The following is a 128,614-nucleotide window of genomic DNA, read 5'->3' as shown; positions in this document are numbered from 1 at the left end:
CGAAAAGGCGTGTGTGGAATCTAGAGAAAGGGTCTGGGGAAAAGGAAAAATGAGACAGGAAAAGATTAGAGATTATTTTGTTTTGACTCTATGGAAACCGGTTTCTTTTTAATAAGCAAAAGGACGTGGTTGAGTGCTTTGACATGTTGACTAATAGGACTAGGTTCCAAGACGATAACTTGTAAGAATTGATTAAAATTACAGGGTTTTTTCTTGGTTGCCTCAAGGCTGATCCTGCTACAATATGGCTACCTCACTTTCACTGGTAACGCTTGTAACTCCTCTTGAAAGATCAAAAGTCCGTGCCCTGTACATCTTTGGAGTCTCACAATAACTACACATAATAATCCTCCATGTAAGCAGTTATTTTTAAACATTTTGGAGGCCAAAGAAGAGGGAGAAACTACTGATTAATTGTATTTTTAAGTTAAAATTTGTTGAGAGTCCAAACATTTTCTGAGATGAAACCCCTTACACTGTAATCACTACAAAACAAAAAGGATAACAATTCACCAACATCCAGCACACTCCTTTAGGAAGGCTGAGGGAAGAATGTGTGAATTGTCCAGGTAACAGTTGTAAAAATAACCCTTACCCACCTTCATCTGCCAACCCCGTTCAAAATTTCCAGGAAGGATTGGAATAAGGGTGTAGGAGTCAATTTTACAGATGTAAAGATTTTAATAAATCAAGAAACCCCTCATTCTTATTCTGAAAAGATACTAGTAAATTCTCTACAACAGGGGTATCAAACTCATTTTCACGGGGGGCCACATCAGCCTCAGAGTTGCCTGCAAAGGGCTGAATGTAACTTTAGGACTGCGTAAATGTAACTACTCCTTAACTAGGGGCAAGGAGCTCGGTGCTGCTGCCAGGTAGAAATAAGGTGCCAGCCTGGATAAAACAAGGTGCTGGGCCAGATTCAGCTGGGGAACTTGTGTTTGCCACCTGCGCTCTACAGCCTCTATTGGTGTTAGGGTGTATAGAGTTAGCTGAATCAAGAAATAAACCTGATCAGCTGAGGTCACCATGATTCTCGGACTTGCAGAAGAATTGCTTGGTGAAAATATGGTACTAAGAACATAGTTCCTTTGTCTGTGTCCTTCATGAATTTTGCACTGGCTACAAAAGAATTTAAGATGGACCTAAGAGATTGGACATGAGTTTAAATATATGTGAAGTGTCTACAGTAGTGTTATTTATACTTATCAGGTCATCACAAACTCAGTGGCCTCAAAAGCAGCAATCCTTTATTTTGTTCACAAATGTGCATTTTGGGCAAGGCTCAGTGGGACAGCTTAGCTTTGTGCCGCATGACATCAGCTGAGGCAGCTCAGAGTTGAGGCCATGGTCTGCAATCTGAAAACTTGTCACATGTCTGGCAATTGATGCTGGCTGTTGTTGGGAACTTAGCTGGGACTGTCGACTGGAATACCTGTATGTGGCCTGTTCAAGTAGCTGCTTATTTTTTCACTGCCAGGCAGCTATGATCCAAAAGTGAGTGTTCCAAGAGAGACTCCTAAGAGAGCAAGGCAGTAGCTGTGCTGACTTTTATGATAATCTCATAAGAGCATGTGGAATGAGAGAGATTGTTGTAGTCGTTTAAGGAAAATATAATCTGCCATAATACTTTCCTTTGTCAAAAGAAATCCTTTGAAAGGTATATTTCTTTTGGAAGTAAACCTGAAGAGTTAAAACACGACAAAAATGAATTACAGTTCACTTCAATTACTTGTCATATACAGCAGCTCTGTGGATATGAGCCGGCCAACAGTAATACCAGGCAGCAGTGTGGCACACTGCTGTAGCTGATGGCAGGCGACTGGGACCACCAGCCATCCTGTTTATGTGCTGGCTAATTTTTAGCCTAACTTTCTGGAGCTACAGTAAAAGCAGATAATGGGAAATGGGGTAAAAATATAAGCAACCTCTGGCTCTTAGATAGTAACATAAGTAACATTCCTCTCCCGTAATGAACAGTATAAGAAGGCATTCCCAACTTAAAACACCACAAAGTTTTTAAGTTTGTTGTTTAGCACTCAGAATCCATTTCCCTATAGAAATAATAAACACGGTAATAGGCTCCCCAGGCAAAGTGGGAGCGAAAAAAGGGAGTGGGGCTCTTGGGGCTTGTGGACTCCCAGGGAGGTCCTATTCAGTCTGTACCTGCCTCTCTGAAGGTCTTCCAACTGCAGTCTTTTTAAAGAGTTAGGGTTGTCTTTAAAAGCTGCAGTTCTCGAGTCTCTCTGCCGCCCTGCCATTGCAGTTATGGAGGGTGTCCTGTGTTGAACTAGGAGAGCTGAAATACCAAAGCAGCCTATGTTTTCAGCTACTATACTGTGTGGGGGTGATGGTGAGGGGGGCAGGGGAATGGGCAGAGGCCCAGGACAGCCACCCTGACCCACAACAAATTTTGTCTGAGCAAAAAATAAACTTTCATTGTACTAAACAACCGAGATATTTGGAGCTGCTCATTTAACAACCCAAAACAGACTATCCTGGCAGGTACAGTTGCGAAAACGGGCCTGTATATTTAAGAGAGTGCAGATGTATTTCGGAAGAATGGAATCTGTTGAGTCAGGACCTCTAAAAAAGCTCTGTGTTGGTAATGGCAGTAAGGATGTCCTAGGTCCTTGTAAGATAAAAATGGTAGCTGACAATAGAGCCTGTGGGGATCTTTGAATTGAGCTACTGGGTTTTGTCATGTGCGAAAATATGTTGGTCTCTGATAAGTTTAAGTCATTTAAACAATTCTTTTGGAGAGTACTTAAGCTTAGTATAGGTGATAACCATTTCTTTTTTTCTGGAATCCCAGACTGTCTTTTTACATAGACAAACCCACCAACCCCATCCAGATAAGCCTAGTAGAGCAGGGGAAAGGGAACAGCCAGATTGTTGGTGTCGGTTGGACACGGGTTTGAATGACCACCATATACCATTTCCATTTGTTACCCTGGGCAGTTACCTGACCTGTCTCAGCTCAGTTTCCTCCTCCAACAAATAGGGATTACAATGACTATTTTGCAAGGCTGTTTTAAGGACAATAAAATACCAGATTAATGAAAACCTCTAACAGTTCTGGCATATTGTAGGAAATCAATAAAAGGTAATATAATAATTTGTATTTGTTACAACTTAAATATCAAAGGGGGAAAAGGATCACCTTTCAACATCTTAAAGAATTCTCTTTGTAGATTTAAATAAAATAGATCCTAACAAGCCTTGTATTAAAAAAAAATTAATTTGCAATAAGGAAAGGATAGAATGACTTTTGGGAAATTTTGTTTGAAGCTTTAGAAGTCCAAAATTTAGCCTTTACATTATTAAGCTAAATATGTTTACTTTAGGGTTTTATGGTTTTGGTATGTTAAATTATCATCAGAGCAATTATTTGTTTAAAAGTTACTAATACAGACCTTCCTCTAGTCCAAATTATCTCAATGTGTAGACTGTGAAATGGTTTTCTACTGATATGAATCTAGGAGGATATCTCCTAGTGAAGTTTCCCAATTTGTAATAGTCCTCACACCTATAGATTGCTATTAAATTCATCAAAATATCAGGGAGGTGGAAGATTGAGTACCCACATAGCCTCACACATACAGAGGCACACACATGCACATACACATATAGTGACTAGTTCTTTTTTAATAGCAAATATGCCCAAACTAAAATATCCATGAGTATATCACCTTAAAAGGGGTCACTCTGGGAAGCTGTTTACCAATTAAAGAATATCATGAGTTCTCAACACATTTTGGGGACTCCTTTTTAAACTTCAAAAGCAGATACATCCTTTCCTGTATCCTGGATCCTAACAAACACGGCCTTTAAGAATAAATCTGATTTTTTTGAAAGAGCCAAAGTTACCAGGGACCAATTCTTGTGAATTACGTGATCAAGGTAGTAGTACCTTCTTTGCTAAAAGACAGAGATATGACTGTAAAATAATGTGACTGATAGTTTGACTTGGAAGTAATGGCACAGCTTTGGAATAACAATATACTTATTCCAGAATTTAAAAGACGAGGTTCATTTGCATATTCAAATGTGTGAGTGCACACATTTACAAAGTGAGGCAAAAGTCACTAGGTAATTTTTATTTCATACTTTTTTGAGCATGTACAGCTGTACTACCGCTCCTACTTCTGGCTGCCAGCCACAGAAAGCTGCAAGAACAAGTGAATGCCTCTACCTCCTAGAAGGAGAAGAGAAGAGCGGGCAGAAAAAATATGCAAAGAAGTGATGCCTGAAAAATTCCCTTATTTGGCAAAAATCATAAACCTATAGATTCAAGAAGCTGAGCAAATCCTAAACAGGATAAACCTAAAGAAAGACAGGTGATAGTCAAACTTCTGGACACTAAGACAAAGAAAAAAATCTTGAAGGTAGCCAAAGAGAAATACCACATTACCTATAGAGGAAAAATAATGTGAATAATAGCGAATCACTCGCTGAAACCACATAGGCAAGAAAGAAGGGGCACGACATTTTTCAAGTGCTGAAAGAAAAGAACTGCTGACCTAGAATTCTGAATCCAATGAAAATACCCTTCGGGAACGAAGGAGGAGATTGTGACTTTAAAATCTGGGATCCAGCCCTGGCTGGATGGCTCAGTTGGTTGGAACTTCATGCCATACACCAAAAGGTGGCAGGTTTGATTCCCAGTCAGGGCACATACCTAGGTTTGGGGTTCAATCCCCAGTCAGGACATGTATTGGAGGCAACCAATAGATGCTTTCTCTCCCCCCCCCATCTCTCCCTCTCTCTCCCTCTCTCCCTCCCACCTCCCCTCCCTCCTTCCCTTCCTGCCTGCCTTCCTCTCTCTAAAATCAATAAACATATCCTCAGGTGAGGATTTTTAAAAATAGGGAGTTTAAAAAACTCCCTATAACCAAAGTATGTGGGAGTTTTCCCTTGGGAAGTTCTGGGTAAATAGCAAGTCCAGGAGAAACACTTTGGGGAAGAGGGGGAGGCATGGATAGATAGAGACTCTTACTTGGAGAACTGATCTAAGGGTTTAGGGCAGATTTGGAAAATAAGGAAATCTTGGGGCATCCTGACAAATTGTTTGTGAACTCCACTTACACAATGACACTATAATCAGGCCGGATATTCCAAGGGCTCAGAGTTTACCTCCTAAGGGTCATTTAAGGGCCAGTCTTTTGTCTGAAATGTACAGTTTGTATATCCCAAGCCTGCTGACATAACCTTGTATTTCACATAGGGCAACGAAATGCAATTGTGGACCTTGTTTGGATCCTGATTCAAATAAAGCACTGTGAAACAAAACAAAACAAGAACATTTTCATACCTTAAGTTATAATTGACATTAATAAATTGCATATATTCATATTGAACACATTGATAAATTTTGATGCATGCATATACCTGAAATAATCACCACAATCAAGATAATGAATATATCCATCAGCCTCAAGAGTTTCTCATCCCCTCTGGAATCCCTCCCTCCAGCTCATCCCTGTCCTTCCTACCCCAGGCAATCACATGTCTTCTGTTACGAAATTCATATTTCTTAGAATTTTATATAAGTAAAGTATATGTACTCTTTGCTTGGCTTATTTCACTTAACATAATTATTCTGAGATTCATCTGTGTTATTATTAAATAGTGTATGTCTTTTTATTGGTGAATAGTATCCCATTGTTCTGATATATCAATTTATTTTTACCTCAATCTTGTCCATTACCTGTTAATGAGCATTTGGATTGTTTCCAGTTTGGGGATTAAGGTGGTATGAACATTCATATATAAGTCTTTGTACGAAAATATGCTTTCATTTCTCTTGGTAGTATATAAGGATGAAACAGCTATATCATACAGTAGATAAATGTTTAACTTTTAAACTAAAACTGCAAAACTGAAAACTATAGAACTTCTAGAAGTAAACATAGGGAAAAATCTTTGTGACCTTGGGCTAGGCCAAAATTTCCCACCTAGCCAAACACATGACTCCTAAAAGAAAAAAGTAGTAAATTGAATTTCCTCAGAAGCGAAACTAGTCCTGACTGGTGTGGCTCAATGGATTGGGGCCGACAGGTGGCAGGCTTTGACTCCCTGTCAGGGCACTCGCTCTGGTTTCAGGCCAGGTCCCCAGTAGGGAGCAAGGAGAGGCAACCACACATTGGTGTTTCTCTTCCTCTCTTTCTCCCTCTTTTCCCCTCTCTCTAAAAATAAATGATATCTTTTTTTAAAAAGTAAAAACTATGCTTTTGTAAAATACTGTGAAGAGAATGGAAAGGCAAGCCACAAACTGGGAGAAAATCTTTACAAATCAAGTATCTGAAAAAGGAGTTAATGCCAGAATATGTAAATACTTCTCAAAACTCAATAAGAAAATAAATGACTTAATTTTTAAAATGGCAAAAGATTTAAATAGAAGATATATGAATGGAAAATAAGCACATGAAAAAATTCTCAACATCAATAATTATTAAGGAAATGTAAATTAGGGCACAGTAAGATACTACTACACACCTATTACAACATTTAAAATTTAAAAGACTCCCCTGGCTGGTGTGGCTCAGTGGATTGAGTACTTGCCTGCAAACCAAAGGGTGTGGGTTCGATTCCCAGTCAGGGCACATGCCTGGATTGAGGGCCAGGTCCCCAGTTGGGGGCGTGAATGAGGCAACCACACATTGTTGTTTCCCACTCTTTTGCCTTCCTTTTCTCTAAAAATAAATAAATAAAATCTTTTAAAAAGTAAAATTTAAAAGACTGACAATACCAATTACCAGAAAGGATCAGCAAGGATGTAGAGTAACTAGAACTCTCATGAACTAGTAGGAATATAAAAACTTTGGAAAAGTTTGTCAGTTTCTTTTGTTGTGCAATTTTGACTTCAAAATAGTATCAAACTTCATAAAAGTTACAAGAATCATCCAAACAATTCTCATATATCCTTCACCTAAATTCTCCAGTGGTTGACATTATACATTTGACTTACCACAATCTCTATTGTCCAGATCATTTGGGAGCTAATTATGTATGTAATGTCTATTACACCGAAGGCTACAGTGGAAATTGTCTAATAAGATCAAGTTTCTATATGAGCATAGCACAACCATAAATTTAATTTCCACTAGGAAATTAAAATGATACAATACTACCACTTAATCCACAGATCTGTCCTTCCCTCAAATTTTGCTGATTGTTTTTATTCTGTCTTTTATAGGTCCAGCATCCAGTATAGATTCTAATTTTAAACAAATGGAGAATTTTGTGCATAGATTGGGTATTAAATTATACTCAGTAATTGTTACATTTTTAAGCTATAAGGGTGGTATTATGTTATGTTTGTAAAAAGTCTTTACCTGTTAGAGATACATACTTAAGTATAGAAAAAAATGATACAGTGTTTGAGATTTCCTTTGAGATTCACTACCAAGGAAGTGGAAGGAGGGCAAGAAATAAAATAAGATTGGAAAGATACCTAATTATTGAAGCTGAATGATGAATACAGGATTTATTATAATATTTCTTCTACTTTGACATGTGTTGGAAATTTTCCATAATTAGAGTTTTTAAAGAATTAGACCAATGGGGAAATTGAAGGATTTAAAGAACTGGGCTGATATGATCATTCATGTGATTTAGAAACATTACTCTGGCTGCAGTAGGAAGCCTGGCTCAGATTGGGGCAAGAATGAAGACTGGTTTTCCAGCCACCGAAGTCTCTTAGGGAAGAGATGATGGCGGTCTGAACTAAGTGGCAATGGGATGGAGTGAATTATATGTATTAAAGAAATGGTGACTATCTGGATGTGCGAGTTGAAAGGAAGGGAATTCAGGATCACACTTACCTGGCTTGGGCCAATTTGGGGTGAGTGGTGCCACTTATCTAGACAGGGATCACTGGAAAAAGAATAGGTCCATGGAGACAAGAAGACAGTTTGAGGAGGCCTTGAGTCAAACTAGCGCATTTTTGTTATCTGGCCATAACTGAGTGAATAAATGACAGCAAGATACCCAAATAATCATTAATTAGCAAATAGTATAGGGGTAAGCAAAGTAGACAGAGGAAATATCACTTAAACCTAACCTAACTTAAACCTATCACTTAAACCTTGAAGTAATATGATTTTTCTACATCAGCAATTTTTCAACCAGCATGCTGCTAGAGGCACACGGGTGTGCCTTAAGAATTTTTAAAACATGCAATACCTGGCTATTTAGTCAAGGGCACTGACCTCTTTTCCCTCAGATTGTCGGATAAAAACATGACAACAGCCAACACAACAATAACCATCCAGTGTGAATGAGTCAAAATTATACCTATTTTTTGTCGGATCAGAAAAGAATAATTTTCAGTGTGCCTCAGAATTTTAGTAATTTATGCGTGTCATGTAAAAGATTGAAAATCACTGTTCCAAATGAACATGTAGCCTTATATTAAGTGACTGGAGCTGTAGACAGGTTATTTTATAAACTCAAAAGAGACATGATTGGAGGCAGAATATTACAGAAAGATCCCTAAACTCACATTCAGTAAACTGACCATGGAACAAAATTCTTTTCAAGGGACTGTAGCTCATGAAGATGCCTGAGTAAAAAGACATCTTTTGGTTGAAAGACAACTTTTCAGTTGAAAAGACATCTTTCCGTTAAACGTGGCAATGTAGGGACAGAGGACATGCATAGGATGTTGAATCCATAGTTAAAGGAATGAGTTTGGGGGTACAAAATTGGGGTACAGGGAGTAGTAGCCCTGACTTTTACTTCTGGTAGACTTGTCGGAAAGTTGTAGGTAAGCCAGTAAGAGACTTGAAAACCCATCAAAGTCTGCTCTTGAAGATTTTCCTACCAACACCCAAGCCAAGGCGAAGGATTTCCAGCAGGTATTTCTGTTGAAGAGACTTATTTCGTGAAAACCATTTGGCGTTATCATTCCATTCTGACTGATGTGATTTCCAACATCTCTGCAAATTCCCTTCTCCCACATTATCTGGGCAAAGAGGTCCACCACCTCCCTCCCTAGCTCTCCGGCTTCTGGAGCGGGTAGAACCCGCTCCGGGCACAGCGCCCCGCCCCAGGACCTACACCGCGAGTAGCCCCGCCCACTGACCGCCCGGGTTCTGAACCTAGTCCACAGCCCGCCCACCGCGCGGCGCCGTGCCCCGCCCTCGGGCCAGTCCCGACAGCGGATGCGGGGTCCCGGCCCACTGCAGCCGAAATAGGGTTGTCTTGAGTGGGCCTCCCGGTTGCAATGGCTGGGGGTCGTGGAACTCGCGGGCGCCGCCGGGCCGAGCCGCCGGAGAGCTATCTGCAGCGTCAGGACCACGAGCTGCAGGCCCTAGAGGCCATCTATGGCGCCGACTTCCAGGACCTACGGCCGGACGCGTGCGGACCGGTAGGAACGTGGCTTGTGGAGTCTCGGCTGGCTTGCTGCGGCCCAGCCTCCATCCACTGGACCTTCCTGGGCCAGGCCCGGCCCGGCCCTGCCGGAGCCCAGCCGCCCGCCCGCTTTAGGATTCTGCAGTCCTTTCAGCCCTTCCAATTCCACCCACGCTCACTTTTTGTCCTTGCAGCCGCTCGGCGGGTCTCCAGAACCCCCACCTGGAGACCCGAATTCTTCCACAGCCTTTTCTCCAAGTCGGCTCCTCTCTTACCTAGCACTGTTTCTCATTCCCACTGACACACTATAACATCCCTGTTTCCTTCCAGTCTTCTTCCTCTTTTCCCTGAAAGCCCTTGAGTTTGATACAACAGCGCAGTCAAAGGGATCCATTGCAACTTTGTTCTTGGAACGCATTTTGGGCGTTTGCACAGACCTTAACTGATGCCCTCGATCAGAATTATCTTCAAATCTGATCCTCCCGTGTGTTCACAATTGTAAAGCACATACTTGCCAGTTTACTTCCCAGACATGCTCACTGTGTTTTCCGGTATGAAGGAATTTTTCTGTACCTTCCTCTAAGGCACTTAGCAGAGAGTGTATAGTACATTCGTCTTAGCTGTAATGGAGAGGCTGCGTGCCGAGTCTAGACCTTTTAAATGACATTTGGTTTAAAATACTATTTTCATTTTTGTTTGGAGGTAAGTTAAGGCACTATAAGCTGCTGATACTAACAGCCCCTCCCCACTCCCCATCCTTGAGCTATCTGTTAAACTATTAGGCCCCTCCCCACTCCCCATCCTTGAGCTATCTGTTAAACTATTAGGTCTCTGGATATCATTTAAAAGGTAGTTAGTTCTTTGTGTGCTTTTAGTTCTGACATTTCACAATATCTTTCGACACAACTTTATCTACACGTCCAGTATTTCCTCCATAAATAGCATCTTGGTTCTAGGCATTGGGAATACAGCCCCAGACAAAAGACAAAAAACCCTGCCCTTGGGGAACTTTTGTAGGTACTTAATTTCAAGACTGACTTTTAACCTGAAATGTCAATATTCCCTTTATACATGCTTATAATGAAATAGTAACATAATTTTCTGGTGATCTGGTAATTTTTCTGTTCCTAAACTTTGAGAACCAGGAAGTAGGCTCAGTAAGCAGCCAGAACAGGTGTCACACCTGGACTCACTTCAAAGGCCCTAAAGATTTCCTTCAGAGCTAATTTGTTTACTTTATGCACGGTTAGTTATATAATCCTAAAACTGCAGAAAAACAGAAAGGAGAAAGGAGCTGCCTTAAGCAGATATACCAATAATCCCCAAACTTATAGTTTGTGGCCTTCATGACAAGACAGAAGACTAGACAAAGCCAAACAAAAGCTATAAAAGTCAGGCAGAATAATTCGAATAGCTGTCTGTGGCCCAAGGTGTACAGGGCAAATAGCCGCAACATTTTTATAGGCCCAACAGGCAGATAATTGATGGTCATGAGTACGAATCAGAGTGTAGTCATTCAGCAAGTGCTTATTATCACCTGCTATTTGCAGTCTTCAGGGAAAGGTTATGCAGCCACAATCCTTTATCCAAAACTCTTGAGACCTAATGGGCTTCACAATTCAGAAGTAAACTTGAATTCATGTTCACTTGTGCACGTTCCATACCTTACCTAATACCTCCCTTGGTGTGTTTCGGCAGCATCCAAAGTCAAACAACTAAATGTGTAACTTGGGTAAATAAAGACTTAATAAAAGCCTTGTGTCAGTTCAGGCCAAATCTGCTGCCAATAAATTCAGGTCAGAATTTACTGACCTGAATAAACTTAAGTTTTTTTTTAACTTCTGAAGTTTTTAAAGCTTTTTGGAGAATGTGTTATAATACAGATTGCAGTGCAGTAGCATATGTATATCATTTATAAATAACTAAATATTTTGCGAGTGAATGCTAAAAATTACTTTGCATGCTAAAAAAGTTTGTATGCCACTAGTTTAAAATATAATTTTCTGTGGAGTTATACACTTATTTTTTTAATTTATGTATTTATCTTTAAAAGGGAAGGGAAGGAGAGAGGGAGAGAAATAGCAATGTATGGCTGCCTCCCATGCATCCCCTGCCAGGAACTGGCCTGCAACCCAGGCATGTGCCCTGACTGGGAATCGAACCGCAGTTGTTTGGTTCGCAGGCCCATGCTCAATCCACTGAGCTACACCAGCCAGGGCTATACACTTATTATTTATTTAACTATCTTGGCTAATTTTCCAGGTGGGCAAAGGGTCTGCACATTTTTAATTTGATAGCTATTGCAAACTTCCCTCCCAAAAGGTTGCTTCTGTCTTACGGCCCACCAGTAGTGTGTGAGAGTAGTTTTTGTACAATTTCAGCAACATCATAGATGTCAGACTTTTTCATCCTTGTCAGTAAGTAGATGAAACATTTTTATTTCCCAGTGATTCATTATGTAGGCTACCTTAGTTTGTAAGCAATGGATTTTTCTTTTTCTATGCACTTTTTCCACTGTGTTGTATATTTTCTTATTTATGTGTCAAGTATTTATATGTTAATAAAAATCAGCATTTTGGATTATATATTGCACGTATTTTCCCTGATTGTGTGTGTTTTGATATTTATATAACCAATGTGATTTTTTAAAACTTTAATATAGTCAAAATAACCAATTTTTGTTTTAAGGTACCTGTAGGTCTTTTTCCCTAGAAAATATTTTCCTGCTCCACTGCTAACAAAAAATGAATTCTTTCAGGTTTTTTTTAAAGATTTTATTTATTTGTTTATTTTTAGAGAGAGGAGAAGGGAGGGAGAACAAGAGGGAGAGAAACATCAATGTGTGGTTGCCTCTTACACACCCCCAACTGGGGACCTGGCCTGCAACCCAGGCATGTGACCTGACTGGGAATCAAACCAGCCACACTTTGGTTTATAGGCCGATACTCAATCCACTGGGCCACACCAGCCAGGGCTGAGGTTTTCTTTTAATTTTTTCATGACTTTATTTTTGAACTTTCATCAAATAAGTTAGAAATAGCTTTTTTTAAAAAGTTCCTTTTTTCTTTTTTTAAATATATTTTATTGATTATACCATTACAGTTGTTCTATTCCCCCCCTTCATTCCCCTCCACCCGCACCCTCCCTCCCCCACCATTCTCCCCCCCTTAGTTTATAACCACGTGTCTCAAGTTCTTTAGATTCTTTATTTCCCCCACTATTCTCGCCCTCCCCCTATCTATTTTCTACCTACCATCTGTGCTATTTTCTGTGCCTTCTCCCCCCTTCTCCCCCTCCCACCCCCCTGTTTCTAACCCTCCATGTGTTCTTCATTTCTATGGTTCCACTCCTGATCTAGCTGTCCTCTTGTTTTGCTTTTGTTTTAGGTGTGGTTGTTAATAACTGTATGTTTGCTGTCCTTTCACTGTTCATATTTTTCATCTTCTTTTTCTTAGATAAGTCCCTTTAGCATTTCATATAATAAGGGCTTGGTGATGATGAACTCCTTGAACTTGACCTTATCTGAGAAGCACTTTATCTGTCCTTCCATTCTAAATGAAAGTTTTGCTGGATAAAGCAATCTTGGCTGTAGGTCTTTGGATTTCATGACTTGGAATACTTCTTTCCAGCCCCTTCTTGCCTGTAAGGTCTCTTTTGAGAAATCCGCTGATGGTCTGATGGGTACTCCTTTGTAGGTGACTGTCCCCTTATCCCTTGCTGCTTCTAGGATTCTCTCCTTCATTTTAGTCTTGGCTAATGTAATGATGATGTGCCTTGGTGTGTTCCTTCTTGGGTCCAACTTCTTTGGGACTCTCTGAGCTTTCTGGACTTCCTGGAAGTCTATTTCCTTTGCCAGACTGGGGAAGTTCTCCTTTATTATTTGTTCAAATAACATTTCCACTTGTTGCTCTTCTTCTCCTTCTGGTACCCCTATAATCCGGAAGTTGGAACGTTTAAAGATGTCCTGGAGGTTCCTAAGCCTCTCCTCATTTTTTTGAATTCTTGTTACTTCATTCTTTTCTGATTGGTTCTTTCTGTCTTCCTTCTGGTTTACTCCATTGATTTGAGTCCCAGTTTCCTTCCATCACTATTGGTTCCCTGTGCATTTTTCTTCATTTCACTTAGTGTAGCCTTCATTTTTTCATCTAATTTGCAACCAAATTCAACTAGTTCTGTGAGCATCCTGATTACCAGTGTTTTGAACTGTGCATCTGATGGGTTGGGTATCTCTTCATTGCTTAGTTGTATTTTTTCTGGAGCTTTGATCTGTTCTTTCATTTGGGCCATGTTTTTGGTCTGGTTGCTCCTGTTATATATGAGGGGCGGAGCCTTAGGCGTTCACCAGGGTGGGGCAGCCCAGTTGCTGGGTTGTGATGCTGTATGGGGCAGGGGGGGAGAGGGGGCAGGGGGGAGTGTAGTTCAGAGAGGGAACAATGGCACTTGCTCCTCTGTTGGATTTCAGTCTCTTCCACCGCTTCCCCCAAGCAAACTGAGTCCTTTTGGTGCTGATTCTCATATGGGTAGGTTTGTGTATGTTCCAACACCCTGTGGGTCTCTCCAGTAAACTCTCCTGTGAGGCTGGGAGTCCCTCCCTGCACCTCAACCCCCTTGGGTGTTTTTAATTGGTGTTTTGAGGCTTTATTTACCCAACCTGGGGCCCTGGGTTGCAGTCTTTCTCACTTTCCAGTTTCGCCTAGTTTTTTTGTGTGTGAATGTAGAACCACCTGGTCTGCCAGCCAGCTGCCTTATGGCCCATGCCCCTCCACAACCCACTACTTCACTGGGTCCACCCGCTGCTGCCTTGCATGCCCTGGGTCCACCAGTCACCACTTTTTTTTTTTTTGGCCGCGACCCCTCTCCTCTTGGTTGCCTGACTCCACCCCCCCACCTGTCTGGATGAATGTGTCTACTTTAACTCCTTGGTTGTCAGATTTCTATATAGTTCAGTTTTCTGTCAGCTCTGGTTGTTTTTGTTTCTAAATTGTTGTCCTTCCTTTGGTTGTGAGAGGAGGCACAGTGTTTCTCCATCATCGCCTCCATCTTGGCTGGAAGTCTGATAACTAGTTATCTTCTAAACCCAGGGAGGAGGCCCTGCCTCACCCGACTCCCCAGCACATCTTGGTTGTTAAATCATTTTTAATCAAGCTATGTTCAACTCCAGAAGTCCTTGAATGCCCCAATATGAGCTAATGCTTGGTCTTCTAAACGTGTTTTACATAAAAGCTTCTTCACATATTGGGGAGCCTCTCTGTCTGCTTGAGAAAAACAAATTCTCTGTTTATCTCTAATATCACTGTTTCCTGTTTCCCTCCCCCAGGGAGCCTGTATTGGTTAGGATTAAGTTTAGCAACATATGGCAACAAACTACAAAGTTTGCTTTTTTGCATGTAAAAATCTGGAGTCTAGGCATTTTTCTAAATTGCTGTTTTACAATCCTTAATGTGCCCTTTATGGTATAAAATGGCTGTCTGAACTCCAACCATCACATCTGTATTCCAGCCACCTGGAAGAAAACAGGAATTAAGAAGTGACATGTGTTAGTTCATCTTAGTGACTAGAAGTTAACCTAATGGAATGGCTACACTTATCTATACTTAGGTCAGATAGACCTATCCAGTTAAAAAATCAGTTCTGTTGATAGGAAACATCAACCAGGGGTCAATGATCATTGGCATCAAATCACTGCCATCAAGAATCTACAATTCGGGGTGTAGTGAAGAAGGAAACTTTATTCAGTGCAAAATAGCTCAGGTGTGATACAGCACAGCTGTGAGGCAGCCCTGGGGCCAGGGCCCTCTCCAGCCAGGGTGGTCTGCTCTGGTGAGACACCTTGCAAAACACAGCCCACAGTCCTCTGTGGAAAGGGGAAGTGCTCTCAGAGCCAACAGGGAACTGACTTTGACAGACAAAAGTCCCTGCCCCTGGTCCCTGATTGATCTGTCCTCATGCAAATGAGGGGTTAGGGTCCTTGCAACTTGATTCATCCAAAAGACACTTTCCTGATTGCTCAAAATAGAGCTGCTCTGATTGGTCGGTGAAGATGTTGCTAGGACTATGGCTAGGTAGCCTTGATTGGATGGGGCAAGCTTCAGTCAGTCCTGTTAGTTGAAATAGAATTCCAGAAACTCCTTTATAGGTTCTGGCTCAAATGGTAGAGGCACACACAGTTCAGGCATGCAGTTCAGTATAGACAGGGGGTCAGTGCAGGCTTCTTCTGAAGTGCAGTTTGCATGAGATTCCCCTTTTTAGAAATGGCTGCTAGGTTCTGCTTTTTAAAAATTTGAGCCTAGTTAGCCACCAGGAGCCCTTCTTAGTAGGTATCTTCTTTCTTAGGATCCACAGAAATAAAGAAGAAGGAATGGATAGAGGGCAAAACTCTTTCCTTTTTCCTAAAAGTTCAACTGGATATTGTCTGGGCTCACCAGTTATCACTGCTGTTCTGTTGGTGATGCTCTGCCATGGAAGTAATCGGAACACTGGGCCTGCCTGGTGTTGTATGGGTGGTCCACCCCAGGAGTGTTTGCAGGGTTCTAACTGCTTTTGGGGAGCCCCAGTGTTCTATGTACAGTGTTCCCCTTGGTGGTCCCAGAGGCAGGCTGAGAGGCCTCCTTCCTTAACTCTTTCTTAACTAGATCCATGGTGCTTTATTAAGTATTCCTATTAGTAAAAGTATCTTTAGAATATGTAGTCCTGCTTCCTGTTCCAGGAACTTTGAGTATAAAATGAAGTAACCCCTCTGCCTCCCCTTTACCATTTCTTAAGGAGGTGAGTTACATTCAGATATCTTCTTCACTTCCTAAATTAAGTCTGAAGAGAATGTTACACTAGATTTCTTATCTTATATTTTAAATGCAGAGATAACTCACTTCCTATGTGTTACAAATTTGTTTCCTTACTGGAACCAAGAAAGATCCATCCTTTGTTTTGCATTTGTAGCTGCTACTTGGACAGCTTGCTGATAATTACAATTCTCCTTCTATTTACATGATTCTTGCTCCTTCCAACTGTAGAGGGCTACCCTACCTTTGTTGCTTCAAAAACAGAAGAGCTGCCGTTTTTCCTAGGTGGTGTGCTTGCATTTTAGCATTTTCACTGACCTCTTTCACATTGGACTCGGCAAGTCTTGAATGTTTTACTTCACAAAGTCCCACTTGTATAGCGTTTCCCCTCATAGTGTTACCTTTGTATTTCTTTCGCCTCTTTTAAGCTACCGGTTAATATAGATTTACAGCAATATTCTCATTTGTTGTTCAGAAGTAAAGTTTTCACTGGTCAATAGCCAAATGAGAAAATGAAAGGCAGAGTAATGTACAAGTGAAGATAGATTAGTGTAAGATAAGTTGACCCTTCTTAAGATAAGCCCGAGCTCTGCTCTATTTTTGTACTTCCTCCTACTTTTGGCACTCCAGTATTCTGTATCTTATAAAGTAAAGCTGGGACAAAAAGTATTTTCATGAGAAAATTTAAGTTGGCGATCATAATGTATCTCCAAAGTTTGTGGCCCATGAGATGAGAAAGCCTGAGGAGATTTGATAGTAAGGAGAAAACACCAGTAAAATTTTGTTTGAATCTAATTGGCCTTCCTCTCAGCTTTTACATTTCTAAAGTGGGAGGCATGTGACCTCTCTGCTTCGCTGGATTGTTGTTAGAGAATGAACACCAATAACACAGCAAAGACTGTTGGTAGGATTTACTTCAAAGTAATCCATGTGGTGTTGGAGGTAAGGACAGCAAACACGGGGTACACACGCCTGGCCCTAAATTGGTAATTGTTAAAACTGTCTGGGGTGCATGGTGTTCGTTATATCATTGTCAGCTTTTGTTTGCAAATTTCCAGAATAAAAGGTTTTTCTAAAAGTGAGGCTATTTAAGGAGACTGGCCAAGGTAATAGTCTTTCCTTTAGCAATTAAAATGCTTTCTATGCTAAAGTCTCCCTAATATACAAAGCAGATAACAGTTGGCCTGCCCTGTTTGGAGGGGGACCAGGAGACCTGGAGCGCTGTTAGTTCAGTCTCACCCTTGTCACTTTAAGGCAACTGAGAGGAAACCCACCAGGCTCTACCTGCTTTTTTTTCTCATGCTCTTCTGCCGTTCCACATACCAGAGCCCAGTTTGTCTCTGTCGTGCTTGGCATCCATCACTTTCTGCCCTCTGGGCTTTTCCACTTCAGATCCTGATTTTGTCCCTTTCCCACTCTTCCATAACATTCCCACCAACTTCTTCACATGTCCTAGTATCTCCCATCGTCAAAATAGAACAAAAGAAATTTCTCCTTCAATTTCACATTCCCCTTGTGTGCGGCCCCATTCTCTGTCCCCACTAATGCCCAAACCTCCTTGAAGGAGTTGTCTATCTAGACCGGCCGTGTTCTCTTCCTCACCTAGCGTTTGCTCCTCGTCACATGAGGATGCGCATTGAGTGGCCACAGAACCCATGCTTGTTGTGATCACCAGCAAGTCCCTGTGTTACTCCAGCACTGGATGCTATCTGTCCTCATCCTGCTCAGTCTGTCTGTCCTCATCCTGCTCAGTCTGAGGGAGCATCTTCAATAAGACACTTTCCTTTTGTTTTCGTCCCCTGAGGCCCAGTCTCCTGTCAGCTTTACCTCAAGACCACTTTTTTCTCCCTTGCTACCAACATAGGCTGAATTGTTTTAATAGCATTTGACTTCCTCTCTTACTCTTTCTTCCCTGTTGATTCTTTACTCAGCCACCAACGTGATCTTTTAAAAATACATGCTAGGTTGTATCATTCCCATCTTAAAACCCTGACAAATATTTGACCTGGCTGACAAGGCCCTTTGTGACCTAGCTGTTCCCTGTCGCACCTGCCTCACCTGGCCTCCCCCGTCGCTCCTGGGTTCCAGACACTGGCCTCCTTTTGCTTTTTGGAATATGCTAATCTCTTCCTTGCGCTCTTCTCTTGTCTGGATTGCCTGTCTCTGGCTTGTCTCAGCTGAAGTACAACCACGCAAATAGGTCTTCCTTATGAAGCGTGGGAAGGTCTTCCTACATCCAAGCGTGTTCCTTCCCACCCACCACCAGGTGTTCTAAGTAGAGCGTAGGGGAGGCAAAACTTCACCTCTGCCCTCTTTGGACAGATTGTTACCTGTACAAAGGAAGCCCCCCAGGAAAATGAAGACCCAAAGAAACGTTTGGGCCTTAAGTGTTTATATAGTGGGTTGAACAAAGACAGGCAGTTGTGGAAAAGTAACTAAAATATATGGTTATTATACCATATATTTGGTATATGGTATAATATGGTTATACCATATACCATATGGTATTATATGGTATGATATATGGTTATATATATGGTTATTATACCATATACCATATACAGTAACTAAAATATATATTAGTTAAAATATAACTAAAGGCAGATAAGAGTTAGTATTTTAACAAAGTTTGTTTGTACAGGACTCTCTTGGCCTCGGCTCCCTTTCTCTGGTGATGAGAATGTTCCTTCCTTCCTGGTATAGGAGGGCATCTTTCACGTGGGAGTTTTATCTGCAGCTTTCAGGACGAGAAGAGGAGGTCAGAGTGCACTTCTTGCACCTGCAGTTTTCACATACCGTTAGCTCAAAATAACCTTTACGCCGAAGTGGAATGTTTGGGGGTGGTCTGTTCTGCCACCCTTCAAGGGCTTCACACTATCTCTTCAATAAGCACTTTCTAAACTTGTACTACCATATACACTGTTTGGTGTCCCCACCATGACAACTAGAAGCATGTCTGTTTTCTCACCTCTGTGTGTTACCGGTGTCTGACAGAGTAGGCGCTCAGTAAGTGGGTGACGAGGTGTGATGGGTGAAAGGCCTCGCGGATCACGGACGCTCACCCCTCCCCAGGACCACGCTCACAGACCTGTGCTTTCCCAGGGTCATACCACAGCTTTTATCAAGGATTATTACAGAGCCATATAAAAACTGAGCTTACATATTTTGTACACGTAGTTGATGAGAACTTTTTCGTGTGATTTAGAGCATCAAATATAAGATTCATGTTATAATTTTCTGCTATAGTGTAGTATTGTGAAGTACTTTGTTGCCCCTAAAAGAATTTTTATGCTCTTTTTTTGTGTATGTGTGAAATGTGAAAAGATGTCACATATGTCTTTTTGCCCTGGCTGTCTGGACATTCAAAGACAAAGTTAAGACCACAACTCAGTCACAGCAGGTCAGGATTGGCTGATGAAAAGGGACACAGGCTTGGGAGTCAAAGTTGGACTTGAATTCCAGCCTTGTCCCTGTGTGTCTGTAAGAGGGAGACAGCACAGGCTTGGTAAAGTGCCTGGGCTGTAGGGGTAGATGTTCTTCCCTCGGCCTCCCTTTCCCCATACTCTATAGGTGATATAAAGCACCTCAAATCTTCTTTTGGAAAAGGGTACTTACTACATTAAATAAAAAGAAAGTAGTTAATTATTTGGTGAAAAGCAGTGGGTTGAAAGAATTTTAGATGAGCTCTCAGATTTACATGTCAAGGTTTTCACTTATTCTCAGTATTCACCTCGTAAGTGAAATACCCTCTGATCTTCTCCCCACCACTGTGCTCCATTACTCTGCCAGACTTTCTTCCCAGCACTCACCACTATCGGAAAGTATTCATGTTCTAGTCTGTATCGTGCAGTTGTGTCCTGGTGTGTCTCAAGTTACCTCTGTGCCCGCAGCCTCTAGGACAGCACCCAGCATAGCTGCACTCAGTAACGCCTGAGTGGAAGGAAGCTATGTGAATCATTTTGGTTCAGTTGTTAGGTAACGTTGAAAAGAAAAATGCGTTCTCTCTGGCAAAGGTTTTATTTTTAAGCTATGCCTTAGGCAAATAGGACCAAACACTATATCAGACATAATTACATGTAATATTTTAAAAAGTAGAACTTTTGAACTAAGATCATTCTTAGTCGTTAATGATTGGCTCTCTAGGTTTAAAGAATAATAATTTTTTTTTAAAGATTTTATTTATTTATCTTTAGAGGGGAAGGAGAGAGGGAGAGAAACATCAATGTATGGTTGCCTTTTGTGCGTCCCCTGCTGGGAGTTGGCCTGCAGGGAACCGGCCTACAACCCAGGCATGTGCCCTGACTGGGAATCGAACCACGATCCTCTGGTTCGTAGGCCCGCGCTCAATCCGCTGAGCTACACCAGCCAGGGCTAAAGAATAATAATTTTTTCTTTTTTTTTCTTCTAGGTCAAAGAGCCCCCTGAAATCAATTTAGTTCTGTACCCCCAGGGCCTGGCTGGTGAAGAAGTATATGTAAAAGTGGAATTGAGGGTTAAATGCCCACCAACCTATCCCGATATGTGAGTACATTAGAAATAGCTGTGATGTGATTTTAGTTCTCTGCTTTGACCACATGGTAACAGGTTGAAATCAATGGTGTTTTCTCTTTCCTGCCACCAGTCCTTTAAAATTTCACGTCCTGTCACTTGTATTCCATTAGAACTGCATCAGCAGTAGACCTTTTCACAGAGCCTATCTCATGGTAAGTCTGCTTCTAGTTGTAGACTTGTCAGTGCAGATACTAATATTTGCTCCATGACTAATTGTTTGCTTCGTCTGCTACATTAACTTTCATTTGTTTAATTCTCATAAAGTGAGAAGAAGGACAATTTAGAAGAAAAGGATAAAGTCATGGTAACTTGTGTGCTTACTTGTAAAGTATGATCAGCATTAGAAATTGGAGTAGCCTTCTGAGCCCAACAGGACTTTACTCCATGGAGTAAAGGAGGATTTAGGGTCGCCCTGCAAGGTGTGGAGCGTCACTGGCCCCTCTCACTAATGCCAGGAGTGTTCTCCAGCCAGTGAGAGGACCATGAAACCCACATACTTCCCAACTGCTCCTGAAAGTGATACCACCTCTAGTTGAGAACCACAGAGAGAGCAAAAGCATTAGCAATTAGGACTCCACGGGTCTTTTTCTGCGTTATCTTGTATGTGTCATGTAATCTTTCCCCCAGACATTCCCCAGGGAAAGGCAGATTGCCCTGGAGGATGTTCTCGTGCAGGTGCCAGTGAAGGAAAGTGACAAATAACATGAAGCACTGCCTTTTCCAGAGAGTGATAAACGTACAACATTTGTTACCGGAAGAGGTGATGGAGGATATGAAAATATAGACAGGTCAAGATGAGCTCCCTGAAGTTAGTTACCCTCTTTTGCCCCCAGCACTGTGCCCACAAAAGAGAAGTAGGTGTGCTGAGGGTTAATTAATGACTTCATTAAAGGGCAGTTAAAGTTTTGAAAGCAGAATAGGACAGTGCCTTTCTAGGTTTTATTTTTCCTGACACCAAGTAGGTAGGGTCTTCCGACACCAACTTTGTGTCCAGCAATTCATTTCACTTCTGATACAGTTTATTTGTAGTTACTGCAGACCCCATCAGTTAAGGCTTAATCCCACAAGGTTTTAAATGCCAGTTGCAAGTACCAATATTTCTGATCAGCTGGCTATAAATTTTCAGGTTCCCAAGACCCCCTTCTCGGGTTCAGTAATTTGCTAGAACAAGCTCACAGAACTCAGAAGGGCAGTTTACTTACCACTGTCAGTTTAGTGTAAAGGCTGCAACTTAGGAACAGCCACATGGAAGAGATGCATAGATGTGTCCACTTGGTAAAAATATTATGGGATGGTCTTTTTAAAAAGCAACATGGAATCCTGGCCGTGTGGGCTCGGTTGGTTGGAGCAATGTCCCGTAAACCAGAAGGTTGTGAATTCTCTGCACAGTCAGGGCACAGAGCTAGGCTGCAAGTCCAGTCCCTGGTGAGGAGGCAACCGACTGATGTTTCTCTTACATCGATGTCCTCCCCTCCCTCCCTCCCTCTCTGAGATCAGTAAATATATCCTTGGATGAGGATTAAAATAACAACAACATGGGAATGTGTATAAAAAGTAAGAAAATAAACATTATAATATCAGCTACATAAAATTATAAATTATGCGGCAGCAGCATAAAGAGAATGTCAGAGAGTTTTTTAAAAATTGAATTAGTGTGGTAGGTGAAGTTTTCACCATTCTGTTAGTACTGCTATATAATGACTGCTTAATTTAGAAAATAATAATAATTATGTAAGCCTTGACTTGAGGAGCGCTCCTGTCCTTTCAGATGACGTGGTGCAGAAACCTTCCTTTTCTGCAAAAGGGTCATTGATGCCACTGTGCGAGAACCCTGAGTTAGAGTTAGATGGGCCACGCAGAGACTCAAGGCTATATGGTGTTGTTACTCATTTTCTCATCTACATAAAGTACTTCCTCTCAGATTCCCATCTGCCCAAGTGGATACTGATTGCAGCAACCTGTTATAACTGAAGCGTTGAGAGAACTCACAGATAGGGAGTACTCAGAATTACTCAGAAATGCTTGGTAGGAGGCAGAGAGTCATTTTTGGTTCAGTAAAATCAAATAAAGCCTACTTAATCTTAGTGAATTGGTGTTGGATGTTTATTGGTTGGGAATGAAAGGAAGCCTGAGGGCTGGCGTGTACTTCCAGTGAGTAAACAATGTTGAGTCTTACTCATGCTCTATAAGGATGAAGAGGAGTGTGAGGCAGCCATCTTTGGAAGAGGCAGAGTTTGCAGAGTGTGCAAGACTAGATTTACATGTGAGTGAGTGAGCATTTTTCCACCTCATTTACAATCAGAGTGAGTAACTGGACACAGCCTGTCGTGGGAATACAAGCTCAATCATTGTGGCTCCATGCGGCCTTGTTATTCTCATCCTGCTTTATATCAGAGCTCACAGACTAGAGCAAGCACTTGGCCTTTTGTGGGTGAGCTGTCAGAGCTGGGTTCATTGATGTGGGGGCAAGCCCGGGTCGAGCATTACCATGTGAGGGAGTGTGTGGTTACGCTACTAGACTGGAGTCACGCACAGAGCTAGAGTGATTTTTTTTAAGGCAATAAAATAGTAGTCAATGAGAAAATTTTTAATCAGTTCATAAAGCTGAAATCAGAGAAAGAGGAGTTGGGGACATATGGGGATCAAGCCCCAATAAGTCTGATCATCTTCGGGAGCAAGGCACCTGGCAGGCCACACACCAACAACTGGCCAGCCCACTCGCTCCCCATGGCCTGCAGGTAAATCCGTGATGAGCACTGTGTCAGCTGAGTGTAGTAGAAATCTTTTTGAGATGGGGAAATTGTAGCTGGGCTTGTGGAGTGGGGTTTACAAATGAACCCTGTATGAAATCCCATGGGATTTAGCAAATATTAATGCGAATAGGCTACACTGTCTAGAGTAACTCCTTTTTGTTTTGTTTTGTTTTCTTTTCCAGAGTGCCTGAAATAGAGTTAAAGAATGCCAAAGGCCTGTCCAATGAAAGTGTTAATTTGTTAAAATCCCGCCTGGATGAAGTGGCCAAAAAGCATTGTGGAGAGGTAAGATTTGTCTGGATTTATAAGAGGACAGTAAAAATCTTAACATGTTCACTAATGTTTGCCCTCCTGCCTTTTCTTTGGCTTAAAGGTTTTTCCATTGTGCCTTAAATCCAATTTTGACCAGAATGTTTTGTTTCGTGTTGGTATCTGCAATAGAGAACATTGCTATTTATATTTCTTTAATTTACAGTATTTATGTACTACAAGTTGTAGAATGTATATACATGGTATTATTAATGCTTAAGAATCTGCCCTGGTTGGTGTGGCTCAGTGGATTGAGCTCAGACCTGTGAACCAAAGGGTCACCAGTTTAATTCCCAGTCCGGTCACAGGCCTGGATTGCAGGCCAGGTCCCCAGTGAGGGGCGTGCAAGAAGCAATCACACATTGATGTTTCTCTCTTTTTCCTTCCCTTCCCCTTTCACTAAAAAAAAGTCTTTTAAAAAATCTTCCAAAAACAGTGCATATGAATCAGGCCACAATTTTTACACACTTTGGACCTGGCACCATGACTTGATCTTGATTTGAACCTTTATATTATTGGAAATGTTTACAGACAAGTGATTTCTAACCAAATTTCACCACTTCTCCCCTTTCCATATCAGAAGAACTAATTGTTTCCCTTATCAGTAAGTAGCAACATGCTTTAATCCTTCAATGTCTCTTCTCTACCCACGCATTCACACTTAGTTCAGTGCCAATTCTTCCTTAGTCCCCCGCACATCGGTCTGCCCGAGGTCTTCCACACCTTTATTCAGTCATGCGTTGAAGGACACTTAGCCTGTTTCCATGCCTTTTGGCTCTTGTAAATAATGCTGCAGTAACATAGGAGTGCAGATATCTCTTCAAGATTCCGTCTTCGTTTCCTTTGGGCGTATACTGAGAAGTGAGATTGCTGCATGATGTGGTAGTGCTAGTCTTTTTTTTCTTTTCAGAAATCTCCATACTGGTTTCCATAGTGGATGAACCAGTTTACATGCCCACCCACAGTGCACAAGGGTTCCCTTTCTCCACATCCTTGCCAACACTTGTTGTCTTTTTGATGACAGCCATTCTAAGAGGCATGAGGTGATAATACATTGAGGTTTGGATTTGCATTTCCCTGCTGATTAGCGATGTCAAGCAATTTTTCATGTACTTGTTGGCCATTTGTATGTCATCTTTGCAAAAATGTCGGTTGAGTTCCTCTGCCTTTATTATTATTTTCTTGGTTTTAAGGGAAGGGAGGAAGAGGGAGAAAGAAGAAATATTGATTTGCTGTTCCACATATTGAGGCACTCATTGGTTGGTTCTTGCATGTGCCCTGACTGGAGATTGAACCTGCAGTCTTGGTGGATCAGGATAATGCTCTAACCAACTGAGCCAGCTGGCCAGGGCTCCTCTGCCCATTTTTTAAAAATCAGAGTGTTTGTGTTTTTCCATTTGAGTTGTGTGAGTTTTTTTATATATTTTGGATAGTAACCCCTCTCAGATATATGATTTGCAGATATTTTCTCCTGTAGGTTTCCCTTTCATTTTAGTGGTAGCTTCTTTTTGTTGTGGAGAAGCTTTTTCATTTAATGTAGTCCTACTTGTTTATTTTTGCTTTTGCTGCCTTTTAAAAATTATTTTAAATTATACTTTTTATTTTGAGTTAACTGTAGATTCATGTGCAGTTGTAAGAAATAATCCTGAGAGATCCCATGTACCCTTTACTTAGTTTGCCCCAGTGGAAACATTTTTTCAAGACTGTGGTACAGAATCATGATCAGGATACTGGCGCTGGCAGTCAGGTACAGAATAGCCCCGTCACCACAGGGGTCCCTCCTGTCACCCTTTCATAGCCGCCCCCTTACAGCCACCCGCGCCCTCTCATTGCCAACGGACAACCTCTAGTCTGTTCACAAGTTCTGTGGTTTTCTCATTTCAAGGAAATTATGTAAGTACAGTCATACAGTGTGTAACCTTTGGGATCAGCTCTGTTCTAACTCAGCATAATTCTCAGTAGATTCATACAGATTTTGCATGTATCAGTAGTTCTTTATTTTTGTTCCTGAGTGGTGTCCTATGGTGTGGTATTTCATAGCCCCACTATTTGTTTACCATCCACCAGGTAAAATAAATCTGGATTTTCAGTTTGGGGCTATTTTAATATTTTATTTATTTATTTATCTTTAGAGGGGAAGGGAAGGAGAGAGGGAGAAAAATATCAATGTATGGTTACCTCTCGTGAGTCCCCTGCTGGGAACTGGCCTGCAACCCAGGCATGTGCCCTGACTGGGAATCAAACCGTGATCGTGTGGTTCACAGGCCCACGCTCAATCCACTGACCTACACCAGCCAGGGGGCCAGTTTGGGGCTATTAAAAGTAAAACTTTTATAAATATTTATGAACACGTTTTTATGTGAAGGTAAGTTTTTATTTTTCTGGAACAAATGCCCAGGAGTGAAATTGTGGGCATGTACGGTAGTTACATGTTCAGATTTTTATGAAAATGCCAAACTTCTCCAGATTGATGGTACCCCTGTCCAGTCCCACCAGCGGTATGTAAGCAGTCGAGCTTCTTCGCATCTTTGTCAGTATTTCAAGTTGTCACTTTTATTTTAACTGCTCAGAGAGATGTCATGGTGCTTAATACTATGTGTGAACTTGGCTAACCCACAGTAACCAGATATTTGGCCAAACATTATTCTATATATTTTTGTGTAGGATTTTTTTAGATGAGATTAACACATTTAAATCTGTAGACTTTGAGTTAAGCTGATTACCCTCCAAAATGTGGGTCAGTTCTCATCCAGTCAGTTGAGAGCTTGAAGAAAAAAAGACTGGCCTCCCTAGAAGAGAGAATTGTCTGGAGATGGATGGTCTTTGGGCTGGAGCTGCAACATTAATCCTTCACTCCCAGCCTACCTTGCAGATTTTGGACTTGGCAGGCTCCATAACTCTGTATTCGCATGAACCAGTTTCTTAAAAAATCTCTCTCTCGCCCTGGCTGCTGTAGCTCAGTGGATTGAGCACAGGCCTGCAAACCAAAGGGTGGCCAGTTCAATTCCCAGTCAGGTCACGTGCCTGGGTTGAGGGCCAGATCCTCACTGTGGTGCATGTGAGAGGCAACCACACATTGATGTTTCTCTCCTTCTCTTTCTCCCTCCCTTCCCCTCTCTCTAAAAATAAATAAATAAAATCTTTTAAAAATCTCTGTCCCCTCCTCCCCGCTCCCTTTACACAAACACCCCCATCCCACCCCCACCCTGTGTGCACGAGCACACACACAGAGCTTCTCTGGAGAACCCTGACCCATACGGATGCGTGCTGTGAGAGTGAGAGCGGCCGTTGTAGCTAAGGGCAGGAGAGGCCTCTGATAAGGTGACATTTGAGCAGAAGCCCGAGGGAAGTGAGGCGGTGAACCATGTAGACATGGCGGGGGGAGAGAGGGACAGTTGCCGGTTTTGAAAGTGGTTCTTATTTTTACCTGGTATTATATATTTTATCAGATTTGTTTATGTAGAAAGTGCTAGTAAATTAAACAGATTGGCAAAAGAAAGACCCTCCACTGCTTGTCTCCTGGCTCCTTTCTGGTACTGAAGTGGTTTCTCTTTGACATCATAGAAACTACCTACTTTTCGTAGCTTTTTTAAAAGAGCTTTTCTTAAAACGACTCACCTCCAAGATTCTAGACTAGTGTTTCTCAACTGTAAATTGAAGTACATCCAGTGAACGCCACAGCTCCTGGTGTACTAAAAGGCACGTTAGTTTGCCCCAACAATAGCTGTGGTTTCTTTGCATTTAGTCCCTGAGAAAAAGGTAAACACTAAGTCAGTTAACTTTATAATCTTGTGTACCATGACTTCTATTACTATTCGCCACTGTGTTAAGTCCCTTTAGAAAATGCTTTAAACATATAATGGAAATAAGAATTTTTAAGTTACTTTATTGTATACCCGAGGAAAAAGAAATCTCAGTGTGGTGCTCCTGTGCGCAGAAGGAGCTTGGCACTCTTAACCTCTTCGGGATGGGGCAGTCATCACTGTGAGGTCCCAGAAACCCCGTTCCACTGATTTCCCAGCCCTGGCGTGACTCAGGACTCCCAGGAGCAGGGGAAGTGGCTTCCCGTGGCCACAGAAACTGTCTGAGAGGGGGGCCTTGTTCCTTCAGGTACTGTCTGAATGCCTCCCTAAGTGGAAATAAAGTGCTTTCTAGGTATTGATCAGCCTCCTCCTGGCCCATTACTAGCAGGGAGATAACGAGGGCTTTAAATATCTGCTTCCGAAGCCCCAATAGGATTATTTTCGGTATGTGGTGCAGACAGATGAAAGCCCTGATGTTAGCAATGATTATTGTCTGCTCAGCTGTCATTGGGTAGACAGGTTTTCTAGTTCGGAAGGTAGTTTTTTACTTTGATGCAGTCTTAAACATTTTATCAAATTATTTGTACAGAAAAATACTTTATCAGAGCTCTTGTACAGAAGATGCCAATCAGTGGAATAGGACTACAAAAGACAAGCGAAGCTTTTTCTTTTAGTGGCTTGTCTTGGTGGCAACACAATGTGGTGAGGCTGTGAAAGCCTCTGCCTGCTGGGACTGAAGCATGCGCTTCCCTCAGGGGTGTCTCATCAAAATGAACCTCACTGTTGCCAGTGGCTGGGTGCCTGCTCGCTTTTCTGTGGTCTCTGCTTTGTGCCCTGCCTTCCCATTGTTTGACCATTTGTGGTTATTTTCGTCTACTGGTTTAGGTGATGATATTCGAACTGGCTTACCACGTGCAGTCATTTCTCAGCGAGCATAACAAGCCCCCTCCCAAGTCGTTCCATGAAGAAATGTTGGAAAGGCAGGCTCAGGAGGAGCAGCAGAGGCTGTTAGAGGCCAAGCGGAAAGAAGAGCAGGAGGTGAGACCCTTGTCACCACGGGCCGCCAGCCCAGAAACTGTCAGCTTCTGTAGGTGGTGACTCTGTCTGCACCTACACATCTCTCTCTGTTTCAGTTTTGCTGATGTTTGGTTGAAGAACTGTTGATTCATGTGAGAGGACTGGCCCTAAGAGTAACCAAGACATCCTGTGAGCAGTTCCCTCTCAACGCACATCAGTGTTGCCCCTAGGGCTCTCAGTCCAGGTCTTTAGATAAAAGAAAAGAAAAAAACCCTGGCTGGTGTAGCTCAGTGGATTGAGCTCGGGCCTGCGAACCAGAGGATCGCGGTTCGATTCCCAGTCAGGGCACATGCCTGGGTTGCAGGCTGGTTCCCTGCAGGCCAACTCCCAGCAGGGGATGCACGAAAGGCAACCATACATTGATGTTTCTCTCCCTCTCCTTCCCCTCTAAAGATAAATAAAGAAAGAAAGAAAGAAAGAAAGAAAAAAGAAGACAGTCTAACCTGCTCCCTGTGATCTTTCTGCACTTTGTAAAGCTGTGCAGGGGCTCACGGAGTTTTAGATGCTGTTTCTTCTCTCTTGTGTGAAACAAGAATCTCATACCCAAATGAGTAGTAAAAGCAGATATTGAGCTTTTTTATGCTCACTAACCATTTGTAATTTATATTTGCGTAAGGATATACACACCTGTGTTATTATTTATTTTATGTATTTATTTATTTTTTTAATCCTTACTCAAGGATATGTTTATCGATTTGAGAGAGAGAGAGAGAAATATCAACATAAAAGAAACATCAATCTGTTACCTGCCTTACGTGCCCTGACTAGGGATAAATCCTGCAACCTTTTGGTGTATGGGATGATGCTCCAACTAACTGAACCACCTGGCCAGTGCCACTCCTATGTCATTTTAAGAATCCTTTAATCAGCCCTGGCTGCTATGGCTCAGTGGATTGAGAGCTGGCCTGTGAACCACAGGGTCGCAGGTTCTATTCCCAGTCAGAGCACCTGCCTAGATTGCAGACCAGGTCTCCAGTAGTGGGTGCATGAGAGAACCACACGCTGATGTTTCTCTCCCTCTCCTTCTTCCTCCCTTACCCTCTCTCTAGAAATATATAAATAAAATCCTTTTGAAAAAAATCATTTGATCAGAGTCAATATATACATCTACATTTCCTTCTCAGTTTTTAACTTGGTGAAGCTTTCCAGTTTTCCTCCCATAGATCTTACAGTTACTTCTAGGATTTTGTTTTTCCTGCTTTTCTTAGGTCTTCCTTCTGGTTCTTTTTTTTTTTCCTTGCTTCATTCTGTTCAGCCTGTGTTTGTATTAACATTCTCTTGGTGAACGCCATTAATTTTGTTACTGCTTATCTCCTATTTCATTGTACAGCCTCATTACCATTTAGAATTTAAAGCTCCTTGTCATCATAGTTTTTTAGGAAGACACATTTTTATTAGAAGATAGTGAATATTTAGCTAACTAAATATTGTTTTGGTCTTGTTTTAGTGTACTGCCATAGCTACCTGTAGCAGTTTGGGGTTTTGGGGTGGTTTTTTTTTGCATTTTGTATTGTTGCCATTACAGTTTTTAGTGAGTGTTTTAATGATTTTAATATTACAACCTTGAATTTTAGGGGACTTATAAAAACACATTACAGACCCAATTGAGCAGTAGATACATGAGTCAGTGGGATGGGGACCAAAATATCACTTTTAATACTGAGGGTGTTGATTAGATAATTCAGCCTGATAATCTGTGGCTATGGTGGTGGCGCCTGTGCCACCCTGGGTCCAGGCAGGGAGGACAGCTTGGCCCAGCTCCACCAAGTCGGCCCCGGACTCCAGGGCACAGAGCAGGTACAAGTGCATGTTCTTCAGAGACAGGCCGACATCAAACAGGAGGGGCCACGTCAAGTGTGGGGGACATGAGAGTCCCACAGTGTTGCTGTAGTGAAAGTCCCTCCACATGGAAACATGAGGAGTGATAGCCCTGGCTGGTGTAGCTCAGTGGATTGAGTGCGGGCCTGCGAACCAGAGGATCACAGTTCGATTCCCAGTCAGGGCACATACCTGGGTTGCAGGCCAGTTCCTGGCAGGGGACACACGGTACATTGTGTGTTTCCGACAGAGGCAACCATACACTGATATTTCTCTCCCTCTCTCCTTCCCTTCCCTCTAAAAATAAATAAAATTAAAAAAAAAAAAGAAACATGTGTGAGGGGCAAATGCCCCTCCCCCAGTCTTCATGCCCATTTAAACGGGAACGCCTGCTGCATAAGAACTGTGAGAACACTGATGGAGCTACAGTGTGTCCTGAGTTTCCATAGATTCAGGTCTCTTAGGAAAGGACAGCTTGGTTGGTTGGTTGGTTAGGTGGTTGGTTGGTTGGTTGGTTTGAAATTCCCAAGAATTTTTATAATTTCAGAATTTATATGTCATAGAGGTTTCAAAGACTGGCATTTGATACCAGTATGATTTCTTTCAGCAACGTGAAATCCTTCATGAGATTCAGAGAAGGAAAGAAGAGATCAAAGAAGAGAAAAAAAGGAAAGAAATGGCCAAGCAGGTATTCTTAATCAAGTCTACCATACTAAAATCGTTGACATTTTGCTAAACATAAAATCCTTTTTATTGCCATTGATGATATTTTCCCCTCCTGGTCTAACTATCAGTATGAAGCTTAAAATGAAACACTAAAAGAATCCCCAAACAGGAAGCAAAATTTAGAATTGTATATTATTTGTAGATGGTTTAGGCTTATGTAACTATAGTGCTTTATCCAATGAGTTAAGGGAGAGAAGAAATTGAAACTTTGATAATTAATCCAGATGGAATTCTTAACATTTTGAAGATAAAGCAATTTTTTTCATACTGAAGAGTGAATGGAAACTGTAAGGCTCTGCTTGAGATTTCATTCAGTGATGGAAAAGAAGGATTTAATGGAGCAGGTTTAAAAAGCAGTGGTGGAAAAAATATAGGAAAAAGGATACTGTCCTTTTTTCTATATTTTTCCTGTGTCCGGCTCCATCAAAAAGCCAGTCATACATGTTTGGAAAAATCAAGAGGAAACTTGACTCGTTCTGTTTTCTGGAATTATGGCGGTTAACTTACAGGAAACTGTGAGGTGGGGGGGGGACCCACTGGTGTAGAGTAAGCAGCACCTGGCTTAGAGCTCCGGCTTTTTTACTGCCAAGTTCTGTGACCTTGAGATGACAGTCTCTGTGGCTTAGTTTCCTCATCCCTTAAAATGGGACTTACAGTGCCTCCCTTTCTGTCTCATGTAATTGTTCCCACAGATGAATATACTACCTTCTGAAAGTACAAAGCCATGTCCAAGTGTAAGACGATATTACTGTGTCTACTAGCTCTCCTCTGTTATGTCTGATCTGCTTTCCCGTCTGCCACTCTGCCCTTTGAAAGCCTTCTTCTGTTCATTTCCTCTTGCTCTTCTTTCTGACTTTTTAATGCATAGTCTAAGATTCTAGCATTTCCATTTTTAATTCATATTCTGTTGAAACTTAATCTGACTTCTAGTTCCTGACCCAGTGCATTTTCAGACATTAAATTTTTAAAAGCTGAGTTCAACTTTATAACACTCAAAAGCATTTGATTTAAATAAAATGTGCATTCTGCTGAACTCATAGTTATGTACTTTAACAGTCTTCCATTTATGATGTACATCTAAAGTAGGTTTTACTTTTCTTTTTTCTAGGAACGTTTGGAAATTGCTAGTTTTTCAAACCAAAATCACACCCCCAGGAAGGAGCCAGGAGGACACAGAACAGCCGGCCGTCTCCGCGGAGGCTCTCCCGACTTTGTAGGAAATGGCAGACGCCGGACCAGCTCCTCCGGGAGATCCAAGTGAGTCCTTGAGATTTCTGACCTGGAAGGATGAAAGGTGTAGAAGGAATAAAATAACTTGTAGTGAAATGTTTGAATTTTCAGGTAGCTGTTTCAATACCTTTTCAAAGCCTATATGAATACATAACGTGGGGCAAAAGTAGGTTTATAGTCGTTCATGTGGAAAATAATACAGTAATTAATAAATAATAAAAGACTAAACTACGTTTCACATACTCACAACTGTAAACCTACTTTTGACCCACCCTGTATTTGTTAACAGTATGAAACAAAATTTTCATGGGTTTTAACATTTTCTTTTCTTTTTTTTTTTTAAGATTTTATTTATTTATTTATCTTTAGAGGGGAAGGAGAGAAGGAGAGAAACATCAATGTATGGTTGCCTTTCGTGCGTCCCCTGCTGGGAGTTAGCCTGCAAGGAACCAGCCTGCAACCCAGGCATGTGCCCTGACTGGGAATCGAACCGCGATCGTCTGGTTCGCAGGGTTTTAACATTTTCTAAGCATCTTTAATTAAACCAGTTTTATTGCTTATTCACTTTTTATGACAGTCTCTCACATTTCACAGTCTTGCCTCCAGTACAGTTGGATCTGACTTTTAATGATCTCACTATTCAATAAGTAATTTAAAATTGTTTCTTCCATCAGCCACCACCCGGTCAAATTTCACACCATATCTGTCTTCAGTTCACAACTCTGTGGGCCCCACCACAGGTGTGGGGAGTGCTCCAGAGTGGGCGCAGTGTAGAAGGTTCCTTACCTGAGAACGTCGGCCCCGGTTTGCTGTCAAGGGTCCCTCACTTCCTTGACCTTGCCCCTGGGCTCCTGATTTGTTCCCTGTCTCAAGAGATCACATGAGAGATGCTTTGTACTTCTTCCTCCACATCCTTTTCCACTAAAAAGTTGAGACTTCCCTAAATATCTCCTGTGATACCCTGTGGATCAGAAACACTCCATGAGCATCCAAGAAGGCACATGAAATAGTTTTCATCTATTATTTGCCAGAGTATTGCGCATACCTACATGGGTCTCTGCCACTATGTTGACTATTGGCCTAGTAAAGAATGAATCTTCCTTAAAGTGTAATTCGTGTGCTCTACTGGTTAAGAATAAAATGTCCTTGATACACTAAAGTACCTAATGATATATTCTTGATTTTGTTTCTTTCTGTTAATTGACCTTTATGGATTAGAGAGTCAAAGGAAATAAGCAAAGTGTGCCCTTTTTTTTCTTTTATTTTTCTTCTCCTAAAAAGCAAATAGGGCCCTGGCTGGCGTATCTCAGTGGATTGAGCGCAGGCCTGTGAACCACACGATTACAGTTCGATTCCCAGTCAGGGCACATGCCTGGGTTGCGGGCCAGGTCCCCAGTGGGGGCCATGTGAGAGGCAACCACACATTGATGTTTCTCTCCCTCTCTTTCTTCTTCCCTTCCCCTCTCTCTAAAAATAAATAAATAAAAAGAAATAAGATATTTTTTAACATTTTTTAAAAAGCAAATGGGTACACATTTTACAGCTGAAAACAGGAGACTAAAATGACTGTTAGTTGAAGAGGATAGAGGCACTTCTGGATAATTTATGTTTATAAGTCTAATTTAAATCTTTGCTTTTACTCTTTTCTCCATAAATTTCAGTGTACCCCTAGTAGCACAAATAACTTTAGGAGTACAATGTTGTAGTCATTCTCTGGTGTTTAGAATATGTGGACACGTGAGGCTCCTATCAAAGTAGGTCTTGTCAGCAGTAGGGTGGGGAGAGGGAAGATGTGTAGGATTGGGGGTGGAGAGACCGGTTAGTAATGGAGTGTTGCATGTGCCCGGGAGGAAGCCGGAGATGACCTGAATAGGGCAGGGAAACAGAGAGGATGGTGTGTGTGGATCAGTTAGATGCAGGAGGTCTAGGAGCCCAGGGAGACTCACATTTTTGACTCGAGACAGAATGGATGACTATGCCATGAACTAAAATAAAAGAACCAAGGGAAAAAGTCAGCTTGAGAGTGGTTGGGAGGAAGGTGACAGTTTTATCGACATTTCAGTGGAGTGAGGAGTAAATAGAAGGGGCAGAAGTGGAGACAGCAAGTGTGAAAATATGAAAACAGAACAAGAGGGGTGGGGTGCAGGACTGAGGGAGGAGAGTGTAGAGATGAGAGAGATGGATGGGTAAGGGAGGGGAAGAAGCTAATCTAGAGGGCGGATTGGACATAAGAGAGGGGAACGGCCAGTGGACCAAGATCCAAGAGGAGACTGTAGGAAGTGGAACTGGGACAAGCATAGCTGACCTCGGAGTCTGGGAAAAAGAAACAATGGCACAGATTCCAAGTTAACATTGTAGAACAAGATGTTTCATTGGAACAAGAGAAAGGATGGGCTTCATTTCTCGTTGCCTCATGTTCTCTGTGAAGGTAGAAGTCAAGATTGTGCTTAGAATGAGAGGGCTGCTTTATGGAGATTTGTCTGTCTGCCTCATCAGAGCATTTGTTACAAGTGTCCAGCTCTGACCATCAAGGGCACTCTCCCTGGCCTCTTTCTGCCACCCTTTCCCCTAGTTTATTCATTACTTTTGCTTTATAACCTAGTTTTCCAGCTGTTGCTTCCCACTCAGAGGGAAAAGAAAAGTAGAAAAGAAGCCCTGGCTGGTGTAGCTCAGTGGATTGAGCGCAGGCCTGTGAAGCGAAGGGTTGCTGGTTCGATTCCCAGTCAGGGCACATGCCTGGGTTGCAGACCAGTGGGGGACACATGAGAGGCGACCACACATTGATGTTTCTCTCCCACTCTTTCTCCTTCCCTTCCCCTCTCTCTAAAAATAAATAAATTTTTTTAAAAGGTAGAGAAAGAGAGGAGGAGGAGTTGGGCTTTGAGTGTTTTAGGGAAGTAATGGAGGAAGCAGCAGAGTATCTGTCAAAGGAAAAGGATGAGCATTCAGAGATTGGGGGCCCAGTTGGAGACCAGGAACTCGTAGTGCTCCAGACCGCCCTGTTTTCCAGCTTTCTCCAGATGTGCATGTGCACCTGGAGTGAAGAGATTGTGGGGTCAGTGTGGATTGAGCGGAATCACTGCAGACCTGCTGTGATGATGGAAATGTTCTATGTTGATGCTTTCCAATACAGTAGCCACCAGCCTCTTGTGGCTCTTAAGTACCTAAATGTGACTGCTGTGGTTGAAGAACTGAATTGTTTACTTTAATTTAAATTTAGGTAGCCACATGTGGCTAATGACTACCACATCGGACAGCTCAGATCTGGACTCGGGAGTTTGTAGAGTTACCGTGGAGAAAACTTGAGTGGAGAGTGGGGAAGTTGAATAACTTATCCATTAGAACAACTTTAAGCTCAATTCCCAGTAGAGACATAGGTTAGGCTGTGAAAGGGCTAGTAAACAGGAGAAAATGGGGGCAAGAAGTTGAAAAAAATAATCATTGTCCAAATTGACTTTTCAGGCGAGAGCGTCAGTATTCTGTATGTAGTAGCGAAGATTCTCCCGGCTCTTGTGGAGCCCTCTATTTCTCTGTGGGCGGTCCTGACCAGCTGATGGTGCACAAAGGAAAATGTATTGGTGAGTAGTAAACTGGCTGAGCTCGTTTCAGTTTTCTAATGAATAAAGTTGATCATGAAGGAACACGGCATCTAGGCCGTGCGTTCCAAGGAGACCTGTAAGCCAGTAGTTGATCATTCTGGCTCCCGTTCCTAATGACCAGGGCGAGGAGTTACTCCGGTTCCCCCTTTCTATAAGATGGGAGTTAAAGTCTAGGTGCTTGGAAATGTTGTTAGCAGAAAGATAAACTTAAGGTTTGTCATCATTATAATTAGTCGAGCTTTTTGAAACTAAAAATGGTTGAAATACTATGAATGAGTACAATTTTTGCATCATATGCGCTTTTCCTGATGAAATACATGTAACAAAATGAGTTCTAATGCCTGTGATCTTTTTAAAAAGTTTTTTAAAGTAGATTTGACATACAATATTATATTAGTTTCACTAATGCCTATGATCTTTAATGACCAAGTCCTATTTTAAGTTGATATCCATCTGCTTAGCATTTTCCCACTAGGCATGTTGTACCTGACAAGGAAAACCACTTTATTTTTTAGTGTCTTACTCAGAAATTTGGTCTACCAATGACTGTTTGGAGTGAAGCTGGTGAGGCAATTTGGGATTCAAATTGTTTATATTAAAATCACGTTTTCAGTGTCTACGCCTTTGCCCTAAATGTATGTCATCTTTTATGAGCCATACTGATATAGCCACTGGGTGGTGTAAGAATTACGTACATATACGTAATTAATTTGACCAATAATTTTAATATTTATGTCTTTTTTAAATTATAAGAAAAAGTTTATTTAGAAAGTTACAAAGGTAGCAGAAGTGAGCTAGCTGGGCCGTGTGGGCTCAGGAATCAAGTTATAGCTCCCGGGGCCCTTGGAGCTTAGGAGAGAGAAAGGCGAAGATAACAGGCCTCGGGGGAAGAAGACAGAGACTAGCAAGGCCTGGGCGTTCTTCCCAGGAGAGAGCTGTCTAAGTTTAATTTTTAATTCCATGAACATTCTTATCAGAGCTAACAGATAACCAAATTATCTAAATCAACTTTGCTTTTTTTCATTGTTTGCTTTTTTCCCTTTCTCTTTAAGGAGAGACAAATAGGCAGAGGAGCTGCCACGAAGCAGGCAGCAGGTAGAGGGAGAAGAAACCAAATATCTGAATAGTCTATGAACTAGACACTTAACCTTGGCTGCCTGGATGCAGCTTGACTGTACAGGATTCCGCACATACACAGAGCCTGCCCTGTTCAGACAAAGCAGCCATTGAGGCAGGTTCAAGACCTTGGTAGAGATGATTAGCTTTGGTCTTGAGACTGCCCTTGACTTAGGGCAACATAAAACTCACTACTTTTAATAATCTGAGGCTATCAGGAAGGTGATCACTACTACCTTGACTTGGTTTCCTATTCTCATTGATTGTCATTAGACATGGATCTCTGCACAGATCCACCTTAGTTAATACCCCCATCAGGAGACACATTTGCAATCTGAAAATTTTTTATAAAACAACTACATAAAATTAGGGCACCAAAAAACCTGGAATTATCTTCTGGAGGGCAGACCCCTTATAGTGCAGGCTTCTGCCACTCGGTGAGTGTTCTAGGGTCCCGTCTGTCAGTGTACCCGCTGTGGGGTTGTGACGGCTATGTTTAGCTTCAGTGAATTTTTTTTTGGAAGATTCTTCCAACACCTTTGCCCATTTCATGATGTCTGATTTGCAAGCGCACCTGCCCACACTGTGCTGAGTGTTCAACAGTTTTTGACCAAAAAAAACCCTGGCATGACCTCCCCCACTCCACCCTCCCTTTTCACCATTCACCTGCTCTTGCCCCAAGTGACTTTTTTGTTTCCCTGGATTAAAAAAGCCTTCAAAGAGAAATGTTTTGCCCAATGTGGAAGAAGTGACACAAAAACCAGCAGAAGCACTAAAAGGCATCAAAATCTATATGTTTAAATTTTGTTTTGAGCAGTGGAAGAAAGGTTTCAGTAGGTGTATTGCACCACACGCAGAGGATTCTGAAGGTAACTGAAGTTTAAACATGAGAATAAATACACAGTGTTCCATAAATAAATTCTGGGGTATTGGGGGTCCCCCTTGTATTGATTTTGTTTTTTTCACAACAGGTCTAGATTTTCAAATATGTCCTAATTTTCTGTGAAATGTTTTTATGAAAGATCAACTAATTAACCTTTGTTTTTCAGTTTAAAGCAGTTAGAACTTTCTTATGAATAAAGCACAATAGAGACTGTACATGGTGATCGTTGTTAGCATATCATCAAATCAGAGTTCTTCCAGCAACGTATTTTCCTGCAGCCTCATTGCAGTGTGTTCTTCTGTCTCTTTTGTTCTCCCCATCATGCCAAAGCCACAGGAAGAGGATGGCAATCATAAAATTAAAATACAAAAACCCCCCAGCAATTATGAAACACTCACCTAGCCCCAGCTGGGGAGAGAAATATTGCAAGACATTGTACTGCATAATGCACATATGTAGTTAGGATTTATGTAAATAACATCACTTTGTCTCTTAAACATTTGGTATCTGTGTCTCCAGTGTGTACTGCTTACATTCTGCATTGCACAGGTTGCCTCCTTTGGTTGACAAATTTTCAGACATCAGGGTTTTTTCCCCTCAGCCTAAGAACATCAGAGTGTATAGGACTAACATAACAGATCGTTTCGGTTAAATTTTATTAAATTGTCAGCATTTCTGTGAAGTAATAGCTGCTTCTCAGATAAAAAGTCTAGGCAAGCTAGTTCAGCCACATTTCTCCAAAATATTTTTGCTGAGGCCAGTATGTGCTACATGTACAGGTTACTTCACTTTTCATTTTTTTGGTGGAAAAGAACTATTACTGTTTCTTTGAATAGTCTTTTCATGATGAAGACCATGGAGCATCATGGGAAACTATTATTTATGTAACAAGAGGAAAAGACAACACTGTATCAGTGGTTCTCCGCTGGGATTGACCTTGTCTTCTGGGAGACGTTGGGTGACATCTGAAGACATTTTTGATGGTTAAGACTAGGATCAGGGTGCTATTGGCATCTGGTGGGTGGAGGTCAGAGGTGCTGCTAAACACCTTCAGTGCATAATACAGCCTCCCTCAAAAAAGGATTATCTGGTCCAAATGTCAACTATGTCAAAGATGAGAAATCCTGTTATATGTTATATATGCTATGATTTGGTAAAGGAGGAGGCAGAAAAGAGTAGAGGGAACTGGAAATAAGACAAACTGAGGATATTGTGGATGATGGGGTTTTTTTTAATTTCTAATTTTTTGGTAATTTTCAATTATAATCTTTAATGAAAACATAGCTTTTTATGTACAGCTCAGAGCATACAGCCAGTAATATCATAGTAACTCTGCACAGTGGCAAATGGTCACAAGACTCGTCACGGTGGGCACATCGCAGGGTACACAGATGTCTAAGTCACTATGCTATATGCCCGGAACTAATATCGTATGCCAACTATAGTTTAATTTCAATTTTTTTAAATACAGATTTTTATAAGAAAAGTCTTTGGTGTTACAGAAATTTAGCCCTCCATGTATTATACAAGTGAAAGCCATATGCCTATTACTAAATAAATGTATCTCTCTTTCTAGATTCAAAGTTAAACTGTCATTTCTGGTTCCTTCCCTGGAAACTGTTAGCCAGTTTCGTATTTACTGAGTATATTCAGATTTTGTGTTTAGAAAACCGCTGATGTTTTCAAATTTGTGGATTACTAAAACCTGTTGACACTGTGCAGTCTCATGTACATTGATGGAGTCAGCCGGGTGGAATGTCCTCTTGCCACTTTCCTCCTGTCACACTAGCTGGAGTTGAGCTGTGTGAGGGCACCCTGCCGCTCCGGAGGGCTGCCATCAGAGGTCAGCTGGCTAGGAGAGTAACACGGGAATCCCGGCTACTAGTAGAAAGCATTCGTCAGATACTAAGATCTCACTGTTGATTATTGTCCCTTTATAGTAATTAATATTTGGGGGCTTAGAGTACATTGTTAAATATTAAAACTTAGTTACAAAAGAGCATATGTTATATGTTATTTTTCGTAAGTAGCACATGGCACCCACTGGTGAATGAATGTGTGTGTGCGTGTGTGTGTGTCCCCTTTCTTTAATCCCCACAGAAAATGTACCAGTGAGAGTTAATTACATTTTCTTTTAATGTGCAGCCTGTGACAAACAGCTTGGAAAACTAGTTTACAATGCTTTGGAAACAGCCACTGGCAGCTTTGTCTTGTTGTATGAGTGGGTCCTACAGTGGCAGAAAAAAATTGGTCCCTTCCTTACCAGTCAAGAAAAAGAGAAGATTGATAAGTGCAAAAAGCAGGTAGGCATCCAGGAGGTCTCGCAGAGCCTTCCCAAACTCTAGGAGATGACAAATAAGATAGCTCTGCATTTGATTGGCTAGTGAAGATGATCAGACTGGTGTGAGGTCTGTTTAACCACAGGGATGGTGGGGGACCAGCGCCTTCCTTACCAGTTTCGTAGGCTTCTTGCTGCTCTTTCAGAACTTGCACAGTGGGGTCCAGGCTTCTGCAGCTGCTTCCTTAGCCTCCTTTCTCGGCCTCTGTCGTGGCGTTAATAGCCATCTCTCCAACTGGGAGTAAATAGTACATCATAATCATGGCTTTTGCAGTCTTTTGAAGTATTACTTAAAAACTGAATTCCAGTGGACTGGAGCATTTTAGAGTTAATTTCTAATACTGAGTTTAAGGAGAACATTTAGTTGTACGTATAGCAGTGTTACATAATAAAAAGGTTACAAAACAGTAGGTAGGTAAAACCTTGTGTTTAGATTGTACATGTATTTCTGACAGAAGAGACACTGGAAGTAAATATACCAAAATTTATAATTTGGTATATTTTATACCAATTACACCAATTTGGTATAATTTATAACACATGTCTTTGGGTGGTGACCACATAGATAATTTGTTGTTTCTTTCTTTTGTGGGTTTTTTTTTCTTTTGTATTAGTACTTACAAAATTTTGATAGTGAATCTTTATAATCAGAAAGGGTTATTTTAAAATTGTTCCTTTTTTTCTGGTGGCCTCATTATTGCAAAATAAATGTTAAAAACTATTCACTAATTTTATAGTATTTTTGTAATTTTATTTAATTTTTAATAATTATAGTATTAATAACTATAGTTTAATAACTATAGTATTTTGTAATTTATTAAAAAGTATTTTGTGCCCTAGCTGGCATAGCTCAGTGGACTGAGCGCAGACCGGCGAACCAAACAACCGTGGTTCGATTCCCAGTCAGGGCACATGCCTGGGTTGCAGGCCAGTTCCCAGCAGGGGACATACGAGAGGCAACCATACACTGATATTTCTCTCCCTCTCTCCTTTCTTTCCCCTCTAAAGATAAATAAATAAAATCTTTTTTAAAAGTATTTTGTAATATAGTATTAATACTATAGTTTAATAACTATAGTATTATGTAATTTATTTTTTAATTTTTATTTATTGATTTGCGAGAGAGAGAAGGAGAAAGCCATCAGTTTGTTGTTCTACGTACTCCTGCACCCACTGGTTGACTTTTGTGTGCGCCCTGACTGGAGGTGGAGCACGCAGCCTTGGCAGGTCAGGATACACTCTAACCAACTAAGCTGCCCAGCTAGGACTAATTTTATAGTATTTGCACCCCAAGTTTTGAGTTCAAAGAACTTGAGAGTTAACTAAATTTTTCCCTTCNTTAATTTTTATTTATTGATTTGCGAGAGAGAGAAGGAGAAAGCCATCAGTTTGTTGTTCTACGTACTCCTGCACCCACTGGTTGACTTTTGTGTGCGCCCTGACTGGAGGTGGAGCACGCAGCCTTGGCAGGTCAGGATACACTCTAACCAACTGAGCTGCCCAGCTAGGACTAATTTTATAGTATTTGCACCCCAAGTTTTGAGTTCAAAGAACTTGAGAGTTAACTAAATTTGTCCCTTCTTTATGAACTATGAGGTTGACCATATGGTTTAGGGGAGGAGTCAGTTTAGGGTATATTCCTTCTCTTATCCTTTAAAAGTGTTTTCTAAAATATTTCACTTTTTGAAGTATAACACCAGTTAATGCTGATCAACCCAACATTATCATTTTTTCTTATCAGATTCAAGGTGCAGAAACAGAATTCAACTCACTGGTAAAATTGAGCCATCCCAATGTAGTACGCTACTTTGCAATGAGTCTCAAAGAGCAAGACGACTCCATCGTGGTGCACATTTTGGTGGAGCACTTTAATGGGGTCTCCTTTGCTGCACACCTGAGCCATTCAGGCCCCATCCCTGTGCATCAGCTTCGCAGGTATGCTGCTCAGCTCTTGTCAGGCCTCGATTATTTGCACAGCAATTCTGTGGTGCACAAGGTTCTGAGTACATCAACTGTCTTGGTGGACACAGAGGGCACAGTCAAGATTACGGACTACAGCATTTCTAAGCGCCTAGCGGACATTTGCAAGGAGGATGTATTTGAGCAAACCCGAGTTCGTTTTAGTGACAGTGCCCTACCTTATAAAACAGGGAAGAAAGGGGATGTTTGGCATCTTGGCCTTTTGCTGCTCTCCCTCAGCCAAGGACAAGAATGTGGAGAGTACCCTGTGACCATCCCTAATGACTTACCTGCTGACTTTCAAGATTTTCTAAAGAAGTAAGTATCACTGAGAATCTCTTAATTGCACTTTACTTTTGTACTTTTATTGTGCTTTAATGCTAAACATCTTTTTTAAAAGATTTTATTTATTTATTTTGAAAGAGGGGGAAAGGGGAGGAGAAAGAGAGGGAAAGAAATATCAATGCATGGTTGCCACTTGTGTACCCCCTACTGAGGATTTGGTCCACAACCCAGGCATGTGCCCAGACTGGGAATCGAACCAGTGACTCTTTGGTCCGCAAGCCAGTGCTCAATCCATTGACCCACACCAGCAAGGGCTAAAGAGGTATAAGCTGAAAAGTGAGGAACCGGATTAGAATTAATTCTTTGTTCTCCCAATCCCTTCCCAGATATATATGTTCTGTTTTCTTGCTTATGTTTATTGTTCTCTTAACTCCCACATTTTCCTAAATTCACTTGGGCTTGATAACAGATTTTCAGGCTGCATTTTGGGGACTATCTGGTATGCCGTTGGGAGGAAGTGAATAAGGATGGCTACGTGGGAAATGCCCCAGGCATTCCAAATGGAAGAGCCTCTCTGTCTACCTTTGCTTGTGGTTCCTAATGGGTCAAAGGCAAAGCAGATGTAGAAAAGTGCTTCTGCCCGTTGTTCCTAACCGTTCTCTTCATCAGCAACACCTTGTTCAGTCAAACCCTAGAATACCAGTGACTTCCTTGCTCTAGCTGGAGGGGTTTTGACACCTGTGAATTACAGGTGCACATTTGACTACAGAGTCACTTTGAGAGAATCCTCACTGAGAGGTTTCCCTCTGACTTGCAGTGCTTGTGCAGGTCCTTCCGTTCAGTGCCATTTGGGCTGGCCGTGCCTCTGTTCTCAGTCCAGGTCAGACCTAGCTTCTCTGTTTCTGGGTCGAATGGGAATTAAGATCCCTTAAGTTGGGTTTTTCTATTTTTTATTTATTATTATTATTATTTTAGATTTTATTTATTTATCTTTAGAGGGGAAGGGAAGGAGAGAGGGATAGGAATATCAATGTATGGTTGCCTTCCGGGAGTCCCCTGCTGGGAACTGGCCTGCAACCCAGGCATGTGCCCTGGGTTTTTCTAAATGCTCTTTTAGTTCAACTTTCCAGCAAGTTAACCTGCACTGGTTTCGTTCCTTTCTAACAATCTGTCTTCTCTCCTTTTCCCCCTACATTTCTTTCCTTTTATACTCTTCACATTTCTTTTTCCTGTTTCCATCTATCCCAACTGCCATTTGACCTAATCCGTGTTGTTATTTCCTGTCACTCATTGTTGTACCCATTACAAAGTGAAAATGGAAACAGGTTACCTGCACTGACCTTTAAATAAGGTAGTTTCTTTTTGTTTTGTTTTTAATATTTTTTTATTGATTATACCATTACAGTTGTTCTATTCCCCCCTTCAGTCCCCTCGACCCGCAAACCCCCTCCCCCACCATTCTCCCCCTCTTAGTTTATAACCACGTGTCTCAAGTTCTTTAGATTCTATATTTCCCCTACTATTCTTGCCCTCCCCCCATCTGTTTTCTACCTACTGTCTATGCTATTTTCTGTACCTTCTCCCCCCTTCTCCTCCTCCCACTCCCCTGTTGCTAACCCTCCATGTGTTCTTCATTTCTATGGTTCCACTCCTGATCTAGCTGTCCTCTTGGTTTGCTTTTGTTTTAGGTGTGGTTGTTAATAACTGTGAGTTTGCTGTCCTTTCACTGTTCATATTTTTCATCTTCTTTTTCTTATATAAGTCCCTTTAGCATTTCATATAATAAGGGCTTGGTGATGATGAACTCCTTGAACTTGACCTTATCTGAGAAGCACTTTATCTGTCCTTCCATTCTAAATGAAAGTTTTGCTGGATAAAGCAATCTTGGCTGTAGGTCTTTGGATTTCATGACTTGGAATACTTCTTTCCAGCCCCTTCTTGCCTGTAAGGTCTCTTTTGAGAAATCCGCTGACAGTCTGATGGGTACTCCTTTGTAGGTGACTGTCCCCTTATCTCTTGCTGCTTCTAGGATTCTCTCCTTCATTTTAGTCTTGGCTAATGTAATTATGATGTGCCTTGGTGTGTTCCTTCTTGGGTCCAACTTCTTTGGCACTCTCTGAGCTTCCTGGATTTCCTGGAAATCTATGTCCTTTGCCAGACTGGGGAAGTTTTCCTTTATTATTTGATCAAATAACATTTCCACTTGTGGCTGTTTCTTTCCCCCTTCTGGTACCCCTATAATCTGGATGTTGGAATGTTTAAAGATGTCCTGGAGGTTCCTAAGCCTCTCCTCATTTTTTTGAATTCTCATTTCTTCATTCCTTTCTGGTGGGATGTTTTGTTCTTCCTTCTGGTCCATTCCATTGATTTGAGTCCCAGTTTCCTTTCCATCACTGTTGGTTTCCTGGACATCTCCCTTCATTTCAATTAGTTTAGCCTTCATATGTTCCTCTAATTTGTAACTATAATCAACCAGTTCTGTGAGCATCCTGATAAACAGTGTCTTGAACTGTGCTTCTGAGAGGCTGGCAATTTTTGTCACTGAGAGTTATCGGCTCTGGGATTTGAGTTCTTCTTGCGCCATCTTTTGGGCTGTTCGTGCCTGTTACTTAGCAGGATCGGAGACCTAGGTGTTCACCAGAGCAGAGCAACTCAGTCACTGGGTTGTGACGCTGTTGTGGGAGCGAGGTCAAAGAGGAGCAATGGCATACAGTCTGCCACCTCCCGCCGCAGCTGCCACCGTCACCGGGGCCACGCGTTTCGTCCCACTGCACGCGAGTGTGCTACCACTATCAGCCCTCCACCACTGGGTTCACCCTCTGGGGCCTGCGCGGTCCGTCTCACTGTGTGCGAATGTGCAACCGCGGTCAGTCTGCCCCATACCCTGACTGGGTCCAGTCTACCTGCGCCCCTAGGTCGGGGGATCTTTCCTGCCCGACCTGCTCCGCTGCTGGCTCCGCCCCTCTTACCATCCCAGTTGAACAGTTCGTTGTTGTCGGACTTCCGTGTAGTTCAATTTTCTGTTCTTTGGCTGTGTCTTTGTTCTCCAAACCTTTGTTGTATTCAAACTTGGTTGTGGGAGAAGGCACTGTGTTTCCACCTATGCCTCCATCTTGGCGGAAGTCCTAAATAAGGTAGTTTCTGTGTAGTGTAAAATAGAAGTAGTTGGGATATACAAACAGTTGTGGCAAGGGGCCAGCTTTGATTCTTAGGCTGTATTTTCTCCTTAAAGTATATAAACAGCTTAAGATTGCTAAAGAAATCTTTTATGGTTTCTATTAAATGCACTAAAACTTTAAAAGTGTTTATTTAAATGCACCCTGATGATGCGGTTGACCAAAATTACATCAAAGGGAATGTGGTAATAGAGTCACTGGCGGGAAAGACTCATTTCATCCTTCAAAATGGCGCCTTTAGCTTTCGGTCGTTGCTCATTGGTCAAGAATAAGTTAGTGAAGGTTAGCAATAACATCATATAGTTCTAAAAACAACACTGGGAAGTTTAAGTAGAACATACTTTTCACATTAAATGGCAAAAGGACAGACTCAGTAGCTAACTTTCCTAGATCTTTTCTTGGAGAATAGCTCTATGCACTGTCAGTTTTGAGCTTGATCTCTGCACTGTTTCTTATTTGGTTAACATGGTTGTCCTTCAGAATGTTTTGTACATTCCTCTCTCTTCCTAGAGAGGTTTGGTAGACTGCTCAGTTAAGAAGGACAGCACAGTATTTTTTTTTTTTGCCACATTTGCTCTCCAGCCCTCTGTTAACAAAAGGAAAGAATCATTCACAAACAACTCAAGAATAGCAACATTTCATTTGTAGTTATATTTTTGCTTATTGGTGTACATCCTTGGGAGAAAAGTTTTGTGTGAAATCAGTCTCTGTGGTAGGAAAGAGCCCCGACTGTGCAAGCAGATTCTGTTCACATTCTGAGTGACTTAAACGCCCTACCCTACCCTGAGCTTCCTCCCTGTAAAATGAGGATAATTGGAAGATTATAAATGAGCTCACACCTGCAAAGTGCTTCCAGCGGTACCTAGGACTGGGCAGTGCTGAGTCAGGTTTTATCTCCATTCTCAGTCGTGCAAACTATGGACCTAATGTGTACCTTTCCGGGCATTTCTTCCCTTTTGGTTCAAAGCTGGGCCAAGCATTTACCTCTGCTACTATGGCTCCCGTGAAGCCAAAATTATTGGCTCAGAGAATTCCATCTTTTAGCTGAGATCCCCGTGTCTGTAAAAATCTCTTAAAGAAACAATTAATTCTAGGTAGGCTTTATCATTTTCTTCATTCAGATTTATTGTGATGTCAAACACATGACTATGATAGCTGAGTTAGAATTGATAAGCTACTTCAGAAACCCAGCAAGGTATGGTATAGAGCTGTTCACTGCAGCATTTTTGTACCCATGAAAAATTGGAAATAGTTAAATGTCCAACAGTAGGAGAATATGTAAATAAATTCTGATAAATTCAAAAAGCTTTCTAAGTACTAGCTTAGAAAGATCTCTGAGACAGGTAGTGTGATGTTGTGATTTATAATGAGAACTAAATATTGTGTCTTTGTTTCTGTTTCTGGAACAGAGCTCCTAAAGCCCTTAGAATTTTAAGTGTTGATAACAGCAAAGGTGTCTCTTGTTATGTTAATAGCCCGGCTTTTGGCAACTGTCTACTAAGACTAGGTGCTGGTTGCTAGGAGAACCAACCAACCATGTGATTGGAGGGCTGGAACTTTCAGCCCCACCCACCCCCTCCAGCTCCACCTCCACCTTCCCCTCTGGGAAGGGGTGAGGGGCTGGAGGTTGAGTCCATCACCAGTGGCCAGTTATTTAATCAGTCAGGCCTGTGGAAGGAGCCCTCCACAAAACCCCAGAGGGCTGGAATTCCAAGAACACGTGGAGATGCTGGAAAAGTGAGAGTGTGGTGTCTGCAGAGGGTGTGGGAGTTCCTTGCCCCTTCTGACATACCTTCTCTTGTACATCTCTTCCATTTGGCTGTTCCTGAGCTATGTCTTCTCATAATAAACCAGCTGTCTAGTAAGTAAAATGTTTGAGTTCTGTAGGCCTCTTTAACAAATTAGCAAACCCAGTTAGGAGGTCATTGGCACCTTCGATCTATAGCCAATAGGTCAGAAGCTCAGGTGACAGCATGGGCTTGCAGCTGATATCTGAAGTACAGTTTGGGAACACAGCCGTGTAAGACTGAGTCGTTCATTGCCAGTGAAAATCAGGCTCTTCCTTCCATGGGATTGTGAGAAAAGCATTTCACGGACCCAAGCAGGGAGATTGTGGTGTAGCGAGGTTTATTCGGACGGAAAGCTGCCCCTGTGACCCATCTCCATCTCTCTTGCCATGGAAAAAGTCCAAGCGTGTCCTCAGCAAGGCCAAAACAAAGGGCAATGTCCAGAGTGTCTGCTTCATATTAAAGCTTAGTCCTTTGGAGCCCATGGTCTGCTGTGGGCCCCTTGGCTGCTAGACCCACACTTGTGTGTGCTCTGGGCAAGAGAGATTGAGCAAAAGAATGGGGCATCTACGGGTCACCTGGAGACAAAGAACAGTTTGTTTCCCTGGAATTATATACCTCGGGCTTGGCAAAGACCAGAAGCTTTTTCAAAATAATTCATCAGCTTCCCAAGTTTTCAAGGGCTTCTAACTGACAGGCCTCTTATGGTCAAGCACACCCACCTCTACAGTCCGGTACCAGTGGGTGGCCAGTGCTCCTGGGATAACTCTTACTCTCCTGGGAAGCAGTCCCCTGCAGTGTGCTAGTGAGCCTATAATGGCTGTAGCTTCCTGGCTAAGCAACCAGCTTATACTCCCCAGTTTATTAAGCTCAATATCTAATTCCCTTTGCTCTTTCTTATTTATTTTTATTTTTTAGCTTTTAAAAAATATTCTTTTTCATCACCATTTATCCTCTCTATACCCTCTTCCACTCCCACCCCTCACCCCTGCAATTTCTCTCTCTTTCTTACTAATAACTAGTTAGCTGTCTGTGATAACACTTTAACCTGTGGGTTCTGATGTTCTCTCTAGGTAAATAGTGTCAGAGTTGAGTTGAATATAGGACACCCAGCTAGTGTTGGAGAATTACTTGTTGGTGAGGACAGCCCCCCCATGACCTCCACAGTGGAATTGGGTGCAGAGTATTTCATGTGGTCAAAAGATAAAAGCAAAATGAAGAACTATATGTACAGGATGATGTCATTTAAAAAAATCAAAATCCACAAAACACTATATTTTGTTTGGATGATTATCAAAGACTTTATCATTATCAGTAATGTTTTCATGGTAAATACATTTAAGGTAAATGTAAATTAAGATATTTTCCTGGTAAATATCTTCAAGGAGAAGATATTCATGTTTTGCTGATGAAATTAAAAATTAATTTTAAATTTAAGGGGAAATATAGTATCTTATCCAAATGCTTTATCACCATCTTTTCTTTCACTTTCAGTGTATTAAATTAGGAATGGTTTACTTTTTAGTGCTGTGATATAAAAATAAAGTATTACCATTTATAATAGTTGCTGTCACCACTTGACATGGGCATAGATTTTAAGTCCAGAATTCAGAATGATGGTTGATTCTTTTAAATGCATTATGTATAATTAGGGTCAAGTGCTACCAACTGGTGCTACTTGGGTCATTTGTGAGGAAAGCCAAGCGGCCTAGATTGGTTAGAGCCGTGGTTGTCAGACTCCATCTGCATCGAAACCACCCAGAGAGCTCATTAAGGCACAGATTGCCCCCAGACTCACCGGGCTGCTGATTTGCTGGGACTGAGTTGGAGTAGAAGTTGTAGTTCTAACAAATTCCCAGGTGATGCTGCTATTCGGGGACCCCAGTTTGAGAACCCCAGGGTGCAAGGTGTGGCTTGTTATCATTCATCAAGAAACAGAAATAAACAGTAAGTTAATAAGTTCAAGGAATGAGAATTAAAAGAAAGTATGTGATAAAGAGTCAGACTTTTGGCTTTTTCACAAAGATGGCGCCCAAACCGAAGAAGGAAGCCCCTGCCCCTTCTAAAGCTGAAGCCAAGGCAAAGGCTTTGAAAGCAAAGAAAGCAGTGCTCAAAGGCGTCCACAGCCACAAAAAGAAGATCTGCACATCACCCACCTTCAGGAGGCCTAAGACACTGTGGCTCTGAAGGCAGCCTAAATATCCTCGGAAGAGCACCCCCAGGAGAAACAAGCTTGACTGCTATGCCATCATCAAGTTTCCCCGACTACTGACTCAGCCATGAAGAAGATAGAAGACAACAATACACTTGTGTTCATTGTGGATGTCAAGGCCAACAAAAGCGCCAGATCAAACAGACTATGAAGAACCTCTGTGACATTGATGTGGCCAAGGTCAACACCCTGATCAGGCCTGACAGGGAGAAGAAGGCGTATGTTCTACTGGCTACAGACTATGAAGCTTTGGGTGTCGCCAACAAAATTGGAATCATCTGAACTGAGTCCAGCTGGCTAATTCTAAATGTAAAAATTTTACACTATTAAAAAAAGAGTCGGACTTTTGCAAAGTAGTTCTTAAACAGCTTCATACGCTGGTGAAGAGGCTTTAGCTCAAGTTGACCACAGCAAGCCCCAGCCCGACCTCCGCTGTCCAGTCTGCTTTTCCTTTGGAGAGCTGTGTGACTGGGCCCTGGAAAGGCTTGGTGTAGCACAACAAGTCATAAACTACTGATGGGAGTGAAAGTTCATAGCATACTTGTGCTGTCTTGGGTGGTTTAAAACTGGTTCCATGAGGGTAAGTCTTTCTGCCTCTGGAGACCAGAGTAGGGCCTCCTTATCCAAGGGCGATACATTCCAAGACCCCCAAGAAAGCCTGAAACCACGGAGAGTAACAAACAAACCCTATGTATACTTTTTTCCTACTCATACATGCTTATGGTAGTTTAATGTATAAATTAGGAACAGTAAGAAATTAGCAATAATAATTATGAATAACATAGAACAGTTATAACAATATACTGTAATAAAAGTTATGTGAATGAGGTCTTTCTCCCTCTCAAAATATCTCATTATACTGTCCTCACCCTTCCTGTCATAATGTGACATGATACTTACAGTGCCTATGTGATGAGATGAAGCGAGATGGGTGATGTTGGCCCAGTGACACAGCAATAGGCTTCTCTTGTGTTTGGGGGCCACGAGGAAGGAAAATAAGTGTTACCTGAATGTAAGCATCAGCGGTCTGATAACCGAGATGGACACGAAGGGCCGGTGGTGTGTGTGCTGGCCAAAGGGCTGATCCACAGAGCAGAATGCTGAGACATTGTATCACGTTGCTCAGAACAGTGTGCAGTTCAAAATTTAAAGTTGTGTATTTCTGGAATTCTTGATTTAATGTTTTCAGACCACAGTTGACCGTGGGTAAGGAGGGACTACTATATACTTAAAAAAAATTCCCTACTTACTCCCAGCCTGGTACTCAACATGTACATCCTACAAGAAAGTTTATTTACTTGAAAATTTTTATTGTTGATTGATTTAGAGAGGGGGGAAGGAAGAGAGAAACATCAATTGCTGTTCCACTTATTTATGCATTTATTGGTTGATTCTTGTATGTGCCCTGACCAGGGGTTGAAGCCACAACCTTTGACGTATCAGAAGACACTCTGACCAACTGGCTAGGGCCCTGCATGAAAGAGTATTAATTTAAATTTACTTCTGAGTACAATTTGGTCCTTAAGTAACATGAATTCTCTAATGCATATTTTTTAAAAAATAAGCCCATAGCCAAATGCCTTGCATTAACTAACTTAGCATTTATTTTGTGTGTCGCTGAGATTCTTTCTTTCCCCTCACTGAGGTGTGTTTGCCTGGATGACAAGGAAAGATGGAGTCCTCAGCAGCTGTTGAAACACAGCTTTATAAATCCTCAGCCAAAAATGCCTTTAGTGGAACAAAGTCCTGAAGGTGAGTCTTCTACCTTTCTTTCATGTTACCCTGCTGGAGATAAATTATTTCGAAAGTACACAGGAACCTGAAACTGGAAGGGACTACATCAGTCAATTGATTTTATCTGTTTTATGCTGAGCTGTACATAAATCCATTTAATGTGCCCTGCGTGCCTGGAACTGTTTTTGCCATCCTGGTTTTTCCAGCCTCTACTGATGGAGTGTTCGTTGGTGTAGCCTCTCTCAGTGTTCAGTTGCTCTTCTTGTCCTGTAGCCCTTATTAACAAATAACCACATTTCCCTGCTGCTACTTCAGTAGCATATTAAGGGACGTCAGTAGCAATTGGGATGGACTAGGAGACCTCAGTTTGGGTTCTGGCTCTGTTGTCCAGTCATTTTCTTCTCTCTGTCTCAGAGAGACCTATACCTATATCTGTATGCCTATATCTATTACCCATATCTGTAAACTTGGGCTAATTATATATTTCTACCTCTATTAAAAAGGACAAAGTGAGAAAAGTATTAAAAGATCTGCCAGGTAAGAGTTACTTTTTCAAACTACTGGTTGGGGCTGCTTCTTGTAAGTAACACTTGAATAGTTGGATATTGCAGCTCTTCCTGTATTTTAGTGCCTCATTTGCCTCTTGCCTTTTTATAAAATATATATTTTATTTATTGTGCTATTGCAGTTGTTCCAGTTTTTCCCCCTTTGGCCCCCTCCACCTGGTACCCCAGTTCCTTCCAGCAGTCCCTCCCCTTAGTTCATGTCCATGGGTCATGCTTATCAGTTCTTTGGCTTCTCCATTTCTTATACTGTTCTTAACATTCCCCTGTCAGTTTTGTACCTACCAATTTGTACTTCTTAATCCCTGCACATTTTCCCCTGTTCTTCCCCCTGCCCCCTCCCAGCTGATAACCCTCCAAACGATCTCCATATCTATGAGTCTGTTCCCATTCTGCTTATTTGCTTAGTTTGTTTTTGCTTAGTTTGGTTGATAGTTGTGAATTTGTTGCTATTTTAATGTTCGTAGCTTTTATCTTCTTATAGTGTTCCTTTTAACATTTCCTATAATGAGGACTCCATGATGATGAGCTCCTTTAGTTTTACCTCACCTAGGAAGCACTTTATCTGCTCTTCTATTCTAAATGATAGCTTTGCTGGATAGAGTAATCTAGGTTGTAAATACTTGCTTTCCAACACTTTGAATGCTTTTTTTTTTTCTCAAAGATTTTATTTATTTATTTTTAGAGAGAGGGGAAAGGAGGGAGAGGAAGAGAAACATCAATGCCTGGTTGCCTTTCGCACACCCCCACCTGCAACCCAGGCATGCACTCTGACTAGGAATGAAACCAACAACCCTTTGAATACTTCTTGCCAGTCCCTTCTAGCCTGCAAACTTTCTTTTTAGAAATTAGCTGTCAGTTTCCCTGGCTGATGTAGCTCAGTGGATTGAGCACGGGCCTGTGAACCAAACAATTGCGGTTTGATTCAGGGCACATGCCTGGGTTGCAGGCCGGTTCCCGGCAGGGGATATGTGAGAGGCAACCATACATTGATATTTCTCTCCCTTTTTCCTTCCCTTCCCCTCTAAAGATAAATAAATTTTTTAAAAAACTTAAAGATAAAAAGAAATTAGCTGTCAGTCTTATGGGAACTCCTTATGGTAACTCTCTTCTTTTCTCTTGCTGCTCTTAAGATTCTCTCTTTACCTTTAACCTTTGGCATTTTAATTATGATGTGACTTGATGTGGTCCTCTTTGAGTCGAACTAGTTTGTGCTTCCTGGACTTATATGTCTGTTTCCTTCACCAAATTAGGGAAGTTTCTTTCATTATTTTTTTCAGATAAATTTTGAATTTCTTGCTCTTTCACTTCTGGCAGCCCTGGGATTCAGATGTTAGTATGTTTGGAAATGTCCCAGAGGCTCCTTAGTCTATCCTCATTTTTTTAAATTATTTTTTTCTCGCTGTTCTGGTTGAATGTTTCTTTCTTCCTTATGTTTCAAATGGTTGATTTGATTCTTGGCTTCATCCCCTCCATTGTTGGTTTCTTGTAGATTTTTCTTTATTTCATTTAATCCAACCTTCATTTCTGTGTGGGTCTTTTTTATGCTGTTGCCATACTCAGTGAGTTCTTTGAGCATCGTGATAACCAGTGTTTTGAATTCTGTACCTGATATGTTGCTTATCTCCATTTCATTTAATTCTTTTTTAGAGTTCTGTTCTGTTCTTTCATTTGAACCATAGGCTTTTGTCTCCTCATTTGAGCATCCTCCCTGTGTTTGTTTCTGTACTTTAGGTAGAACTGTTGTGACCCCCTGTCTTAGCAGCTCGACCTATTGTAGAAAAGTCACCCGTAAATTGTCTGGCCTTAGGTAATTGCCAGGGCAGGGCAATGTCCTCAAGCTTCACTGCTTTGTGACTCTGTATGGGGGAGGGCTCAGAGAGGGGACAGTAGTGCTGCCTGGCCTCTGGAGACATGCTTGGAAAGAAGCTGTCTCTGGCACTAACCCTGTTTCCAGTCACCTCACTTTCTCCCCATATGCCACTTGTGCCCTTCCAGCTGTTGCCCTGATGCTAAATCCAAGAGGGTGTGGGTCTAAATCCTGAGACTGTTGCAGGCCATATAAGAGGAATCTCTGTGAATCCTGGGGCTTCTTCTGCTGCCCCAACCCCCACTGGTTTTTACAGCCAGAAGTTGTGGGGACTTATCTTTCTCACACTGGAATACTGATTTGGGTAGTCTGGTTAGGGGCTGGGATCTCTTGCTCCTGAGATATTCCTCCCAATTTTTATCTACCACACATGAGTGTGAGATCTCCCATTTCTCCTCCTCTCCTTGTCTCAGTCCCTCCTACCCATCTGGATGAATGTGGCTTCTTGAAGTCCTTGGTTGTCTGACTTTCATGCAGCTCGATTTTCTGTTTTCTTTTTTTTTTAAGATTTTATTTATTTCTTTTTAGAAATAAAATGGAATAGGGAGAGAGAAAGAAAAGGAGAGAAATATCAATGTGTGGTTGCCTCTCACGCACCCCTTACTGGGGACCTAGCCTGCAACCCAAGCATGTGCCCTAGACTGGGAACCGAACCCATGACCCTTTGGTTTGCAGGCCAGCACTCAGCCCAGTGAGCCACACCAGCCAGGACCTGTGCAGCTTGATTTTCTGATGAATCTGGGTGATACTTGTTTTGTAGTCTAGTTGTAATTTTTGCTGTAGTTGTGCAAGGAGGCAAATTGTGTCTTGACCACAAATCTCTTGCCTTTGGTTTTATCTCAGACTCTGCAGGACAAGATTACGCTGAGACTGTTATTCCTCGCAACCAGCTGCCCAGTGCTGCATTCTTCAGTGAGACACAGAGACAGTCTTCCCGCTATTTCACTGAGTTTGAAGAATTACAGCTTCTTGGCAAAGGAGCTTTTGGAGCTGTCATCAAGGTGTGATACAGAGTTGTCCCCAGTCCCTTTTAGAGCTCCTACTCTATTTCACCTCTGCAGACGTATGGACTTCTGTTTGAGAGTGGGAGGGAGGTGAATTTGACCATTTGAAACTATGATCATCTTGACCCTCATGGAATTAATTAAAGGCTTTATTTAAAGTTCTACTAAGCCCATCAAGAACCCATCGTTCTTCTTCCCGTGGTTGATGCATTAACGCAAAAAAAGCGTATTGTGACAGCCCAAGTGGAGTCAAGGCCTTTACACGAAGAACATTTTTGTGTGCTTCCGTGCAGAAAGAAAATTTTTCTCTTTTTTCCCCCATTTCCTCTCAGAGTTGCTATAGATAAAAGGGATGCAAGGTTAGAACTTAGATAGAATTCCAGCTGGGAAATGGCCCCACATGGTCTGGGCAGTTTTTATTTTCCAGCTCTTTTTGAGGGAGAAGTTAGTGATACATTATTAAGGTATGCTGTCTTTCCCTCTTCATGCCAGTCTATTTGGGTGACTTTTATTATTATCTGCCGCCTGATAAAGTGATTTCAGCTCTTTTTATATAACTTAAGTATTTTGCTCAAATTTAGGAGACCCAGATTAATATCATATTATTAAATCTGAATAGATATCTGTTATTCACACAGAAGGAAGAGTCCACCATCAGCCAGGACTTACGTTTATTTAGGATTCTGCAAGTGTTACGAGGAAGCATTGCTAGTATTACTGTGGAAGGCCTGTTACACCATAAAAAGAATTGGATTAGATGTTCTGTGGTAACCAGGGACAGAAAGACCACCTTAAGCAAATTTTCCAAGAGGGTGTTATAGTACAGGAAATTTCCAACCTTCTTCTTGGACTTGTAGACGTTCCATTTAGATTAAATAGATGCACTGTGGACAGATTCCCTGATCAGGTCATCACGGTTATCTTCAAGAGAAGCGAATGATTAAAGTATGTATTATCCTTCTAGCTCAAACTGTAATTTTGATGAAGTCCTTTAACTTCTTTATGTTTTAGATTCTTGAATGCAAAACATGAAACTTTATTCCTCATAAGTACTTAAAATTTTTTTGTAAGCTCACATAACAAAAACATCATAGTAATTTCAGCCTCTAATTTTTTCCGGTAGTTTCTCCCTATGAGAACCCCATAGCACTCACTCCCCATTCCTGTTTGCAGGTTAGGGCAGGGCAGTCCGCTCAGTGGTCTGGCGTTTCGTTGGCATTTAGACCCATTACTGCTGATGCACTTCCCATTCAAATAAGTGAGTTCCTAGGAGTTTTCTTATAGCAAGCTCTGTACCCCAATCATTGACTCATATGATGTGTTCTGAGGCAGAAGGTTGAATGCTAAGACTTCCCACCGTCCCCTCCTCTGTTACTGTGACAGGAAAAGAACAGAGGACTGTGATTTTCTGGAGCCTTTTCCTCCTTTCAGGTTGTGTGCCAGGTGGCTTACAAACATATTTTAATCTCGTGATGTTCTTATGAGTAGATACTATTTCCATTTTCCAGATTAGGGCACTGAGGCTCAGATCAGTTATGTAATTTGCTCAAGATACCTTATATCCACTAAAAGATGAAAGCATGTCTGTTTTACTTGAAAGCATATGTTCTTGCAACTGTTGCCACAAAAAAAAGAGGTCATGTGAAACTCAATTTTACAGTATTTCTTTCTCATTCCTAGAAGTAGTTTTCCAGTCATCTAATTGGAACTTAGGAGCCAAACACAAGAATGATGCGCTCTTTTGTCTTTTGTGATCAACTAGTTTCTCTCTCTGCCATGGCCAAATTGTTGCTTTTCATCACCTCAACTGACCTGCAGGGTTAGATCTAGAATATTCTAGTGAATGGAATTTTATAAAAGGTACTTTTTTTACTTTGACTTGTATTTTTCTTATATTTGTATTTTATTGTGTTCCTAATGATGTTGTTCTAGTTTCAGTACAGACCCGTGGTAAATCTCCAGTCTGTAACATAGTCAGTGGGCTGACACAAACGTGCTAATGTGGCACCAGCTGCTGTCACTTACTGAGCACCTCCCCCCCCCATCTCGTTTAACCTTTGTAGTCCCCCTCTGACGTAAAGGAAAGCAGTGCAGACAGCATTTTATAGGTGAGAAAATTAAGTCTCAAGGAATTTAGTGTAAGTTCACACAGCTTTGTAAGTTGAGAATCAGAGTTTTCATTTAGGTCTGTTGAAATTTTTGGAGTTTACTTTGTGTTTAGTGACTTTAAATATAAAAAAAGAAATAGAGAAACTAAAATCTAATGAAACCTTACACTGACTTCAGAAAATAATTATTTTTAAAACAAGGTTAAGAAAACAACAGGGTTTACCTAGAAATTTAGATAGCAGAGGTGATATTGGAAACCCAGGGACATAATTGTCAACAAAGTTAATGGCTAAAATGGAGATTGTTTTCCCCAGGGGCTCTTAGCAAGTTGAATACATCTAGTTTGGGCTGAGGTATTTTCTAAGTTTTTGGCAGTCACGACTTTTTTCTGCGTAAGAGTCCCACACTGTATCTGTTGGTTTTCACCAAGAACTCCAGGTTCTCCTTGGTGGCGCTGCGGATGCCAGTGTGCAGAAGGATCTGAGCCACTGGCAGCACAGCGCCCCTCCCCTTCCGCACTGCAGGTGCAGAACAAGCTGGACGGCTGCTGCTACGCGGTAAAGCGCATCCCCATCAACCCCGCCAGCAAGCACTTCCGCAGGATCAAGGGTGAGGTGACGCTGCTGTCGCGCCTACATCATGAAAACATCGTGCGGTACTACAACGCCTGGATTGAGAGACACGAGCGGCCAGCAGACCCAGGCACTTCACCCAACAACACGGGGGCCCAGGCCCGGGATGGCCGAGCTGTGCCCCGGCTGCAGGTGGGCGACAGTGACACAGACGCCCCCAACAGTGTGGAGGCCGCAGCGCCACCGCCCATCCTCACCAGCGCAGTGGAGTGGAGCACATCAGGCGAGCGCTCAGCCAGCGGCCGCTTCCCCGCCGCAGGCCAGGGCTCTAGCAGCGACGAGGAAGACGAGGAGGATGAGCATGGTGGTGTCTTCTCGCAGTCATTCCTGTAAGAGCACAGCGCTCACAGCGTGCTGCCTGGGGTGTATCCCCAAATTAACCCCAAGCCACCCCAGGGAAGAGGGGATTCAGGAGAAATCCAGTCCAGTGTACCACATTAAAAAACAAAACATGAAACCCACTTTTATAGAGTAACCAAATGCAATCCAATGAGCTTCCCCCCATTGCTGTATTTCCAAAATCCAAGTCCCAGAGAAAGGAAAAATAGAAATTTCTTCCAATACCTCATCTTAATACATTTAGTAGAATTTTTTAAAGGTCATTTTTTTAGATAGAGGCTTCCAGCTCTGGAATCCTGAAGAACTAGTTTGGAGTCTTGATCACTGAGCCAACCTCAGCCCCAGGAAAGGTTACCAAACCAGTAATGACCATCTTCAACTATAGTTATCTCATCTCAGATTCCACACCAGTCATTTAGTTTCATGACTTTATTTCATTGTATACAGTTGGATACAATAACTCATAGCTATTAATTTTTTTCAGAAAATTTATTCAGGTCAATTTTTATTTAAATCAAGAATTCTATATTTCCTGTATTGGGGAAATACAAATCAGCATGGAATCATGGACAGGGTTATGCCTGCAGGGTCATGGTACCGTGTCTCTAGCTCCTTTGCTTTCTTGTCATTAACAAGTGTTGATTTTCAAAATTATAAAAGTTTTGGTTTCTTTCATATTTTTCTACTTCTCTCATTAAGACCTGCTTCAGATTCTGAAAGTGATATCATCTTTGACAATGAAGATGAGAACAGTAAAAGCCAGAATCAGGTAAATGTATAAATAGAAATTACACCACATTTTATTCATCATGGGGTGGGTAGGTAAGAAAAGTAATGTTTGATGTTATAATAATATTAACACCTTAACCTGATATGCAAATATAGAAAGCTTCCATTTATTTTTTTTTAATATTTTATTTATTTATCTTTTTAGAGGGGAAGAGAAGGAGAGAGGAAAGAAACGTCAATGTATGGTTGCTTCTCATGCATCCCCTGCAGGGAACTGGCCCCTGCCGGAAACTGGCCTGCAACCTAAGCATGTGCCCTGACTGGGAATCGAACTGCGATCGTCTGGTTTGCAGGCCCGCGCTCAATCCACTGTGCTACACCAGCCAGGGCAGAAAGCTTCCATTTAAAAATATTATTTAAAATATGTGCTATTCGGCCCTGGCTGGTGTGGCTCAGTGGATTGAGCACGGACCTGCTGAACCAAAGGATCACGGTTCAATTCCCGGTCAGGGCTTGTGCCTGGGATGCAGGCCAGTTCCTAGCAGGGGACCTATGAGAGGCAACCATACATTGATATTTCTCTCCTCTCCTTCCCTTCCCCGCTAAAGATAAATAAATAAATTTTTAAAAAATATATGTGCTATTTACATATTTAATTATAAGACTTAATTTATCTATGCCTACTTGCCCTGACCAATGTGGCTCAATTGGTTGGGCATTGTACCCCAAAATGAGGAACCCCCAGTGTGATTCCTCATCGGGGCACCTTCCTGGGCTGTAATTTGGTTCCTGAGGCATGTGCTAGAGGCAGTCGATTGATGTTTCTCTTTCACATTGATGTTTCTCTCCCTCTCCTTCTCCCTCCCTTCCCTTCTCTCTAAAAATAAATTAATAAAATCTTTAAAAGTAAAAAAATGCTTTTCACTTCTTTCTTTCTTTTTTTTTTAGAGATTTTATTTATTTATTTATTTTTAGAGGGGAAGGAGAGAGGGAGAGAAACATCAATGTATGGTTGCCTTTTTGTGCATCCCCTGCTGGTAGTTAGCCTGCAAGGAACCGGTTTGCAACCCAGGCATGTGCCCTGACTGGGAATCGAACCGCGATCGTCTGGTTTGCAGGCCCGCACCCAATTCACTGAGCTATGCCAGCCAGGGCTCACTTATTTTCTTTTTTTTTAAAATTTATTCTAGAGAGAGAGGAAGGGAGGGAGAAAAATGTTGATGTGAGAGAGAAACATCAATTGGCTGCCTCTTGAACGTGCCCTAACTGGGGACAGAACCTGCAACCCAGACATGTGCCCTGACAGGGAATTGGACTGGCGACCTTTCAGTTTGCAGGACAACAGCCAACCAACGAAAGCCACACTGGCCAGGGCAAAACATGCCTGCTTTTAGAAGTGAAGTGAACAGATAGATACCTTGTGTTTAATCTTGATTTCTTATTTTCACAATCCATCTCCTAGAACAGTGTTTTAGGAGCCATGATCCTGTAACAGATTATGAAATGAGCTGAGGATCACAACCAGCTTTATTTTATTCTTAATGTTTTAGAGAGGTATACAGAATACTAAAATTTATCACACTAATGGTAAATTCTGTGGAACTTTCTCTCATGAGTATGTGTACTTAGTGTGGTGTAAAATATGTTTCTCTCTTCATGTGGATCGTGGTCCTAAAAGTTTGAAACACACTACTGTAGTCCTTGAACTCCACTCAGTTCTGCTCTTCCCTCTGCGCAGGCCTGCAAAGCCCCTGAGGCTGGTGTGTGGATGGCAATGGGGCAGGGGGGGGGAGGCTTCACAACCGTAGGGCTGTCGGTTGTTGATGCAGGGAAGCATTGTGCATCTGGGGGTTGAGTGCAGTGTTTATTGTCAGAAATAAAATATAATCATCAGTAATTATAAAGGACATTCATAGTAGATTTAAAAGGTCTACATGTAGATTCTGTCAGATAAGCAGTTGAATTGATTTGAAGGAGGTTTTAATGCATTAGCCAATGTTTTTTATAAGTACGTTCCTTTCTATTAAAATCACCCTTAAAAAATTAAATTAAAAACAAGCTACATAGCATATGTTAGATATCAAATGAGAGATAAAGAGGTAATAAAAGAACTCAGCAGAGGAAGGAATATAATTTGGGACTTGAATAAAGTATGAAATAAAAATACTACTAAAGTATGGTGTCAGATGGGTATGAGATTTATTGGAATAATCACTGAGGTTATGTAATGTGTAATCAGTGGGGTGTACGCCTGAAACTAACATAATAATGTATGTCAGCTGTAATTGAAAATAAAAAGTGATTTAAAAATACTAATATTTAAAAATCACCCTCTTGATTTAAATGTATAAACTGTAAATGTAACTAGGAATAATCGTATAAGGACTCTAAAACTCTGGAGCAAACCTTCTTTGACTTTAGCATCAGTTGTACACTTAATTATCATGAGGGCACCAAATTGACAAGCTTGGTTTTGCTCCGCTAAAGGCACTGTCCCAGGGGCATCCTAATTAATGGGGAGAAGCCTCAGGGGGACTAACAGTCCTCTACAGACAATCCCTAGACAATCCCTTTTCCCTTTGACAAGGGAAAAAACATTGAAAAATGCTTCTACACACGCACAAAAAAATGTGCACTAGAAATGATCAAGTGCTGCTTAATGCTTTTTCAGTGGTGTTGAGGGGCAGCATCTAAATGCATCTATGAAAAGAAAAAGTGATTTTTTTAAAAAAGGGACATGAGTTAGAAAATCAGTTGTAGGGGATAGACTGGCCATGTGGAAGGTGGTCAGGAGGATCAGGGGTTGTCAGTGGCAGTGCTTGTCTGCCGGAGTTTGGCCTAGATGGCAGAATGCCCTTCGGTCACGTGGTCCATTTAAATTGTTTTAGCCCAAGATGAATTTTTAATCTTCTGTTTCCAAAGGAAGGCATTCCAATAAAACTGAAGCCTTACAGTGTTAGCCTGTACATCCTGCTTTCAGTAGAAAGATATTAATGGTACGAAGGAATTGACATGGAGTCTCTGTACGTTGCACACCTTTAATGCCTACCTGTTCTTTCTGTCAGTTGTTCTGTACAGTGTCAGACCTAGTGACCACACAGTAGATTCAAATGATAGCAGAATTGTCTTGAATGCTGTACACAGTTCAAGTACACAGTTCAAGGACAGTGGCTGTGTTCTGCCCATTGATCTATCTTCTAAGGGGATGGCCATGTGTTTGGTGGGGGCAGGTGCAGATGACTTATGATGATAACGACCTTGTTTAATGTTAGCCCCATGTTGAGTTCTTGTGTGCTCCTCTTGGTTTAGGATGAAGACTGCAACGGAAAGAGCAGTTGCAGTGAAAGCGAGCCGTCGGCCGCCACCAGAGCTGTGCACTACCTCTACATCCAGGTGGGGTGCTGGTGCGCAGTGGGCAGACCCGTCGGTGCTGGTGGGCACATGTCAGGACCCTAAAGCCAGACAGGGGGCCGAGCAGGACACAGTGGCACTACCAAAGATGAATTGGCCGGAGAAGATTATAGCATGGAGGCCCCTTCCCTCAGCCTCCCCCTCCTGCTTTCCTGTACATAGCAGGGACGGCACAGAGTGGTGCTCACGGGCTCCAGACTCAGGCTGTTGAGCAAGTTCACACCGTGGGTCCGCCAGCCACAGCTGTGTGAGCTCAGGCACGGCTCTGCAGCATTCTGCACCTCGGGTTCCCATCTGTAAATTAAATAACTATTTGAGTGACTTGTGGTGCTTAAGTGAAATCATGTATGTGAAGCAATTAAATCACATCTAAGTTCCATAATACTAGACTGAAGGTAAGAAATCCACTTTGCCTGACAAGCTGGATTTGAACATGTTAGGTATGAGCCACACACATTCTTGTGTGCAGAACAACTACCATGGCTTTAGGCGAACTGGCTTGTCCTGGAACCTCTGGGGCACAAGAGCCACAGGCAGATCAGTTGCAATGAAGCATTACTAAAGGGAAGCCTATTGGCTTTGGCCTCCTCCCGGGCCTGAGGGGCAGCATCCTGGACAGTGTGAGCTCTGCCAACAGAGGGACAGCCACACACCAAAGAGGAAAACTTGCCTCTACCCCAAGCAAGCAGGAATGTGGCTCATTATTAGTGTTTTAAGTCACATCTGCAAGTAGGCAGATCTTCTAATGTGAGATAGATACAGTACTGTGTGGAAGATAAGTTTGGTAGTTTTCAGGCAAGTACAGTGTTTCAAAAGAGACTAGTTAGGTGGTTGCTTTCCTGTGATTAGAACTGGGTTTTGGTATTCCCTAACAGAAACGTCTTTGAGATGCTGCTCATACACACGATAAAGCTTTGGTCTCCCAAACCACTAACTATTCAGTGTGCATCATATGCGGTTACTCTCTAAACAGGTAGGAGACAGAAGTAGAAGAGGTGTGTCTGAGGTGTGATAGGACTGTGGCATTGGAATCAAAGGCCCTCGTGAGGCCTGGAGGATGAGTCAGACTTTGTAGATGGTCATTCTGATCATGAGAGGATATTCCTCTCATTTAAAACGAGATGTTCCTCTGCCCTGGCTGGTGTAGTTCAGCTGGTTGGAGCATCAGCCCATACACCAGAGGCTGGGGGTTTGATTCCTGGGCAGGGCACATGCCTAGGTTGCAGGTTCCATCCCCATTTGGGGCATGCATGGGAAGCATCCAGTTTCTTTCCCTTCTCCTCTCTTGGAAAGCAATAAGCGTATTTTAATTTTTTTAATATGTTCATTTCTTTAAAAAAAATTAAAATTCTCCCTCATGAGAAATCTCAACTCTGGCACTGGTTTGAAGCATAGTCTCCTTTCATAAATCGAATGCTACATGTTGATTTAAGATTTAAATGATACTGCATTGTTTTCTGATAAATCCATACACTTAAGGTATAAAATAGAGCCCTTTCTGGAATATTTTTGTATTTCTAATGTTTTATTCTGGACTTGAAGGTCACCGTCATTAATTTACTATACAAATGAGAAAGGCTAATGACATCATGAGGTTAATTTGCCCTTCTGTTTTTTTGTTTTGTTTTCTTTTAAGATTTTATTTATTGCCCTGCCTGGTGTGGCTCAGTGAATTGAGTGCCATCCTATGAACTGAAAGGTCTCCAGTTCAATTCCCAGTCAGGGCACATGCCTGGGTTGCAAGCCAGGTCCCTGGTTGGAGGTGTGGGAGAGGCAACCAAGAGATGTTTCTCTCTCTCCCCTTTTCTCCCTCCATTCCCCTCTCTCTAAAAATAAATTAAAATCTTTTTTGAAAAAAGATTTATTTCTTAAAACATCGATCAGTTACTCCTCACATATCCCCAACCAGGGACCTGGCCCACAACCCAGGCACGTGCCCTGACTGGGAATCTAACTGGTGACCTTTGTTTGCAGATAATACCCAACCCATTGAGCCACACTGGTCAGAAGTAACGAGTCCTTCTTGAAAATTTAGGTTTAGAAACAATCTTGTACAAAAATAAAATTATTTTTCTCATTTTTATATTATTTGTGACAGAGATTTTTAAACAATTAAGTTATTTTTTAAATGAACAGTACTATGAAAAATTGGTTATGTTAGGATGCTAAGATTATGCATACTTCCCAATTTTTGCAATACTCTTCGTTTCTTTTTTCAATTAAAAAAAAAGCCTTTCCCATAATAATTTGAAATCTATGGTACATGATTTAGAATAAAGGGTTGCATTCACTGCAGTTGTCCCCCTTCATTGAAACTCCGTGTAACGAAGCCCCGCCTGGTTTGCCCATGTCCGCAGATGGAGTACTGTGAGAAGAGCACTTTACGTGACACCATCGACCAGGGCCTGTATCAGGACACCGTCAGACTCTGGAGGCTTTTTCGAGAGATTCTGGATGGATTGGCTTATATCCATGAGAAAGTAAACTTTACAACATTTCTTTAAACTTATCTTTGTATAAAATTTAGGACTGATGACAACTGTAATTGAACAATAATAAAATAATTTTTTAAAAACATGAAAAAAAATTTAGGACCTAAAAATAATGTAAGATTGGAGAAAAACAAAGGGAAAATTATGGGTATATTGAAATAATCTATTTTTATAGGAACTAGAACAATGTATCAAAAGAAAATAGTACAAAGTATTATAAAAGTTAAAAGAAAATATTGAAGATTAAAACAAGGATCAGCAAACTGTGACCCACAGGTCAAATCCACCCCACCTTATGTACAGTCTGGCCTGGCCTAGAATGACTTTTACATTTTTAAGTGGTTAGAAAAAAATCAAAAGAAGAATATTCCATAACACATGAAAATTCTGTGAAATCCACATTTCCTGGTCCATCAGTAAGTGTCACTAAAACAGGGCCACGCACATGCATTTGCATCGTGCCTTGCTATTTTTGTGCCACAACCGTGGAGTGAGGGGTTGCAACAGAGATTCGATGGCCCATAAAGTCTAGAATATTTACTTTCTAGCCCTTTAGGGGAAAAGTTTGCCAGCCTCTGAGTTAGCAGGAAACCCGTGAACATGTGTGGAGTGGGAGGGCGATTCCTAGAGCAAGTCAGAATGACATGAGGGTGTGAACGACGTTGCTCAGTGCCTGCCAGTCATTTGTTGGGTATCTAATATTGTGCTACACCCAGAAATACGGAGAGACATGGGTGCATGACAAGCCCCACACTTGAGAGGGACTTCTTGTATTTTGAGGGAGCCAGAATTTACCTTTGAGTAAAGGTAAAAGAGATCACACAGTATGTTTTAATTGTCTCTTACGTTATAGTACCTGAAACGATAATCACTGCGAGAATGCCATTAGGAAGGGGAGAAAGCATGTTCACATAACAAATAATCATTGAATTCCTCCCTTGTGTGCTGGGGATGGGAAGCTGGATGTTAGAGTTACGGTGGAAGGCTTCATGAACAAGTTGACACTTGTAAATGTTGGTACAATTCAAGTGGGTGGAGAACAGCCAGAACTTGTAGCAGGGGAAACAGTGTGAAGAAAGGAGTAGAAGAAGGAATGAAACTAGTATGCGTCTGTCTCCCTGACCAGAGCAGGGGTTTTGTGATGCAAGGAGAGAAAGAAAATTGTGAGCCTGGTGGAGAGGGCCTTGGAGGTAGACTGGGAGGTTGTGGCAAGGTCATTGACAGGACCGTGGAGAGACACTGCAGAAGATGAATGGTGTGGACCAGTGTGGTCTGTGGGAGAAGACGCATCCAATTCTGTCACTGGGCTGGCCTTTCAAATTAGGAAACAGGTATAACTATAAACTTGGTTCCTTTGCTGTCTTCTGTCAGGGAATGATTCACCGGGATTTGAAACCTGTCAACATTTTTTTGGATTCCGACGACCATGTAAAAATAGGTGATTTCGGTTTGGCGACAGACCATCTACCCTTTGCTGTGAGTATTTTTCTAAATTAGACTGTCCCTGAAAATGGACCTACATGACTCGATGGTCATGAAAGTCTTAGAAGGCAGGACAAGAATGAGTTCGCTGAACTCTGCTGTGATAGCCCCAGGAGGTGAGACAAGTCGAAAGGGTGAGCTGCACACATGATCTTCTGCGCTTTGCAATTGAGAATACATTTTAGTGAGTGCATTCCACTTGAGGGACATAGTTTAGGATGTAATCGTGTTGATATTTAGGTGAAAGACATTATGAAATAATTTGTATTTTGGTCTCACACAGGCACTGGGCTAGATGCTTTGCACTTGAGGAGCTTAGTTTGTTTAATAAAATAAGGCTCAAAAACAAAATACCACTCCTAGACAACATATAATCCACAGGAGTTTCTTCTGCACAGCACTGTAGAGCAGTCCTTTAATATATAAAGCTAAAATAACATGAAATGAGCAAAATGGTGGTATGGGTAAAAGACGAGAAAATTTACACATGGCCATGAGAATCAGTAAAGGCTCGATTCTGTACAAAGAAAACAGCATTTGCGAACCAGACGATCGCAGTTCGATTCCCAGTCAGGGCACATGCCTGGGTTGCAGGCCAGTTCCCTGCAGGCCAACTCCCAGCAGGGGATGCACGAAAGGCAACCGTACATTGATGTTTCTCTCCCTCTCTCCTTCCCTTCCCCTCGAAAGATAAATAAATAAAATATTTAAAAAAGAAAAAAAAGAAAGAAAACAGCATTTCAAATGTGTGTTTTCTGCCCAGCCTGAAAGGGTGGGTGGGAGTCCAGCAGGCCAAGCTTGAGTGCAGGGCGCAATGATGCCAGGAAGGGGGTTCCAGCAAAAACAGCGTAAGCAAAGGCCCTGGACCAAGCAGATGTGATTGTTTGAAGGCCAGCGTGTTGTCTGGTTGGTTGAAATGACGAGGTGTCGGAGGGCAGTGAGAGAGTGCGTGGAAGGTCAGGAGTCGTGGAGGTGGCCGACCTGGAGAGCCAGAGAGGAGTTTTACTTGGCATTGGAAACCCGAGTTACTGAGTGCCAAAAATCTGTGGTAAGTGCCATGAATTCTAAAGATGGTCAGAGAAAATAAAACAGGGTGTGGATGAATGGTAAATAATCCATTTGGGTAAATGGTACATAGAAGCTAAATTAACAGAAGAGGTTAGAAGGAGCAGTGAGGGAAGATATGAAAGGGGGTCAGTAAGAACATGCACCTGACCGGAACAGAGCATTCCGCGAAGAGTCCTAAGAACCAGGAAGGGCTAAGTGATAGGGATCTTGATGCGCAAACTAAAGAATTTAACTCGCTTTCTGGGGAGCTTACAAAGTGAGGTTGATACGCGCGCAGCACTGGGGGGCCCACTGGCCTGGGCAGGAATCCTGCCTCTGCCACTTCTCTGCAGTGTGATGTTGGGCACGTTGGTTAACCTCTCAATAACTCACATGTGAGAGGTGCCTAATACTAGTACCTACTTCAGACAGCTGTCAGCAGGATAAAGTAAGGACACAGGTCCAGCACCTGGACAGTGCCAGGCACTGAGAATGTTAAAGCTGCCAGTATTGGTGATGGTGCTTGTAACAGCGACCTACGGAGTGATGTCAGCAAAATAGTGATTTAGGGTAATATGTGAGCCTGCACTGGGGCAGATACTGTGGAAGAAGGTAAGGCTACTTAAGAGGTATTAGCAATGATAGTGGAGAGTTGGTGACCAGCCTCTAGGAAAAAATAAATAAAAATTGACCCAAGTGAATGGGAGAGATGGAAAGTTCGAAAGTGAGGCAGTGGTGGTGGTTAATATATTCTTACTCTTCCTAGTGAATAGGTCGCTTTGGCATTTGTGTCTATTAGCTTCCAGGGGTTCCTGCCACAAAGAAGGCGTTCTATCGTGAATTGCCCTTCTTGATCCTAATGGGTTTTTGGTAAGCTCTGCATTAGTGAGCCTACTAAACAAAAAAATTTAAAGCTCAAAAAAAGCATCATTATAATTATTCTGGTTGCTGTGTGGTATTCTTCATTCAGTCTTCATATAGAAATGGATAAGCCATTCCTATGGAATAATATAACATTTTAATGGGATGTTTGGCCTACTTTTATTTTTAGGCTGATGGCAAACAGGATGATGCATCAGGAGATCATGTAATTAAATCAGACCCTTCAGGTAAATCAATGTATTTAATTCATGTATTAAAAAACAGACCACGAATTTTTTTCTCTTATATTTTCACATCTAAAAAGTTGTATGTATGTAGTGTGTGCAGCCTGAGGACTTTGGAGAGATAGATACACACTGTGAAACCATCACCGTCATCTCTGTTAGAAACATTCATCACCTCCAAAAGCTTTCGCCTGCCATTTTATTTAGTGTTATTTTATGATTATTTATTTAGTTAGTTAGTTTGTGATCAGAACACTTAACATAAGACCTCTACCCTCTTAGGAAATTTTTAAGTATACAACACAGTATAGAATTTCTTAATCTGAAACTTCTTTTTCATCTGTGAAGATTTTATCCTAAAGCAAATTATAATTACTCATTAAATTCACAAAATTATGAAAATGCTTTCATTATTTCTTCCTTTTCAGTTTTCCTTCAGCAAGCTAGGAAATTAAAACTTCAGTTAGATTAACTGGCTCCCGGGGTAGGCAGTTACCCTGTGTCTGACCCCACGTGGTAATGTGCGGCTGCCTCATGACCTGGGCCAGCGCCTCTTCTGTCTGGCACCGCCTCTCCTCTGCAGAGGCCGTGGCCGAATGTGACTTAGTGTTAATCACTTTATGAAATGCACACTGCTGCTTCCTGTGAATAGTGTGAACAATGAACAGAGCACGCCTCATTCTTAAGAAACCTTTTCTTTCCTTTTAATAAAAATTTGCCTCATACCTAAGTCCTATCATTGGAAAGCCTTCCCTCGCCTTCTTCCACGCAGGTCATTTGACTGGGATGGTTGGCACTGCTCTGTATGTAAGCCCAGAGGTCCAAGGAAGCACCAAATCTGCGTACAACCAGGTAAAGGGCAAGCTTTGGGGGGAGAAGAAAAGGTCTCAAGAGTGGGGTGTTAATAAGAACGTTAAGGTCACTGGATTTGGGGTTTAGTTCCCAGCTGAAATAGTCATGAACATTTATTCACTTGATATGTATTCACATGTACATTGAGTGACCACACTGAACAGGACATGTGTTGCCCGAGGACAGTGACTGAGCTGGCACAGTGCTGCAGAGAATTACAGTCCCTTCATCCATTCCAAGAAGACTTGAACTAACCTGGGTCTAGCCGGGCCCCAGAAATGCAAGGAATAAGGTAGTCAAGTAATAGGACAAATATCTCCTTCCAGCCCTCAAGGAGCTTATCCAGTGCGAGCTAAGAAAAAAAGGAGTCCAATCACCAGAGAACAACAGGGACATCATCTTTAGATTAGACCAGAGACAGCTTTTCTAAGACAATGACTTTTAGGATAGAAGAGAAGGGAAGCGCCATATAAAGGTGGAGTCTGGAACATGCCTGAGGGGAACAAGGAATGAGGCAGAAGGAGCAAGCATGAAGAGAGGACACCTGATGCTAGCTTGGCACATTGAAGGCAGCCAAAAGAAGGTCTGTGTGCCTACAGTGTGGTGAGCAATGGGGAGAGAGGCATGAAGTGAAGCGGGACAGGAAGGCAGGGGTCCCATCTTGCAGGGCCAGCTTAACAGTGATGAGGAATGTGCATAGGGAGACCCCGAAGGACCTTGAGGAAGGGTTCTTTCTGGCTGCTGCTGGAGGCTTTGGAGAAGTCCAGGTGGAGCAGCTGATAGGTGGAGCAGAGTGGTGAGATGGGGAGAAGCATGCAGGTAAGAGATGCATTTGGGGGTAATTGACAGGTTTTCCTCATGAAGTGGATTTGGGTGATGAAAGGGAAGGAAAACGGCACTGCTCAGGTTTCTGGGCAGCTGAGGGAAGGGAAGGTGGATGAGATGAGGAAACCTGAGAAAAAACATGGAGAAGGAGGAAACGATGGCAGGGAAATTTCATTTGAGACATGTTATGGTAAGTTTGAAATGCCTCATGAGAATGTCAACTGGAGATGTCCAGTAGGTTGTGAGGGACTCAAAGCTCAGGACTGAGAAAGGTCAGAGTCAGGTACAAAATTTGACTCATCAGCACACAGATGAGATGTAAAACCATGAGACTGGATGAGATCACTGAGGGCAACAGTGCGGGGCTAAATTTTAAAAATATGTTAGGCAGGCAGTTGACATCAAAGTATATTTTTAGGTTTGTAGTGGAAACACAAGCGTGGGTTTTGGCTCCAGCAGGGAGCGCTGGGCAGTGACAGGAAGTTGGCACAAACCTCAAATACGCCTCCGGAGTGGGAGTATGTGGAGATGCACATGCACCCACTGGGAATGGAGGGGTCTTCAGTGTCGTCTTTCTGAGTACAGGATGGAATAGCATGAGGGAGGCCTCAACAGGCCTCTGCCCCTGGGCCCAGCCGTCCACCTTTTGAAATGTACCCGAAGGAAAAAGATGGCTGTAGAAGGCACTCTCCATAGTAGTATTTATAACTGAAAAATGACGAAAGTGCTTAAAAATAGGGCACTGGTTAAATAAATTATGGGATGTCCACATAATTGAATACTGTGTGACATTACAGTCATATTCTAGAAGCTTGTTTTGGAAAAGTGATACAGTATTTTAAAATCCTCTCACCATGTTAAGGGAATAGGAGTTACACGGAGCATCACAGTTCTAGTCTCAGAGCGTGTGCATTTTCAAGAGCACGGAATGGGCGCGTCTTAGACAGCACTAGTGACTCTGCCTGCGTAGTCTGATTGCAGGTGCTTGCCTCTTGATTCGTGATGCTTTTTTGTATGCTCCACATTTTCTACAGCGAACAGGTGTAGGAAATGCCACAGTAAATGTGTTTTTTTTTTTAAGGCTTCAGAGGTCACTGGTTATAGAGAGGCTTTCCTGCCACTCCTGAATCCAGATTTATTCTGGAATTCTTCTGGAAAGTAGCTTCTGTGCCTGGGTGCCATTGCCATGCGTCTGCCCGCCGGCCTGCCCGCCGGCAGCTCCCGGTCTGACACTGCGCTGACTTGACCTTTCTCCTTTTTACTTGCACTTCAATATTTTGTTAGGGTTTCTCACGTGGTCTTTCTGTTGTGCCATTCCTCTGCCTCACTGGTGTGGCTTGGCAATGAATCTTTGCTATTAGCCACAGATTTTGGTCTGTTTCCCTTGTGAGACTAATAAAAATGCAAAGCAAATTCTTACGACAAACCTTGATTGTCCTTGCTCTTTAGTAATTATTCTCCATGGTTGAACAGTGGCTACCTATGTCTGTTACAATTAATTTTCAAGGAAAATGTTGAGAAGTCATGCCAAATATTTAATCTCATCTGTATTTTATACCTATGCTTCTTTAGAAGAAACTAATTGTTTTCTAATTGGCTTGTTTTACACTTATACAGATTTTAATTCCAATTAATGGCACTTGGGAGATAATTCCCTAGTAAATAATGCTTCAGATTAAGGCTCTCTAAATACAATTCTTTTTCCTCCCCAGAAAGTGGATCTCTTCAGCCTGGGAATCATCTTTTTTGAGATGTCCTATCGCCCCATGGTTACGGCCTCAGAAAGGGTCTTCGTTCTCAACCAGCTCAGAGATGTACGTATCCGGTGCTTCAGTGCTTCACTTTCCAGTGACCTGAATCTTAGCATGGATGTCAGAATTCACTGTGGAGTATTTTTCTGGTATTTATAATACAGAAGAGGCGATCCTGCTATGATTTTCTAAATTTCTAATAAATGGAAATCTACCTCTTACACACCTCCAATAATGAGAAACTCCTCACTTTTGTTTATTTTTAGAAATCCTCCTTGGAGAATTGCTAGGTTATAGTTTTGTTTTTTTTTAACTCTTGAGAGATTTATGTTTTAATTTAATTTAATATTTTTAGAGACTTTATTTATTTTTAGAGAGGGGAAAGAAGGAAGAAAGAGAAACATCAATATGTGACAGAAAAATTAATCACACCCCCCACAACTAGGGACTGGCCCGCAACCCAGGCATATGCCCTGACTGAAAATTGAACCAACAGCCTCCTGTTTCACAGGCTGGTGCTCAGCCACTGAATCACCCCAACCAGGGCTATTTCTAATTTCAAAACAAAGGAGGAATCCAAGAAGTTTTTTTATTTTATTTTTTTAAGATTTTACTTATTTATATATCTTTAGAGGGGAAGGAGAGAGGGAAACATCAATGTATGGTTGCCTTTTGTGCATCCCCTGCTGGTAGTTAGCCTACAAGGAACCGGCCTGCAACCCAGGCATGGTCCCTGACTGGGAATTGAACCACGATCGTCTGGTTCGCAGGCCCACACTCAATCCACTGAGCTACGCCAGCCAGGGCCAGAATCCAAGAAGTTTTTAATAAAATTGATATAGTTACGTTAGTGAGGATAGGTTATGAGGATAATGGATATTTAGTTCTAGAAATTAAAGGTTCTTCCTGGTACCTAAAGAAAACCACCATGTCCAGAAATTAAAAGGGCTCTGGGAAAAATATCAGCCACTTGAACTTTTCCCCAGTGAAATTTCCATTTGTGTTCTTGGGATTGATCCTCGCCTCTGTTATTGCCCAAACTAAAAAGAGACTAATGTTAACAATGTGTGAGGTCAAGGGTACTCATTCGAAAAAGCATTAAGATGAAAGTGGAGAGTAAGGTTCAGACAAGAGTGATTTAGATTTACATATTCATGAGCAAGAGATATTGAGAGTTTTTCTCCTCCTTCCTGAGCAGAGCAAGACAGTGTTTTGGAAACTCTGGAAGAATTTTACTGCCAGTATAGTGTGGACACCTGTGTTCATAGAGTAGTGGAGTGAATAAAGCCATTACTGTGCCCTTCCCTTGACTTGAAACGGTCTTAGAGGATTAGGTCTTCGATGAAGTACCTTTCTTTTGTTAAAATTCATGTTTGTTCCCTCATTTCAAGAATATCTCAACTGCCAAGTTGATGTTATGATTAGGGTCTTATGTATCAGAAGGATGAGAACTTCTGGGGAAGCAGATGTTTCAGTTAATGCTTTTCTCTTACTCTGTGTTGGTGGTGTTGTGTTTTTGCTTTTTTTCACCTGGTGTTTAATAAAGCTACTTTGTCCTTCTCTGAAACCATTAAATTTTTAAATACTTTGTCCTCAGATAAGGTGCATTCTATCACCTAAGCTGTCATTTAGGAAAAGTTTGCATTAAAATAGTATGTATGGCCCTGGCTGGTGTGGCTCAGTGGATTGAGCTCAGGCCTAAAAAACCAAAGGGTCGCTGGATCAATTCCTAGTCAGGGAACAGGTCTGTGTTGCAGGCTAGGTCCCCCTAAGGGATGTATGACAGGCAAATACACATTGATGTTTCTTTCCCTTTCTTTTTCCCTCCCTTCTCCTCTCTCTAAAAATAAATAAATAACATCTTTTTTAAATAAAAACATACTATGTATGTACTTGGAAGAATGGGCATTGGGTTTCAAGAAAGGGACCCCTCAGTCTTCCCTGGTTAGCAGATTTTCATTTCTGTGTTTTGATTCTTCTTATCTCTAGTGAATAAATGCGTCAGCTGTGGCAGTCTGCCACGCACTTGCTGATTGAATGTAATATTTTTTAGGCCACTTCACCTAAGTTTCCAGAAGACTTCGATGATGAAGAGCATACAAAGCAGGTAATTTTCAGATACTTTAAATACTGTCTTCACACTTGGGTTTTAATTACTGTTTTTCTTTTTTCTTTTTTTCAACTAGTAATCTTCTGCCACTCATTCTCTTGTATCCTGGGAATAACATGGGGAGAAAAAAATCAAAAGATGGAGCACTTAAAATGTTACTAACCTTGAAATACATTACAAAAAATGCCAAGGACTGGCACAGACAGTTAACAAACTATAGGGTTCTTTTGTTTGGTTCATTGTGCCTTTGAAGTGTTATTTAGAACCTTGCCATAGCTGTTGAAAAAAACAGAATGCTTATGCAGCTCATCATTTTAGAGAAAGGTTGGGACTTTAAGAAAAGAAAAATAATTTAAAACTATAATTCTGTTCTGTTTTGTGGTTCAAGTAGCTCAGATTATAAAGGGGCAGACTGGACAGTCTGAAGTTACAGATTTTTAAAGCAAAATAATTCCTCCTCCATGCTATAAATATCTTAGTGTGTGTGGGTATGTAATTTGTCATAGGTTCATAGTGTCATCCAGTCAATATGAAAGAATAATTACAGAATTGATACTTCTGGCATGTATGTCTTCTTGGTTGTTTGTGTCAGTGAAGCATTCATGGTGACTCATATTATATGGTTGTTTATTCCTTAAACTGAGCTTTCTTAACAATTATAATCATGGTAAAATTCCATCTTAACTAACAGTCATGCGTCACATAACTGGGTCAGCAAAGGACTACGTATACAACAGGTCCCATTAAGGTCCCATTAAGACTGTAATGGGACTGAAAAATTCCTCTCACCTAGTGACATCATAGCCATCTTAACGTTGTAGCACAGCGCATTGCGCGTTTGTGGTGGAGCTGGTGGGAGCAAACCCACTGCGCCGCCCGTGGTGTGGAAGCAGAGCAGCACAGTTAGGTAGCGGCTGCCCCACCGAGGTCTGTGTAAGTGCACTTGGTGGTGTTCTCAGTGACAGAAGTGCCTAAGGACTCACTTCTCAGGATGTATCCCTGTCTTTAAGCAGTGAGTGACTATTACTGTTGAGAACAGAAACCTAACTAGAAAATGGTATTAATTTGCTATTTCTTGCTTATTGATTATGTATGTGGGTGGACAATTCACTTTTCCAGACTTTCATTTTCCTCGCCTGAAAAAATAAAGGGGTTAAATACCCTGTATTTATATTATCAGCCTTAACATCCTGTAATTCTTAACATGACATTTATAGCTCAAGGGACCAATTCTGCATCATCAATTGAATTAGTAAAGAACAATTAGAAAATACATTGAGTTGTGTTTCCACTTCCTTTGTTAGTTATCATTTTTTGAACTGAGTCATTTTCTGTGTTTCTGGATATCATAAGAAAATGTTCATTTCATAGCCTTTCCCTATAACAAGAGCAGTCTTACTCAGAACTTCCACCTATTGGTAGCTCCGGTGGCTCAGGAATTGTATCACACTACAAACGGGAGAGCAACTATCCAAACCGTTCCCCACGGTAGAGATTGGTCTCCGTCACAGGTGTGGACCAGGTGCCCTGGAGCATCATTTGCGTGTGGACTGTGTAAACCTGACAGCGCAGCCTGCGCCGCCGCCACTCCCCACCGCGCAGGCAGCGCCTTTGGTCTGGAATGAGGCAGCACAGAAGGCGCTCACGGACGCGTGTGCCACACGTTCGCCACACACAGGAATTAAGCGAGATAACAGGGTCTGTTTTGCTGAGTAGGCTGTTGTTTCTACCAGTGTAATTTGATGTGACTTTTCATAAACGTTGTATCATGTCCGTTCCTTTCTTTGCATGAAAGACAATTACCAGTCTTCTTATTTCAGGCTAAGACTCGGGTAGGAGTTTGGGGGGAGCGTATATTAAACATATAATTAGAAAATGCTTAATAGAATTAATCTAAAAAATGAGATTTTTCTGGTCTCAGATGTTCCTCAAATTCTTTATAAATCTTTATTATAAACAAGAGAATTAAGAATCACTGAGGAACTTTCAAAGGTTTATATTACCTTCAGGTTGTCCCCGCTTAATGAGATAGTAGCTGTGAAGGTATAGAGTGACGTAATCAAGAGAACTCAAGCGAATGGTATCAATATAGGTAACAAATGGTAAAGAAAAAATAAAAATAAAGTGTTTTACACTGCTTTAAGGATCCCAGCAGATCCTACACATTGTAATTTGAACTAAAATTAGACACATAAAGGTGTTTGTTTTATATGCTCACATTTTTCAGTATATTTTATTGATTATGCTATTATAGGTGTCCCAATTTTTCTCTCCCCTTTATCCCCCTCTGCCCTGCACTCCCTCCCACCTTCCAGCATGCCTCCCACCTTAGTTCATGTCCATGGGTTATACGTATAAGTTCTTTGGCTTCACCATTTCCTCTACTATTCCTAACCTCCCCATCTATTCTTTACCCACCATTTATGATTCTTATTCCCTGTACCTTTTCCCCCATTCTTTCCCCTCTCTCTCCGTGCTGACAACCCTCCATGTGATCTCCATTTCTGTCATTCTGTTCCTACTCTAGTTATTGGCTTAGTTTTGGGGGTTTTGTTTTTAGGTTCAGTTGTTGATAGTTGTGAGCTTGTTGTCATTTTACTGGTCATAGTTCTTGATCTCCTGTTTCTTAGATAAGTCCCTTTAACATTTCATATAATAAGGGCTTGGTGGTGATGAACTCCTTTAATTTGACCTTATCTGGGAAGCACTTTGTCTGCCCTTCCATTCTAAATGAAAGCTTTGCTGGGTACAGCCATCTTGGATGTAGGTCCTTGCCTTTCATGTCTTTGAATACTTCTTTCCAGACACTGCTTGCCAACAAAGTTTCTTTTGAGAAATCAGCTGACAGTCTGATGGGAACCCCTTTGTGGGTATCTCTCCCCTTTCCTCTTGCTGCTTTTAAGATTCTCTCCTTATGTTTAATCTTGGGTATTTTAATTATGATGTGTCTTGGTGTTATTCCTCCTCAAGTCCCATTTCTTTGGAACTCTGAGTTTCCTGGACTTCCTGGAAGTCTTCTTTCTTTCTTTTTTTTTTAAGGTTTTATTTATTTATTTTCTAGAGAGAGGGGAAGGGAAGGAGAGAGAAAAGGAGGGAAACATCAATGCATGCTTGCCTCTCACACATCCCCTAATGGGGACCTAGTCCGCATCCCAGGCATGTGCCCTGACTGGGAATTGAACCAGCCACCCTTTGGTTTGCAAGCCAGCATTCTGTCCACTGAGCCACACCAACCAGGGCTGGGCCTCTGTCTTTTAAGGAATACTAATACAACCTATTTTGCTGTGTGTAATACCCACTTTTTGCCCAAATTTTTGAGGGAGAAATAAAGATGTGCATTATACATGGGTAAAATGATTATATACCATGGATATAATAATCCTGTGTATAACACACACAAAAACATGGGCATGCATTTATACATGGGAGTGCATTATACACAGCAAAATATGGTACATTGTTGTGCAACACTATGACCATATTGAAGTACAGGGGGAAAATGACAGATTCAGAGACTTCAGAAATTAAAATGCACCCACTAAGTGCAAGAAATGCAGTGTCTTTTCTTTGACTGCAACAACTACTGGCTTGTCAGGAGAATTGTGAGCATCAGCTGTTGCTTCCCATCACCAGTATGCCTGGGTTTTGTTACAGAAATCTGTCATCTCCTGGCTGTTGAACCACGACCCAGCGAAGCGGCCCACAGCCACGGAACTGCTCAAGAGTGAGCTGCTGCCCCCACCCCAGATGGAGGAATCAGAGCTGCACGAGGTGCTGCACCACACCCTGGCCAACGTGGACGGGAAGGCCTATCGCACTATGATGGCCCAGATCTTCTCCCAGCGGATCCCGCCTGCCATCGATTACACCTATGACAGCGATATACTGAAGGTGGACTTAAGCTGGGCTTCCGTAGAGCGCTTAACCTGGTTCACAGAAGGATCAAGTCAGTTTCTTACTTTTCACGGATTCCTTTAAGGCCTCCAACATAAATTCTCAGTCTGAGGTCTGTGTATGCAGAATGTATGCATATGCATTATTCTGGGAAGAACCACACTTTTAATCACTTACTCTAAGGAATTCCTGATCCACCCCCTCTCTACTCACCGAAGGAGTGCTTTTAGAGTCTGAGCCTTGGCCCTGCTGCCCAGAGCCAAAAGCACCCAGCCAGCTCAGATACAGATCACACAATCAGCAGCTCCAGGTGCTGGCTGCACATCAGAACACCTGGGAGACCCTTTGGCAGAACAGGTGTCCAGGCCCTGCATCCATTCTAGTGACAGAATCTCCGGGGATGAGGTACTCCAGGGGTGTAAAAAGGTCCCAGGTGGTTTCTGAAGCATAGCCAGGTTTGGGAGCTATCAACGTTTTCTTTATAAAAACAAACAACATGAAAAAAACATGATATGAAACAGTATAGCAAAATTATAGCAAAATGTTAAAATTTGATAAATTTTAACAGATTGGATGATAACAGATTTCTGTTATATCGTCTAAGTTTCTACATGCTCAAATATGATATAACTTCAAAGGGGTAGTAGAGGAAGTAGAGATGAGGTTTGTGGAAGATCAGTATAGATTTTAGGGGCCAGTTTTCTGGTTGGCAGTATTAGAAAGATACCTAATTATGGGTGACTGTTTTGCCTTTTTGCTTCTCTGTTATTTCTAAATTTTCTCCAATGAAATGGTACTACTTTTCTAATAAGAAGCAAGTGAAAAGGACAACTGTTTACAAAACATCTAAGTGCCATTTGTCTTTTGAGGAGCCCACAGTGAGTCACCTTAGTGTATGGGAGGGGACCTGAAGCTGTTAGGGACGTGATCGCTCTGGGGTGCCCCCAGCTCCTCAGGGAGAAAGGGCAGATGTGACCAGCTCTCTCTCTCTGAAGGGCAGATATCCATGTTAGGGGGCTTGGACTTTGACCCCAGCTGGCCCTCCTCAAGCAGGATGCATTCCTTGTAAGACTTCTGGTTTCTTCTTCCTTGAATGTGTTCAAAAAGGGACTGACTTGTTGAAATCTCTTCTCTGATCCTCAGAGTAAGCCATGTAGTGCTGACTGCAGCCACAGGTTACTATGATAGGCGATCCCTCTGATTAGGTTTTGATGACATTTTAATTGGTCATATTCTAGGGAAGCTTTTCAATCCGTACAGCCAAGATACAGCAGCATGTCTGTGAAACCGTCATCCGCATCTTTAAAAGACATGGTATGTTTTTTTGAAAAATCATGTTTTCTCAAAAGATGTTTTTTTCAGCATTAAAAAGTACTGTTAGAAAAAGCAGTTAATGATAGATTTGGGTGCAATTATATTTTACTTTTAGGTTCAGTTACAGCCAACTGACATCATGTGAAATTTAAGCTTATTTTTTACAACTCAGCTTGATGAGGAGAAACAGACTTTTTAAATTTATTTGTAATCCTCACCAGAGAATATGCTCATTGATTTTAAAGGATTTTATTTATTTATTTTTAGAGAGAGGGGAAGAGAGAAAGAGATGGAGAGAAACATCGATGCGGGAGAGATGCGTCAGTCGGTTGCCTCCCATACACCCCCTGACTAGGGGTTAAACCCACAACCTAGGGATGTGCCCTCACCGGGAATCAAACTTGCAGCCTTTGGTGCACGGAATGATGCTCCAACCAGCTGAGCCACCTGCCTAGTGCAGAATAAACAGATTTTAATATTACAACCTTGCTATTAAAGTACAGCTGGTTTGCGAAGTCAGAATATAGAACTAAATTGACAGAGTTAACCTTAGGTGAGCTGTCCATTGAGAACTGACCACAGACTAGTGATGATTCCCACAGTCCCTGTAGCTGGGGATGTCTGTCAGGTTTGTGTTCATTTTAACTTGCCTCCTAGAGAGGATGAGAATCTGATGATTGATTTTTTTTCTAATTTGGTGTAGGAGCTGTTCAGTTGTGCACCCCACTACTGCTTCCCCGAAACAGGCAAACATACGAGCACAACGAAGCTGCCTTATTCATGGACCACAGCGGGATGCTGGTGATGCTTCCTTTTGATCTACGGGTGAGGCTCTCTCTGCTGATGGTTTGGATACCATGTCTGGTCGCAGGGGTGGCACCACTGTTACAGGTGTACCCGCCCCACTGATCTTTCTGTTTTGCTTTTTTGTCTGAACTTACGATCTACAATGTAGATTCTACATGTCACCCTTAGACAACATATTTTTAAGGAAGTTATCAGGGTGAGAGCATTCTTGAAATTTAGTAATCGTTTGACCCTATGTTCATCCTCCTTGCTAATCACACAAGTGCTTTTGGCCCTAGAAACCAGAGCCCTGCATTGAAGGTGCCACGTCTGTGCCTCGATGTGGAGCTCTGCCAAGTGGCCCCTGCAGAGCAAGTTAACCAGGCCAACTGAGACAAAAAAAGGGGAGTTTTTTCCTCTACTTCCTGGGTAGACCTTTGGTAGCTTTCTGACTTGTTAATGTCTACAACAATTAAATCCTTAGAACAGCAAGTGTCCCTGCTAACTGGGTGCTGCGCTGAACTTTGCTCATGCGCACTGTCTTTGGGTCCCCCGGGCTCCCTCTGGCTGCAGCCCTCGTACAGGTCATTCATTCCCTGGTGTTCACTGCTGAGAAGCCCATCTGTAGCACTGTACATGCATAAGACAACAGTTTCATACTCCTTGTATCCCCAAAAGCACTTATACGTAGAGAAATGAGCAAAGGATATAACCAGGCAATTCTCGAAAGAGAAAATGCACAGGGCTGATAAACTGAGATGTTCAGCCTCACTAATAATGAGGAAATACCAAGCAAAAGTATCTCCACTTCACCTATCAGACTGACAGAAATATTTAAATTAATATCCAGAGATGACAAGGCCATAGAAAATAGGTACTTTCATATGTTGTTGATGGGACTGTAAATCACTAAACCTTTCAAAAAATAATCTGAAAAGTTTTTAATAAAAATTTTTTAATTATCACACAATCGCGGTTCGATTCCCAGTCAGGGCACATGCCTGGGTTGCAGGCCAGTTCCCAGCAGGGGACTCACAAGAGGCAACCACACATTGATACTTCGCTCCCTCTCTCCTTCCCTTCCCCTCTAAAGATAAATAAATATAATCTTTGAAAAAAAGATTTAAAAGAAATTTTTAATTATGTACAACTGTGCCCTGTAAACCAGCAATTCCACTTTGAGTAATTGATTTAAAGAAAATAAAAATACACCAGTGTATTAATATTAAAAGGATATTTATTGTTATGGTGGTCAAAAATTGAAAACTGCATGTTTATCCAAGGAAGTTAGTTGCATAATTTACTATGGAATATTAAAGAGGTGTAAGATCAAAAAATATGTATATCTTTTAGATATAATTATATCTACATTAGATCTGTAGGCATACCCATGGTATATTGTTAGCTGGGAAAATGTATATTTCAAAGGAACTCTAATATGATTCCATTTTTGTTATAGGAGTGAAACTTGTTTTAAAAAACCAACCTCGTGTATGCATAAGGTGCACTATATGTTTGCATTGTCTGACATGTGTCAAGTGTAAACATACTCTCATGTGCCTGTGAGTGAGTGACCATGAACACCAGCTTGTTTGTGTTACCGTAGAGTTGTGATGTGTCAAAGAATACACTGAACCTTTGACTGTATTTTTTTGGAGAGGGTGCTAAATTATAGTATTTTTCTTTTTCATGTTTATGTTGTGCGGCTTATTGCAAGAACAGATTTTGCTTTATGGTTTAAGGAACAAAATCCTTCTATATTCATGCCTTGTTTTTCTCTTACAGTAAGTAAAGCAATTTGGGGTTATTCTGAGTAAAAGGGGAATACGTAACGTATCAGACACGTGGGCTCTGTTAACGAAAGGGTAGAAGTGCAGACATTTACATAGTGATACTTAGAATGGCTGCTGCTTCTCACGACATAAGGGGACTGAAGTGTAGATTCTTGAACATCAGCTCCCTTTCCGTGAGCTCACAGAAATTCCAAAAGATGAAAAGTAATTACCCTTTAGAATTTGACCCATTAGTCAGTGATATTATCAGATCTCTTGGGACAATCTGAAAATGGTTTTATAAATTGTAATGATTATTAGTGGGTAGTTTTTAAGAATTTCTCCTAAAAGATCAATAGGAAAATCAAGAAATTCACCAGAAGAGAGTAGCCATTTAGACTGCATTATCATAAATGACACTTTAAAAAATTCACAGGTAACCAAATAACTTGCACTGATTTCAATTTGGCATAATAAAATCGGCAGAGTATATTTAACTAAAAGTGAATTTTTCTCAAGCTTAAAAGCCACAACAACTCAGGTGGGCAGGGTATGCGGCAGTGAGGTCTGCTGCTCACTGACACACTCAGGAACACGTCAAGGACTGTGAGTGACAAGTAGCACACAGCTTTGCGTGTGTACAAAAAAACCACTGAATTGTACTTTAGAAGGGTGAGCTCTATGGTATTTGATTTCTATTTCAATAAAGCTGTTATTTAAAAACCAAAAGAAGTATGCTAGTTGGCACATCTTGACATTGACCTTTGAAACTTTATTTTTCAGGTTCCTTTTGCAAGATATGTGGCAAGAAATAATATTTTGAATTTAAAACGGTAAGGAACAGTGGGGATTTCATTTGGTGGATGTGGGAAAGAAACCCAGGAAGAATGTTTTATCTTCTATGATCCTTACACAGTAAAGAATTTGGGGTTTAAAGTATTGAACTTGGGATATGGTCAGAAAGCTCATGTAAGTAGCCCTGTCTATAAAGTGACAAAGACAGTCAGAGCCCTCTTTACAAGGGGGGTAGCAGTTGGGTGGCTCCCTGAAGCTCCTGCAGTCTAGTCCATGACTTCTAAACATCCCCAAGCAACATAATTAATTACTTTCGCAAATGGTTGCTTAGGGAAAGAAAACATCTGGCTGTTCTTGATCACAGATGGCCTATTTTAAAATTTAATTGGAGAATCAAATGGCCAATGGTCCCTGTGTGAAAACTGCCTACACAGGTAACTGAACAGAAGCTGTGTGCAGGGAAGCGGAGCTAACCCAGCAGGAGCCCTGAACACTGAGGAGCCCCAGGCACTTGGCCCTGGGGGAGGTTTTCTGTACATTCACAGACCACAGAGGGGCTGACACCGAGGTCTCTGTAAATTGCAGCAGTATTGTTGTCACGTAGGCGTCCTGCTCTAAAGATCCTTTCCTCAAAAGAAATCAAAACTCTTTACCTGCTTTTATTCTCAGCTGCAAGTGAGCAATTAATAGTCGTAGTCCTGAGGTGTGGGTATTGCTGTGTAGAAAGCAAGCACTTAAGGTTTTGTGTGTAATTTCATCTCTATCTCAAATACTTAATGAAAAACAATTAAGCCTCATAGTTCCATTATTGGAAAACTGGGAATTGGAACCTAGATCACAAGGCAAGACTATTCTGGGCAAATCTTATTTTTAAGCTTTTTTGGTCATACCACTGATTAATTTTTTCATTTTTGTTACTTTTATCTTGCTGAACAATTTCTTATACATTTTTTATTTCAGGAAGCAATGACCTTAGAAATCTGGGTTTCTCTCTCCAGATACTGCATAGAACGAGTGTTCAGACCTCGCAAGTTAGACCGATTTCATCCCAAAGAACTTCTAGAATGTGCATTTGATATTGTCACCTCGAGCACCAACAGCTCTCTGCCCACTGCTGAAGTCATCTATACTATCTATGAGATCATCCAGGAGTTTCCAGCCCTTCAGGTTCCTGTCCATATTCTAACGTTCTGAGGTTGTCATCAGACCACTGGAGTCCTTCCTCAAGCACAGGGAGGGGTGACTGGCCACAGAACTGCTCCTCAGTGTGCACCGACTGTGAATCCCACTTTACTGGAGTGGCTGAGGAGAGTTGGACAGGAACTGGCTTTGTTTTTGTCTCTTGTGTTTTGGGGGATGGGTATTGTTTCTCTGCCCATTCTTCCAACATGCAAGAAATGAAGCTAAGATTCCTAGGATGCTTTTTTTGGCACTTTCATAGCCTCTTCAGAACCCTTGGTGGCTCCCTCCTACACCCCATCTCTCAGCTCCCCAGCTTCACTCTTCATCACGCATGCATGCTCCCTCGCCAGTGGGGACTGCTTCCAGCACAGTGGTTTGCTCTCCTTGGGCCTTTCCTTTCTGTCTCACCAGCCTGAGCTGTTCACTCCCAGCATTCCTTTGGGTTGAGAGGCTTTTCTCTGGCCCACCATGGTTTGGGCCCTCTCTCCCCAGGAAGCCTTTCTGCTCCCCCACTGATGGGCTGGCCACCTTTTCTGTTCAATTCACACAGCACTTGAGATGAGACAGCACCTGCTTCCTTGAGTTGTGCTCCTTGTTAGTTGTTCAGACAGAGTATGTGCTCTTTTTCTCCAAATTATAAGAAAAAGTTTACTTAGAAAGTTAGAGGTAGTAGGAGTGAGCCAGCTGGGCTGTATAGGCTCAGGAAACAAGTTACAGAGGCAGAAGAAGGGCCTTTGGGGCTCAGGTGAGAGAAGGGGAAAGGGGAAGGCATGGGTGTGCTCTCAAGGGGAAGAGCTCGCTCAGAATTTGTGCTCTTTCCAGGCGGAACCCATGTGTCTACTTTTCTGCCTTCCCCACTGCACCTGGCTGAGCACACAGCTCACGACTGAACGCTCACTCAGTGATTGGCTTGTGTGGGCAGAAGTGAGGATAGCTATTCCACCAGCCTGTGCTTCTAACAAAATCCCTTTCCTCTTGAAGTCTGTGTGAATTTGCTCAGGCTTTTCAACACAGCTGAAGACCACAGTGTCTTTGGTATGTGTAATGAAGTGTTAAGTTATGTTACACTCTTTGACTACAACAAATGTGAAAAGAATATATATGAAAAAGTAAACTAGAAAGCAATATGCTAAAATGCAATCTTTTTGTGTTCAGTCCTCCCATGTATTAGGATGATAAATCGGTGGTAAGACCCTAGGTTTGGTCACATACGTATACTGCCTTTATAATGAAAACAGTCTTTTTTTTTCTTTTGGGTATCCTAGGAAAGAAATTACTATATTTATTTGAACCACACCATGTTATTGAAAGCAGTGCTCTTACACTGTGGGATCCCAGAAGATAAACTCAGTCAAGTGTACATTATTCTGTGTGATGCTGTGGTAAGCACTGAATTACTTTGACTTGATGAGGAAGGATAAAAATAGTCCATGGGCATTTTCTTACTGATGTAACCATAACATTGAATTGGGACTTTTACCTCCTTCCCTCCTGGTGAAAGAACCAATTCTCTTTGATTCAGTTACCAAGTATTGGTTGAGCTTTTATCTGGACTAAGCCTGCACTACTAGTGACCTCCAGGGTGTTTTTTAAGGCTAACTTCTGATTTCAAAAGATCAAATAGTCTTATTTCATTTGTAAGGCAGTAAAGTTCTTCACTAACCTACTTCTAAAGGCAAAAAGTCAGTGCTGATACTTGCCAATAGTGAGCTTTATTGAGCACCTGAGCCATGTGGCAAGCATTACAGTAATCTCTTCACGTGGACTCACTCACTCCACCCTCACAAGTGCGGTTATACTTAACTTGCAGAGTCCCAGAGAAGGGAGTGAGAATAGAAGATTTATGCTCTGCCCTTAATTCTTCCAACCTACCTGTGCATATCAGTAAAGTCACTCCAAGATTTGCATTGGCTGGATTGGGGCAGAGTGGTTTAAATCTCTGTGGGAGCCTCAGTTAGCACCTCCTTCCTGTGGGCCTGGGGCGGTGGCATCTCCAGTTACTTCTCTTAATCCGCCGTATCTTAATATTCATTACTCTACAGTGTGTGTGCAGGGCCTGGAGGGGGGAAACTTTGAACATTTTAAGTAGTGTGATATTACGAGGCTGGGATGGAAGTGAATGTTTGCTTATCTTTTCTAACTTCTTTTCAAGTTAAATATTGTTTTCATAATAAGAGGCATCTAAAAGACTCAGTAACTAACAGAGCCAAACAGTCTGTGGTTAATGCCGGACAAATAGTGGAAGTCCATGATGGCTTATTGTTCTTCATTCACCAAAAGGCTTAAATAGCTTTTCCGGAGGTATGTCTCGAGGACCCTAGCCTTACTGTATGTTTCCAGTGGTTCTCTCCTCCCCCCAAAGTGCTGCTGCTCTTTAGCAGTGGCGGATGCGATATGAAGTCAGTCAAAGACTGGCAGAAACCCCAGGGAACTTGCAGAGGGACTTCCGGTCAGCCGTGTTCATGTCCCACAGCCACAGCCAGGCTGCCAGTGCGGGAGGAAATGCTGAGCCTGTCAGTGCAAAGTCTTTGTCAGGAGTCGCAGATCCGTGGACGCCCTCCCCACCCAGACGGAAGAGCCCCGGTTAAGCCTGTCCAACTCTGAGCTGCCATATCATTCAGCAGATGCAACTTGCCGCTTTTTAAGTCTTTCGTGTCAGGATCTTTCAAATTTTAAAACAACGTTTTATGTGAATTGGGGAAAAACTTTTTTGTAAATTATAGAATTATTCCATCCTTCATAATTAGGAGCAGTTTATCCAAAATAAAGACTGTACTTGTCAGGATTAACCTGAAAATTTTATCTTGTTCAGGGCCATTTGGTTACTCTCACTGTTACCTTTTTTTCTTCTACATTAGACAGAAAAGCTGACGAGGAGAGAAGTGGAAGCTAAATTTTGTAATCTGTCGCTGTCTCCTAATAGTGTAAGTACCTCCTAATGGAGTTGTTACAGCTCACGCTCTGAATCAGTGATACCAGGAAACATCTCCAGATTCTTGCCGCAGTGAGGCAGTCGCACTTCCTGCCACCACCTCGCAGATGCGGTTTTCCCTTGGGTGTTAATAGGTACCATGGCAACCTCTGGGGTTAAGGCAAGAGGGAAACCAGTGTTGTGATCAAAGAATGCCTCTCCATGCTGCTACTTAATGTGCTGTAATCATCATGTTCTTTCTCCATCACCAGATGCCTCTCTTTCACACCCCGCGTAGAGGCCGTGCTTGGTAGAGCCTCCTGCTGAGCAGGTCTGGTACTAGCTGTCCTCCTCTGAAACAGTCTGTGGGACCAGAGTAAGGCACAGAGCTCTGCAGATTCATTTGGGTACCACCCATTCCACACCCCACTGATCCCAGCTGGGTCTTGAATTAAAGCTCTTGCTTTTCTGGTACATTTTCTGCTCCTAAAACCTTGCATTTGATCCCACTGGGCGCGAGGAATATCTCCTCGGGTAACCAGGTTCATTGTATTCTCTCTGCAGTCATCAGATTGAGCCCAGATCTTTGGCAGAGTAGACCGCACTTAACTGAGTTGCTGAAAATCAGAAGACAACAGGGATTTCTTACACTTTCCTGAATATTTATATAAGAGAGATTAAAAAAAATCTTTCCAGAACCCTTGTAGCCTTTGGACTGACATTCAGTTACGTGATCCTGTGGTGATCAGCAGAATTCACATATGGGATAGATTAAAATATCCACAGGTCAGGCAGAGTCACTCAATCTCTTAGACACTTACAGTGCAGCAGGCAGAGTGCTAGGGATATAATGAGCAGGTTGAGCAGTCCACAGACTGTTTTCAATTCTTAATTAATCTTAATATTCATTACTCTATAGTGTGTGTGCAGGGCCTGGAGGGGGGAAACTTTAAACATTTTAAGTAGTGTGATATTATGAGGCTGGGATGGAAGTGAATGTTTGCTTATTTATAAGGGGGGATAAAAGCCACGAGGGGATATAGGCAGCATGTATCTACCCTCAGCTCTTCAAAACAGCTTTCACAGGGCACACGTAAACCACCATTTAGGATGTCCCGCAGTCCTGGCTGGTGTGGCTTAGTGTGTGCAGTGCTGGCCTGTGAACTGAGCCAGTTCGCTTCCCAGTCAGGGCAGGGCACACGTGCCTGGGTTGCAGGGCCAATTCCCCTGTTAGGGACCTGCGAGAGGCAGCCAACTGATGTTTTTCTCCCTCTCTTCCCCTCCCTCTGAAAAATAAATTTTACATATCTTAAGAGTCACCTCTACCATTTGCAAGCAAGGAAAGTAAAGCAGACACATAGTACAGGGAGTTCTAGAAATTCAGGCTCAATTTTCAATGTTAAATATTGGAGGAGATATTGATGATATGCAAAGAGACCCAATGGCATAATGTTCTAATACGAAAAACAGTGTTTACTTAATACCCTAGACATGTACACAACACATACCTATGTGTACAAATAGTTCATGTATATAAATAACACAAAGCATCTACTCAAGAAACTGCCTGATTCAGCATTTCCCTACCTGAAGGTTCAAGCCCAAAAGGTTCTTTGAACTAATGTCACATTTCAAGAAGATTTCCCTCTCTCACAGGAAAACAGCATTAGTTGCCACAGTGTCAGCTTCTTTTTGCTGGTCATTTGATAATAATGATAAGCGTTAATTCAGAGTTATGGTTGGTCAGTTCAAAATGGAACAATTAGTATCTAATAAAGGCAGTTGGTACTCTCATTATTTAAAAATGGAACTCTAAGGACATTGAAAAGGGAGTAGAAATATTGCAAAACAGGTCTTCTGGCCAAGATGGAGGCACAGGTAGACAACACTGTGCCTCCTCACACAACCAAAATAAGGACCACAACAATTTAGAAACAAAATAACAACCGGAACTGAAAATGGGACTGTATGGAAGTCCGACAACCAAGGAGTTAAAATAGATACATTCATCCAGACTGGTAGGAGGGGCAAAGTCGGAGGCTGGGCGGAGAGGGGTCACAGCAAAAAAAGCGGTGGCTGTCGGACCCTGGGCGTGGGTTGGCAACAGGCAAACCCAGTGAGACGGCGATTGTGGAGCAGGCTCGACACGCAAGGTGGCTGATGGGGCAGTCCCACATTCGCACGCAGATAAACCAGGCAAAACTGGGGAGTGAGACAGACCATGCAACCCAGGGTACCAGCCCAGGAAAATAAAGCCTCAAAACACCAATTGGAAACACCTGTGGGGGTTGAGGCACCAGCAGCAGCGACTCCCAGCCTCACAGGAGACTTTGTTGGAGAGACCCACAGGGTCCTAGAATATACACAAACCCATCCACATGGGAATCAGCACCAGCAGGGCCCAATATGCTTGGGGGAAACTGCAGAAGTGACTGAAATCCAACAGAGAGCAGAACAAGCGCCATTGTTTCCTCTTGGACCCCTGACACATATAAAGTGTCATAACCCAGCAACTGGGTTGCCATGCCCTGGTGAACACCTAAGGCTCTGCCTCTCACTACGAAACAGGCACGCCAAGACAAAAGAAAAAATGGCCCAAACGGAAGAACAGATCAAAGCTCCAGAAAAAATACAACTAAGCAATGAAGAGACAGCAAACCTATCAGATGCACAGTTCAAAGCACTGGTGATCAGGGTGCTCACGGAATTGATTGAATTTGGTTGCAACTTAGATGAACAAATGAAGGCTACACTAAGTGAAATGAAGGGAAAATGCACAGGGAACCAATAGTGATGGGAAGGAAACCGGGACTCAGATCAATGGAGTGGACCAGAAGGAAGAAACATCCAATCAGAAAAGAATGAAGAAACAAGAATTCAAAAAAAATTGAGGAGAGGCTTAGGAACCTCTAGGACATCTTTAAACATGCCAACATCTGAATCATAGGAGTACCAGAAGGGGAAGAGGAAGAGCAACAAGTGGAAAACTTATTTGAACAAATAGTTAAGGAGAACTTCCCCAATCTGGCAAAGGAAATAGTCTTCCAGGAAGTCCAGGAAGCTCAGAGAGTCCCAAAGAAGTTGGACCGAGGAAGTACACACTAAGGCTCATCATCATTACATTAGCCAAGATTAAAATGAAGGAAAGAATCCTAGAAGCAGCAAGAGAAAAGGACAGTTACCTACAAAGGAGTTCCCATCACACTGTCAGCTGATTTCTCAAAAGAGACCTTACAGGCAAGAAGGGGCTGGAAAGAAGTATTCCAAGTCATGAAAGGCAAGGACCTACATCCAAGATTGCTCTATCCAGCAAAGCTTTCATTTAGAATGGAAGGGCAGATAAAGTGCTTCTCAGATAAGGTCAAGTTCAAGGAGTTCAGCATCACCAAGCCCCTATTATATGAAATGTTAAGGGGACTTATATAAGAAAAAGAAGATAAAAAACATATAGTGAAATGACAGCAAACACAATTATTAACCACACCTAAAACAAAAAGAAAAACAAAGCAAACAACTAGAAGAGGAACAGAACCACAGAAATGGAGATCAAATGGTGGGTTAGCAACAGGAGGGAGGGGGAAAAGGTACAGAGAATAAGTAGCATAGATGGTAGGTAGAAAATAGATGCGGAGGGTAAGAATAGTATGGGAAATGTAGAAGCTAAAGAACTATGAGTGCTCGCTTTGGCAGCACATACACTAAAATTGGAATGATACAGAGACTAGCATGGCCCCTGCACAAGGATGACACGCAAATTCATGAAGCGTTCCATATTTTACATAAAAAAATAAAGAACTTATGGCACATGGACATGAACTAAAGTGGAGGGAATGTGGGTGGGAGAGGGTGTGCAGGGTGGAGGGGAATGAAGGGGGGGAAATGGGACAATTGTAATAGCATAATGAATAAAATATATATATTTTAAATATATTTTATTTATGTATTTCTAGAGAGAGGAGATGGGAAGGAGAAAGAGTGGGAGAGAAACATCAATGTGTGGTTGCTTTTCATGTGTCCCCTACTGGGGACCTGGCCCGCAACCCAGGCATGCGCCCCGACTGGGAATCAAACTGCGATCCTCTGCTTCACAGGCCCGCGCTCAATCCACTGAGCCACACCAGCCAGGGCTATATTTTTTTTTTTTAAATATTGCAAAACAGTTTCAAATATCTGGGCCAGTCTTCTTATTTTACAAAGGAAGTGCTGACGCCCAAGGAGATATTGTGAGTTGTCCAAAGTGACATGGAGTTAGTTGGTGACAGGGTGAGGACCCAAACCTGGGGATGCTGACACAAATGCTTCTGGTTATTTTATTAATGAGGGAATTTAATGAAAAAGTTTATTGAGAAGAAATAATTTTACTAAGAAGAAAAATTAAAATGAGACTGTTTAAAAGTTAAAGTATTTTCCTGGTTTGATGTAGCTCAGTGGATTGTGCACGGGCCTGTGAAGCAAAGGGTCGCTGGTTCAATTCCCAGTCAGGGCACATGCCTGGGTTGCAGGCCAGGTCCCCAGTAGAAGACACATGAGAGGCAACCACACATTGATGTTTCTCTCCCACTCTTTCTCCTTCCCTTCCCCTCTCTAAAAATAAATAAATAAAATATTTTTTAAAATTAAAATACTTTATTTTTCGTAAAGAGATTATAGGGGATTTTAACAATTTTTGAGTTTTTAAGAAATACAAATGATTTATGATTATTATATTAAACTATATTAAGCTGACTCTTCATTCAGCTCTTAGTTTCCAATTGCCAGTTTAGAGTTGAACCAGGTTCTGCTTACCTACAGCCTTGATATAGAATCTTGTTTCTTAATAATTTCCACTGAAGCTCCTGTTAGTTTTCTCTCCGGTTTTATAATCCCAGTTATTTCCTCTTCTCTTGCTCTGTGCCATGACTGTGCCTGGCCCACAGAGCAGTCATCACTAGTCCCTTCCCTCTCCTGGGGAGGACAATGCGTACAGCTGGTGAGAGCTGGGAGCTGGGACTGAGGTCTGAGCTGGAGAGAAGAGTAGATCAGGAAGCTGCCTTCAGGAGACAACACCTGAGCTGCATCCCCCAGCTACAAAGAGGAATCATTCAGGCAAAGGGAGGAGAGGGGATTTCTGACTGACTCGGTGTGGTATCAGAACAAGCCAGACTTTGCCTTCCTGCCCCCACCCCACTTGTGTGCTTGTAGTAGTGGGAATATATGAGAATGAGGATGGAAAGGGGAACAATGCTGGCTTCAGAATATATAATGGAGGCTCTGCTAGAGCCAAGGTCTGCTCTTCTGGGGTCAGCATAAACTATGAGTAAGTGTGTGACTAAAAATGAACTGTGAGGAGGTGCCTGAAGCACTTCTGTGAGGTGCTTTTTGGAGTTGTTGGAAAGGATAATCCTCATTTGGGACTGTGGTAAAGGCTAAAATACCCAACTACAAAATCCTCCTCTTGGAGGTGCAAAGGCTCTTCTGGGTCCCCCTGAGTATAGAAAACACAGTGCAAAGTAAGTCTTCCCTACTGTGGACTGGAAGCTAACTGTGCCTCTTTGCCTTCCAGCTGTGTCGACTCTACAAATTTATTGAGCAGAAGGGAGATTTGCAAGATCTAACACCAGCAATAAATTCATTAATAAAACAGAAAACAGGTGTTGCCCAACTGGTGAAGTATGGCTTAAAAGATCTAGAGGAGGTTGTTGGACTGTTGAAGAAACTTGGCGTAAAGTTACAGGTTTGCCCACTGGGGTTCTGGCAGTGCACATGTGTAGCGTTAATAACAGCACAAGAGGGAGATGAGCTTTATTTTATTAATGCTAATAATGTTTTATTTTTCCAGAAGAGCTCTGCTTTCTACATTTTGGAACATGATATCTAGTAATGATTTTGGCTTAAGTCAGAATTTCTGTGCAAGCATCACAATTCCTATTGTGCAGCAATTCTTACTATGTTCTCCTCAGAGAAGTGGTTATTCTTGAAGAAGGCAGTTTCTCTTACTTGGCAGGCTGTAGCTAGACAAACTTTGTGCCTGCCAGATCTTACAGAATATTTTATACTAATATGTTGTCCTGATGCTGCTGATGGAAAACAGTGCCTTTGACACATTTGTGGCATTCTCCTCGGCAGGTCCTGATCAACTTGGGCTTGGTTTACAAGGTGCAGCAGCACGGCGGGATCATCTTCCAGTTTGTGGCGTTCATCAGACGGAGGCAGAGGGCTGTGTCTGAAATCCTTGCAGCCGGCGGCAGATACGACCTGCTGGTGAGGGCTGGCCCTGGATTTGTTGATCTATTCTGGCTTAATTTCACCTCTTTCTCAACTTGTTATTTTGAAAATTTTCAGACCTACAGAAAAATTGAACCAGTAGTACAATTATAATCAAACACCTGTATATCTTTTTTCTCTCTCTCTCTTTTTTTAAGGTTTTATTTATTTATTTAAGAGGAAAAGGGAAGGCGAGAGAGAGAGAGAGAGAGAGAGAGAGAGAAATAGAGAAATATCAATGTATGGTTGCCTCTCGAGCATCCCCTGCCAGGAACCGGAAACTGGCCTGCAACCCAAGCATGTGCCCTGACTGGGAATCGAACCGCGGTTGTGTGGTTTGCAGGCCCGCGCTCAATCCACTGGGCTACACCAGCCAGGGCTCTATATCTTTTATCTAAGAAGAGGAATGGAAATGTCTTGTGGACCACACTTGTAATGGTTTTGAAGTTTTATTTTAAAGTAATTATAGATTTACAGGAAATTGCAAAGATAATAGAGAGGTTTGTTTACCTTTACCTCGTTTCTTCCCATAATTAAACCTGGCATAATTGTAATAAAATATCCACACCAGGAGGTGGACATTGGTTTACTGTGGGTGTATAACTCTGGACCATTTGACCCACTTGTAGATTCCCGTAACCACCCGTGATGGGTGGGGACTGTGTCTGCCTGTGTGTCCCTTACCCCACGCCCACTGCGATGTGCTGTGCTACATGCATTGAGAGCCACACCAGACAGTGTTAGGCTTACTCCCTTGACTGTCAGACTTCAAGAAACTCAAGAGAAGAGAGTCTATTGTATTTCCCCCGCATTTCTGGTTTCTGATGAAAAATCTGCTGTTACTGGAATTATTTTTCCTCTATAGGAATGGTGATTCTCACTTGATGGTTTTAAAGAGTTTTTTTTCTTTGTCTTTAGTTAGAAGTTTAGTCATAATGTTTCTTGGCTGGAACAGGGCAGGTATTGTCTAAGTTTTCTGTGCTGCTGTGTTGCCCCCCACTTTTTTTGTATTTTGGGCACAAAAAGTAGATTTTCATCGGGGCTTTTTTGTTGTTTCTTTTTGGCCTGTCTCGGTCACAGGTTTTTCCGGCACCCAGCATACGTGAGGCAAAGACCAAAGCCAGGGAACTAGCCACGTGTCATGTGGTTCCTGGCCCCCTTTCTACTTCAGAGCCCTTTTATGTTCGATTTATCTGTAGTGTCCAGGAATTTTAGCTGTACTTAATTAGCAGGAGGAATAGGGAGAAGTGTACTTACCCCTCTTTGCTCCAGAACCTATATGTTACATTTTAAATTAACTAGTAATATAAAATAGTAAAGAGAAACAGGTAGAATTAATTCTGATAATATGTTTCATTTAATACAATACATTCAAAATATTATTTCAACATGTAATCAGAATTTTAAAAATTATTAATGAGCTATTTCATGTATTTCATGTTCTCTTTTTTATTCTGAATCTTTGCACCCAGTGTGTATTTTACACACAGCACCCTTCAGCTCACATTAGCTGTATCTCAAGTGCTCAAACCACACGTGGCTAGCAGCTGCCATAGTGAACGGTGAAATTCCGGATGCGACATTTTCCTAAATCTGCATGTGTGCTTGCTTCTCTCTCTTGCCACATACACACGTGCGTCTTTTTGTTGAACGCTTTGATGATAAGTTGCTGAGAGTGCATGCCCTCTAAACATTGCTTTGCCCTTACTTGCTATTTCTTTTCTGTTTCATGACAGAGCTATGTATCTCTCTCTGCAGATTCCCCAGTTCAGAGGACCACAGGCTCTGGGGCCAGTTCCCACCGCCATTGGGGTCAGCATAGCTATCGACAAGATATCTGCTGCTGTCTTCAACATGGAAGAACCTGTAAGTTCTGCCTTTTCTTTCCAGCATGCCTCAAGTTGTCTTTCATTTTACAGTCATGTATGTGGACCCGCCAGGTGTGGCAGTGGTAGACCAGGATTTGGGAGATCATCTTTGCCATGATAGACAAACCCAAAACTCTGTGTGAATCCTTGCATTTCAGTTCTTAGGCTCTAGCTGGGGGATCTCAGACAATCCACTCCTCCTTTTCTAGCCTCACTCCCCTCATCCACAGTAACCTGTGTAAGTGGGAGGTGTTGTAGTTGTTAACAGACTCGTACCAAAGCCCGTTGTTCAGAAATCCTCCTGTATTCTACAGGACTAAAAATGGTTCTTTTTCCGTTGTGTTTCAGGCAAGATTAGTTTTCTCAGAGGAAAAGTATCTTTCTGAATGGTGGCTTAGGGTAATTGAAATAATTTCTATCTTAAAACACTAATATTAAGCCCTGGCTGGTGTAGCTCAGTGGATTGAGCACAGGCCTGTGAAGCAAAGGGTCACAGGTTTGATTCCCAGTCAGGGCACATGCCTGGGTTGCAGGCCAGGTCCCCAGTAGGGGAAACATAAGAGGCAACCACACATTGATGTTTCTCTCCCACTCTTTCTCCTTCCCTTCCCCTTTCTCTAAAAATAAGTAAAGAAAATATTTTTTAAAAACACTAATATTATAGTTTTTTAACTGTGCTATTTCTTTTTTTTTTTTACTATATAATTTTGAAGCAAAGGCTTCTGCACATGTGTTGCTGCACCAGATTTCAAAACCCGTCTTCGCATAAGCACTACCTCCCTCCTGGTATTGGTGCCCCCACATGCCTGTAGTCATGCTCTCCTACATGTCATCACTCTCTTTCCGATCCAGGTTCCAGTGAGCTCTTGTGACCTCCTGGTTGTAAGTGTTGGCCAGATGTCCATGCCCAGGGCCATCAACATCACCCAGAAACTCTGGACGGCAGGAATCACGGCAGAAATCATGTACGACTGGTCACAGGTAATGAGACAAACGGCACCAGTGAGTGGAGTGCAGATAGTCACGGCTTCCGTGGCAAATTGTCCTCCACCACCGTGGGTTCTCAGGCTCCCTCTGCAGTTACAGTTGCTCCCTGTATTCCTTTCTCATTCCACAGTAACAAGTCACCACACACTTAGCAGTTAAAAACAACACAGTTTATTAGTTGAGTATATTTCTGGACTTCAGAAGTCTGAAATCAGTAGTAGCTGGACTCAACTTAGGGTGTTGGTAGGGTTATTCTTTCTGAAGACCTTGTGGGTGAGATCCATTTCCTTGCCTTTTCCAGCTCCTGGAGTCTTCCCCCGTTCTTTGGCTCCTGCCCCCGTCCTCTGTCTTCGAACTTGGCAGTGTAGCATCGTCCTTCCTCTCTGACCTCTGCTTCTGCCCTTACATCTCTCTAACTCCGTCCCTCCTGTCTCTTCATACAAGGACCCTTGTGATTGCACTGGGTGCGCCCAGCTAACCCAGGATAATCTCCCTATCTCCAAATCCTTAACTTGATCACATCCGCAAAGTCCCTTTTCCCACATAAGATCGTAAATTCCCGGGTTCTGGGGATGAGGACGTGGACACCTTTGCCATCCATTTTCCTGCCTGCCACACTCCCCAGAGACATTCTGTGTTTACTGTGTTTTTAGCTTTGTGTCCTCAGCCCTCTCATACCTGACTGAACCCCTGGGTGGCCATCACGTTGTGCACATGTTCACCCACACTCGGTGCCTCAGAGCCTGAAGAGATCGATGCCTGGGGAGGCAGACCCCCACTCCCTGCGGCTCTTTTCCCATCATCTGACAAGTTGTTTCTGAAGCTGTCCTTTTTTATGTTATGTAAAAATTCATGTCAGAAGTGAGCTGAGCAATAGTTTTTAATCATTTCAGAGCAGTACTGTCTTCCATACGTTAACTTGCTTCATAAATAGTTAGAGAAATGCTGTGTCTTCCAGTAAAATGTAACAGTGACTTCAGTCCTGCCCAGTGACATCCCCTTGCAGGCTTCTCTGCTCCAATGCCCTTTGCTTTATCATTCAGTTCTGCTTTTCACCATCTATTATTTTTTGCCTTTGCTTTCCTCAAAAGCCTTTCGTGTGTGTGTGTGTGTGTGTGTGTGTGTGTGTGTGTGTGTTGTATAATTTCTGGCACCTCCCATCAAGATTTGAAGCTTCTGGAGGGTAGGGGGGACGTGGAGCAGGGTATAGTGGGATAAATGGTGATGGAAGGAGACTTGACTTGGGGTGGTGAACACGCAATACAGTGCAGAAATGGTGTGTTGTGGAATTGTGCACCTGAAGCCTGTATAATTTTGCTAAGCAGTGTCACCCCAATGAATTCAATCAGAAGAAAAGGTGGGGGAAGATCCGAAGCTTCTGAAAACCTCTTACTTATGCACTGACAGCCCAGGGCCCCTTAGAACAGCAGTGTAAGTAGCGACAGCAAGGGAGGTCTCCCCTTCCTTAGACTTCTGTACGGTGCTTCCTTAACGTTCATAATCCCTGAGGTCAGCATGTTCACTTCGAGAAGACAGTTGAACCCAGTGTTTTCATTCCTTTTAGTTCCTTGCAGCTGCCCCAGGTGCTCCGTGTTTATTTCATGCACTGTTTGTTTATTTCAGTCCCAGGAGGAATTGCAGGAGTACTGCAGACATCACGAAATCACCTATGTGGCCCTCGTCTCAGATAAAGAAGGGAGCCACGTCAAGGTAAAGACCAAAGGAAAGCTTTCACAGTTCAGTAGATTTCCAAAACTTCGTGTTGACTGTGGAGTGCCCGACTCCCCACTTGCATGTGGGTGGAAGTCCATTACTTTGCTCTCCCTCTGAGTTGCCGGGCTTGTTATTGGAGAAAACATACAATAAGGAGGAGAGAATCTGAACATTTCCTTAGAACTTAAAAAAAATGCCATTGTAGTTTTTTCCTACTTTTTTCTAGTTTTTTCCATCTAAGAAAATAAAAATAATAATTAGAGCTGATGCTGGTGACTGACATATCTTCTGGCTGCTCACTAACCAGTTTTACTGTTGTGTTTAACTAACAATGCTCAGAACTATACGACCTCATAACCTTTATTTCTGTTTTTAAAGGGAAAAAATCAAAATCAATGTTTTTCTCCTTGTTTTTCTCTTATAATGTCATTGTCTAGTTTTAATAAGTGTAATATTGGCCACATAAAATGAATTGGGCAGTATTGTCTCCTTTTCTGTTTTCTGGAGAATTTTATTTATTTAGAATTGGTATTATTTCATGCTCATATATTTGGTCGAGTTCACCAGTAAAGCCACATGGGCTTAGATATAGTGCTTTTCAGGTCGCCCTTTGCTTCATGAGTGAGTTTTGGTAGTTCGTATCTTTCCTAGAATGTTTCCATTTCATCTAGATTTTCAAACATTTCCTGTTCTCTCATTTCCATAGGATCTGTAGTTGTATCCCTCTTTCATTCCTGAATTGGTAACTCATGTCTTCCATCTTTTTTTTTTTTAAGATTTTATTTATTTATTTTAGAGGGGAAGGGAAGGAAAGAGGGAGAGAAATATCAGTGTATGGTTGCCTCTCATGCGTCCCCTGCTGGGAACTGGCCTGCAACCCAGGCGTGTGCCCTGACTGGGAATTGAACCATGATCCTTTGGTTCGCAGGCCCGCGCTCAATCCACCGAGCTACACCAGCCAGGGCATCTTTTTTTTTCTGATCAGTCTGACTAGAGGTTTATCAATTTTGTCTTCTGTGAACCAGCTTTTGGTGCTGCGTTTTTCCTGGGTTTTTTTGTTTGTTTTCTACTTACTGATTTCCGTTCTTTTTTTAAAGGTCTTATTTAATTGTTTTTAGAGAGAAGGGAAGGGAGGGAGAAAGAGAGGGAGAGAAACAGCAATGTATCAACATTTTTGAGAGGTACACGGATCGATTGCCTCTCACACATCCCCAACTGGGGACCTGGCCCGCAACCCAGGCACGTCTCCTGACTGGGAATCAAACTGATAACCTTTCAGTTTGCAGGCCAGAGCTCAATCCACTGAGCCACACCAGCCAGGGTTTCATTCTTTATTATATTTTTTATTCTGCTAATTTGGGATTTGGTTTATTCTCAGAACTTTAGATCAGGGTTTAACGAACTGCAGCCTGCAGGCCAAATCTGGCCCACAGCCTGTTTTTTAAAGCCTGTGAGCTACAAGCCCTTTTTATGCTCTTTGTGTTTAAAGAAGAAGAAGTGTGAGATAGAGACAATGTGTGGCCTGCAAAGCAGAGTTTATTGTCTTGTTCCTTACAGGGAATAAAAAAAGCTGACCTGACTTAGATCATAGATTACAGATTTTCTTCTTTTCTAAGTATAAGCATTTAATGCTATCATTTTCACTCTAAGTACTGTATTAGTGTCATACCACACACTTTTTATATAGTAGTTTTATTTTCACTCATTCAGAATGTTTCCTAATTTTCTTGATGATTTCTTCTTTTATCCATAGATTATTTAGAAGTGTGTGTGTTTTAATTTCCAAGTATTTGGGTATTTTTTTAGAATCTTTCTTTAATGGTTTCTAGTTTAGTTTCTTTATGGGCAGAGATCATTCTCTATGTGATTTCAATACTCTAAATTTTATTGAGACAGGTTTTAAAGTCCAAAATATAGTCTGTTATTGTAAACGTTTCATGTACACTTGAAAAGAGTGTGTATTCTTTGTTGTTAGGAGGAGTGTTTAATAGACATCAATTTGGGAGAGTTCTGGCCAGGTGAAGGTTTAGTTAGAAACATTTTTGCTTCCTCACACAACCAAAGGGGGATAACAACCAGTTTAAAAACAAAAAACAACTAGAACTGCCAGAAATTCAAACTGCATGGAAGTTCAACAATGAAGGAGTTGAAGGAACATTCATCCAGACCGGTATGAGGGGCGGAGACAGGCAGCTGGGCGGAGAGGACCCAAGGTGAGGCAGCAGCTGGCATCCAGGTGGGTCCCGCATTCATGTGCTGATGAGCCAGGAAGAACAACTGGGGAGTGAGACAGGCCACGGAACCCAGGGTTTCATCACTATAAAGACTCAAAACCTCTGGCTCTAAAAATCTGTGGGGGTTGTGGCAGTGGGAGAAATTCCCAGTCTCATGGGAGAGGCCCACAGGGTCCTAGAATGGGCACAAACCCACCCACCTGCGAATCAGCACCTGAAAGGGCACAATCTGCTATGGGAAGCGAAGGAAGTGATGGAAAGTGGGGCCAGAGCTGAGCCAGCTGCATTGTTCCCGCTCGGACCCCTCCCCCACATACAGAGCCATAATGCAGCAAAGAGGGTTGCTCCACCTGGGCGAATGCCTAAGGTTCCACCCCTCACTATGTTACAGGTGCACCGAGACAAAGAAATATGGCCCAAGTGAAAAAAACAGATCAAAACTCCAGGATAATAACTAAGCAACAAGGAGGTAGCCAACCTATCAGATGCAGAGTTCAAAACACTGGTGATCAGGATGCTCACAGAATTGATTGAACTCAGTCACAAAATGAAGGAAGAGATGAAGGCTACCCAAAGTGAAATAAGGGAAAATGTACAGGGAACCAACAGGGAAGGGAAGGAAACCAGGACTCAAACCAACGATTTGAAACAAAAGGAGGAAATAAACATTCAACTGGAATAGAATGAAGAATCAAGAATTAAAAAAAATTGAGAGGTTTAGGAACCTCTGGGACAACTTTAAATGCTCCAACATCTGAATCATAGGGTTATAGAAGGAGAAGAGAAAGAGCAAGAAATTGAAAACTTAGTTGAACAAATAATGAAAGAAAACTTCCCCAATCTGGCAAAGGAAATAGATTTCCAGGAAGTCCAGGAAGCTCAAAGAGTCCCAAAGAAGTTGGACCCAAGGAGGAACAAACTAAGACACATCATAATTAAGTTACCCAAGATGAAAGATAAGGAGAGAGTCCTAGAAGCAGCGAGAGAAAAGGAGAGAGTTACCTACAAAGGAGTACCCATCAGACTGTCAGCTGATTTCTCAAAAGAAACCTTGCAGGCAGGAAGGGGCTGGAAAGAAGTATTCCAAGTCATGAAATGCAAGGATCTCCGTCCAAGATTGCTGTATCCAGCAAAGCTATTATTTACAATAAAAGGGCAGATAAAGTGCTTCCCAGATAAGACCAAGTTAAAGGGGTTCCTCATCACTAAATCCTTATTATATGACATGTTAAAGGGACTTAACTAAGAAAAAGAAGAAGATCAAAAACTATGAACAGTAAAATGCCAACAAACTCAATTATCAGTAGCTGAATCTAAAAAAAAACAAAAACTAAGCAAATAACTAGAACAGGAACAGGATCACAGAAATGGAGATCACATGGAGGGTTATCAGTGGGAACGGGTAGGGAGAGAATGGGGGAAAAGTTACAGAAAATAAGAAGCATGATTGGTAGGCACAAAATAGACAGGGGGAAGTTAAGAATAGTATAGGAAATGGAGAAGCCAAAGAACTTATATGTATGACCATGGACATGAACTAAGTACTGGGGGGGGACACATTGAAGGGAGGAGGGAAATAAAGGGAATAAAAGAATTAGGACAACTATAATAGCATAATCAATAAAAACACTTTAAGAAAAAGAATAAACATCAATTTGTTCCTGTTAGTTTATACCATTACTTAGACCTTCTGTATCTTTACTAACTTGTTTTGTCTATATGTTCTATCAGTTACTGACGAGCATTAATCTCCAGCTATAACTGCAGATTTATCTATTTCTCATTTTAGTTCTATCACTTCTTTTTCTTGTGTTTTGTAACTGTTATTTGGCCCTAGCTGGTGTGGTTCAGTTGGCTGAATGCCAACCTGCTGGCCAAAAGGTTGCCATTTCGATTCACAGAGCACAGGCCTAGGTTGTGGGCCAGGTCCCCAGCTGGGAGGAGTGTGAGAGGCAAGCCATCAATGTTCGTCTCACACATAAATGTTTCTCTCCCTCTCTTTCTCTCTCCCCGCTCAAAGTAAATAAATAAAATGTTTTTAAAAAATGAAAAGAAACTCTGTTATTTGGTGAATACACATTTAGGATTTTATATCTAATTGATGAGTTGACCTCTTTATCGTGAAATGTTCTTTATCCCTGGTTATATTTCTCGCTCCAAAGTCTTTTGGTTAGTTGTTTGCATGGCCCGCCTCTCTCCATCCTGGCCGTGTCTCTCTGTTTAAAGTGGGTTCTTTAGAGGCCGTCACTAGGTGAGTTTTGCTTCTTTAATCCAGCCTTTTAAAAACTGGGGCCTAACCACATACAATTATTAAAATGGTTGAATTTAAATCTACCATTTTACTGTCTGTTCTTTTTTCCATTTTTTGTTTTCTTGCCCTCTTTTAAATTCTTATTCCATTTTTATATCTACTATCGGTTTACTGACTATAATTCTTTGTCTTTGGTGAGACTTTTTAGTGACTTCCCTAGGGTTTATAGGATGCATCTCTAATTTGTTACATTGTACCTTCAAAAAAATATCACACACCCTCACATATATTACAACAGAATACTCCCATTTTCCCTTTCTGTCATCTTTGGTGCTGTTGGCCCCAAATATTTTTTCTACCTATGTTATAAAACCCATAGCACATTGTTTATATTTTGGTTTTAGTTAGCTATCTTTTAAAGAGGTTTTTTAATAGGGGAAAAATGTCCTGTATATTAATCATTTCTGAAACTGTTTATTCCATTGTGTTGAGCCAGATAACATTCTGATTTAATTTAACTTTCTGTCTGAAGAACTTCCTTTACTATTTCTGGTTAGTATAGGTCTGCTGGTAATAAAATCTCTCAGTTGTTATTGGTCTGAGAAATCTTCGTTTTACCTGTATTTCTTTCTTTTAGATTTTATTTATTTATTTCTGGAGGGGGGAAGGGAGGGAGAAGTAGAGGGAGAGAAACGTCGGTTAGCTGCCTCTCACAGGCACCCCAGTCGGAGACTGAACAGACAGCCTTAGCCCTGCAGGACGGCACCCAGCCCGCTGAGCCACACTGGCTAGGGCGTGAGTCATATTTTTGTTTCACCACTTTGCATTCCTAATCACTTTTGATTGGTTGTTGGACATTATGAATTTTACATTTTTGGGTGCTGCATTTTCTCATGTTCTCATAAACACTGTTGAGCTGTTTTAGGATGTAGTTAGGATCCCTGGATACTGTTTGACCCTTTGAAGGCTTGACTTTAAGTTTTGTTAGGGCACATTCAGGGCAACCCTTAGTCTTGGCCTAATTTAGTCCCTAGAAAGGCACGCTTTGGAGGATTCTGCCTCATGCCATATGTATTATGAGATCTCTCTATGCTGGTAAGAACAAGAACTATTCCCAGCCCTGTCAGTTCCAGAAATTATTATGCCCACTAATTTTGGCAGTTATTTCCTCAGCTTTGGGTGTTTTCCTCTCGCCTCTGCCAGTTCAGTTCTCTGCCAAAGATGTGAGTGGACTCCTCTGCACACCTTCAGAAATCCTTCCTTCTCTGAGTGTAGCTCTCTCCTCTTTGGTCTTCTGCCCCACCATTTAACCAACTTGGCCTGCCTAGATGTCAGTCTGTCTCTCTGACCAGCAAGATTGACGTCTCTGGTTAGGTGCCCCTTCCTGGCACTACAGTCTACAAATTGCCTCACACAATAACCTGGCACTTGTAGGCTCACTCTGTTTCCCTTCTGTCAGACATAATGATCCTCCACTGCTTATTGTCCAGTGGTCTAAAACCTATCGTTTATGCTTTATCTGGTTTTGCAGTTTACAGCCAGAGGCCAGTTCTTGTAGTGATGAATCCTTCAGGGGCAGATTTGAAAGTCCCTGCTACTAACCTGCTTCTTAGTCACAAAATCATGAATGACCCTAAGTTCCACCAATCAGGCCTCTTCCAGAGCAGTGATTGCTCCTGCAGTACTACCAAGAGATGGCTGTCTAGTCCCTGCCAGATCATTGCAGTGTCCTAACGCAATGCTCTGATGGCTAGCACATTTTAGAAACTGCCATCAGAACCTGCTTCCCAAACTTTACACTCACAGGTCCTGGTTCTGCCCTCTGGAGAAGTCAAGGTGACACATCGAATTTTTCCTCCTTCCCTCAGGCACTTTCGAATAAATTTTAGGAGGCAGCTGCGCCACTTGAACCCCTCTTTTCTGGTGTAAACATTCCAGTTACGTAAGCCATCCCTCATTACATGGTTTCCAGATCTTTGACCCTCTTAACCTCCTCTAGACACAGTTACCTTTGTCAGTGTCTGTCTGTAAACGTGATACCAAAGTTCTGCAGAGTGCTCTAAGCACGTCTGACTAAATAGGAAGGGCCTCTGACCTCCGTCAATCCAGATACCATATTTCTCCTAATACAGCCTATGAGCAAACTCTTAGCAACCGTGTGGTTCCTTTGGCTCATACTGAATTCATCAACTAAAACCCATTAGGCTTTTTTCTCCTTTTTAAATTTTTTGAAAGATTTTCTTTATATTTTTAGAGAGAGGGAGGGAGAAAGAAAAGGAGAGAAACATCAGTGTGTGGTTGCCTCTCACGTACCCCCTGTTGGGGACCTGGCCCACAACCCAGGCATGTGCCCTGACTGGGAATAGAACCAGTGACCCTTTGGTTCACAGACCAGCACTCAGTCCACTGAGCCACAGCAGCCAGGGCCCCATTAGGCTTTTCACAGTTATTACCATGCCTGACTGGTCTTCTACAGTGGAGGCTTTACTTTCAGGAGTTCATGTTTCTCTCCATTGAATGTGACCTTGTTCACTTCAACATCATTCCAGCATGTCCAACTTTGTTTAGTCTTGCTTTTGCCTCTGTTAATGATGGGTAATGGCATCATCTTCACATTTGAAGGGCAACACATCACTTCATCCATTCAGCAGCAAATGCATTTTAAGCATTCGAGGCGGCAGGGGTTAAATGTAGGTCCATGAAGGATACAGAGACATTTAAGCCACAGGTTCTGCTGTCAAGGATCCTGCAATCTGGTAGGAAACATAAGACATTTGTGTATGATTATGATGTAGAAAATGCTAAATGCCGTGAAAATCTTACAGAGAAAGTTCTCCAAGGAGTCAACAGTCTAGCAGATTATTTCAGAGGTGGCAAGGATGTCTGCAGAGTGGTGGTGGGACTTATGCTGGATTATCATGAATAGGCAGGATATAGGTATGTGCTGAAAGGGACTCTTAAACTGAAAGAATAGCAAAGGTAATGGTAGTTCTTTCATTAGGCCGCCTGAAAAATATAGGTGGGCCAGCAGGGCACTATTCTGGTATGACCCTTACTAGTCAGTTTGGTGTAAAGAAGGGGACTTCCACCGGAAAGAGTGGTTCTAGCTGGATTGTGGAGCCAAAATGTCCAGTCAAGAAATTTGGAGTTTATTTAGCAATTAGCAGGGAGCCACTGTGTTTTTAACAGAAGGGGGCATCAGAATTGTGTATGAGAAAACTAACCTGCAGGGATTTGTAGTGCGAAATGGAGTGAGGGAAAACCAAAGACAGGGATAGCAGCCAGAGGAACATGGGCCAGCCCACACCGAGGCTGAGCGCTGGCCGGGGGTGGAGATGTGAAGGGCGGCCACCGTAAAAGCAGGATGACAGAGCCTGGGTTTGGAAAGGAGCGGGAGGAGTTGTAGGGACCTTGGCAACAGACCAGAGGATGTTTAGGGGAAAGAATGTGTGAAAGAATGAAATGAAATAGGAGCTGGTTTGTCTTGGCCTTTTCTTTAATTCTGTCACCTGTGATAAGCTATTTTGGTGTAGACTTGCGTTTCTCAACAGCCACACTGCGACATCCTGGGCCAGATGACTCTTTGTGAGGCCGCTGTCTTGTGCATTACAGGATTGCTAGCAGCGTGCCTAGTTTCTACTCACTGGATGCTCCACAGCCCACAGCTGTCACAACCAGAAGTGTCTCTGAACTTGACCCAATGTCCTGTGGGGAGCAAGATTGCCCGTGGTTAGGACACCAGCTTAAACTGTTGCTTTGTCTGACTGTAGTATTCTAATTTAGTCTGTTGGCTTCCAAAATAATGGATCTGTTTCATTCTCTTTAAGGTTAAGTCTTTTGAGAAGGAAAGGCAAACAGAGAAACGCGTGCTGGAATCTGATCTTGTGGACCATGTTGTGCAGAAACTGAGGACTAAAGTCAGTGATGAAAGGACCCTCAGGTAACCGTAATAGACAGAAGCCCAGAAAATCAGCTTTGACTTCCTGCATAGAACATAACACACATTCACTTTACAAGTCAGCTGGATCCTCTTGGAAACAAAGACCGACCCACATTACTGTCAGCGAGCAGTTCCACTGCTTCTGAGCAGCTCAGCCGTTTAACTGTGCGGCGCCCTACGTAAGACTGGTCATATCTTACTTTCCACGTGTGTTCTCCAAAACATGACAAGGATATTTTATAATTTTGAAAGGCCTAAGTTGCCAAACTCTATCTGCCATTATCTTATTTGGCCTGTTAATCAGGGAATTTTGGTAGTGTTTTGTCAGTGAAAGGTCAATATGTTCTTGGAAGAGATCTCATATACTCATGATGGGAATGTAAATTGGTTTAGCTTTCTACATAAGAATTTAATACAGCCTTAAAACTTAATCATTTAAAGCCTTCAAACTTAAAAAAAAGATACAATGACCCCACAATTTCACTTTCAGGAGTTTATCTTGAAAATTATTCCACAGGGATAGATAGATACACAGATGTCTATCAAGGCATTATTTATAATAGTTCTCAAACATTTTGGTCTCAGAATCCCTGTATGCCCTTAAAAATTGAGGACCCTGAAGAGCTTTGTTTACGTGGGTTATATCTCTATCCATTTGTGTTAGAACTTAAAATGTAAACATTTTTAAATACTTATTTTAAAATAACAGTAATACACCCATTACATCCTAACCCAAGTAATGTATTTTTAATGGAAAACAACTGTATTATCCAGAACAAAATAAATTTTGTGCGGAGTGGCACCATTTCACATTTTCGCAAGTGTTGGTGCGTTATTGTACATCTCTCTGACCTCTTTAATGCCCTAGTAGAAGAACCTAGATTGTCCTACCTGCTTCTGCATTCAATCTGTGATACCACCCATCATGTGGCCTCTGGAAAATTCCATTGCACATTCACAGAAGGATGACAGTAAAAAGGATAATATTTCAGGATTATTGTGAAAATAATTTTCACCTTGCATCCCCTCCCCGTGAGAGGGTCTCAGGGACCTCCAGGGGTCCCTGGACCATACTTTGAGAATCTTTCATGTATAGTAAATATGATATTCATTGCTAGAAGACGTTGAATTGTGACACTGAAATGCTGTACAGCCTTTAGTTCTAGTAAAGCTGAGTTTATTGCCATGGATTTCCACAGATAGGATATACGGTATGATCTTTTTAATTTTTTTAGTTTTATTTATTGATGACAGAGAGAAAAAGAGATTGAGCTGTCACTCCATCCATTTATTTTTACTGGTTTCTTCTTGTACGTGCCCTGACCAGGGATCAAACCTGCAACCTTGGTGTATCAGGACAGTGCTCTGACCAACTGAACTACCTGGCCCGGGCCTGATCCTATTTTTACCTCAACCAAAATGCATAACCCATACATATAAAAAAATGTCTAGGATGATGTACCACATTTTTAACTTGTAGTTATTTCTGGTTATTGGGATTACAGGAGGTTTAGTTTTCTTTTTGTTTTGTTTTCTTATTAAGGTCTTAATTTTCTTAAAGCTGTTCTGTATATTTGTTACTCTTGTATATATATTCATAATCAGAAAATAATGAATTTTTGGCTTACATCCGTGTTCTCAGCCAGCACTGATGATGAGGGTTGTGCCGTCCAAGGTACATTTAGCCATGTTTGCAGGCATTTTTAGTTGTTACATTGGGGGTGCTGCTGGTGTCTAGTAGGGACCAGGGATGCTGCCGAACATTCCACAGTGCACAGGACTGACAGCGCTCCCCCCCCCAACAAAGAATGATCTGGCCCAAAATGTCAATAATGCCAAGACTGAGAGATCCTGGCTTAGATGAATGATTTTTGTTTTTTCACCTTCTCTGGCTCCACCCCCCAGTCTGCACCCCACCTGCATAAATTCATCATCAGGTTTTTTCCAAGGTAGTATGTTTCTGAAGGAACCAGGTATTAGAGTTGCAGATCCAAATCAAAGACAGCGATTTCGAGAAGACAAAAAGGTCAACTAATTATTAGTGAGTCCATGAACATTATCAAGACACTTAATAGGCCAGGTGGAATTTAATTGTAGAAAGAAAGGTTTAAAGTCTTTCCTCCCATATGATTATTTTCCTGTTTTCCCAACATGGAGTGCTGTTGTGTGTCTGAAAGGCTGTAAATTAATTCACAGTCTTTAAAGAACATTCATTCACAGCTTTTGAAAGGATCTCCTTGTTTACTAAATGGTCTCCTGTGGGTGATCACCAAGGCGCTGCCATAATAGGAGGCAGGGCCTGCTGATGCTAATGTCTCCTCGTATTGTGAAGGGAACGGAAAGAACCACCCAGAATATTTCGTTGAAATTAGCTTCTTATGTTTAACCAGGATTTACAATCCACCTGAATAAATCAGAATGTTGTCTTTAAGCATTTGTTAATTTGAAATGACATCCTTACAGTTTTTACCTGCTCTTGACTAAAAGCATAAGTGCAAATTTGTTGTTATTCCTTCACTAATAACCAATATTTACAAAATACTTTACATTTAATAGAAAAAATGGTTCACTGAAAGTAATCTGTGTTGCTTTTGGCTTATTGACTGTTTTCTAATTGTTTTTGTTTGGTTGTTTTTAGAGAAGCTTCCGATAACCTTGCAGTACAAAATCTGAAGGGGTCATTTTCTAATGCTTCAGGTATAATTACTAATTATAATCTAAACAGAATAACACTTTTATGTATCTTTGCTATAAGCACTTACGACTGTGGCTAACTCCTTGTTGCATAAAATGTATATCTTTAAAATAATATATATATGTACAGTTAACTGTACCAAATGGAATTTATCTGTATGTTTTGAAACTCACATCCTAGAAAATGAGAAAACGACAATTGAGCATTTGACTTCTGATCTTGGTCTTTGTTTTACTGTCTTATTTTTATAAGTAGTTCAATCAGTTCAAAATTCAGTAAGTACTTCAACTTAGTTTATGGTATAGATTTATTAAATGAGGGTCATATTCCTGGAAATTTTCCCCACAGAGAGGATTGAAGAAAAGTACTTTGAAATATCTGAAGAAAGGCACTATATACATTTTATTTTCATGGAAGCCAAGCGGGAACAGTAGTGCTAGTTATGCCTTCACTTTCATCACATGATCTTACTGAAAAAGAAACGCCCTAATTACGTCCACGAGAAGATATATTCGGCTGTTAGCAGAATTGGGTCTTTTTGGTTCATTTCTGTTAGCATTGACTCTCTGGCACCTTCAGATTTCAAATACTTTGAGGATTTAAAGGAAGTACTCAAGTTTCAGAGATGTTTGATTTTTTCCTTAGGTTCATGGGTTTTGGTGACTCATGTTGCCTCCCTATGCTTTTCTCAGCTCCCAGCTGAGCAGAGAAGGCTGTGGTCTTGACAGAAGCATCAAAACTGCTGGGTGCTGGGGTCCTGGGTTCCCCCTGGGCACGTGTGGGCGGTTGCAGAGAGGAAACAAGGCCGCGACATAATCTAGCCCGTGGACAAGGGGGTTCTGTTACCATCTCTGTCCTCTCCGTGGTGTGTTACAGAACACAGGACCAGAGAAAGCTGTGAATTCTGAAGCTGTCTCTGTTTCAGGTCTGTTTGAAATCCATGGCACAGCAGTTGTTCCCATTGTGAGTGTGGTAGCCCCGGAGAAGCTGTCAGCCAGCACCAGGCGGCGGTATGAAACTCAGGTACGCACACGGCAGAGTTTCCCAGGCTTTCTAATGTGAGCCACAAAAGAGAAAGAAAACTGGAATTAAATGTATTTGATAGGAGTTTTAGCGTACTAGAGACAAATGGGAGAGACAGAGATCAGCGTCTGCTTCACGGAGGGGGTCCCTGAGGTCCTGAGACAGGCAGGGGGGCAGGGTTAGGGCGTGCCAAGTTGGAGGGACAGAGCTAGTGAGCGCGGTGGGACACTGACCTCACTTGGGCAGAGGGGGGTGCTAGAGAGCGGCCATGTTGCAGACACGTGATAAGTTTGAGTTACAAAACGTCTGGTTACCTCATTTTTGTAAGCTCTGCTGTGTCTTGGGATTTCGGTGGAAACTCATTTTTTACATCTTTCTACCATATTTCCATTTTGTGTTTTCACCGCTGTCACCTTCCCCTTTTCCAAATTTCGCCTGGTACTGAACTCTCCCTGCTTCCTGGTGCAGTCTCACTGCTCTGAGCCTTTACTGGGCGTCATCTCAAAATTATAAAGAAATAAGCAACTAGGTGGATTATTAAACAAATCATAAGGATAGGCTATGAAATCTCATTTCCCCCGAGATAATAGGATACACATACATCTTTCTGAGGTGGATTAAGAGCAAGTCCTAGGATAATATTTGGGATCCGTTCTAGGCTTTGGTTCGTCATCTGTGATTGTTTTCTGGAACAGAAGATAAATGACAAGAACAATGGCTTGATTTGACAGGTTCTAAATTCCAACATTTCTTCTTGTTAGGTACAAACCCGACTTCAGACGTCCCTTGCCAACTTACATCAGAAAAGCAGTGAAATTGAAATTTTGGCTGTGAGTTGCTTTCTTTAACACTTTGAGGATGGCTTCGGCCCATACTGTCGAAGTAGCTCCCTCAGAGGCCAGGGCTTTCTCACTCGGTCTCCGCAGTACTGGGTGCAAGCCTACTATCACTGACGGGAACCACGTGGAATTTAAATCTGTAAAGAACCTGGGCAAAACTTGAAGGTTTTGTGTTTGTTTCTCTTACTGGTTTCCTGTGAAAGATGAGGGGGGAGTGAAAACGAAGATCACGTTTTAAACGTCTGAGGCCTCTGCCTCACAAGCCCACACTGAGTGCAGGCAGCGGTGTCGGGCCTTCGGAGTGTGTGCGACATTTGGGAACGAGGAGAGTCAGTTCGCCGGGGCTGAGGCCTTACCCAGGCACTTCACTGAGTCTGCTTTATAGCTCGCACAGTGGCTTCCCAGACTCTACCAGCCCTGTTCATGCTGCTCCCTCAAAGTGACGTCACCGCAAGTCATCATTATGTGCCACTGTGGGTTCCCTGACAGGTGACATGCATTTTTATGTACTAACAGGTGGATCTCCCCAAAGAAACAATCTTACAGTTTTTATCACTGGAGGTAAGCAAAATGAACTCCTCTGCATTGTGGCTTTTCAAGTCCTAAGGCTCTGCCAAAAGAAAACTGAAAATGGCATTATTTTCTCAGCAATATTAGGTATTTCTAATGGCAGTTCTAGAAATTTGGTAACATTGTTCCTTCATGTGACATAGACCATATTTTTCGGACTATAAGATACACTTTCCCCCCAAATTTAGAAGGAAAGGGGTGCTGTCTTCTAGTCCGAATGTAGCTTACCTGGCTTGGGGGGGCAGCCTATGTTATTTGTTATTAAATATTTTACCACATTTTTTGCTTCAAAAATTTTTTTCCTATTTTCCTCCTCTAAAACCTAGATGTGTCTTATGGTCTGGTACGTCTTACAGTCTGAAAAATTAGGTATATTACTAAATCAAATGGAAGGAATCATACTTTTCTAGTAACTAACTGTCTTTTAAATTTCAGAGATTATTTAACAAATACCTAGTGCTTTTATTGAGTGTCAGGCTCAGGCAGGCCTTGTCCTAAGCATTTTAAATTATTAAACTCATGTAATCTAAACTACCTTGAGAGAGGGACTGTTATTATCCCTGTTTTACAGAAAACAGAAGTTGAGAGGTTAAGTATCTTACTCAAGGTCAACCAACTACTAAGTAGCAGACCCAGGATTTGAACGTAGGCAACGTAGTGGCATATATGTTCTTAAAAACAATACATGCTCTCCCCAGCTGGTTTGGCTCAGTGGATTGAGCTCTGGCCTGTGAACCAAAGGGTTGCCAGTTCAATTCCCAGTCAGGGCACATGCCTGGGTTGCAGGCCAGGTCCCCAGTAGGGGGCACAGGAGAGGCAACCATGTGTTTATGCTTCTCTCCAAAAAAAAAGGAAAAAAAAAAACCCTATATATGCTGTGCTGTTGCAAACCTTTCTTCCAACTAGAAAAGCTCCTTTATGTAATTATATGGAAGATCTTTTTGTAAAAATTAATTTAACTAGGTCATATTTTGTTTTGTTTTTTTTAACAGGTACATATCCTAATTATCAAATACCCAAATAAGAACTTTTAAAAGTTTGAACAGTTAAACCTTTGGTATTAAGAATGCTTAACAACTATTCGATTCCCAGTCAGGGCACATGCCTGGGTTGTGGGCCAGGTTCCCAGTAGGAGGTGCGTAAGGGGCAACTACACATTAATGTTTCTCTCCCTCTCTTTCTCCCACCCTTCCCCTCTAAAAATAAAAAAATATATTTTTAAAAATAATATAAAAAGAATGCTTAATACCTAAGCTTAATAGTTTAATCATAGCTATAGGTGATTTTTGCAACATGTCATATCAAATACTTTTGTCTATCCAGAGTGTTCAGTCAGATTAAATGAGATGAAAAATGAACCTTGTCTCAGAAGTAACATTTCACACTGCATTTTGTGTTGTCTTGTAAATACCACTATAGTGGCATTGTATTGCTTTATGAACCATTCAATGGATGCACATCAGTGGTATGTCCATTTTACACAAAGTAAACAACAGGTAGAAATAACTGGTCTAAAATCACATTGGCACGTGTGGCTGCAATATTGTTAACCAGGATCTAATACGGTGGTCTGTTGTAAAGAAAACTGATGCTTCAGAGGAGGAACCCCAGCAGCCCCACTAGTCCTACCATCTCCCCCCAGAATGATTTCTTCACTTAAAGGGGGGGATGGCATTGGCCTTTCATTACTGACCCAAGAACAAGCCAGTTAATAAACCCTAGTACCTGTTGTTAAGCCTTGTCTATTTTTTCCTAGTGGGATGCAGATGAACAGGCATTTAACACAACTGTGAAGCAGCTGCTGTCGCGCCTGCCAAAGCAAAGATACCTGAAATTGGTCTGCGATGAAATTTATAACATCAAAGTAGAAAAAAAGTAAGTTATCACTTAGGCATCACAGATTTCAAAATGGATTAAAACTTAAGAAGGGGTTTTAAAGTGACATGGTATAGGAGGGGGGACCCACAAAACCCCCGAAATTATCTTCTGGAGGGCGGGCCCCTTGTAGTACAGGCTTCCCCAGCCAGGTGAATGTTCTAGGAACCCACCTGTTTCAGTGCACCAACTGGCAGTGGTGTGAGAGGCTGCACTCAGCTTCAGTAAAAATTTTTTTGAAGACTGTCAATGCACGTGCCTATTTCATGATGGGTGATTCACAAGCTCACCTGTCCACACCACACAATATTCAGCAGTTTTTTGACCAAAAACAGTTTCATCCCTGTGCCTCACCCTCCCTATTCACCCAATCTTGCCCAAAGTGACTTTCTGTTTCCCTGGATGAAAAATGTCAAGGGGAAATGTTCCACCAGTGTAGAAGAGGTGAAACAAAAACACCACAGAAGCACTAACAGGCATCCAAATTAATGAGTGCAAAACTGAGCAGTGGAAAAGTCTCAATAGGTGTATTGCATCAAATGGAGAGTACTTTAAAGGTGACTGAAGTTTAAACATGTAATACACAATTTTTTATAAATAAATGTTTTTCGAGTTCCCCCCTCATACTGTCTTATTGAGATTTGATGGCTGATAAGTTATCGAACTGCAGTGGTAACCACTTGATCTTCCTCAGGACCATGTCATAGCCACAGTCTTATCAGTAATGAAACAGGCCCCAGGGGTAGCTATCCCCATTATTAATCACCCAGGTAACTCTTAGAAATGTTTAAATATTCAAAAACAGCTATGACTGTCTTGCTTTGTCCTCGTGTCAGAGGCCAGTGATTCCTGTGATCTCCCCTAAAGGCAATGAACGACACAGCCTGTGCAGCACCCCATCTGGGGCCCTTGCTGCAGACCCTGGCCAGTTCACAGCTCTCGGGAACCTTGTATAATGCTACGGTGCCCAGCCTTCCACCTCTTTTACTCTGAAAATAATTCATTGACCTTGCTCTTCACCCATCAGACTGACCCTGTCTTTCCATTCTTTTGCAGGGTGTCTGTGCTGTTCCTATACAGCTACAGAGACGACTACTACAGAGTCTTATTCTGATCCTGAAGGACAGTCATCGCGTCATTCAGACAGGAGCTTACCCTATAAAATGTTGTGCATTCACTGTAATTTTAAATTAACTTTACATTCTTAGAGAAGATGTCACACAAAGTGGAGCTTTGTAAGTTTTTCATGTGTTATATATATATTAAAAAATTTTCCTTTTGAGTATAATAAATACTTTCATATATTTGCTGCTTTTTAACTATAACTGTATTGACACTAAAGGCTTTGTAAAGCTAGAAGAAAAAAAGCCTTGTTCTTACCTTAGCCCTACTAATAAGCACATGAAAATGTCCAAACTGAAGGGCATAATCAAGTATCACCAACTTACAATCTTTATTCTTAATTTTGTAACATGTTTATCCGAAGGTGCTTAGGCAAACTCTCATTTGACTATGAGAACTCATGCAAATTTACTAAAGGTACTATGATGATAAAACTATATAACCAGTTGGGAAGAATACCATGAGCTAACACAACTTCTAATGAAATTTTCCGGTTTTAATTCCAATAACCTAGAAGATTGGGGTAAAAGCCAGCTCATAATCACATAATTCCAGAATCAGTAATTATTGCCAGAAACTACTACCATGGGGAGAGGAAAGGAATAAATAAAAGATAGTCTATGCTGATAAACAGGCAGGTTTAATGATACATTGCTCTTCAAACAAGTGGCTGCAGAGACTCTAAACCATAACCCAGGGGTATACACAGGCCAGTCAGCCAGGCCAAAAATAAAGTGGCTTCTCATAGGCACCCTGTAAACATCACAGCTCTTTTTCTATCCAAATGACCCTAATCTCACATGAAAACAGTTAATGCAGGGGAATCAGAAACCTAGCTTTGTGGCCAAAAGTAAAAACCAGAGGAAAAATAGCAATTCAGTGGTCAGTTGGCGAAAACAGGGAATCGTACTCTTCACTGTGCTGCTTTGCTCTTCTTACTCTTGCTCTTTTTGTCCCTCTTCTTCAGCCCATCCATGTTAGCTCTCAACAGGTTTGAGTAAGCCTAAAAGATACAGAGCACAACCTTAATGGGAAGAGGTGCAAATTGGTGGAACAGCTGCCCCAGTTCCATAATGGATTTAGTGTTACCAAAAATCAGAGTCTGCCTGATAAAGCAGATAATATCATGGGACTCGTGTACCTGAAGGAAAATAGTATATGAGGAGGCATTCTCACATGAGAGCAGTGTCTGCAACATTCACTCACAGTGAGTTACACGTTTCTTTCTAAGCACAAGTGAGTAAATGCAGGCAACTTCTTGTTCAACTTTATTATAGGTAGAGCATATCTGAAGCCTAAGATGGCAAAATCTAGCTTATAAAACCTAAAAAGGAACAGCCCTGGCTGATGTGGCTCAGTGAATTGAGCACTGGCCTGCGGACCAAAGGGTAACCTGTTCGAGTCCCAGTCAGGGCGCATGCCTGGGTTGTGGGCCAGGTCCCCAGTGGGGAATGTGTGAGAGGGAACCATACATTGATGTTTCTCTTCCTGTCTTTCTCCCTCCATTCCCCTCTGTCTAAAAATAAATCTTAAAGACAAAAACTAAAAAGGAAGACAGTATCAGTGTTGAAAGTAAAGTTCATAGCCTGGCAGCTATGTATTCATAAACTACTGGTAAAACATCACAGGAGACCAGTGAACCTAAATATCGATTTTTAACCCAGTGTTCAACATTATGCTGACACCTGCCCTGGGAAAGGGAACATAGGGAGCAGCAGAAACTCACCATCTGAAACTTATTCACTTCTTTGGAGCTCACCTGGAAAACGAGAGAGGAAAGAAGATCACCCCGAGTCTCCCTACAGGAATCACCTGCCTCACCTTAGACAGTAACTCAAAAGCTTCACAAAGACAATATCTTAATTGTTAAAATATTTCTTCTCAACTTCAGGATCATGATACACTAAGTTGTTTTTCTACTCCACTTTCCTCTGCCTGGGGAATAAGCAGAGTAGCTCTGGACTTCCCACATGAGAGTTGTACCAAGATGGGAAAGAGGCAGGACTAGGCATGCTGCTCACCTCCAATGAAATCTCATACACACACGGCACTTCTCCCTGGGTTCTGAGAGGTGTCAAAGGACCAAGTACTAATCTTTTATGCAAGATATATTTAAACTACTCCTTCTGCATCTTATTCTAAGCGTCTTTCCATTAATTCAAGGCAATTTAAGCAAAATGCAAGCTACCACAAGAAATTCTACCTCTAAAAACTCCTTAGGGCCCTGGCTGATGTAGCTCAGTGGATTGAGCCTGCAAACCAAAGGATCGTGGTTCAATTCCCAGTCAGGGCACATGCATGGGTTGCAGTTCCCAGCAGGGGACCCATGAAAGGCAACCGTACATTGATATTTCTCTCCTTTGCTCCTTCTTGCCTTCCTTTCCCTTCTAAAGATTTTTTTTTAAACCTTAAAAAAATTAAAAAATTAAATTAAAAAAAAAAACTCCTTAGGTTTCTGTATTTCATGATACCCAACTTTATTTTTAAAAAACACTTAAACTTTACTGCAAATGTCCTCTCCAGAAAACTGGTAAAGGGAGGCATCAACTAATTATGATTTACTATCTCATGAACATCCTCTACTGATGTGGCTGGAGGGCATTCCACCTCTGCCCAGCAGAATGAAGTGGTACAGCCACACCTCAGAAACACTGGTGAGTTCAGTTCAAGACCATCGCAATAAAGCAAGTTGCCACCTTCTTCATAGTGGAGAGTCTTGCCTTCAGTTTGTAATAAACTCGACACCTGGCAGCATGATAAAGCAATGTGCGATAAAAAGAGGTAAGCCTCTATTCATTTGGAATCCAGGGAATCTCTTGCTTCGTCATATTCAACCTGCACTTTGAAAAGAAATACTAGGGCTCTTGACTAAATTTATATTCTCACAACTACCAAGCCGTCACATAGCCAGGTGTTTACTACACGGGCCACAAAGAAAAGGAATAATCAGTTTAAAAGCATTATCTGGTGACAAGAAATTGTTCACAGAAGGCCCAGCACAGCAGGCTAAGGGTGTAAGTAATCATATACTTATGCCAACTGTTCCTTACAGTGCCACTACGAGTAAGGACAAATTTGCTCATTTCATTTCCAAAAATGAAGTATTTGACTTAATTTCACTCGAGTTTTCTACTACTCAAGGTAAAGTTATTTTTTAAAATCCCTTGAGCCCAAAACAGCTGGGGAGCTACACAATAAGTAGCCTTTATTGAAAATAAAAACCAAAACCAGTCCAGATATACCGCATGCTAAATTAGTGCGTGTTTAAACTCAAAAACCACAGTGTTAGGAATCCAACTCACCACTGTGCTGATCTTCTTTTTCCCATCAGTAGCTCTTAACAGACACTTGTTGTCTGAGGGCTCAAAGCCCTCCACAGAACCTTTCCTCGGAATGGGTTTAGTTCGGCCATCATCTGCACGATGAACACAGCCACAGACGTTAATGAGTAGTTAAAATGTTAATAATTAGGGAAGGAAAAAAAGGGGCCACCCAATCCACCTGCGCTGCTCTAGTTCTGTTAAGCATCTCATCCACCACTGTCGACAATTTCGCCAAAATATGGGAAACTGCTTGCTACTTCCACGACAGGAATACTGTAATATCAAAGCAGATTAAATCCCACGAATAGAGGTTTGGGATCCTTGACAAGGGGAAGAGCCACGACACAGTGGGACCCACTGTAAGCGGAACCGTGTTAAATAGTTAAGCGCTACGGGCCACACCCGCCACAGCCGCCACAGCCCCTAACATTCTTCGGTCCCTCAGCCCTGACTGTGTCCAGTACACGGTGGAGGAAAGTAAGGGAAGGCGGGGACGCGCCGCAGACTCAGCTCCCGGTTTTCAGACTCTGGGCACCCAAGCTGGGGCATCACTCGGCCTCCCAGCTTCCTTCCGGCCTTGCCGAGTCGCCGGCTGCTTACACTTCTTCAGGGTGATGAACACACTGCCCGACAACCGGCACTTCTGGAAGAGCCTGGTCAGCTCCGTCAGGAACTGGAACACAACAAATCCGGCCCCGTCAGGCAGTCCCAAATCCCCGCCGCGGCAAGTCCCAACCCCACCCGCCAAAGAAAACAAAGGCCCCGAGCTAAGCCTCCCAACTACACCCCTGCCTCGGTGTGCCAACTCTAACCATACCTGCTCACTCTCCAGCAAAACCATCCCGACGCCGCCGGCCCCACCCCGTCAACGTACGATCCAAGCAATCGGGGCCGGAAGTTCCTGTAGGGCTGGAGGCGGGACTTCCGCTTTTAGACTTCAACTCTATTCCTCCAAACCCGCCTCTGCTCCTCCCCGCCCCTCCTGCTCTGCGCCTGCGTTCTGGGATGTCCCGCCGGGTCCGGGAATGGGACGATCCTGAGGGCTCCTGTCGGTCGGAGACTTCACCCATTAGAAATCGCCTCAGCCTAACTGGCTGGTGTGGCTCACTTAGTTGGGCGACCTCCCGCGAAGTAAAAGGTCGCCAGTTAGATTCCCTCTCAGGGCATGAGCCTGGGTTGTGGTTCAAGTGCATACATGAGACAACGATAAATACCTTGAACAGTACCTGGCACATAGAAAGTCCTGGCATTAGCTGTTACTATTTTTATCATTGTTATTATAAATTCTGATAGCCTCTCAATTCTCCCTCTTCTCTGACCAGGCTGAAGGGCCTCTAGCAAGAGGGACCGGAGCCAGATCTCAGTGTTACCTCTGAATTCAGTGAAGAGACAGGTGTTTGAGGCCTTGCTATGGCCAGTAGCCAACTTGACCCCTAGGTCCTCTGTAAAGTCAAGCATTCAGTCGTGCAATGGGCTTTACTGAGAGCCTTAGTCTGTGTTATAATATACAGCAGAATGCAAGGCAAGCTAAATTCCTGGTTTCCTGGAACTTGGATTAAAGGAGAAGTGGAATAAACAAAGTAATAAGTACAGCTTCAGATAATGAGTACTGTGAAGACAAGTAAACAGGGTGATAAAAATGACAGTAACAAGGGAACTAGTTTAGGTTGGGTCAGAGAACTTGGATCTGAATGGGGACAGAATGCAGACGGCAGGGAATCGCTAGAACAAAGGTCCCAAAAGGGAAACAAGTTGTCCTGTTTCCACAAGGCTGGGGGTTGGGGGTAGGAGTAGAGAGGGCACCAGCAGGAAGGAGTGAAGGAGTGTGGAAAGCTTGGAGAGGGGGTCACATAGGGCCTGTGGCCATGGTAAGTTTAGATTCTTGTCAAACTTGAAACCAGATAGTGACGATCCTTTTTAAAAGATCTGCCTGTCTGCGGTGTGGAAAATGCACTGTATAGAGACAGGGCAGGAAACTGGGAGACCATTAGATGACTGCATTAGCTTCCTTCACCACAAATTTAGTGACTTAAAACAACACGAGCCCTGGCCAGGTGACTTTATTGAAACATCATCCCAACTATGGCAGGCAGGGCGCACGTGGGGGGCAGTCGACCCATGTTTCTCTCTCACATGCAAGTTTCTCCTCTCTTCCTCCCCTGCCTCTCCCTCCCCCCTCCCTCACTCTCTCTCTCTCTCTAAAAGCAGTAAATATATCCTCAGGGGAGGATTCAAAAACACATAAATTTCTTCTTTTACAGATCTGGAGGTCAGATATCTAAAGGCAGTGTTTCTGTAGGGCGGTGTTCCAGCCGGAATCTCAGGGGAAAAGCCATCTCCTCGCCCTTGTAGAAGTCACCCGTATTCCCTGACTCGTGGCCCCTTCCTCACATCATTACAACCTCTTGGTTCCATTATCACGTCTACTCCTGACTCTGATTCTTCTGCCTCCCTCTTGCAAGGACCTAATGGTTACATTGGGCCCACCTGGAAAATCCAGAATAATCTCCCTATCTCAAGATCCTTAATTTAATCACATTTTCAAAATCTCCTAAACATGTTAAGGTAACATATTCACAAGCTTTGGGTATTAGGACATAGACATCTTGGGCAGGGGGTGCCTACCACAGAAGTTACTGCAGAAGTCTAGGTGCCAATACACGTGAAGTCAGACTTTGTTCAACATTATTTCATTATAAAGTTGATGACATGCCCTAGGAACTTAACTTTTGTTTTTATAAATTAGCCTGTGCTAAACCTGTTTTTTTTTAAATATTTTATTTATTTATTTATCTTTAGAGGGGGAAGGAGAGAGGGAGAGAAACATCAATGTATGGTTGCCTTTTGTGCATCCTTTCTGCTGGTAGTTAGCCTGCAAGGAACCGGCCTTCAACCGGCCTGCAACCTAGGCATATGCCCTGACTGGGAATCGAACCGCGATCGTCTGGTTCGCAGGCCCGAGCTCAATCCACTGAGCTACGCCAGCCAGGGCAACCTGTTTTTATTATAGGTCATTTTGCTTATAGTCACAGAATGTAGACAACATTAAGTGAAAACACTGTTCTTTGAAGGTAGAGTTGGCAGGACTCACATCCCATTGGTTGTGAGCATTAAGAGGAAAAGAAAAACCAGAGATGTCTCCTAAGGTCTTTTTTTTTTTTAGATTTTTATTTATTTATCTTTAGAGAGGAAGGGAAGGAAAGAGGAAGAGAAATATCAATGTATGGTTGCCTCTCATGAATCTCCTGCTGGGAATTGGCCTAGCAACCTGACCTGCAACCCAGGCATGTGCCCTGACTGGGAATCAAACCATGATAGTGTGGTTTGCAGGCCCGCTCTCAATCCACTGAGCTACGCCAGCCAGGGCTTTCTCCTAAGGTCTTGGTTGAAACAACTGGGTGGATGGTGGTGTCCTTGGCTAAGAAAAGAAACATTTAGGGCCCTGGCTGGTGTGACTCAGTGGATTGAGCTCAGGCTATGAACCAAAGGGTCTCTGGTTCAATTCCCAATCAGGGCACATGCCTGGGTTGTGTTGCATTCACCAACCGCGAGAACAAATGTCGGAGACTTTCGGGGTTCCAAAGATGTTACTTTATTGGCCAAGTTTAACCTGTGCAGGGGCGAACTCTCCAAACTGTCCGGAGACACGGTGCCCGCAAGGGCTGCAAATGAGAGTCGCGCCAAACACTTACAGGCTTAGGGTTTTATGGAGGCGCGCAAGCAAGCTGGATACAGAAGCAGATGTGGCGGTTAGCGGTTGGCTCAGGGGCACAATGGGGTTAGTGATTATTGGTGAGTTAACTCGTGCACTGGCTCGTGCTCCTTTACCTGATTGGTCAGTTGAGCTCGTGCACAGGGGCAAAATTTCCCTCCCTAGTAACTGTCCAGATGGCTATCTGCCTGACTGACCTTTGCTCTTAAACCACATCCTGGAACACACCGTGCTCTTCGGGCATGTCCCGGAGCCTCTTTGCGTTAGTTAGTAAAACACCTTTTGCTTCCTTACAGCTATGTTCTGGCTAGTTACCCTTGCCCTCAACAGGTTGCAGATCAGGTCCCTTGTATGAAGCATGTAAGAGGTAACCACACATTGATGTTTCTCTCCCTCTCTTTCTCCCTCCTTTCCCCTCTGTCTAAAAATAAATAAATATATAAAATCTTTAAAACAAAAGAAATATTTAAGAAGTAAAAAAGTGGTTTCTCTTTTCATGAGGAATAAAAAATGACCTTGATATCCCACCCTTAGAGTTAAAGCTGTTATGACAATTGAGAGGGGGTGAGCGTGGGAGGGGGATAAGACTTAATTAGAAGGGGTTTGATGGCTGAAAGTCCTGTCTACTTAGTTTCTGTACTGGAAGGGCTCATCCCCAGTGTCATTGAGAAGACACATGTGGATGAGGGCTTCTGTCACCCCATAGGGGTCACAGTTGGCAGAAGGGTACCAGTCTTCAAAGTAACGCTTCTTCTCCTGGCTGACAGCCCAGGAAATGCCATGCCAGGGCTAGAGTTGGCCATGCCAGAAGGAATATTGTCGGAGGTTTCGTTGAATCCAGTTAGACACATTTGGATTGGGGGCTGGGATCTGGGCTGGGATGTGGTGCTGGTGCCGCTTGCTCAGCCTCTTGACGGACTGTGCTCTGCAGACCAGTCTCTCCCAGGGCCTTGGTGCTGAAGTTGGTATAGCAGCCTGCACCATTCCAGTTCCCAGGAATGGGCCTGGGATCAAAGGTTGCTATCACCCCAAAGTGTTCACACACTCAGTGCAAGATCAAGATGAAACAAGCAACCCAGAGATGATGTCCCAAATCAGTTCCTTCACAGGGTCCTATCAGGAATTGCCAGTGGGCGGGCATGAACTTGGCATTTTCCCCACAGTCTTTTTTATTTTTTCAAGATTTTATTTATTTATCTTTAGAGGGGAAGGGAAGGAGAGAGGGAGAGAAACATCAAATGTATGGTTGCCTTTCGTGCGTCCCCTGCTGGGAGTTGGCCTGCAGGGAACTGGCCTGCAATTCAGGCATGTGCCCTGACTGGGAATCGAACCATGATCATCTGATTTGCAGGCCCGCACTCAATCCACTGAGCTACACCAGCCAGTGCTTCCCCACAGTCTTGATGATGGCATACAAGCAGCCCCAGTAGTGAGCCTCCACCATATCCCTGCCATAGGTTCTGTCTGCTCCCAGGCCACAGTAGGATGGACCTTGGGGCCCAGGGAAGCCACTGGAAGGCCAACCAAAAGGGTGTCCATCTGTGCCCATAAAAGTATATTATTGCTCCACCCCAAACCACGTCCATTATCCGTTTACAGGTATGCCTTCAGTTGGTCTCTACAGGTTTTCAGTTGTATTTGAAGCCTTCACAGAACACCATCTTATTGAGGTCCTAGCAGAAAGGGTCCCAAAACATGGCAGCAGGGACAAGATACGTGTCCCTGTGGGAGCCTTCATACTGTAAAGTACTGAAGCCATCAAAATACCACTTGGTCAACACTTCTGTGCAGTTGGGCTTGCCGTCCAGGGTCCTGATCTCGCATCGCAAGAAGTCCTCCTTCAGTACCATCAGTCCAGATATACATAGCTTTCACTTTATCACCCTCAGGCAGGGACACATACACTCACTTGATGCCGTTGTTCAAGTGGGAACTTACCTAGGTGGCCATGGTGGAAAGTGTTCTGAGGGACAAGCAGGCAGCAGGGCAGGTGGGCCATGAGGGTGAGGTCCCGCTAGGAGAGGAGGCTGGGGGTGCTGCTCAGACACTGGGCTCCTATCCTCAGCTCTGCCAGGAAGTAAGAAGTTTTGTGAAAAGATGAAAAGTTGTAGTTTGGTCCAGGAATATCTGAGATGCCTGTTATGTATCTAAGTTGAACTATCAAGTAAACAGCTGAACATACAAGTCTGGAGCTCACTGGCTCAGTAAAACATTATAAATAAAAATTGGAGAGTCATCTTCAGGTGCCACGGGACTAGCACAGACTAGAGCAGTGTGGTGAAACCCCTCCTCTGGGGCTGCCAGACCCCCCTGCCATGCCCACCACCATGAATAACCTCTAAAGAGCCTTGGCCTTGGTATCTCTAGTTAAGAAGCCAGAGTCCTTGTTGGGAGTCCCAGACTGGCCAACCCTAGGTCATACTCTTGAGTCTAAGTCCTGCAGATGGGTGAGAGACTGACCCCTCTGACCCTTTTATTTTCTTTGCCTTTCACCAGGAACTGCACAGTGCAGGGTTACAGATGGGTTCAGGTCCAGGGGAACAAAAGCCCAGCGTAAGTCTGCCACAGAAGATCGTCAGCCTAGGCAAAGGAGTGGGCAGAGGGTGCTGAGCGTGTGCAGTCATCAGAAAGCACACATGTTCGAGATGTATTACCAGATGGCCAGAGAATGTCAGAGCCCACTTGACATTCGTGGTCATGAACTTAAGTGGAACCAGTTGCAATGCTTGTGTGATCTAAGGGTTGGCCTAAATGACGACCATTGCACTCTGAGCTTCTATTATTCCTTGAACATTGAGCAGTGTTCTTTGGAGCTATGGGGTTGGTGCGAGGGGCACCGGGGAAAAGGAAAGGGCCTGCCGGGGAAGAGAAAAGAGCCTGGGGCCATGATTCACTGGGAGCTTCATCGGGATTAGCCCTCGGTTGGAGACACCTCAGTGTTGGCCACGGTCTCAGTTACACCTCAATTCTCTTCAAGAATTAACGGCTATGCTGACCCCTGCGTGACATCTCAAGGCCATCCGTGACATGATATGCCACTCTCATAATAAAATCAAATAATCTACATTCAGATCTCGCCTCTGCTGCTTATTAATTATGTGACCTTAGGCAACCTCTGAAAGTCTAAATCTCTTTGTCAGCAAAATGAAAATAATACTTCATAGATGTCATAAAGATTTTTATAAAATACTATCAATGAGACCTTTAAGCTCTCTCTAACATAGCAAGTGTGGATACTTAAGTTTAATTAAAATTAAGTAAAAGCAAAAATTCAATTCTTTAGCCCCACTAACCACGTTTCAAAGATTCAGAAACCACGAATGTCTTGGAAGGTGCAGAGGCAGAGTGACTCCGTTGTCAGACTCTGCGGCACAATGCTGCTGCGGACGCCACAGCACTGGAGCCGGCAGCTGGCAATACTCAGTGACAGTCATAACAGTGTTAGTGTTTATGGACCAGGCCCCTGCTGTCATTTGGATGCCACTTTCTTGATTTTTGCTACCCTAATACCACCTGCATTAAAGTTGATGCTTGTTGTACTTAAACACATTTATTTGATATACTTATCATAAAAGAGAAACCAGTATCGTTTGCCATAAAAATAAGTACTATGAACAAACTGTGGCTAAATTTTTCATATTTAAAAAAGTAAAAACAATGAATAAAGCAATAATAAAGTCAATCAACTATAAAAATAGAGATCTGAAAATAAATTCCCCTTTGAGGAAAAATAGATTGTTAATGATCAGTTAGGAATAAAGTCAGTCAGTAAACAAAGGGATTGAGAATCTTTGTCCATAAGACATGGTTAGCCCTGCCTGGTGGAGCTCAGTGGATTGAGCACTGGCCTGTGAACCAAAGAGTTGCTGGTTTTATTCCCAGTCAGGGCACATGCCTGGGTTGTGGGCCAAGTCCTGCCTGCAGTGGGGGGCCCTCGAGAAGCAACCACACTTTGATGTTTCTCTCCTTCTCTCCTTGCCTTCCTGTCTCTCTAAAAATAAATAAATAAAATATTTTTTAAAATAGGACATGTTTAAAATTTAATGTTGTCAAGCTCCCCAAATCCTGCCTTGCAGTTAGGTTGGTGGCGTTTGACCCTTAAATCAGAGGAGCATGTGAGGCAGGAAGGTGTTCCCTTATCCCCCACTCACCCTAAGGGAACTGGGAAATGAAAATGTCTCCCAAATTCTCCCAAAATCCCTCCCACTTCCCGGGGCCTTCAGCAAAGGCCTAGGCAGCACAGAGAGCAGCTTGGAGCCCCTCAGCACAGAACACCTGTGTCTGCCTGACCAGCTTTAGCTGCCTCCCCAAGGGCGGGGCTGCTGCAGGAAGACCTGGGAGAGAGCAGCCCGCACTCCCCAGCTCCTCAGTGGCCTGGTGCCTAAGGGCCTGCAGAAGTGTCCTGCTTCTACCGCCTAAGGTCGTCTCTCCAGAATGCTGCGGGTGCACGTGTCCTTTCCTCAGAGCACGATTGAATTTATTAGGTTTTAATTAGGACTAGGGTTTGAATTAGGTTCAAAGGTCCCATTTAGGTGTGGGTTGATTAATTTGCAGCTGTGGTTACTCACATGCAGTCAAGCTTTGCAGGGCCCAGACTGCAGAACAAACACTGATGCTCTGTCCGGGCTGTCTGGGTTTGAGTCTGAGGGGCGCTTCTCCTTGTCTAAGTGACGGGAGGGGAACTGCATGGCCTATATTTAAGGGTAACCTTTTTAAAAGATTTTATTTACTTTTTAGAGAGGGGAAAGGAGGGAGAAAGAGATGGAGAGAAGCATCAATCTGTGAATGCCTCTCACATGACCCCCGCTGGGGACCTGGCCTGCAACCCAGACATGTGCCCTGACTGGAAACCGAACCTGCGACCCTGTGGTTCACAGGCTGGCACTCAACCACTGAGCCACACCAGCCAGGGCAAAAGGTCACTTTTTAAAAAGTGAAATGGCTCGTATATAATTTAGATCTATTTACCTTATTATTAATGAGGGAGCCAGGGAGATGTTACAATTCATTCAAGGTGAATCCAAAAAATAGACCATTTCTAGATCAGGGGTATTAAGATGAATTTGTAAATAGAAACAAAACTGAATTTCCCATGAGAGGAAGGGTGAACAGAATTCATTCGTGTGTTCATAGAGCCTTGCAAACTAGCTCAAGGCAATGAAAATCTATCAGATGGCACAGAAAGGTATGCTCTAAACAATGCATGGGTTTTCACTGGAAACACCTGCTAACTTTTTATTCCACGTTTACTTACCCATATTTTTCAGACCATAAGACGCACCTAGGTTTTAGAGGGGGAAAATTTTGAAGCAAAAAATGTGGTAAAATATTTCATAACATAAGTAACATAATATCTCATATTACATTGTACAATGTAAATGTAAATGGAGCTCAACAGCAGCATTAACAACCATTATTCCTCCCAATGGGTGGGGAGGGTGCGTCTTATAATCCGAAAAATATGGTAAATCCTTCTGTCTCTTAGTTTCCTCATCTGTAAAATGGGGACATAATTCAAGTGCTTACGGCCCTGTGTTGTGTGGAGGGGTAAGTGAGCTAAGATATGCTTTATTATACCCTGGTTCCTTAGATTGCAGTTGGCTGTTCCCTTTTCTATTTGTCAAGGTGGATTCAGTCTACAGAAGCAGGTCACCATGACGACAAGCATGGATTCACGCCCACCTTGCCAGATAGTGTGCTGGCTTCCAGTTTCACTCTGAGGGGCACCACAGGTTCTGAACGGCCTCACGGTAGCCCCAGGGTGCAGACTTTCAGTGTCAGCGCAGAATGAAGGAAAGAGGGTGTAACTGAAACTCAGCAGGCAATGGCACTGGCAGGTTTGGGAGGACTGAGGTCTGGGGCCTGGAGACCTCCTGAGTCTGTGGGAAGTGGTAAGCTCTGGTGGCAGCCTCCTAGAGAAGGCCAGAGAGGCGGCTAGAGGGAATTGAGGGTTTGCCCTGGATATCTGGGTGCCCACAGTGAGAGGATAACCTTCCTGTAGCCATGGCAACAAACTCCATAAACCAAATCCACTCGGACCCTCCAAACTACAAATTCCTTTATTCTTTCCATCAGTCAGCCAATCAACAAGTGTTCACTCTGTGTCTTCTTGGGAAAATCAGGGCTCCAGGGACTTCTGCCCGTGCCCGGACTCCCTGGGATGAACTCCTGGGTTTAGGTGCCGCCCCAGTGCCCTGGAGAGACAGCCTGAGAGCACTGATCAGGCAGTCGGGGGCCTGGGTTTGCCACTGGTCTCTTACTTTGTGAGGGACCCTGAGCCAAGTACTTACCTGCAGTTTCCTCTGCATAATACCTACCCCAAAGGGTTGTTTTCAGGTGTCATTGAGATAATATACATAAAGGGCTCACAATAAGCACCAAATAGATGCATTTCTTTTATTTTTCACCATTATATTGAAGACTTAGGCTAGATTGCTAAGGTTAATTCCACTTCCAAAATTCTGAGAGCTATCGCTTCTCTGCCCCTGGGCCCTTCTGGGGGCCTAGGGACGTTTCCGGAGCTCACGAGGGTCAGTGGTTCACGGCAAGATAGGGGAAGTGGGCAGTGCCACCCTGCCTTCCCTCCAGCCAGGCTTCTCAGGGGCGGGAGCGCCCGGCAGAGCCCTGACTGCAGCGCTCCTTGGGACCGGCAGGGGACGCCCTGATCTCGCCGAAACAGCACAGCCGGCGGCAACCCCAGGCTTCCCAGGTCTTTTGTCCCATTTCCTTAAACGGCAGCAGTATCCAAGATCGTGATCCTTGTTTCTCAAAGCCACTTCTGCTGCGCCTAGAAGTTTCTGGGTAACGGATATATTATCATTCATTCAATCATTGTAAGAGGACTGAACGAGCACCCTGGCAGAACGTGTCGCCCTGGCAGAACGTGTCAGGTGTTCTGCCAGGGCTACAAGAAGCTGACTAGGATCTGCGCTAGAGAAGTCACTGATTTATTCTCAAATACCAATAACTCCCTTATATCATTGAGAATTTACTAAGCACCAGGCTCACTTATAAGTGCTTTAAATACAGTCTGTCTTGAGCCCTCACACTAGTTCTGTGAGGTGAGTTTATGTCCATTTTCTGACCAGAGACACTGAGGCACCAGAGCTGAAATGACAATGTGCCTCGGGTTAGAAAAGAGGTGGAGTAGAGATTTGAACCTGGGCCCACTGACTTCAGAGCCAACCACCCTTTGGCACTGCCTCTGTGGTGGAGAAGAACAGCAAGTGAGCATAGCCTGAGGGAAGCTGAGGCCAGGGTCAGGGCCTTGCACACGTCCACAGAGGTGGTGGGAAGCAGGCAGGAGATGGTGAGAAGTCAGGAAAGAGGCCAGGCCTACGGAGGGCAGAAGGACCTGGGAGTGCACCCTCCACCTTTCACCCTCCTCTCCCTTTTTGGTGTGAACGCCCATCCCAGGCCCCTGTCCACCACCACCCAGGCAAAATCCTGCCTCCTGCACCCCCAGTCCTGGGATTCTCTGAAAGGAAGTCACTTCCTTAGGCCCTATGAGCCTCCATTTCCTCAGCTGTAAAACACGAGCATCTTCCTCACACTGCTTTGGGGGTGTTACGAGTGAGAAAGCGTGGCGGAAGGCCAGGTATCATTGCTATTTTCCCCTCCTACTCAAGCAGTGCCCTGAGCACAAATATTCCAGCCTCCAAACCCCCACCAAAGCCCGGTCTCTCCCTAACCTCCGCGAGCTGCACGGAGGCATCTGGAGCTACAGCATGCTAGTGCGTCCGTGACAAACG

The 128,614-nt window shown here is 42.5% G+C and overlaps 2 protein-coding genes, 1 long non-coding RNA gene, 1 other non-coding gene and 2 pseudogenes across 4 annotated transcripts; 3 read left to right on the top strand and 3 right to left on the bottom strand.

Moving 5' to 3' along the window:
- The first annotated feature begins 9,093 nt into the window (after positions 1-9,093).
- Positions 9,094-114,473, top strand: EIF2AK4 (eukaryotic translation initiation factor 2 alpha kinase 4). Its single transcript, XM_037056095.1, has 39 exons — positions 9,094-9,373; positions 20,545-20,657; positions 23,623-23,725; positions 28,438-28,590; positions 31,055-31,135; positions 32,282-32,430; positions 35,866-35,981; positions 40,147-40,304; positions 42,081-42,616; positions 51,404-51,510; positions 54,769-54,926; positions 57,563-57,999; positions 58,709-58,778; positions 62,048-62,131; positions 64,507-64,629; positions 66,013-66,117; positions 68,222-68,279; positions 69,049-69,128; positions 71,666-71,767; positions 73,758-73,811; positions 77,469-77,705; positions 78,947-79,022; positions 79,726-79,847; positions 82,364-82,413; positions 83,374-83,542; positions 84,823-84,939; positions 86,416-86,481; positions 92,011-92,181; positions 92,574-92,708; positions 94,470-94,577; positions 95,432-95,560; positions 97,190-97,276; positions 105,592-105,704; positions 108,343-108,401; positions 109,325-109,422; positions 110,184-110,252; positions 110,778-110,822; positions 112,588-112,706; positions 113,763-114,473. Exons 1-39 carry the CDS (start codon positions 9,230-9,232, stop codon positions 113,818-113,820), a joined length of 4,959 nt encoding a protein of 1,652 aa, XP_036911990.1. The 5' UTR covers positions 9,094-9,229; the 3' UTR covers positions 113,821-114,473.
- On the top strand, positions 49,402-50,121 carry LOC118993601 (60S ribosomal protein L23a-like; annotated as a pseudogene).
- LOC118993651 (U6 spliceosomal RNA) lies at positions 90,143-90,246 on the top strand. Its single transcript, XR_005067907.1, has one exon. It is a non-coding gene; the product is annotated as a U6 spliceosomal RNA (small nuclear RNA).
- LOC118993603 (uncharacterized) lies at positions 108,507-112,641 on the bottom strand. The gene is made up of 2 exons (XR_005067887.1): positions 112,557-112,641; positions 108,507-110,885 (listed from the first exon to the last, which is right to left on the bottom strand). It is a non-coding gene; the product is annotated as an uncharacterized LOC118993603 (long non-coding RNA).
- SRP14 (signal recognition particle 14) lies at positions 114,453-118,076 on the bottom strand. Its single transcript, XM_037056096.1, has 5 exons — positions 117,969-118,076; positions 117,752-117,824; positions 117,131-117,243; positions 115,555-115,587; positions 114,453-114,831 (listed from the first exon to the last, which is right to left on the bottom strand). The coding sequence occupies exons 1-5, from the start codon at positions 117,990-117,992 to the stop codon at positions 114,742-114,744; spliced, it is 333 nt and encodes a 110-aa protein (XP_036911991.1). The 5' UTR covers positions 117,993-118,076; the 3' UTR covers positions 114,453-114,741.
- Positions 118,077-121,393: 3,317 nt separating this feature from the next.
- On the bottom strand, positions 121,394-122,813 carry LOC118993540 (glutamine synthetase-like; annotated as a pseudogene).
- Between the last annotated feature and the right edge of the window lie 5,801 nt (positions 122,814-128,614).

Source organism: Sturnira hondurensis, unplaced genomic scaffold (assembly GCF_014824575.4).
Source record: "Sturnira hondurensis isolate 20B ecotype Veracruz unplaced genomic scaffold, ASM1482457v3 Scaffold0008782, whole genome shotgun sequence".
NCBI classification, from domain to species: domain Eukaryota; kingdom Metazoa; phylum Chordata; class Mammalia; order Chiroptera; family Phyllostomidae; genus Sturnira; species Sturnira hondurensis.
Note: the sequence above shows the minus strand (reverse complement) of the source record. Positions and strands in the feature narration are given on the sequence as shown.

Bases quoted from the DNA above. Each gene is read 5' to 3' on its own strand.
- SRP14 (XM_037056096.1), bottom strand. From the start codon at position 117,992: ATGGTTTTGCTGGAGAGTGAGCAG. The intron at 117,825-117,968 runs GTATGGTTAGAG...GTTGTGTTCCAG, and splicing joins TTTTGCTGGAGAGTGAGCAG to TTCCTGACGGAGCTGACCAG. The intron at 115,588-117,130 runs GTGAGTTGGATT...CTCGTTTTCCAG, and splicing joins AAAAGAAGATCAGCACAGTG to GTGAGCTCCAAAGAAGTGAA.
- EIF2AK4 (XM_037056095.1), top strand. From the start codon at position 9,230: ATGGCTGGGGGTCGTGGAACTCGCGGGCGCCGCCGGGCCGAGCCGCCG. The intron at 71,768-73,757 runs GTACGTATCCGG...AATATTTTTTAG, and splicing joins TTCTCAACCAGCTCAGAGAT to GCCACTTCACCTAAGTTTCC. The intron at 79,848-82,363 runs GTGAGGCTCTCT...TTTATTTTTCAG, and splicing joins TGCTTCCTTTTGATCTACGG to GTTCCTTTTGCAAGATATGT.